Source organism: Oryx dammah, unplaced genomic scaffold (genome assembly GCF_014754425.2).
Source record: "Oryx dammah isolate SB20612 unplaced genomic scaffold, SCBI_Odam_1.1 HiC_scaffold_16, whole genome shotgun sequence".
NCBI classification, from domain to species: domain Eukaryota; kingdom Metazoa; phylum Chordata; class Mammalia; order Artiodactyla; family Bovidae; genus Oryx; species Oryx dammah.
The window spans coordinates 20,146,561-20,268,456 of record NW_024070200.1 but is presented as its reverse complement, the minus strand read 5'-3'; the positions used below and the strand labels follow the sequence as shown (position 1 = coordinate 20,268,456).

General features: G+C 38.7%; 1 protein-coding gene and 1 long non-coding RNA gene across 2 annotated transcripts; one reads left to right on the top strand and one right to left on the bottom strand.

The window, feature by feature from the left end:
- Positions 1-5,738: 5,738 nt before the first annotated feature.
- FBXO33 (F-box protein 33) lies at positions 5,739-25,813 on the bottom strand. Its single transcript, XM_040256723.1, has 4 exons — positions 25,209-25,813; positions 11,032-11,142; positions 9,630-10,315; positions 5,739-7,804 (listed from the first exon to the last, which is right to left on the bottom strand). Exons 1-4 carry the CDS (start codon positions 25,811-25,813, stop codon positions 7,533-7,535), a joined length of 1,674 nt encoding a protein of 557 aa, XP_040112657.1. The 3' UTR covers positions 5,739-7,532.
- Positions 25,814-38,386: 12,573 nt separating this feature from the next.
- Positions 38,387-72,495, top strand: LOC120875049. The gene is made up of 4 exons (XR_005723799.1): positions 38,387-38,459; positions 40,204-40,332; positions 40,510-40,606; positions 70,463-72,495. It is a non-coding gene; the product is annotated as an uncharacterized LOC120875049 (long non-coding RNA).
- Positions 72,496-121,896: the final 49,401 nt, after the last annotated feature.

The following is a 121,896-nucleotide window of genomic DNA, read 5'->3' as shown; positions in this document are numbered from 1 at the left end:
GAACACTTCATACCAGCATTTCCCCAGATGTTCTTTGAAATGCTGTCCTTGTGAGGCATTTACACTCCCTCTCCATTCTTAGCCCTGCCATAGAAAAAAGGCTACAAAGAAAGGCTCCATGTGAAAAGCTTGGATAAAATAATAAGTAGAATGAGAACCAAAAAGCATCATTATATTCAGTATTAAAAGGCAGCCTTCAGTAGGAAATAAAGACTTTTTTTTTTTAAGTTGGAAAGGGAAAGAAGAGAAATGTAAGAGGACTAATGTGGAATGTTCTAATCAAGTAAATAAAATTTTTTTGCCCTGGGGTAGGAAAGACTTGACTTGGCTTAAGAGAGGAGAGAGGAGAAGGCAAATCAAACATAACAGAGAGAATGGTAATAAACCAAGGGGGCAGATGAGAGCATAGTGGAAGGCAGGACACTTGATATGGGCTGAGTGGTCTAAAATACTTTGGGATTCTAGAATAAAGGAACATAATTAGTTTAAAAATACATTTTATTAAGGTAATATAAACAACTGGGATGAAATCAAATAATAGAATTTAAGGATCAATTTCAGTTTTCCCCATTTATTCCTTATGACCAGTTATACATCCTAGACATTTTCTCTTTTGACTTTTTTTTTTCTTTTTAATTCTGGTGATTTTAGAATTTTAGAAGATATACATATAATCTATGAACTTGCATTTATTAATTTGTATGTGTGTTGATTCCTTGAGATGAAAAATTGGGACTTAATGTACTTGTACTATTCTCATCTCCATTTTCCTTTCTTCTTCATGTTTGGTATTTATCCCAGTTTAAGTTTTCTATTGTTGCTTTTGCAATTTTTAATGTATTTAAATCTCTATTAGTATCTTTCTCTTTTTAAAAAATTATTTATTTTTGGCCATCCTGGGTCTTTGTCGTTGTGTGAACTTTTCTCTATATTTTAGGAATATATCCCTAAAGAATTATCCGTTCTCCCCTGTCCCCAGATACCTTGTCTTATAGGGTTGCTATGAGAACTATATAAAATACTTTATTGTGAAGTAGTTAAAATTATGCTTGGTACACAGTAAATACTCACTTTCTATCAGTCATATTTCTTAGCTAATAACTGTGTCTTCTTAGAAAATTTCACTTAAGTATTTCTTGATTAAAATCCATTCTTTTAAATAGAAATATTTATTTTAACCATCTTGTGTGAAAAGATTTCCAAGATATATTAAGTGTTCTATTAACTCACTGTAGAGATATTTTGAATTTATTTTTATATTGTTTCAGGGTCATTGCATTTATCATTACATTGTATTTAAAGCTTGTTATGGGGTTGTTTAGGCCTATTTCAAGTTCCTTCACAATGATTTAAAATTAGTTATCTTCTTTTTTGAGGATTGTAAACTTCTGCCTTCCACACTCATTTCTTCTCTCCACTTCTAATCTACGGGAGACCAAGAAACAAACAGACTTATCAGAATTATGCTGAACATAAGAACAAATGAGCTGGAAGGAAACAAGGGGCTCTGCTGAATTTGATGCCTTTTAGTACAGGGAATAATCTCCTACAAACCTTTTCTATTTACTTGTGGATTCTTGGCCATACTCCAAATAGCTGAGGTTGTTTTCTGTAACAATTATGTAAAGAATACTTCTTTACCTAGAGAGCAGATTTAACATTTGCCTTAATTTTTTTCAAGAAAAAAAAAAAAAAAGTTCCCAATAACAGTTGTCCTCATGCTATAGAGGTAAGTACTCTTGTGAAAAGAGTGTGGTTTTTTGTTTTTCTGGTTAAATGTGTTTATGTATAGTATATAGGTTTATTTTTCCTGCCTTTCAAAAATGTACATCAATAACATCTTTATACATACATACACACACACACATATATATCCTTTAGAAGTAGACTTTTTTTTAACCTCATTATTTTGAGATCCATCATGTTAATAAATGTAGGTCAAGTTAGTTCATTCTGGCCACTGTGTGGTAGGTATTCCACTGTGTGGCTTTGCCATAGTAACTCTATTAATGGTCTTGAGGTTGCTGCTGATTTTTCATTGTAAATAATGTGGAAATAAGCCTGTTAATATTTCTTGTCACAGAAGCTATAGTTTGCAAACTGGGATACACCCCCTGAGGGGCTTTCCTGGTGGTAAAGAATCTGCCTGCGAATGCAGGAGACACAGGTTTAATCCCTGGGTCAGGAAGACCCTTTGAAGGGAATGACAACCCACTCCAGTATTTTTGCCTAGGAAATCCCATGGACAGAGAGAGGGCCCTGGCGGTCTACAATCCATGGGGTGGCAAAAGAGTCAGACACGACTTAGTGACTAACCACCACCACCAGCCCCCCAGAGTATGGTAAAATATTTCCAAATGTTATGCGGGTATGCTTCTAGGAAAAGTCACAGAATTCACCTTCCATGTGTATACTGCTTAACTGCTGTCCTGCCTAGAAATAACTTGTCAACAGGGTGCAGGTTGTCCTTTCCTTCATTTTGCAGGGAACCCTTCTCCCATGTATAAAATGAGCACATGCCTTTAACCTTCTAGTCTTATGATGATGCATCCAACTAAGGTGTGCAGACCTATGGAGCTAAAGACACAGTTTGAGATAATGTTCTCAGTGATGAGTAAGTGAGTAATTAATGATTGTTTTTAACTGTTGACCTATATAAAATAACTTTTGATAATAGGACAGTGCTTTGTTTGGTCCTGAAAACTCAGAAGTCGAATGAGTGACATTGCTGTAACAAAACTCTCTTCTCATCTACTTATATATGTGAAACAAATTTTTTACCACTCGTGTTTATAAAAATGAAAATAGAAATAGAATGGAAGATGGACTTGACTCATTTTCAGGAACAAGTAATAATATTTGTATTCTTGATCAATTATGTTTAATAGCTATAAAATCTAGGACAAAAAATGTAATGGCTTTTAAGAAAAAAATCACATTTTAAACTTTTTTGTAAGAAAATATGTAAGTAATCAATTAAAAACTAACAGAAGTACTAGATTTGCATAAAAAGCTGTGGCATAGTTGAAAAGGATATATGTAGCAGTCTGGATCAGATCAGAAGACAAAGCACATCGTAGTTTGAGCAGTAAAAGTTTAATATAAAGAATTATTACTTTGATAATAATTGTAAAATGTGAGGAAACTGTATGTGCCCCTTAAAGCTGAGGGGGCCACTCACGGTAGGACAGACTCAGAAGGGCTTCAGTCCTCTTTGGTGAAGGTATGTTTCATCCCCCAGGACAGCAGAGATCACTGCTTCCACAAGGCCTGAGCTAGTCTGGAGATGCTCAGCAAGCAATAGGCTTAGCAGGGTGCAGGTGGGGAGGAGGCCAACAGCAACTACTGGCACTGCGTTTGCAGCGGGGGTGTGGACACCAGGGATGGAGAGGCCTGCAGACATGTGACATGCAGGGCAGGGAATGGGAGTCCAGTGCAGGCAGGAAGCACATGCTTCACAGCCTATGAGCTGTACAGCAATTCTGGCTTCTGTGTGAAGGACAGTCAGGCTGAGGCTGCAAGGTAGCAGAGGGACCATGGCCGGGGGAGGCTACACCGGAAGTCTTACATCCAGGCTGCCTACCCTGGGACCTACAGGATAAACTGCCTTCTACCATGTCCCCCATGGCCCTTACTGAACAACACTGTTCTGACTTTCAAGGTGTGTTACTCAAAGGAGTTCCATTATTGGAGAGCATACATGGAAGGGTGCATTCAGAGCTAAGGCAACAAATTAATAACTGATATGATACATAGGTTTAAGGGGGAAAATGATGTAAAATTTCCAAATGATGAAGAGCTTATTGCATTTTAAAAACATGAATGATACTAGGTGTGGGAGTGGTGTGTACTTGTACTTGTACCCAGGCACCCACTTCTCCCTGGCCAGTTGCAGTGTCCCACTGTTCACACATGGACAGTGGGGATCTATGACGCTGGGAAAGAAGTGTGCTCCAGGTGTTCGAAGAGCAGGTAGGAGGTCCAGGTATGAAATTCCAAGTGTAGCTGGTGAGTGTGAGGAGGGGGTGTTGGGGGCTGGAAGTGGGAGTAGGGCTTCCTGCAGGCCTTGAATTGCTTTCATTTAAGTCAGGTATTTCTGTGTGAACAGTGGCTCAACTAGCAGCAGAGTTATGTATGTACAAATGAGAGTTTCATCATTATTTTGAAATACTTGTAGTGAAAAAACCACTTGAATTGGAAAATTAATTTACATTATGTAAGAAAGCTCAACATTACACTTACCATTACATTTAGAGCTGTTAGATTTCTTAAGTATAATTTCAACTGTATACGTTTGATGTTGTGGATGGAAAAGTTTAAAAATTATCATCCATTTGTGGGGTGTTCCTCTTGGTGGGAACATGGAAATTTTTAATAGACTGTAAAACAGTTGAAAAGATTTTATTTGAAAGTTCTATACAAATAATTATTTCCATCAACCTTCTGGATTTTTCTAATTATGTAATGAAAACAATTTTTGGGGGGGGAGGGGGGCTTCAATTCCTTGTTATACCAGTGTGCTGCATAATATTTTCTATGTGTCAGCATATGAAAAAGCTTAGGAAGCTTTGATACAGACAATGTGGTGTGACTGTTGAGTATTATTTATACCTAGTGTATGTTACTCCATTAGTGCCATTTAACGTTACTAGCTTCATAACAACCCAGTTTGGCTCATGCTATTGGATAAGCCACAAGCAAGTTAGGTGCTGAATCTATGTGTTCAATCGTAACCACACTGTCCTTCCCAAGCCCCACTCTACCAGCTCCCTAACTTCTCTATTTCCAGGGTGGTGGAGGAAATAGGAAAGTAATTTTAGATATACAAATTTCTCCTAGTTTAGTAAAGTTGTGTTTTGAAAATAAACATTTGTCTATAAGCTATCAGACTAACATCAGCTGAAACTTTCAACGAAGAATCAGTTTTAGGCAAATCCCTCCTATCACAGATGAGGAAACTGAGGCTCGAGTCTGTGCTCTGCTCATGTAGCATTAGTCAGAGCTTAGTGGGAAAAACAGCTCTGCTCATGTAGCATTAGTCAGAGCTTAGTGGGGAAAACAGGTTAACACCCCCAGTTTAGTGCTTTACTACCTACAACTTCACTTTTACATATATGTATATATTCATTGATTTTCTTTTTTCATATATTTTAGGTATTGTTTTGGTATTTTAAATACACAGACATGTTGATTCATCCAAAGGAGTTAGATGTACCCATGAAATGAGGGAGCAATAGGTATAATAACAGTTCTTTGTGAACCCCAGATTATTCCATGATGAGGCAGTGCTTGGAAGAAGTGGTGTCTGGAATGATTAGAGAAGGAAGAAGGAATGACAGCTGTTTGTCTTAACAACCAAGAATGGAGATTACAAAGCCAAACTAAAGCAATATAGAAGTTTAAGGTCTATTTAGTACTGGCATACTGAAATGGTTTTTTTTCCCCTTTTCATCCAGTAGAAGAATTTTTAAAAGTAAGTTCCTATAGTCTATAAATAATGTATTCTAAATACATAATACACTTGGATTTGGTGGTAACCAGTCTGTTTGCTTTTATGTTTATATTTTGCCACAGTGAGTTTAAAAAAAAATCAAAACTCTCCAAATTGTTCAAATTTAAGCTTTGCTGCACCACACTACCAATAGGAGCTAACATGATTATAGACATTGTTAGGATTACTGTAGTTTATTTAACACTAAAGGTTTTCATGCTTCATGAACAAGAAAATGTTACAATGATCACTTTTTAATGCTTTATTCATTGATTAAAAGAATATACATTTAACATAAACCATACAACATCAGTCATCAGATCAAACATTCAGCTGGTTTCCTTACAGTTTCTGTCAGGAGTTATTTTATCTGATCACATTTATAAGATAAAATCTCACCACATCTGGCATTTACACACCCTGTGCCAGTGGGTTCACACTACTGATGTACATAAAAAATCCGCATGGTATGTGCTCACTGGAGACAAAACAGTGCACACCTGTCAAAAGGTCATTTTAATAGAAGATGGTAAAACCATTTGTAAAATACATATAAACTTTTTCCATAAATAGAATCATATCTGGACATCTGTTGCATAAATTGTGTTTCCAAAGCTTACAATAGAGCAGCCAGGTCTCAGCACTGCTGGGCACCCACGTTGGCTACTTACTTTATTATTGCAGACTGTCCTTTAACATTAAATGCACAACATTCGTACCACTTAAAACTGGGGTCAGGTGGAAGTCTCACAGAGACCACGTCTGTACCGCGGTTGCCCTGAAACAGTTAAGTTGGCTTTTAAAGCCTCTCAGATATAACAAGGTTTTAAAACATACTTCATGGAATGTTCTTCATTTATCATAGCAGCTCATACCTGTGATAGAACAAGCTTTCAGTTTTTCCTTTTTTTCCTTTACATTCACTATTCACAGTGAAACAGGTGCATGGTTTTTTTTTTCTTTTTTTTTGTTTTGTGTTTTTTTTTTTCAGAGATCTGAGGTTGCTGACTGAGCCACAGCACAGCTGTGTACCACAGGTCGAAATTCGACCTTAAATATTACAATCTAGCAGTATCTGGCTGGCCAGAGTGGGCCAGCCCCTGCCAGCATGTGGGCACTTCTTCAGTTAAGTCTATTCTTTGGCAGCTGACACGCGCGCTGACAGAGAAAAATCCAGTGACTTGTTGCTAGGGATTTCACGACTAATGTTTGTTTGCAAGCATGTGTGTTTACAACTCTGTGATTTGATGATATTCTTTTAGGAGGTTTTACCCTGGAATATTATTTCTTTCTTCCTCCACTATTTGAAATCTGGGCTAAAAAGCTAACTTGAATGTACTTGAATGTATAATGTAATTGATGAATTAAATTATGTCAGATAAGGTTAGGAAAAATCCAATAATTTGAGTATTCATGTTTACATAAATCCATTTGAAAAAGGATCAAGCAATGTTCTAACCTGCTACTATATAAAATTCAGTGGTAGTTGATGATAATTGACTATTATATATGTAATGAAAGTTAAAGTCTTGGCTCTTCTGTTAAAGATGACTCATTTGGGATCATAGTATCCTCCCTTCTTCCATTTCAAATACAAATCAGTGAAATGCTATCCGAATGAATGAATGCAGTGCATTGCATACAAATCCATCAGGCTATGGATATATATCTATATATGTATAAAAATATTTTGGCTCCTGAGCTCTGACACACAAAGAATAAAAACATCAAAAGGCAGAGTAACTCAGTGAAAAATAGTTAGCCAGCAACCTCAGACAACCTTCGGTTGTATATTCTTAAGGTCTGGTAACAAGTCCATTAACCGTGAAAGCCCTATACGTTGTCACTTTGAACTTCTAAACCAATACCCGACTATGTTCTTTGATCAAGAAGTAGAATATACACATATAATTCTATAAAGCTAATACTGATTAAACACAGCACAAAGGGGTTAATTCACACTACTGGAAAAAAAAAACAAACAAACATAATAGGGCCCTACTTGCAAATGTAACCACAGGAATTGTACGTTAAAAAAAAGCTAAATGTCTTCGCTGAAGCTCTGCATCTCTCTGTAAAAATGACGATTTGGTTCAGTGAAGACGCTGAGTGATTCGATGTCCATGACTGCGTGCCAAGGCTGGCCAAGGCCCAGGGATACCTGCTCAACAAGATTGTGCACTGGATCCACATCCTGGTCGGCCAGTTCACCTTGGTCAAAGTCGATGCTTTCTTCGGTGACTTCAAGTACTTTTAGGTCAGAGCCACGAAGACGAGCAATGGCTATGAGGTTGTGTGCCCACACTGTGTAACCTTCAAAGTAAGCAGAAGACAAGCGCTGTCATTTCCTTGTATTTTATCTATTTTATACATCTGTCTTTCCCACAAATTTGTATCTCACCACTTTGGGGTCCTTTTCCTTTAAAAATATGCTGAGATCTGTGGATTCTTTACCACTGCCAGGGAAGCCCCAGTAATTGTTTAGCTCAGAGGAAAAGAAAGACTGGAAGTCTGATATTGTCTCCAAGAACATCACTGCAGCTGGTGAACAGATAGGTGCTGTAACTGTATTCTGATATCAGCACATTTAGTAAAACTGAAGACATTTAAAGTGTAATTTTATAGCTTCTGATTAACAATACATAGTAAGCTGGTATTTTTCATTAGGAAAAGTCATCTCCTATGGTGCTTCTCAGGTAGAGCAGTGGTAAAGAATTTGCTGTGTCAACTCAGGAGACGCAGGTTCGACCCCTGGGTCAGGAAGAGCCCCTGGAGTAGGAAATGGCAACACACTTCAGTATTCCTGCCTGGAAAATTCTACGGACAGAGAAGCCTGGCAGCATACAGTCCACGGGGTCCCAAAGAGTTGAGATGTGACTGAGCACCCTGTGTGTGTGTACACGCATGTATGCGTACACACGTACACACACACACACACACACACACACACACACACACACACACACACACGGTACTTCACAGTCCAAAGTTATAAAGTGACACTTTAAAGATAAATTGTTATTACCACTAGCAAATATAACATTTTGGATTCGGCTCTTTCACTGCTGGGGCCTGGGTTCGATATCTGCTGGGTAACTAAGATCCCAGAAGCCTCTCAGCAGAGTCAAAAAAATAAAAGGAGATTTAAAAAGACTAAATTTTAAATATCTTGCTATTTCTTCATCCTATTAAAAAAATCCTAATTTATTAACTTCAATAGTGATCTATTCTTTGCTATTACTTCCAATGACTGGCCAAATTATAAAGCAAAACTTGAAAAGCAAGATACACTTCCACACTCAAATGCAGCTAAGAGATTAATTTTGGAAATAATGAAACATAATAAATTTAAGTTGTTCATGCAGACTTTCTATTTTGTATTATCTAAATATCTTACAAGTTTCAGAAAATAAGTAATATGTTCTTCTAACTTATAAAAGAAACTCTGTCCAAATGAAAAATTAGTTCACATTCAGATGAAAGGCCTGCCAGTAAGAAAAGAGCACTTCTCAACCAACAAAACCATCATTTAAAAAATGTTTACAAATTAACATGTTGATACCAAGAATCTAGAAGATGAGGCAGTGAGCATGGAAGAAATCATACTTTCTTCTTCCTTCTGTGTTATGTTCCTAAGAAGAAATATATCTACTGCAAGTGAATGTGTGTTTTCTTGGATAATTTCAAATGCCATTTTTGTGAAGTACTATTAATCACATGGTGAAAGAAAAACAGTAATACGGGAGCTGGAATAAAATAGGGTAGAAATGTCTTTCTACTTGTAAGTGGTGTATGTTATACGTGGTATATGTTATACATGTTATACACATGTTGCTGCTGCTGCTAAGTCGCTTCAGCTGTGTCCGAATCTGTGTGACCCCACAGATGGCAGCCCACCAGGCTCCTCCGTCCCTGGGATTGTCCAGGCAAGAATACTTGAGTGGGTTGCCATTTCCTTCTCCAATGCATGCTGCTGTTAAGTCGCTTCAGTCATGTTAGAAAGTATAAAAAAAATCTGCATATCAACTTGTTATAAGAGTTTTTGACAGTATAAATGTCAGTGCTATTTTTTTTTATTGGTATAAAATGTTTTAGCTGTAATAACAAATTCAAACTATAACAAACAAAAGTTACCTACCATGAATTGCCAGAAGAGAGAGCTTTGTGCACCTCCATGCTAATAAGACCAACGGATCTTCATTTCGGTTGTCACTAAGATCTGGAAAACCAGACGTGTCAATCACATCATTCATTAATATAAAATGAGTGAGGAACTTGTCATACTGCCTAGATATAAGATCAACAATAGCTCCTGAAACACAAGTAATGTAGCTGTCAAAATGAATCCTCTCTAGTGGTATACTGGGTTTCAGAATCTTTAACATATCTTCACTCTTGATATCAAAAGCCATAATATAGACCCGAAGGCTGGTGCTCTTTCTTGACAAGGCTTTCCAATGCTCATCATTTGGCATGTTGTCCAGAGACTTGTGCATCACGGAAACATTGTGAACCAGGAGAGAAAGTCGCTGCAAAGGCACATGGTTATTATCGGTTAAGACTCTAGCCATCTCAGCTGTAAAGTCACAGAAATCCAGGGCAAGTGAGCGCAGATTCACAAATCGCTCCAGTTCTGCTGCGGTGATAAGGGTGCTGTTACCAGGGATATTGTTGTCCAGTAAACTCAGGTGCTCCATGGTGTTGGCAATAGAGTTTGAGAGAGATGACAGTGATGATGGGGTTACTATTTCCAGCATAAACCCACAAGACAGCCATTTCAGTTGCCTGCTATTACTCAGTATTTCTTCAAACAGTTGCTGAATTCTGTAAGGAAAGCACATGCCACACAATCCTGTTAAGACTTAGCTCTAGGTGGCTCAGGTGGTAAAGAATCCACAGAATCCACCTGCAGTGCAGGGGACATGGGTTCAATTACGGGTTGGGAAGATCGCCTGGAGAAAGGAATGGTAACACACTCCAGTATTCTTGCCTGGGAAATCCCATGGACAAGAGGAACCTGGCAAGCTACATTCCATGCAGTTGCAAAGAGTTGGACATGACTGAACACCTGAGTACACTCATTTGACCCACAAGTAGTATTATCATTAAAATTCACATAAAAATATAATATATATTCAGCTCAGTTCAGTTGCTCAGTTGTGTCCGACTCTGCGACCCCATGAATCACAGCACGCAGGCCTCCCTGTCCGTCACCAACTATATTACCTATATAGAGATATGTTTTTCAAGTAAAGGAGCATTTTATATCAGTAGAGAAGAAAAGACTGATGATTTACAATTCATGTTATAGCAAAGTAAAGTAGAGAAGTTAAATTTTAAATAGCAATAATTACACAGCAAATTCTTTGTCTTAAAGATTGGAATGGTATGTATTGATTACTATTTCATTGTTAAGGCATTTCCAGGGTACATGTTCTTTTCAGAAAAAAATATCATTACTCTTTGGACAGTATCTTAAAATTTCTCAGAAAAATATTTTTATTATTATAGAGTCCCTTTCCATTAACTATATAACTTACTGTTTAATTTTTTTGCCATCAGGGTCCACCTTGCTGAGGTATGTATTTGACAAACTTCCTTGCTGTTGTAGAACGCTTATGTCTCCAAAAAGGCTAAACTTCTGGAGGTTCCTATAAGAAAAGCAATTTAAAATGATTATATAATTCTATAATTAACATAAAAATATAAATATTAAAAGTAAACATATGCAGAAGGGATATTCTACAGAAGTTTCTACCTTAATAACTCATTTAGAATCCAACTAAGTACTTTCAGGTTGCTTTTAACATACAATGAAAAACAATGTGATGTAGGAGAAAACAGCATAAGCTTTAAAGACTGAAGCATAACAAGTAGTTCAGAACTCATGGAAAAGTCTTCTTAAAGTTGCTGGAATTCAACTCTTTATCAGTAATAATAATACCTACCTTAAAGGTTTAGGGATGAATAAATAACAAAATGACATATGAAAGAACATTCAAGTTCTAAGTTTCATATATATATTTTTTTCATATACATTTAACTATAATATAAAATTTTCCCAAACCAGTTAAATTAGTGCATTAAATGTTCTACGGTGGGGCACTGCCCTGGAGATATCTTCTCAGTCAGAAATATTCTTTAACTAAAATATAGAGAACCTTCTCCGGTTTTGTGATCAAACATAGAGCTTACCATTAAGAGGTTAATTTAAAAAAATTATGTAAAAATCTGTAAATAACTTTAGCTACAAAACACACTTTTCTAAATAGTAAAATTCTAAAGATTAAAAATACCTAAATGCTAGCAATAATGGTTAAACAACAAAAATTCAACTGAGTAAATTTAAAGATCAAATTAGCTTTATTAAAAGAGTCGTTAATTGGGCAGCATCCTGTGTAGCAAATAGAAAGGAGTTCTGCAGAGATACAGTAAAGGAAAGGCTTTTAAAGTACAAAGGAAGCAGAAAAAGTAAATTATTAGTAAATAATGCACCATTCCAGGCAACAGTTACCCTCCTAAAGGGAACTGAAGGGACTATATGGCAGACTGCCTCACTAATGCTGACCTGGTAATTCCAGGCTAACTGATTAAAGGTTACAATCCTGAGGCAGATTAAAACCACAGCTGTGCTAGGTATTAAGTCTTAGTTTGGTGACGTGGGATTTAGCATAACTGACTCCATTTTGGGTCTGCTGTTTCCTTTTTAACATAACCACTAGAGAATTACATCTGTAACTAGAAGTTTGGGATAACTATAATAAGAAATGTATAACCCACAAAAGTGATAAAAAGATTTAAGTAAATGAAAAATAACATTTCTTAATATTATGACATATTTTCCCAAATTAGTAACCTTAGTTTCACTAAAAAGTCTGATGATTCTAAAACTTAGCTTGAAGAATGATCATGAATTGCCAAGAAATCTTGAGAAAGAAGAACAGAGCTGGAAGAATCAGGTTCCCTAACTTCAGACTATACTACAAAGTTATAATAATCAGAACAGCATGGTACTGGCACAAAAATGTAGATCAATGAAATAGGACAGACAGTCCAGAGATAAACACAGGCACCTATGGTGACAAAGGAGGCAAGAATATATAATGAATAAATGGACAGTCTCTTCAATAAGTGATGCTGGGAAAAAATGAAAATGGGCAGCTACATGTAAAAGAATGAAATTAGAACATTCTCTAATGCCATATAAAAAAATAAAACAGATTAAAGACCTAAACATAAGACCAAATAATGTAAAACTCAAGAGGAAAACACAGGCAGAACATTCTTGGACATAAACTGCAGCAATATTTTTTGGATTCAGTTCCTAGAGTAATGGAAATAAAAACAAAAATAAATGGGACTTAATTAAACTTAAAAGTTTTTGAACAGCAAAGGAAATCATAAAATGAAAAGATAATCCAGAGAACGGGAGAAAATATTTGCAAATGATGCAATCCACAAGGGTGCAAATAGCTCATACAACTCAACATTTTCCTAAGAAGACATACAGATGGCCAAGAGCACATGAAAAGATGCTCAACATTGCTAATTATTAGAAACATGCAAATCAAAACTACAATGATGTATCATCTCACACCAGTCAGAATAGCCATCATCAAAAAATCTACAAATAATAAATGCTGGAGAGGCTCTGCAGAAAAGGGAACCTCCTATACCTGTTGATGGGGATGTAAATTGGTGCAACCACTATGGAGAACAGTATGGAGGTTAATTAAAAAGCTAGAAAACAGAGCTACCATATGATCCAGCAATCCCACTCCTGGGCATAATCTGGAGAAAACCATACTTCCAAGATATACACAAACCCCAGTATTCTTTGCAGTACCATTTATAATAGCCAAAACATGGAAGGCACCTGAATGTCTTATCAACAGATGAATGGATAAAGAAGATAAAGTATACATATACAATGGAATACTACTCAGCCATAAAAAAGAATGAAATAATACCATCTGTAGCAACATGGATGGATGTAGATTATCATACTAAATGAAGACAGAAAGACAAATACCATATGCTACTACTATATGTATTAAAATCTATTATGTATTAGAATCTAATTAAAAATGATACAAATGAACTTATTTATAAAACAGAAACAGACTAAGATTTCAAAAACAAACTTATGGTTACCAAATGGGAAATGTCGAGAGTAAGGATAAATTATCAACTTGAGATTAATAAACACACATTGCTGCTGCTGCTGCTAAGTAACTTCAGTCGTGTCCAACTCTGTGCGACCCCACAGACAGTAGCCCACCAGGCTCCCCCATCCCTGGGATTCTCCAGGCAAGAACACTGGAGTGGGTTGCCATTTCCTTCTCCAATGCATGAAAGCAAAAAGTGAAAGTGAAGTCGCTCAGTCATGTCTGACTCTTAGTGACCCCAAGGACTGCAGCCTACCAGGCTCCTCTGTCCATGGGAGTTTCCAGGCAAGAGTACTGGAGTGGGTCACCAGTGCCTTCTCCAAACACACATTGTTATATATAAAATAATCGGTAAGGACCTATTGTATAGCACAGGGAACTCTACTAATATTCTGCAATAATACTGTATTATTAATAATATTCTTCAACTAATTGCATTTTTTATCCTATTTTACAAAGTCATCATCCAGATCCAGAGTGAAGTCAGACTGTTAAGTACTTTGAGGCTACAGATTGCTCTCCTACTCTCTACTCATTCAATTATCAGATATGTACTGTGTCAGTTACATGAAAAGTTATTGTGGTTAAGTTACAAAGGTACATGAGTTTAGATTCTTGGCGTGGAAATAAAGGTTTTATTTTAAAAAGGCTAATTAAAAAATCAGGAGAGACTGAAGAATTATTGACAGTTTTGTTAAGTGTATTAATGTTATTTTGGTTGTATGTATTGCATGCTCAGTAGCTTCAGTCATGTCCGACTTTGTGCAACACTGGACTGAGCCTGCCAGGCTCCTCTGTACACGGGGATTTTCCAGGCAAGAACACTGGAGTGGGTTGTTGTGCCCTCCTCCAGGGGATCTTCCCAACTCAGGGAATGAACCTGCATCTCACACCTACCTGCACTGGCAGGTGGGTTCTTTACCATTAGTGCCACCTGGGAAGTCCTAAGTGTATATATAGGTCCATAGTTTTCAGAATTTTATATTGAAGTGTGTAGTGTAAAGAATGAGATCTATATACTGGATTTCCTTTCAAATACTTCAGTAAAGATAAATGGTTGCTGAATACTCCTGTTTCTCTAGGAAAACTAGTTTAGGATTTCAAGACTATCAAGAACACAAATATTCCTCAGCTCTCTGCAGTACTGGCAACATGACTGGGGCTCACCCAGCCCCATGACCACGGTGGGAACTCTACTAAGACTTTGGTATGGAGAAGGTGTGTGGCTTGGGAAGGTGGATCTAAGCTATAGATCAAAGTTTTTTTGCCTCAGGTGAGTGCCTTTCTCCTTTGCCTTGAACCAAAGTTGATTTTTTGAGGTTTCTAAGAATGAGATTCTTTTTGGAAGTTATCAGCAACATCTGAATAACAAACCAGGTTTAAAGATGGCTCAAGTGTGGCCCCAGTTTCCTTCCTTTTCCTTGCCCATTTCAGAGATGTAACAGAAGAGTACACAAGACAAGTTCCTGGACAGAAAAACTGATTTACCTGACTTAGTGTTAACAGTGATAAGACCAGTGATTTGGAGCAAACGAAAGGAAGAAGCGTTATGCAGAGTACTATGAGATTGGTGCAAAAGTAACAGCAGTTTTGCATTGCTGAATTTTGCCATTTGATATTCCAATGCATTCTTAAATAAATGTGGTTATGTCATCCATTAGTTTACTCGCTTTATGTATTTTGCTTATGACTAATTATTTGCTGTGTATTTTATATTTATTTTAGACTAGGGAAATGATATAGACAAAAGTAAATTCGAGTAATTTTCTTATTTGGGTTTAAAATGGGTCATGAAGCAGTGGAGACAACTCACGATATCAACAATGCCCTTGGCCCAGGAATTGATAATCAACATACAGGGCAGTGGTGGTTCAAGAAGTTTTGCAAAGGAGACCAGAGCCCTGAAGATGAGGAGCATAGTGGCTGGCCATTGGGATGATGATGACCAACTGAGAGCAATCATCAAAGCTGATCCTCTTACAACTATATGAGAAGTTGCTGAAGAACTCAATGTCAACCATTCTACAGTTGTTTGGCATTTGAAGCAAACTGGAAAGGTGAAAAAGCTACATAAGCTGATTGAGCTGACTGAAAATTTTAAAAAATCATTGTTTTTGAAATGTCATCTTCTCTCTTTGTTTTACACAACAAGAAGAAACCACTTCTTGATCTGATTGTGACATGTGATGAAAAGTGGATTTTATAGGACAACTGGCCAATGACCAGCTCAGTGGATGGACGGAGAAGTTGCAAAACACTTCCCAAAGCCAAATTTGCACCAAAAAGGTCATGCTCACTGTTTGGTACTGTTTGATGGTCGGCTGCCAGTCTGATCCCAATTGTTTTCCATGACAATGCCTGACCACATGTTGTACAACAAATGCTTTAAAAGTTGAATGAACTGGGTTATGAAGATTTGCCTCATCTGCCAATTCACCTGACCTCTAGCCAAGTGACTACCACTTCTTCAAGTAGCTCAACAACTTTTTGCAGGGAAAATGCTTCTACAACCAGAAGGCAGAAAATGCTTTCCAAGAGTTCCCTGAATCCCAGAAGTATGGATTTTTATGCTATAGGAATAAACAAATTTATATCTCATTGTCAAAGACGTGTTGATTGTAATGGTTCCTATTTTGATTAATAAAGATGTGTTTGAGTCTAGTTATAATGATTTAAAATTCATGGTCCAAAACCGCAATTATGTTTGCACCAACATAATACTTGCTGCTTCTTTTCACTTAGTCTTACCATCTTGAACCTACAGCTTATATGTGGGTCAGACTTAAGCAAATTTCAAGGAGTAATGGGTTTTACAAGAAACAGGAAAGCGAAGGGGGAGAAAAAAATCCAAGTGATTGCAATGAGGAAGGCCAGGAAGTTTGTGGGGAAATTCTACAAATTGATTCTAATTTATGTAAGGCCTATATGAGCAGAGCACTGGTTAAAGACAAGCCATGCTTTCAATTTCTTAAATAAATGTGGTTATGTTATACATTAGTTCCACTTGACGAAATTAAACACACAACAAGAACAACAACTATCAAAATACTCATGACACTTTTCACAGAACTAGAACAAATTATCCTAAAATTTTTATGGACATTAATCTAAGACAATGGAGAGAAAAATATAGTGATACAATGGCGAAAAGACAGTCTCTTCAATAAGTGGTCTTGAGCAAATGGACAGCTACATGTAAACTGAAGTCAGAACACTCCCTCACACCATACATAAAAATAAATCCCAAATGATTTAAAGACTGAAGTATAAGACATAACACCATAAAACTTTTAGAAGGGAACATAAGCAAAACATTCTCAGACATAAACTGTAGCAATACTTTCTTAGCTATGTCTCCTAAGGCAAAAGAAATATGGTCATCATCAAAAAATCTACAAACAATAAACGCTGGAGAGGATTTGGAGAAATGGGAACGTTCTAGCACTGTTGGTGGGAATGTAAATTGATACAGCTACTACGGAGAACAGCATGGAGACTCCTTTAAAAACTAGGAATAAAACTACCATATGACCCCACAATCCCACTATTGGGTGTATACCCTAAGAAAGCCATAACTGAAAAAAACACATGTACCCCAACGTCCATAGAAGCACTATTTACAATAGCTAGGATATGGAAGCCACCTAGATGTCCAATGACAGATGAATGGATAAAGAAGACGCAGTACATATACACAATGGAGTATTACTCATGCATAAAAAAGAACAAATCTGAATCGGTTCTAGTGAAGTGGATGAACCTAGAGCCTGTTATACAGAGTGAGGGCTTCCCTGGTGGCTCAGCGGTAAAAGAGTCTGCCTGCAATGCAGGAGACGTGGGTCCATGGGTTCAATCACTGGCTTGGGAAGATCCCCTGGAGAAGGAAATGGCAACCCGCTTCAGCACTCTTCCCTGGGAAATCCCATGGATAGAGGAGCCTGGCAGGCTACAGTCTACAGGATGGCAAGAGTTGGGCACAACTTAGCAAGTAGACCACCACCATCATACAGAATAAGTCAGAAAGAGAAAAACAAGTATTGTATATTAATGCATGTATACGGAATCTAGAAAAATGAAACTGATGAACTTATTTGCAGGGAAGGAATGGAGACCCAGAAAATGGAATTGTGGACACAGTAGGGGAAGGACAGAGGGACGAATTAAGAAAGCAGCATCAACATATATATGCTGCTGCTACTGCTGCTAAGTAGCTTCAGTCGTGTCCGACTCTGTGCGACCCCACAGATGGCAGCTCACCAGGCTCCCCTGTCCCTGGGATTCTCCAGGCAAGAACACTGGAGTGGGTTGCCATTTCCTTCTCCAATGCGTGAAAGTGAAAAGTGAAAGTGAAGTCACTCAGGCGTGTCCAACTCTTAGCGACCCCATGGACTACAGTCTACCAGGCTCCTCCATCCATGGGATTTTTCCAGGCAAGAGTACTGGAGTGGGGTGCCAGCATGTATAAAACAGAGAGCTGGTGAGAAGTTGCTATGTAACACAGGGAGCCCAGCCTGGCCTCTGTGATGACCAAGAGGGGTGGGACAGGGGAAGGGGAGGGAGGTGATATATGTATAATAATGGCTCATGTGCATTGTTGGATGGCAGAAACCAACACAACTTTGTAAAGCAATTTTCCCCCTATTAAAAAGAAATAAAAAGGATAATCTATGAAATGGGAGAAAATATTCATAAATGATGTGACTGACAAAGGGGTTACTCTCCAAAATATACAAACAGTTCATATAACTCAACATCAGAAAAACCAATCAATCCAAACAATGGTCACTTATTTGTGAAATCTAAAAAATAATACAAATATATCTATATAGAAAACAGAAACAAACTCACATAGAGAATAAATTTATGGCTACAAAAGCAGAAAAGGAGAATGGAGCGGGATAAATTAGGGGAATGAAATTAATAGATATAAAACTATTATACATAAAATAGGCAACCAAGATTTACTGTATAACAGGCAACTATATTCAATATCTTATAAAAACCTACAGTGGAAAATAATCTGAAAAAAAAAATGTAAGTGAATCACTTTGCTGCATACCTGAAAACTAATAATAATATTCTAAATCAACTATATGTCAATAAAAATTTTTTAAAAAGAAATTAAACAACCACATACAATTTTTCACTGAAAAGAGTGATCTTATTTTCTTCTTAGGGTAAAAATTTCCCTATGAATCAAACAATCAACACAATTTTTGATAGCCTTATTATAAAAACCTATACATACAGATTCAGTGCGTTAGTTTGGGCAATTCTTTGAAAACAATATTAAGCACCTGTGAGCTTAAGAAATACTCCCCAAGGTCTAACTGCAGAGTCTGAAAACTCTTCATTTTTCTCTGAGATTTCTTTGGATTATTTAGTATAACCTTAAATTACAGTTAATACAGCTAAGTCTAATTAACTATGAAAAAGGAGACTACATACAAACTTGATTCTTTAAAAAGATGCAATTATTAACAAGGTTAAGTCTTTCTCAATGATGTACAGGAGGTCACAAAATGCAATTTTTTCCTTTTCTAACCTAATAAGCTCATCTATATCATTGCATGAATTTTTTCAGACCAATTCTAATCTTCTTAGTCCATGTTTGATACCAAATGTGCCTGCATTTACATAATACTATTTAGTAACATATTTTCTCCTCTCAAAAATGTTAATAAATGACCACAGCCAAATCAAACAAAGAAGACAAATACTTTAGAGAAATGCTGACTAACAGAACTTCCTGCCATGATGGAAATGCTCTGTTCTATGGTGTCCAAAATGGTAGTCGCTAGCCACATAAGGAGCACTTGAAATGTGTCTAGTACAGCAAACTAAATCTTTAATTTTATCCAAGTAATTTAAAATTTGATTAGCTATATGTGGCTATTGGTACAGCTTTAGAGATTCCACAACTAAGTCACAGGCCTATAGTAGTATTCCTTATCTACTTTCTTAGGATCCATTAACTAAAAGCAATTTTCCAGAATTTGCTTTATGAATTCACTTACTGAACTGTTGTTGTTGCTTAGTCGCTAAGTTGTGTCCGACTCTTTGTGACCCCATGGACTGTAGCCTGCCAGGCCCTCTATGTCCATGGCATTTTCCAAGCAAGAGTACTCGAGTGGGTTGCCATTTTCTTCTCCAGGAGATATTCCCGACCCAGGGACCAAACATGCATCTCCTGCATTGGCAGGAGGATTCTTTACCACTGAGCCACCAGGGAAGCCCCCACTTACTGAATTACCATCATCTTCAAATCCCAGGGGTTACGAAATTAAAAAAAAGTTTATTTAAATAAGACTGACATTTAAAACTGTTATTTAACATATTATTATAAGACAATTTTAACAGTACTAAGGAAGGAAGGAAGGAAGGAAGGAAGAAAACTGAGTGAGTTTTAAAGACAAATGGTAAAAAAAAAAATTTGATTCTTCCTTTCCTCTACATCTTAGTAGCATGTCTTCTTAGCTCTACTTCCAAACATATATATTCCATATCCATCCACTTTAAAAAACTCTTTTCTTCCATCATACTCTAGGCTATCATCACCTCTTATGAGGATTATTCATTCATTACACAGTAACCAGAATGATTGCCTTAAAATGCAAATTAGATCCCCTTATGCTTGTCCTTAACATTTTTTCAATAACTTCTATTCTTAGAATATAGTCCAAACTTTATTCCACAAGTTCTTATAAAAAAACACGATTCCCTCCTCCTTCTACGCTTAAGAGCTCACTGTGACATTGCTCTCACCCTTCACATGGTCCTGCCTTTCTTTCTTTCCTACTGTTGCAAGAAGCCAAAAATTTGGCTGGCCTAAAGCCTTGATGCTTACTCTTTTTTCTCCTTGGAATGCTGTTTGCTCAAATCTTCAGATGGGTGACTTGTCATTCATGTAGCAGCTTAAATTCCTTTATAGAAAAGGTTTTTCCCTCACCAATCTATCTCAAGTTGCCACCTAGTCACTATTACATAGCCCTCTTTTACTTTCTCAATCGAAATAATCTTTCATTTGTTTACTTTCTTCTGCCTATCTTTTCCCTTTGGAATGTCGAATCCATGGGAACAGGGAGTTTGTCTTCACTGCTTGGCACATAATATACTCTCAATATTTGGAGGGGAAAAAAAAACATATTTTAACAATTATCATCTTAAATCAGCTATAAATTTAACAACTTGGGTGAGCTCTTCCGAGGCTGCCTCAGAACTAAAATATTAAAATGGACATCACTTAATCCCTTCACTCAAAAGCTGCTCAGTCAGTTCTTGTAACACAGGAAAAGTATTTTACTTTGATGACCTTTTTGTTGAGTTTTATCTCCTATCCTCTATCTTCAGTTCTCAGTCACTGGAACAATGTACCTATGGACTAGCTGCTGCTGCTAAGTCACTTCAGTCGTGTCCGACTCTGTGTGACCCCACAGACGGCAGCCCACCAGGCTCCCCCGTCCCTGGGATTCTCCAGGCAAGAACACTGGAGTGGGTTGCCATTTCCTTCTCCAATGCATGAAAGTGAAAAGTGAAAGTGAATTCGCTCAGCCATGTCCGACCCTCAACGACCCCATGGACTGCAGCCGTCCAGGCTCCTGCGTCCATGGGATTTTCCAGGCAAGAGTACTGGAGTGGGGTGCCATTGCCTTCTCTCCCTGAGAGAGCCCTAATTCCTCTCAGCAGCCCTCCAAGGAGATTAGTTTCTTCATCAGGTTAGTCTCCTTTCTGTTCCATGACCTTAAAGCTATCCCCACGGAGTCACTTTAATCTGTCAGTTTTAAGGTGAGGAGTCTGTTAGGTAAGGTATCTCTTCTCTAAAAGCAACTATCTCTTGGGCAGCAAGGACTGGTCAGAGTCCCAGTATATTTTAATACACATATTCTCCAAATGGGCTTTTTAAAACAAATAAGAAAAGTTAACTCTCAAAAGTGAAATATTATTATTGGATGTATTCATTGCTCTGTGATGGGAAAAATATTTCAAGAAAAATAAGGCTCAGGGTTGTTGGAGATAATACCTTCAAGAATTTCCTACCTTCTTGGATAGTAATTGGAAATGTCCAAAGAATTTTTAATCTATTTTAAGATGTATTTTTAGATTGCCTTATCAGTTGCTGGGTCTTGGCATACTGATGTTGAAAAAATATTAAGATAAGATTCTCTGTGACTGCATGTGCCAAGTCAGCAGACCACATCTAAGAATTATTGATAAATGTTCTACTACTAGGAGGGTATATAAGCAGGCACAGTCAAAAAACTGGTCAATCTAGATAGAGTTTTTAATCGGAGGATAATTGCTTTACAAAACTGTGTTAGTTTCTGCCATAAATCAATGTGAATCAGCCATAAATATACATATGCCCCTTCCCTCTTGAACCTCGCCCCCAGCCCATGTAGTTAGATTTTAACAAGAAAATCACTCTTGTACAAAGTCACTCTGGCTTGCATCTTTTAGAAAAGTACTGCCCTCAATTAATATTTCATCCAAAAAAGGCTCATATTTATATAGCCTTAAAAGGCAAAATATTTATATAGTCCAGGAAAGTATAAATCAGATGTTGACAATGTACCTTTGCTTACTGATTAAGTATTTTTATTGACTGAGTCTATTAGCTATTATCATAAATCTTATTGTCCCTGAAGTCTCATTTTTCCTAAGGAGTATGAAATACAGCATTTTAATAGGTAGTACTCAACTTGACAACCAGGTTAAAGTCTAAAACTGCATATTTATATTTGTTGTTTTGAACTTCTAAGTACAATTTCCTATAGAAGAAATTCAGCCGATTTAACGTACAATACAGTTGAATGTGTACTTATTTTTTTTTTTAGTATTTTGAATACTAATTTTTTATTTACGTTCTTACTGTTGATCAAGAAGGCCAGGTATCCTAGCCTCCTCTGGAGAAGTGAACTATGAGAGGCATTTCTGTACCTCTTTGATACTCATCAGTTGTCCCAAACACCTAAGGAATTGGAAAGGTGGCTACAATCACTGAGAGTACATGTGCATACCCAGGTTAAGCAAAACAAAATGCCAATTATTATCTCAGAACAGTACCCTTGAAAAGTTCCCACAATTCAATGTTATGGTTTTAGTTCTTTAACTCAGAGACAAGAAAATAACTGAAACACAGCAAAATAAAAGTTTGAATTGTATGAAATTCAACATAAAGGAGGAAGCATAAAGTTTGTGACTTGGTGGGTTCATATCCTCTTCTTCTACCTAAAAAATGGTAGAAATCATAAGGCAAAAGCACTGTAAAATTTACCTTGGAAATGTAAAGAACAATGTCAAATATTGATTTTTCTCATTAATTATTGAATTTCGTGGTTTTAGAAAATCAAAGAACACTAAACACTAAAGCATTTGAGTCATTCTTCATTGAGCCTGAGTCTGATGTTTAAGTGATTATGAAGGAACTAAGAATAGGCTTTATCAGAGTTATCAAATAAACATCTTGGTTTAAAACATTTTCAAATTTCTCTAAAGAACATTAGTTTCACTTAAATTTTTAACATCCATATTAGTACTTCCCATATTAGTAGAGTATCTCTAAATATTTTCAACAATAAAGCTGAGACTTTCTTTCCAAATATATAAAGATTATTTAGAGGGCAGTCTTATAGACAAGTAGATTGAGATGCTAAAGAAGAGGTAGGTTCACTTTTATTTGTCAACTTTACCACAACACACACAGCTAAAAAATAAAAATTGATAGAGGTGAGGAAGGGAGCCGGAGAAAATTTAAACAACGAAGGGATGTGATATATCACTGTTTTGCCTATATAACCTTTACCTGTCCAACCAACCAATCAGTTAAAAGGAACTAGACAAAAACTTTGTAAACTGGGTTCTTACTTGGACAAAAGACATGCATTTTTAAATGACTGCTCAGAACTGCTATCTAATCTCAAGAAAAATCTAACTGATACTGGCGAATTACTTGACCCTGTTATGTTTCCGTTTCCTTTCTATAAAGAATCCACCCCACTTCTACCCTCCATTGAATCATCAGTAGTAATAAGTGCTCACTACTGACTCTAATCTCTGGGTCAGCTGGGCCTCCAGCCACACATCCAACTCAGACAGAAAGTCTCCAACATGATCAAGACCAACTTATGGCCTTAAACAGCCTCTTTTGCCACATAAAAGCAAAGTGAGGAAATAAAATGGCTTGGTGTGAAAAGCTAGGAAAATACACAGTATACTGGGATGATGCAGCCATGCTCCAGATACAACTTGCAGCTAATGCTTATTTTCCACCCTTGTGATTCAAACAGAGAATTAGGAATACAGATAAATCTATCTCACTTAGCATAACCAGGACCTTCACTCCATCCTGTTCAACATAATGTATTTACTGCAAAAGGATGTACACTGCTGTCAAGAGAAAAACAATGCTGTAGGAAAATGTGCAAATTATTTGACCCTGTTATGTTTCAGTTTCCTTTCTATAAAGCAGGGATAATAACAGCCGTCTTAACTCAGGTTCGGCTGAAAGGATCAAATAAGATCCCGAATGTGAAACTACTTGCAAACTGCTAAACTATTACTGCTACCTAAGTTGTTCCTTTTTTGAACTTATGAACTTTCCTCTACCTCACAGTTTAATTTTAAGCTTAGTTAGAACGTCCAGATAGAGAAAATCTACGTTAATAGGATCCTGGAGAGGGCGGTAGATAAATAATGGAAAAGACCGATTAGGACGACGGGCCAGAACACAGGAAGTTAGCCCCAGAATTACAGTAAAGTCTTGATGCAAAATCAGGACAGTTTGGGCTTACCCTTTGCAGACACTGGCCAGTTCCCCCAACACACGCAAACACCAAGCTGTACGGTGCTACTTTTAGGTGAATCACTGGGGACAAGTTGAGTCTGGAGGTGCAAAAGGGAGGGACCTTCTAATCCTGATGCTCAGGCAGTACCCCGATCCCTTAAAAAAAAAAAAAAAATTCCTCCTACTCTTTGTGCCTGGCCTAGTTAAAACCATTCCCGGTAAGAAAATGGCTGTCAAAGATTTCTTTTTTTGCCGGGAGAGTCTCGAACCTATGCGAAACCTGTGGCATACCTACTCCCTCCGCCACCACGAACTATTTTGATCGGATAGGTTCAGAATAAAACAACAACAACAACAAAGCACAGATTAGTTTTGTTTCTCCCCAGAGTCATTCACAGGCCTCACCCTCCAAGCTTCAGCTCTCTCATCTGTAAAATGAAGAGTGACCGCGCCTGTCAACTCCATCCCACTGCTGCCATAAGGATGAATGAGACAGTGCCTGGAAGGCGCCAGGAGTGCTGTCTGATAAACACCAAGTCCATCACTGTTTATAAAGTATTAGGATGAGTTCTGTTATGTCCTCCCGCCTCAGTGAAATCTCCGGATTAGAACTGACACCCCCAGTCACTGAAAAAAGCAACGCTGAAGCGGGCGGGGCGTTTCCACACTGAATCTATTTCGAGGTGAGAGGAAGGAGACGACCCTGAGCCCCGGGAAGTGGAGGCGGGGGGGAGGAAGAGGAATGGAGGGGCTGCGAAGAGCCTACCTGTTGTTCCGGATGCTGACTAGCACGCACAGGACCAGCTCTAAGTAGGTGCGCAGCACTTCCAGCCAACGGGTTGAGAGCTGCAGGGCTTCGACTTCTTCCCCGCCAGTCCCGGCGTCCGCGCTGCCTCCATCGCCCGGGCCGCCGCCGCCGCCGCTCAGGTAGTTCTCCGCGGCGAATTCAACACGCAGCTCTCGCACGAACCAGCCGCACTTGCGCATGAGGAATTCGAGCCGTGGCTGCTCCGCGGGCGAGACGCGGAGGCAGATGCGGAGCTGGGGCCAGAGAGCCGGGTAGAAGAGGCACTCGCGCCAGTGCGAGCAGGAGGCCGAGGCCCGGAGCCGGTCAGACGCGGACAGGAAGGAGAAGATGTGCACGATCAGCTCGCTAGGCAGCGACGCGGCGCCTGCCGCCTGCCCGCACAGAGCCATTCGGCCCCGCCGCCGGCTGCCGGTCCCCGGCCGCCCCCGCAGTCCCCGGAGCAGCCCCCGCAGCCGTCGCAGCTGCTGCAGCCGCAGCCGCCGCCACCGCGCCACCCGGGCGGCCCCGGCTCGGGTTCGGGCTGCCGGTGGTCGGGGCTGCGGCACTGACAAGAACAACAACATCAATGACAAGGAAGAAGGGGGCGGAACCGTCGTGGGTCTCGGCGGAACCAAGTGCGGCACAAGTTGCGGAGAGGGGGAAAGGCCTGTGCGGGGGCGGCCTCCAGATAGCCAGCCTCTGGCCTGTCAAACTTTACTCACGCGCGTCCGAGGCCTGCGCTCTCCGACACTTAAAAACCCTCCCTTGTACTGGTTATGAGCCCGGAAGCGGCAGGATTTATTTTAAGGAACCGGGAGCCCTCCCCGCGCCTGGAGGCGGAGGCAGAGCAGTGGTAGGAGCTGAGTTTGACGTCACCGGTGGTGGGAGGAGACTGGGCGTGACTGGGCGCGACTTCCGGAAGAAGGGAGCGCCCGCTTGCCGGTAGGGAAGGGAGACGAGGCACGTGATTCCTGACGCACCTAGGCCGGTGGGGCGGGGCGGGAAGCGCTGGTCGTCCGGGCAGATGGGCGCCCTCTCCGGTCTCTCGGAGACCACTCAGTCCAGTCAAGCCTGCAAGTCGGTTAACTTGGGGGGCTCTGGCGGTCGAAGTGGCGTTAACTCGCGTTGGTGCGAGAGGTCGCGACGCTTTTCATTATACGCTTCTCTGTTTCTGGGCTGAGGGCTCAGAGCCAGAGTGCTGGCTTGTGTCCTTCCTCGCCGTCCCGCTTGCCCCGAGTGTTGTGGAGAGTTTCTGAGAGTGTCTTTCCTAGCCGTCCCGCCTGCCCCGAATGTTGTGGAGTTTTTGAGAGAGAGCCCCTGAGAAGGAGAGCGGGCGCTTTCGCGGGCTCACACGGAGGGGCTGGGTAGGGAGAGGCCGGACCGAAGTCGTCAGTGGACGCCGCCACCCCTCGGTCGGACCTCGAAGTGGACCTGCGCGCTCACCTGATGTGTGGGGAGGGAATGAGGACAGCGCCACCCTTTGGATTTAGAGAGGGACGAGAAAACAAGGCAAATGAGTTAGATCCGGTTGATAATCGGCGTCTTCTCTGGGCTTCGAGGGAGGCTCCGCGTTCCCTGTTTTGAAGCCCTGGGTGTAAAGAAGCTGGTTGTTATGGTGAAGGCTTTCTGTAGCTTGGCTGCCCTCCCTTGAGAGAGGGATTTTCGAAAGAGTGTCCGTTCACTTCACCACATCTTGGAAAGTAGTAAACTGGTTGTACAGGGTAGTGAAGTCAGAAGGGAATAGGTAGTTTTATGTAACAATTGAAGATTGCATTAGTGAGGCTGCCGCTTCAGAGCCTTAACTGTGATCTTGAAACAGCCTAGTTTTCTTGTAATCAACTTCACGAAACTGTTCTACAAGATGTTTTTAGCTCTTTGAGGGCAAAATTCTCCATTCGTGATGCTTTGATGCCTTTTGGTGTCTTGTTGCCTGTGATACTGAGTTGTTACCTCTGAGTTATGTGTCTTACTTTCGGTAGCAGTAAAAACAACAAAAAACCAACAACAAAAAAATGCTTTCCTTCGTGGTAGATCACGTCTCTGAACCTCTTGTCTGCAAGAGATTTTTCTATGTAATTCTTCTTATAATGATTTTATGAATGAATTAATGAGCAGTAATGGAAACAGCAATGAATTAGGAAGTTGAGACTTGGATTTGAATTTTTTGTTTTTTAAATTCATTGTAATATTTTGAAGTGGACCATGGGTATCTGAATCTCCCACTTGTAAGTACTTCAATATGTATTTCTGAAAACAATAGTATATAACAAAAATAGTGTTATCACACTTAAGATAACTTCTGTTATCTTCAAGTTTATCTAGTTGTCTCCCAAATACTCTTTATAGCCATCTTGTGCAAACCAGGATCCAATTAAGGACCACACTTGTTTTTGTTGATATTTCAAAATCTCAATCTAGAGTAGTTACCCCTACTTTTTTTTTTTTTAAATTTCTCTGATTAGCTAAGAGGAGGCATATTGTCCTGGAGAATATCTTCCCTTCTGTGATTGTTTGACTACTTTCTCTTGGTGTTTAGCTTATTACTCTAGTACCTGAAGTTCTAATAAACCTGGACATTTAATGCTAATGGCTTGATTAGGTTGGTGATGTCTCCGTAAAACAAAGTAATCTGTGAGGTGTGATGTTTTCTGTAAATGTCCAACTTTCCCTTCAACCATTCACTTAATGGCCTAATAATAATTGATAATTCTTGCCTGAATCATAATTTTATTATGGGCTTCCAAATGATAATATGTAATTTTTTCATTCCATCTACATTTATTAATTTGCATTCTTCCTGTCTATTGGAGAAGCTTTCTGTCATAAACTGGCAGCATTTCATTACCCTGAAATACAGCTTTTATTGGAAAGTCAGAAAAAATGCTTAGTTCTTTTTCTTCTTTACCAATTTTGAAAGTTATATAGCCTCAAAGAATGACAAATGAGTTTTTCTAGCTTTTAAAAAATTTTTCTGAACATCACATTCTTAGGATTTTTATGTTTTAAACATTCTTTTAGGTTCCCAAATTTAGATACTTCTAGAACTCCTCACAAAGAAATCTATGCAACTATTATTGTAATTTTAAACAGTTCCTTGGCATTTTATTTTTTGTAGGAGGCTGAAGCTGGATTTTGGACTTTTTTACTTTAGTCAGGATCTAGCTGGGTAACATTTAAACAATTGTTTAACCCTTTGGGGCCTCAGTTTTCTTCATTTGTATAAGTTCTGGCAAGGTTCCCTGCAGCTCTAATGTTCTCTGACTTTAAAAAAGAAAATGTCCTATTTTATTGAGATATATTTTCATATATAATTTGTTAATTTCATATATAATTCAATTCATACACCTTAATAATTTATTTTATCAAGTGGTACAACCAACGCTATAAATCAGTTTTAGAACATTTTCATCTCTTTAATAAGATTCCACATGCCCATTTACAGCTAATCCCCACTTGTACCTCCAGGCAACCATGAATGTACTTTCTGTTTCTGTAATTTGACTTTTCTGAACATTTGATATGAATGGACTTATACAGTATATGATCTCTTATGTCTGTCTTCTTTGACTTAGCATAATGTTTTTGATCTTGTGTCATTAATTCCTTTTATTATTGCTGAATAGAATTTCATTTATTTATGGTTTACTCATTTACCAGTTGATTAACATTATTTGTTTATTTATGGCCACTCAGTTCCATGATAAGGGATTGAATCCCAGCACTGGTAGTGAAAGCACCAAATCCTAACCACAGGACCGCCAGGGAATTCTCTGATGAACATTTAGGTTTCTAGTTTTTGGCTATTTTGAATACCATTTCTTTAAATATTCATTTGCACATCTTTTGTGGACATACGGTCTTGTTTCCCTTTAGTAGATACCTAGAAGTGAAAATGATAGGTTGTACGATAGTTCTATGTATAACTTTTGGAGAAACTTACAAGCTGTTTTTATAGTGACTGTATCATTTTTCAGTCCTAACAGCAATGTGTGAGGGTTCCCAGTCTCTGACTCCGATGATCTGGAGATATTCTCCGATTGATTTGAGAATGATATTTTTCCTTATTCTTAGTGTTTTACTAGCAACAAACTACCCTCTCCTTGTTGTTGTTTAGTCGCTAATTTTTGTCCGACTGTTTTGCTTCCCCATAGCCTATAGCCCAGAAGACTCCTCTGTGTATGAGATTCCTCAGGCAAGAATACTCGAATGGGTTTTCCTCCAAGGTGTCTTCTTGACCCAGGGATTAAAACTGCATCTTCTGCATTGGCAGGTGGATACAGGCCTTAGATAGCACTAATAATTAATCTTTAATTATTAGGGATAGTTCCTAAAGGAAATAAAAATACAGATAGTCTCCAAAGTAGGTGATTCTGCTCATGATTTTTTAATTTCACAATGACGTGAAACCGTGATGTGCATTCAGTAGAAACCGAAGTTTGATTTTCTCCAGGCTTGTAATATATGGGTATGAGACTCTCTCATGATGCTAGATAGTGGCAGTGAGCCACATATCCCAGTTGCAAGACAATATCGAGGTAAACAACCAAATACTCTAAAAAAAATTATTTTTTTCACTTTTAGAACAATGTACAATAAACCACATGAGATATTAAACACTTTATTATGAAATAGGCTTGTGTCAGATGATTAGCCAACTAAATGTAAGTCTTCTTAGCATGTTTAAGGTAGCCTAGGCTAAGCTGTGATATTTGGTAAGTTAGGTATATTGTTTTTGACTTATGGTATTTTCGATTTATGATGGATTTGTTGGAACAGAACCCCATTATAAGTCAATAAGGACCTCTGTATCAATCTGATATAAAATAAAATGCTGCTTCTTAGTGTTGCTTTTGAATTTTTAGTTTCATTTAATATGAAAATCTTTTAATCTTCATATTAAATGAATGATGGTAGGAATACTATTATTAATGACATTGAGCTAAGACATGAATTAATAAGATATGATCATGCTCAGTTACGATTAAAAAACAGTATATTTCAGGGACTTCCCTGGTAGTCCAGTGCAAGGGATGCTGGTTGGGGAGCTAATATTTCACATGCCTTGTGGCCAAAAACCCAAAACATTAAATAACAAGAAACAATATTGTAACATGTTCAATAAAGACTGGTCCACATCTTTAAAAATGGTCCACATAAAAAATTCTTTAAAAAAGTACATTTCAATAATGGCATACAATTTTTTAATTAAGCCAGAATCTTTAATATTAATCCATTAAGCATATATTGAGTATGTATGTTCTTAACATGTTAAATGGCTTAGGTTGTTTCTCTTGACGTTTACTATACTACATAAACTATAAATTATTTTGGGGAAACTATTTTTGAGAAAGTAACAAAATTGACTTCTTTAAAGGACAGAATGAAATCACATTTTGTGAAGTTTTAATGTTGGAATGTGTAATGTTGGATGTATAATTCAAAGTGTGGGAGGAAGTACTGACGTTATGAAGAGTATAAGTACTCAGTAGTACTAAGCTTCTGGTTCCAAAAGTGGCATATTGTCACTATAGCAACTACCCATGCTTATTTGGATTTGAAACCCAGGCAACAAATAATGGATAAGAGTATAACATCAAGATGGATATGTACCCTGGTCGGGTGACCTGTGTGCCTGCTGATGGTCAAGTGTTTGTCCTGTTTCTCTTGTTATGTTTATTATGATTGATTTTTTTTGGAGAGATACCTTAATTTTTGTTAATGTATTTTTCTGGAGAAAAACATTCAATATTCATATGTTCTTCCTTTTCTAACATGCTAAAGTTAATGCTTTTTCCAATTTGGTTATTAGGTTATTAAATATATTTTTCATCTAGCTTTCTCTGCATTGCCAAACAGTAGTTATGAAAATATAACTTATACTGAATCATTTGAAATTTCAATACAGAAAAAAACTGACACAAATTTTATTTTAATTACGTTATGAAAAGATGTTCAAGGCTACCAGTAAACATGCAAGTTGCCTAAATTCAAACATTATTTGAAAGAATTTTTTTTTTTCTGAGCAGGGTATGGGTTTCAGACACTGCTGGCTGGTAGAGATGATGTAACTTCCTTCCAGTCATCTATTAGCTGCATCCATAAGTTTACTTAGGGGCACAGGAGCCTCCTGGGAGATTAGAACAGAGAATTTGATTCTTCCTCTCCACCCTTGTCTGAGGAAGATTGGGATAGTTCCTAGAGAGGTCGTATTACAGGAAAAAGAAACAAAGAACTGAAGGACACTTTAGGGTAGGAAAAGTCTGCACTGCTAAGCTGGATGCAGGACAAAAGTCCGAGTCTTTTTTTTTTTTTTCCCTGTTAATAGTTGTACCATGTTGTTGATGTCAGAACTGATCTTAACCAAGCCACTCACAAGTTGATTGTGCAAGTTTGTGAACTGGAAGATCTATATCAGTGGAGAGATTGATAGCTCATATCCTAAAGGCTCATATCCGCCTGCAATGCAGGAAAACCCCAGTTTTATTCATGGGTCGGGAAGATTCCCCTGGGGAAGGGATAGGCTATCCATTCTGGTGTTCTTGGGCTTCCCTAGTGGCTCAGATGGTAAAGAATACACCTGCAATGCTGGAGACCTGGGTTTGATCCCTGGGTGGGGAAGATTCCCTGGGAGGGCATGGTGACCGACTCCAGTATTCTTGCCTGGGGAATCCCCATGGACAGAGGAGCTTGGTGGGCTGCTGCTGCTGCTAAGTCACTTCAGTCGTGTCTGGCAGCCCACCAGGCTCCCCCGTCCCTGGGATTCTCCAGGCAAGGACACTGGAGTGGGTTGCCATTTCCTTCTCCAATGCAGGAAAGTGAAAAGTGAAAGTGAAGTCTCTCAGTTGTGTCCGACTCCCAGCGACCCCATGGACTGCAGCCCACCAGGTTCCTCCGTCCATGGGATTCTCCAAGCAAGAGTACTGGAGTGGGGTGCCACCACCCGCGTGGGCTACTCTGTAGCAAAGAGTCTGACATGACTGAGTGACTAAGTACAGCACATCCTAATGGAGTCAGGAGCAACAGGGGAAGAATTGGGTTCTCAGCAACATAATAGGTAGTGCGGAGGACTGTGGCTTACCAGAGGATGCTTTTCCCATTGGGAAACTGGGCTCTGTGTTTCTAGGTTTACTAATTTTTCAGGAGAAACTAAAATTCTAACTTTTTAAAAGATGAAATGTCTTGATTTTCAGCTTTCACATTAAAAATATTCTGTAGGGCAAACATAACCAGATTCAAGCAAAACCAGAAATCTGGCAGAATGCCGGACTGTAACTTCTTAACCAAAAAACTTTCATATGTGTGGGCTGGAGCCACTTTGTGTTCCAAGAGCAGGGCCTGCTAGCTAATTCCTGTTTCAGTTCCACTCCTTGAACTATTTTATATATATGTATTTTCATTCATTCCTTTCAGAGTTTAAGGAAAGAAAAAGAGGTTTAACTTGAATGTCTTCTTTTTATAGCATTACTATTTTCTTGCTTTTAATTCAAGAGATTGAATGTTTCTGTAGGTACTTTTTGTAATTAAAAACTGAATATTGCTATCTTTAATGCAAGTTGATAGAACCAATAGGTTCCTTGACTTCTAGTCAAGATCAGTAATTGACTGATTTTAATTATCTTGGTTCGAGTTGTACAGCTTATATTGTGTATGGGCAGTATCTCACAGTTACTGCAAGGGTGCTGTCTCTAAGTAGTCATTTTAATTGGGTTCCTTTAGTTTCTTAACTAGTTTATGTAATGAGGGGATTTTTTTTTCTTTCATTTTCTTTTTTTAGAGATACTTTAGGGAGTTTTGAGGCCATCCATATGCATACATTAGAACACACCTGAGCCTTACCGGAACTAGAGGGGGAACTAAAACCAGTAATTAATTGTTCCATGGAAATGGAAGTGAAAGTGAAAGTCGCTCAGTCGTGTCCGACTCTGTGCGACCCCATCATGCAATTCTCCCGGCCAGAATACTGCAGTAGATAGCCTTTCCCTTCTCTAGGGGATCTTCCCAATCCAGGGAGTCGAATTCAGGTTTCCCACATTGTGGTCAGATTGTTTACCAGCTGAGCCACAAGGGAAGCCCAGTTGTTCCATAGTCTCTCCTTTTCAGCAGGCGTCCTTTGCTCTTTCCTTTTGCATAGGGCCCAGCTGCTGGCCCTGACTAATTTACATGGTCTTCTAGTTCAAGAATCTACTTTCACTTGCAAGTTTGTTCTTTGTTTCCAGTTGAAATTTGTGTGAAGATCTCACTGGATTATTTTGGAAGATATGCCACAAAAAAGTTGATCGTATTCCTCTTGATTGGCTTGCTTTAAGGTGAAGTGTCCTGCCCTAGTCCAGTTAGCTGAATTTAGGAGGATGTAGTAATGTGCGGAGTGCTTTAGACAGATGGCTGTGGGGATTTGGGTGAAGAGAGGAAGGAACTTTGTTCAGGACAAGATGTGGGCCCAGCATCTGTCTGCTCATCTGCTCGATACCATGGCTCAGTAATAACCTTTGATCCAGAAATGCCTGGAACTCTGTATTGAACAAAATTGTTCTAAGCTGTCAACAGATCTTTTAAATAGTTGTTGAAACGTGTTTGGACAGTCTTTTTTGCCTTTCCTTACTGCTTGAATATCCATCAGATTTCCAGGTTATATTAGTTGAGTAGCTACGAGACTCTGCCATGAAGAAATACATTCTTAATGTTCAATTACGGCAAGGTTCTCAATGTAATATCTAACCTTTGGAAAAATCTGTTAAGCCTTTTAAGTGCTGAAAAGGCGAAATGAAGTAAATATTTTCATGTAGTAAACTTTAATTGGAGTGTTGCTTTGTTCTAGGATAAAGAAGTTTCACTTGATTTGCCAACTCTGATCAGTTTTGGAGGGTGAGGAGTACTGTACTGAGATGAATTTTGGAATTTGAGATTGTTCCCGTGTGTTACTGGGCAGAGTGCCATGTTTGATTTGTGATGTCTGCCATGGTTGGAAAGAATTGTTGACCTGAATGACCTGTGTTTTATTTGTAGTTTAGGTTAATTATTGTTTAATCTATTAGTGTTTGTTTTCTATCTTCCTTTTGTTGTACCTATATACTTTTTGGTGGGTAGTATTCATATCAGTTCTCTATATTGTGAGTAACAGCAGATCACTTGTCTTAAGTTTTATAAATAAATTTTTCCATATTAAGAATTTTTTATGGCAAAAGTGATGTTAAATAAATTTCTAAATATTAAATTTATTAGCTCCTAACTGCATTCTCTAGGAATGTGAACTACTTCTGCACTTACACTGAATATAAAGGGGAGACTCATACTTGGGTACCACAATGAAAGTATGTTTCCTTTCACTTACACAGTTTTTTCCATGGTATTCAGTTTATATATAGGAATATTCTCTCATCTCTAAAATCTAGCCTTTAAGGGAAAAGTTTCTAGTAGAAATTCATTACTTTTTTTCTTAGAGTAATACATGAACATGTCAACAAAAAAATGTAGTACAACAGTACTTTTGATGTAAAGCAACAGTTTCTATTCCTTGCCACTAGTTGTTAGGCCTACCCCCATAAACAAACATTTGAACTAACTTATTGTTTGTTCTTCAGGAAACTTTTAAATTGTTATGTTTTTACATACACTCCTTGGTTGATTAAACACCATCTATTTCCTCCACTTTATATATAAAAGATGAAGATTTAGTTCAGTTACTTTCTTTTCCCTCCCTCAATTCCTACCAGTATTTGGTAGTTAATTGTAATTTTAAGTTTTTTTCATGTGTGTGTATATGCACATCAGTTCAGTTCAGTTCAGTCACTCAGTCATGTCCGACTCTTTGCGCCCCATGAATCGCAGCACACCAGGCCTCCCTGTCCATCACCATCTCCCGGAGTTCACTCAGACTCATGTCCATCGAGTCCGTGATGACATCCAGCCATCTCATCCTTGGTCGTCCCCTTCTCCTCCTGCCCCCAATCCCTCCTAGCATCAAAGTCTTTTCCAATGAGTCAACTCTTTGCATGAGGTGGCCAAAGTACTGGAGTTTCAGCTTTAGCATCATTCCTTCCAAAGAAATCCCAGGGCTGATCTCCTTCAGAATGGACTGGTTGGATCTCCTTGCAGTCCAAAGGACTCTCAAGAGTCTTCTCCAACACCACAGTTCAAAAGCATCAGTTCTTCAGCGCTCAGCCTTCTTCACAGTCCAACTCTCACATCCATACATGACCACTGGAAAAACCATAGCCTTGACTAGACGGACCTTAGTCGGCAAAGTAATGTCTCTGCTTTTGAATATGCTATCTAGGTTGGTCATAACTTTTCTTCCAAGGAGTAAGCGTCTTTTCATTTCATGACTGCAGTCATCATCTGCAGTGATTTTGGAGCCCCCCAAAATAAAGTCTGACGCTGTTTCCACTGTTTCTCCATCTACTTCCCATGGAGTGATGGGACCGGATGCCATGATCTTCCTTTTCTGAATGTTGAGCTTTAAGCCAACTTTTTCACTCTCCTCTTTCACTTTCATCAAGAGGCTTTTGAGTTCCTCTTCACTTTCTGCCATAAGGGTGGTGTCATCTGCATATCTGAGGTTATTGATATTTCTCCCAGCAATCTTGATTCCAGCTTGTGTTTCTTCCAGTCCAGCGTTTCTCATGATGTACTCTGCATAGAAGTTAAATAAGCAGGGTGACAATATACAGTCCTGATGTACTCCTTTTCCTATTTGGAACCAGTCTGTTGTTCCATGTCCAGTTCTAACTGTTGCTTCCTGGCCTGCATACAGATTTCTCAGGAGGCAGGTTAGGTGGTCTGGTATTCCCATCTCTTTCAGAATTTTTCCACAGTTGATTGTGATCCACACAGTCAAAGGCTTTGGCGTAGTCAATAAAGCAGAAATAGATGTTTTTCTGGAACTCTCTTGCTTTTTCCATGATCCAGCAGATGTTGGCAATTTGATCTCTTGTTCCTCTGCCTTTTCTAAAACTAGCTTGAACATCAGGAAGTTCACGGTTCACGTATTGCTGAAGCCTGGCTTGGAGAATTTTGAGCTACATATATATTTTTGAGTTAACATTGACTTATAACATTATAATATGTTGTAATATTGGTTTATAATATGTGTACAACGTAATAATTAACAACTTTATGCACAGCAAAGTGCTCACTATCCAAAAGTCTAGTTTCCATCCATCACCATACACCCTCTTTATCCATTTTGTTTTCTCCCCACTCCCCTTTCCCTCTGGTAACCACCAATCTGTTCTCTGTATCCATGTGTGTGTGTGTGTTCAGTTTATTTTTAAAAATATTCCACATGTGAGTGAAATCATACAGTATTTGTCTTTTTCTTTTTGGCTTGTTCATTTGGCATAATACCTTCAGGTTCCCTCCATGTTGTACCAGATTGCAAAATTTAATCTTTGTTTAATGTCTTGGTTCTTCCATTAATCACCTTTTACTGTGCAGTAGTCACAATCTTTGTGTGCAAGAGAGTGAATTGTGACAGGTTAGGTAACTGTTCAGCAGATACTTACTTCTTGGCCAGAAGAACTTGGGAAGAAGTGACTGCACCAGTTCTGAGCCTAGGCCTTATGAGCTATTAAATGTGTCCACTTGCCACTCTGGGAGTTTCCAATCTTTGCATAATGAAACAGGTCCCAGGCATCTGCTGGCCACTGTAGAGCCCTAGATAGAAACACATGGGAGAGATGTCAACTTGATTTACAGCCTGAAACAGAATTGCCCCAATTGACTTAAATAATTTATTTCTCTAAGTGAGAAATATATGCTTATTTTTGTATGTTACTGATATTTTGTGTTTGCTTATTTTGCCTGAAAAGGATGATTAATTTAAAAGTGGATACCTCGGATGGGGTGCAGGTATAACAGAAACTTCAATTACATACCATTGGCTTTGAAACTGGTTGGTGGTTAGTTAGCAAGGAAACCACTACAGGAGGCTGGGAAAATGGTGAATTGTGTTATGTAGTAGCAAAACTTTTGATAAAACTGTTGTCTGTGATATCATCATGGAAGGCAGTTTAACTAATGAAGTTGCAGTTTTGGACAAGGAAATTTGTTGGCTGAAAGTTGAAAGCATGTGCTAGTTGCTATTGGCCACACAGGGTAAGTAAGGTACTACAAGAATAATTTAATCTACCACATCTGACCTCTTGGTGATAATCATTCATGTCCCTCCCATTCCAGTGACCTAGTTCTTTGTCTTAATATGCATGTGTGATGGAACATGCCAGCTGTCAGGCTTTCCTTGAGTGTGGGTGGATAGAAAGCTGACTGTTAGGCTGCTGATATTCCAAATGCCACAAAGAGGAAGGCCTGCCCCTGGGTCACTAAAACCGAAGCTTAATTTTTCTGTTGATGTTTTCCCGTTCCTCCTTTTCTTATTTCCTTTTTTAAAAAGGGGCTATTGTTAGTAAGGATGCTATTTGCCGAAACCAGTAAACCTGAAAATTCAAGCAATGGCTTAACAAAAAAGCATTTTAGTTTTTTGCTTCTTTAGTCGTCCAGTGAGGGTCTTCTCAGCAGGCAACTTTCCTTCCTGTGATTTGGTGTAGTGAATTTTTTTTGTGATTCTGCTATCCTTAAAATTCCTTGTGGTTCTCTGTATCCTTCTAAAGGAAGGGAAGGAGAGAATAGAGAAGACACTTCATTGCCTGGCAGGGAAATGACCCATTACTTCTGTTTCATTCCATTGGCTAAAACTAGTCATATGGTAGTACCTAGATACAAGAGGGGTCTGAGAAGGGGTGGGTGGTTTGGCTAAGCAGTTCTTTCTTAGAGACAACTCTATCTTATAGAAGGATGTGTGTTAATATAGGTTGATAGTTGAACATCTTTGCCACAAAGGAGAGTTATCCTCTTGTTATTTTTGGTCAGGGATAAATATTAGGCTTCCATGTATGCTTTGTGGGTAGAGGTGGAAGAGGGAAGGTAGATGTGGAGTATTTGACTGGGTACAGCTTTTCTATATTCTGGTCTTCTGGTTGTCTCTGTCCTTAGCTACTCCCTTCTTTAATGACCCTTTGAGACAGCTCCTTGGGTATCCCTGAGCCTAGAATCCCTCTGGGGTTCCAGGGAGCAGGTCGGCTTTCATCTCAGTTGCAGCTTCCTCCTGTTGTAGTCTGTTCTGTTTAATTTGTTAATACACTCCTGTTCTGTTTTTGCCTTTCAGAAATTCGTTGAAATCTCTTGCTGGCCAATGATCAACTCTTTCCGAGCTGAGTTTTCTTTACTCTTATACAGGTGAAGTATCTGTACAGTGTTTTTTGTTTTAACTTTTAGAAGTCAGGTGTAGTAAATATAGAATATTTTCAATTAGTACCTCTAACAGAATTTCAAGTATTTTTTAACACCTGCTACTTAATGACAATGCTTTACATCCATCATCTACTGAGCACTTTTCCAGGCTCTGGAGGACATGAAAAAAGGTATAATATATAACACCGTAAGTGTAAAGTCCCTCAGCCTGTCCACTCCCAGCTTACTTTTTCAAAGACACTGATTCTATCATGGTACTTCTTTAGAAATATTTGGGGCTTTTTCCTCACTTATCTTTTCCCCTGTAGCCCTACCTGGCACTTAGTTCCCTCTCTCACAGTACATGCCCCTCAAGTAAGAGCTATTCAGTTCATTGTGTCAGCAACATGCCATGTCATTTCTCACATCTGTGCCTTTGTACATACATGTAGTGTCTACTTTCCAGAGTTATTGTCCTTTTCATATCTGAGTCCTGCTTAAACAAATGCTGAATTCAAGTTTCAGTTTTTTTCAAATAAATGAATATTCATTCATTTAAACCCTGAGTTGTTTAGACACATGCTGTTCAAAGTGCATTCTGTAAATTCTTTTCCCATTTAGGTTATTGCAGAATATTGAGCAGAATAACCGAATCACCTTACTAAACACCTGCAACTAATGCAACATTGTTAATCAACTATGCTCCAATACAAAATAAAAATTTAAAAACAAAATGAAGAAACCCAAAGTGCAGTCTGCAGACTGATAGCAGTGTGTGAACTATTACCACTGTGCTGAAATATAAGTACAGAAATTAAGAATAAGCTTTAGAAACTTTTATAGGAACTTGACAGAGAAATTATATACCTGTCAAATTTATAATAAAATTTGATTTCTATTTTACATGTTTAAAAAAATTCTGGTAATTCATTTAAATTTCATTTTATAAAAGGCTCGGTCTACAAAGGATTAGAAAATTTTAAAAATGGCATTTTACCACAGATAGTTCAAGAAGCATTTATTGGGTCTTCCTTAGTGGCTCAGTGGTAAAGAATCCGCCTGCCAATGTAGGAGACTGTTTCAGTCCCTGGTCCTGGGAGATCACACATGTGGCAGAGCAGCTAAGCCCATGAGTCACAACTATTGAGCCATATGCCGCCACTGCTGAAGCCTGTGCCTAGAGCCTATGCTAGTGCACTGCAGCTGGAGAGTAGCCCCCATTTACCACAAGTAGAGAGAAAAAAAAAAGCAGCACTTATTTATTTTAGGCATCTTGTGGGATCTTAGTTTCCCCACCAGGGACTGAACCCAGGTCATGGCAGTGAAAGTGCTGTGGACCACCAGGGAATTTCCAAGAAGCACTAATTTAGACTGCAAAGATTATGAATATTTAGCAATGAAGAGATTAGAAGAGGATTTCACAAAGGAGATGAGATCTCTCTTTGAAAGGTGACTGGGATTGGATGGTTGTAAAGCACTGTGGCATTTCCAGCAGGAATAACGGGGTTTTGGATTACAAATGAAGGAGAGTTGTGCTATTAGTAATATGATCTGTGGTGACAAAGGAGAAAAGAGTCCTAGCAGAGCATATGAGACTAGTTTATAGTTTTAATCACACAGAATCCTAAGGTGGTAAGTTTGGAACTCACAGCTTCAGTAAGGGAATTTGTACTTATTCTTTTGGTGGAAATTGGTGCATCTGAAGAGAAGCCTTAGCATCTTACTTGACTCTGCTCTGATTATATTTCAGGACTATCATAAAGAGGCATTGAAAGTTACACAGCACTGGAGGAGTGTGATATCCCTTTCAGTTGGTAATCTTCCTGTCATGAAAGCTGCTTGCCAGCTCTACTTTTGAATGAACACAGTAAACACTAAGGTGAAAATATTAATGAAAAAAATCTACTCTCCATACTATGTATATTTCCCTATATGTTGTGAACCTGCTTATAGCCACCTACCACAGTAGTCTGTAGTTTTTTGTTTGCCAAACTATTAAAAGTCTTAGTTAAAATCATATATTTTTTCTACTGTTCTACCTTGACTTTCCCTTCAGCTCTTGCTTCTCAGGATTGAGATATGGAAAGATCCTTCTGTCCTTTACCACACAGTTCCTTTGTCAGGAATTCTAGGATGTCCTCCCAAGTTTGCAAGTATGTATTTGACTTAATTCCTTAATTTCAACACTGACTGTTTCATTTTATGTTTTCCTACTTTTGTGATTAGGGTTGACTCTTAAAAGTTTTTATTTATTTTTTACTTGAAATACAGTTGACATACAATATTATCTTAGTTTCAAGTGAAAACAGTGATTTGACATTTATATACATTATGGGCTTCCCCAGTGGCTCACATGGTAAAGAACCTGCCTGCAACGCAGGAGACACAGCTTTGATCCCTGGGCAGGGAAGATCCCCTGGAGAAGGAAATGGCAACCCATTCCAGCATTCTTGCCTGGAAAATTCCAAGGACAGAGTAGCCTGGCAGGCTACAGTCCTTGGGGTCGCAAAGAGTCAGACATGACTGAGCGACTAACACACACATACATTATGAGTTGATTACAACTGTAAGTTTTTTAACCAAATGTCACCATACATATTTATGACAGTATTATCAACTGTGTTGCTTGTGGTGAACATTACGTCTTGGTTACTCATTTGTCTTACAGCTGGAAATTTGTACTTCTGAATCCCCTTTACCTATTTTACCCAACCCCCACCCACCTCCCCGCTGGTGTTCACCAGTTTGTCATCTGTTTCTCTGGCTCTGTTTCTCTTTTGTTTTCTTTTGTCTTGTTTGTAGAGTCCATATATAAGTGAAATTGCATGTTATTTTTGATTTCTCTGACTTATTTCACTTAGCATAATACTCTCTAAGTCCATCCTTCTTGTGAAGGTTTGTCTTCCCAGTTCTAGTGCCCCAAGCTAGGGAGCCTGAAAAAGGGCTCAGACACCTTACTCTCTCTCCAGGGTTAATGTCTGCAGTTGTGATACCCCTCCTAGTTGTGGGTTGCTGCACTAGGATGTGGGTTCTGTGCCCCTCCTACCCATTTTCTTTTATATCTTTAATTGTAGAAAATGTATTCTGCTAGTCTTTAAGTCATTTTCAGAGATAGTTATTCTATATGTAGTTCTATGTGTGGGTCCGTTGGAGACGATGAGCTTGGGATGTTCCTACTCTGTCCACCATCTTGATCTTCTAGATCCAATCTGATAAAAATTATTTTCAATTTAAAAAACTTGTTTTTATCTTATTCTCTATTTTCCTTTGTCAGTTTTATCTTTGATCACAGCTTTTCTTCTTTGTTATTGAATTACAGTGATAGGAATTCAGAGACATGGGATTAAAAAGAATATTGAAATAATCATTGCTTCTGGAGAATTAGCATTTAGCTTATAGTACATATATGAGCTGAATTAGGTTTTTTTTTTTTTTTTTTTGGTAGTAAAAGATACATAACAAATTCAGACTTAAATTGAAGAAAGTGGGGAAAACCACTAGACCATTCAGGTATGACCTAAATCAAATCCTTTATGATTATACAATGGAAATGAGAAATAGATTTAAGGGACTAGATCTGATACACAGAGTGCCTGATGAACTATGGACGGAGGTTCATGACATTGTACAGGAGACAGGGATCAAGACCATCCCCAAGAAAAAGAAATGCAAAAAAGCAAAATGGCTGTCTGGGGAGGCCTTACAAATAGCTGTGAAGAGAAGAGAAGGAAAAAGCAAAGGTGAAAAGGAAAGATATACCCATTTCAATGCAGAGTTCCAAAGAACAGCAAGGAGAGATAAGAAAGCCTTCCACAGCCATCAGTGCAAAGAAATAGAGGCAAACAGTAGAATGGAAGAGACGAGAGATCTCTTCAAGAAAACTAGAGATACCAAGGGAACATTTCATGCAAAGATGAGCTCGATAAAGGACAGAAATGGTATGACCTAACAGAAACAGAGGATATTAAGAAAAGGTGGCAAGAATACACAGAAGAACTGTACAAAAAAGATCTTCATGACCCAGATAATCAGGATGGTGTGATCCCTCACCTAGAGCCAGACATCCTGGAATGTGAAGTCAAGTGGGCCTTAGGAAGCATCACTACAAACAAAGCTGGTGGAAGTGATGGAATTCCAGTTGAGCTATTTCAAATCCTGAAAGATGATGCTGTGAAAGTGCTGCACTCAACATGCCAGCACATTTGGAAAACTCAGCAGTGGCCACAGGACTGGAAAAGGTCAGTTTTCATTCCAATTCCAAAGAAAGGCAATGCAAAAGAATGTTCAAGCTACGGCACAATTGCACTCATCTCACACACTAGCAAAGTAATACTCAAAATTCTCCAACCCAGGCTTGAGCAATATATGAACCATGAACTTCCAGATGTTTAAGCTGGTTTTGGAAAGGCAAAGGAACCAGAGATCAAATTGCCAACATCTGCTGGATCATCGAAAAAACAAGAAAGTTCCAGGAAAACATCTGTTTCTGCTTTATTGACTATGCCAAAGCCTTTGACTGTGTGGATCACAATAAACTATGGAAAATTCTGAAAGAGATGGGAATACCAGACCACCTGACCTGCCTCCTGATAAACCTGTATGCAGGTCAGGAAGTAACAGTTAGAACTGGACATGGAACAACAGACTGGTTCCAAGTGGGAAAAAGAGTATGTCAAGACTGGTTCCAAATAGGAAAAAGAGTATGTCAAGGCTGTATATTTGTCACCCTGCTTATTTAACTTATATGCAGAGTACATCCTGAGAAACGCTGGACTGGAAGAAACACAAGCTGGAATCAAGATTGCCGGGAGAAATATCAATAACCTCAGATATGCAGATGACACTACCCTTATGGCAGAAAGTGAAGAGGAACTCAAAAGCCTCTTGATGAAAGTGAAAGAGGAGAGTGAAAAAGTTGGCTTAAAGCTCAACATTCAGAAAACGAAGATCATGGCATCCAGTCCCATTACTTCATGGGAAATAGATGGGGAAACAGTGGAAAGAGTGTCAGACTTGATTTTTTGGGGCTCCAAAATCACTGCAGATGGTAATTGCAGCCATAAAAATTAAAAGACGCTTACTCCTTGAAAGTTATGACCAACCCTGACAGCATATTAAAAAGCAGAGACATTACTCTGTCAACAAAGGTCCGTCTAGTCAAGGCTATGGTTTTTCCAGTAGTCATGTATGGATGTGAGAGTTGGACTATAGCTGAGCGCCAAAGAATTGATGCTTTTGAACTGTGGTGTTGGAGAAGACTCTTGAGAGTCTCTTGGACTGCAAGGAGATCCAACCAGTCCATCCTAAAGGAGATCAGTCCTGGGTGTTCATTGGAAGGACTGATGTTAAAGCTGAAACTCCAATACTTTGGCTACCTGATGCGAAGAGCTGACTCATTGGAAAAGACTGCGATGCTGGGAAAGATTGAAGGCAGGAGAAGGGGACGACAGAGGATGAGATGGTTGGATGGCATCACTGACTCAATGGACATGAGTTTGGGTAAACTCCGGGAATTGGTGATGGACAGGGAGGCCTGGCATGCTGCTGTTTATGGGGTTACAGAGTCGGACGTGACTGAGCCATTAAACTGAACTGAATTGATACATAAAAATTTATCATTAAGCATACAGTTCAGTGGCCTTAAGTATATCCACATTATTGTGTTATTGTTCATCCATCTCAGAACTTTTTCATTTTTCTAAACTAAAGCTCTATACCCATTAAAAAATTCCTTATTTCCCCTCCCTACCCTAAACTATTTTAATTTTACCTATTTTTGCATGTGTTACTTGTTTTGCCTGCTATTATTATAAATGAATATATATTGAATACTACATATATGTATGGAACTAGCCAGATCACGGTGAAGTTACATTTATAAAGAAGGCTAAGCAATTTGCCATTAGGTGGTTTCCTGGGTGACAGAGACTTGTATCATATTCTTTATCTTACATCTGCACTCCGCTCCATGAAATGTGAAAAAGTACATAAGCTATTTTTTGTTTCAGAGTTTACCAGCAAAATGCCTAATTTTACTAGTCTGACAATTCTAAGCCAAGATTGAACTGAAATATTGCTTTGATTTCATCTGATATCTTGAGTACTTGAATGAACATATTTGTAAAATTGCTAAATGCAAAATGAATGGTAGCTTGATTATTTTTTTAAAGGCTGGAGAGATATATATTGTTTTCTTTCTTTCTCTCTTTTTTTTCTTTGTTATATTCAGTTGCACCTCTTCCTTCTCCTGCCCTGTAGGTTATCTGTTTCTCATGGTTTTTACCTTTAGTCTTTTGCTTAGAAATATCACTTTTTTTCAGTTCACGGATATCTTTGTGAGAAAATAACTCCTAAGTCTATATAGTTGCCACTTGAACAATATGTGTTTGAACTGCATGGATCCACTTATATGTTGAGTGTTTAATAATTCTACACAATTTGTGACTGGTTGAATTTTCAGGTACAAAACTACAGATACTGAGGGCTGACTATAAAGTTGTACACGGGTTTTTGACTGGATGGAGGATTGGTATCTGTAACTCCGTGTTGTTTAAGGGTCAGCTACATTCTTAACCCTAAGTCATAGTTCTGGATCTAGAACTGTCCTGAAATTTTCTCTTATGTGATCTGGTATCACCTCAAACATATCTAATATTGGACTTAACATTTTTCCTGCCACTTTAATCCTCCTTTCTCTCTCTCTCTCTTTTTTTTTTTTCAAATAGCACTGCTATTTTTGTCATTACCTAAGTTTGACATTTAGCAGTGATTTGCTGTTTCTTTCTGAATTCAACTAGTCACCAAATCCTACCAACTGTTTCTATTATTATGATCATTGTAACATATGACCCTTTCCATTTTTATTGTACTTTAGCCAATATAGGGCCTAATCAGCTGATACCTAGGTTACTGCAGTTGTCCCCTACTGATAGAGTTTTTCTCTTGAGTCCCTTATACCACTTTTTTTTTCTGTAATTCTCACATAAAAGTTGTGAATGTCTATTTTGGATTATAGTTAATTATGTCCCACTGCTGTCTTTTTCATCTTTGTACTCCCCAGAAGCCTTGTAACAACTGAGCGACTGCACTGAACTGAAATGTTTTTAAGAATATGGTGTTCTAACTATAATTATGTATTTTGAACAGCATTTCCATGTTCTCTCTTCATTTAACAAATATTTATTGAGTGCTTATTATGTGCCAAGGATGTGTAGCTACTAAGGGTATAATAATCATATAGCAATTAATAATCAAACAAAAACTTATGACTCTGGTGGCTTATATTCCAGTGAGGTCATGCAGTGACAAAGGAGCAAAATGCATAATGTCTTAGATGGTGATAACTGAAAAGGAGAAAAAAATAAATGAAGTGGGGAAATAGGGCGTATTGAGGGTGAAAGGTTGACATTTTGGATAAGGTCCTAGAAGGCCCTTCTGTAAAGGTGGCATATCAGTAAAGACTTGAAGAAAATGAGTAGGAAAGGCAGCAAATATCTGAGGAAAAGAGGTTTCCAAGCAAAGGGAGCAGCAAGTGCAAAGGACCTCGGATGTAAGCATGTCTGGCATGATTGAATATTAGGGAGGAGTAGAGTGAGCTGGAAGATGGGTAATATTAATAGAAATCAAAGGTATTAGGAAGATAGGTATAGAGTGGAAAAATACAGATTGAGTGGGGCCTTGTAGGACACAATTAGGAGTGTGGTTTTTTTTTTTTCTCTGAATGAAATGTTTAGCCTTGGGAAGATTTTGAAGTTACAAGTGACATGATCCTTCTTGTTAATAGAATCATTCTGGCAACTGTAATTGAAAAGAGAGAGGAAGCAGGGAGATCAGATAGGAGCTTTGATACAGATCTCAGTGAGATATCATAGAGGCTCAGACATCGGTGATAGCAGTGGGAGTAGTGAGAGGTACTCTGGTTTGGGGTGTAGTTGAAGTAGAACCAATAGAATTTTCTGGTGGGTTGGATGTAAAGCATGAGGGGAAATGGACAGTCAAGGATTATTTGAAATCCTTTTGGCCTGAACTGAGAATGAGGTGCATCTGAGAGGAGCAGGTTTGGTAGTGGGTTTGTTAGGAGTTAAGCTTTGTACATGCTAAGTTTGTGATCCCAGCTTGACATCCAAGCAGAGCAAAACTGTCCAGGTGGGTATGAAAGTCAAAGTCACTCAGTCATGTCCAAATCTTTGCGACTCCATGGACTATACAGTCCATGGAATTCTCCAGACCAGAATACTGGAGTGGGTAGCCTTTCTCTTCTCCAAGGGATCTTCCCAATCCAGGTATTGAACCCAGGTCTCCCACATTGCAGGCAGATTCTTTACCAGACCCAGGTCTCCCACAGTACAAGTGGATTCTTTACCAGCTGAGCCACAAGGGAAGCCCAGGAATACTTGAGTGGGTAACCTATGCCTTCTCCAGCGGATCTTCCGGACCCAGGAATTGAACCTGGGTCTCCTGAATTGCAGGCAGATTCTTTACCAACTGAGCTCTCAGGGAAGCCCTATTAGACTGAAATTTAGGAAGCAGGTCTGAGAGTCATCAGAATTGAGATAGTGTTTAAAACTATGAGACTGAGTCATCTGGAAATGAATGTAGTAACAAAAAATTAAACTCTTTGAAATACCCTGTATCTCTGCTTAGTACATATCTTGAAAGGCTCCAGGTTCTCGTGGCCTTTCACAGTTAGTCTTGTATAAATCTCTTCTATCAGTGTCACTGGATACTTGCTTAAGATCTTTATCCTGTCACCACAGAATGATCTATTTCTTTTCCAAACACCAATTATTCTTTCATTTTGTGAAAGTCTGCATCTTTATTCCACTCCCCCTTTATCTTGTCTGTGTTGTGAAGTTCATTATATTTTTATGTGTGTCCTTTTTTCCCCTAATAAGCTAATGAAATCTGTAGCAGGAGTCATGATTTTTAATATTTTCTACAATGATCAGAAGCCCAGATCTCCTCCTCAGGAGATATCTTTGGGGAAAGCCTTTACAAACATTAGAAACCTGGGGAAGCAAGGCTGTTTAGAAGCATCTGGACATTAATTTTGGTTCCTCCCATTACATAAAAATTTGTGATTGTGATCGTGAGATATAGGCTGTTGATACTATGTATAAAATAGATAACTAATGAGAACCTACTGAGAGAGTCAGTTTCTAGGCAGGTTGGTAAGAAGTCTGGGGTCCCTGAGGAGGGGAGAGGGGCCTGGGGTTCTCAAGGAGGAGATAGGGGTCAGGAATTCTCAAGAAGGAAGAAAGAACAACTCTTTTTTTTCTCTACATTCCTTAGCCTTAGTCACATAAAATGTTTTTTTAAGCCCGGAATTGATGATTCACAGAACAAACAACTCAGTTTAAACTCAGTACTAAGGATAATATAACAATATATCCTGCTTGAGGACAGTTTCTCCTTCCTGAAAACCTTCTGACTAATCTTGTTATTGTAAAATGTTTATTATGGGAGTGGGTCAGATAGGATCTTTCTTTTGTTAAATTCTAATCCTGTTATCCTAAAATATAAATTGTGGGAGGGGGTCTGGTAAAATTTTTACAACCTTGAGACATTCTTTTGATTTATCGTAATAACTAATTTAAAAAGTATATGATTCTCTTGCTAAAGACTTAGCGAGTGGGGCACTCTCCACCCCCTGCCAATTGTCTAATGTCAGAAGGTTTCTCTGTCCCTTTTCCCTGTAATAGAACTTCTGCCACACAAGAGCCCTGCGTGGTCAAACCTGGTCTCTGGTGCTGAAGCTGAATCTTCTTCGGAGATCATGAATCTGACATCGTTCACTGTAAGCTATCACTACTACATAGCACAGGGAGCTCTACTCAGTGTTCTGTGTTGACTTAAATGGGCAGGAAATCCAAAAAAGAGGAGATACATGTATGTATAAAGCTGACTCACTTTGCTGTATAGCAGAAACTAACACAACATTGTAAAGCAATTATATTCCAATAAAAATTTTTTTAAACAGTGGCCTCATTAGCACTGAGTTTGGCTCAGGAACCAGCAGGAACCCAGATGTTTGTAATATCTTCCCATTAAAGGGCATAACTTGTTAGAGATTGTATTGCACAAAGTGGTGATGTAAGCCCTAAGCGTCAAAGAGAGTAGAACCAAGAGAACTGAGCTGGCCAAATATCGCAAGACCCTACCTTGTCCTCTCACTGGGAGTGCCTGCCTCTAGAGGCCAATGGAAGCTCTGCCGAGATGTGCTGCATTTGTCCCTGCTTTTAGTGGCACCCTCACTGCTGAGATTTGAATCTTTGGCCAAGTAAGTCAGGAGGCAAATATAAACTGATTTTGTGTGTGTGCCCTCTAATTCATAGCTGATAGCGAATGTTTACTTAGGGTTTACTGCTCTGAACCACTCATAGTTCCAATGCTCTATTTGTACTAACTCTCTTAATCTTCATAACATCATATGAATTAGCAGCATGGCACCCCACTCCAGTACTCTTGCCTGGAAAGTCCCATGGACAGAGGAGCCTGGCGGGCTGCAGTCCATGGGGTCGCTGAGAGTCGGGCACGACTGAGCGACTTCACTTTCCCTTTTCACTTTCATTCACTGGAGAAGGAAATGGCAACCCACTCCAATATTCTTGCCTGGAGAATCCCAGGGATGGAGGAGCCTGGTGGGCTGCCATCTATGGGGTTGCACAGAGTCGGACACGACTGAAGTGACTTTGCAGCAGCAGCCATTTTTAGGTAAGAATATTGAAGAAAAGAAGACCAAGTAACTAAATAGCACTATTAATACTAAATGGAGGAATGGAGTTTGATCCCAGGAAGTTTTGATCCAGAACTTTGAAATACTAAAAGCCAATTTTAATTATTTCTTTTTGTCTTCTATTAGATGCCTCTATAATTTATAATATGCCACTATTTTTCTTGATCCATCAGCTAAGGCAGTAAGTGTTGATGACCTGTCATTAAAGATTGGGCTTTAGGGAATTCCCTACTGCAGGGGAACTCTGTTTGATCCCTGGTCAGGGAACCAGATCCCACAAGCTGTGTGATGTGGCTTAAAAAAAAAAAAAAAAAAAGATGAGGCTTTAGTTTATTTACTACCTAAAGTAGGGAATATGTGCTACCCTACTTTCCTTCAAATTTTATATGCTTAATTGATGTTATTTCCTCTGTTTTTGCAGCTCCAGTATACGTAAGCCTCTATTTTGTGTTCCATTAATTGTCAGCAGTATCTCATATTTTCCTTTTTATAAAGCGAGACTTTTATCAGTCATATCCTTTACTGTCTTTTTTTTGTCTTTTAACTTCTGTTAAATATCTGTTTACTTTAAAATGATCAAAGTTGATAATATTTATATTGTATTTAAAGAAGGCTAGACCCCAGTTCAATTCCTGGGCCAGGAAGATTTGCTGGAGAAGGGATAGGCTCCCCACTCCAGTATTCTTGGGCTTCACTTGTGGCTCAGCTGGTAAAGAATCGCCTGCAATGCGGGAGACCTTGGTCTGGTAACGAATCCACCTGTCATGCAGGAGACCCTGGTTCAGTCCCTGGGTTGGGAAGATCTGGGAAGGGAAAGGCTACCCACTCCAGTATTCTGGCCTGAAGAATTCCTTGGACTGTATAGTCCATGGGGTCGCAAAGATTTGGACACAACTGAGAGACTGTCACTAAAGAAGGCAGTATAACATTATGGTTAAGAATGTAGATGTTGGAGCCAGGCCTCCTGGGTTCAAATCCAACCTCTACCACATCCTGACTTTGTGATGTTGGCAAGTTATTTCATCTCTTTGTGCCTCACTTTCCTCAACTGTGAAATGGGGATAATAATGTTATTTCACAGGATTAGTGTCACGACTAACTGACTTATTATATGTAAAGTATTTAAAACGAGGCCTGGTACCTACTAAGTACTATATGACTGATTGCTATCAGTCTTATCATTATTCTGAAATCATAATGAACTCTTACATGCTTTCAATTTATTCTAAAAGTTACAAATAGTACATCATGATTTTATTTCTTTGTTTCTTGGTCCAAAATCATAACCTTAGCAATAACGTTTTTAACATCAAAGTCAAATGGGTTATATTTTCTTGTACACTATATATTTTTAAAATTATGTATATTTTAATTTTATTTATAATTCGATAATGACTTTCTTTTAGAGCCCTTCCCAACCCCACCAGAGTTTTGAATTTTTTTTTCCTTCTTATTGACAAAAAGAATATTTCATCATATTCTCAAAATTATCTGACTTTTCTGTTACACTTGATTATAAAAACTCACTTCCTTCTTGGAGGTGGTCCTTTCACAGTCTGTGAAAGATAAAATTGATAAATTGGACTTTATCAAAATTAAGAACTTTTGCTCTATAGGAGATACTGTTATTGATAAATTGGACTTTATCAAAATTAAGAACTTTTGCTCTATAGGAGATACTGTTAAGACAATGAAAAGTCTGATTATACCTAGGAGAAAATGTTTGCAAATCACATATCTAAAAAAAATGTATGTCTTGAATATATAACAAATTTTTAAAGCTCACCAGTGAAAAGTCAATTATTTTAAAAATGGACAGAAGATCTGAGTAGACACTTTAAACAAGATTTATGGATGCCAAAAACCATATGAAGATAGTCAACATTATTTTTCACTAGGGAAGTGAAGAGTGAAACAGTGAGGAGCTACTACACATTGATTAGAATGGTTAAAATCCAAAAAATTGGGAGTACCAAATGCTGGTGCTCTCATGTGTGCTGGTAGAATGCACAAGGGTGTAGCCACTTTGGAAGACAGTTTAGCAATTTCTTATAAAATTAAACACAGACTTGTCATATGACCTAGCATTGCACTCGTAGGTATTTAGCAAGTTGATTTGAAAATGTATTTACATGCAAAAACCTATGTATGCTTTATTCACAACTGCTGTCTTTTTTTCATAATCATCAAAAAAGTGGAAGTAACCAAGTTCTTCAATAATAGGTGAACAGATAATTAAAGGATGGTACAGCTATACAATGGGTATGAAAAGCAGGAATAACTACAGATTAATGCTGCAACTTTTGTATATTCAACAAGTATGTAATATGAATATGAATACTCATTCAATGAGTATGTAAAACTCCAATACTTTGGCTACCTGATGTGAAGAACTGACTCATTGGAAAAGACCCTGATGCTGGGAAAGATTGAAGGCAGGAGGAGAAGGGGACGACAGAGGAGGAGATGGTTGGATGGCATTACCGACTCAGTGGACATGAGTTTGAGCAAGCTGTAACAGTTGGTGATGGACAGTGAAGCCTGGTCTGCTGCAGTGCATGAGGTCGCAAGAAGTTGGACATCACTGAGCGACTGAACTGAACTGAATGCTACAATATGAATGCATCTTAAATGCATTTTGCTGAATTAAAGAAGCCAGAGACTGAAAAGGCTACATACGAAACGATACCAATCATATGGCCTTCTAGAGAGGGCAAAACTATAGAGATGGAAAGCAGAACAGTGGTTGTCAGAGGTTTGAGGAAGGGGGACTGTTTGACTTGGGAAACCACAGGGGAGTTTTTAGGGTGATGAACTAAACTGTTGTGGTGGACATACGATGCTATACATTCTTTAAAATCCATAGAACTCTATAGCATAAAAAGTTAATGTATACAAATTAAAAAAATAAACCAGGAGTTTGAGGGATCCCAAGATGGAATGCAGAGGAATAAAAGAATGTAACAAATGTTTTAGAAATGTATATGAATAGTCTCACTGAAGGAATGGGTAAAAAAATGCTTGACATGAATAACTTTGGAAAAGAATGCTTTGACTCAGAAACTGTAACATTAAAGACAAAAGTATACATAAACACTGTACTGTGATTGATAAAGTTGTTTCTCACAAGGGTGCAGATGAACAATTCTGAAACTACTATACAAGTGTACTGGGAATGAACGAGTGTGTAAAAGTATGGTGGCTGATAGCCAGGTTTCTCACTATTGGAAAGGGAGATTGGAGATAAGCATGGGGAAATGCTACAATGAACATAGTAGCTGACCAGTACTCCTTAGAACTGTTAAGATCATCAAAAGTAAGGTCTTTAGAAACTGTCACCAGAAAAAGGTGGGAAAACGTGATCACTAAATATGATATCCTGAATGGGATCTGGAACAGAAAGGACATTAGGGAGAAATTAGTGAAATCCATGTTAAATGTGTAGTGTGAAGAAGTGAAAGTGTTAGTTGTTAGTTCCTTAGTCGTGTCTAACTGTTTGTAACCCGATGGACTGTAGCCTGCCAGGCTTCTCTGTCCATGGCATTCTCCAGGCAAGAATACTGGAGTGGGTTGCCATGCCGTCTTCCAGGGGATCTTCCCAACCCAGCGATTGAACCTGAGTGTCCTAAAATGTGTAGTGTAGTTAATACTAAAGTATCAGTGTTCATTCCCTAGTTGTGACAACCATGCTATATATAAAGAAAGATGTTAATAATATGAGAAACTGTTATATGGGAAATCACTGTACTATCTTGATAGCTTGATAACTGCTAAAAATCAAGCTTTAAATTAAAAGGTTGTTTAAAAGTTTGTTTAATTTAAAAAACCTCAGTAAACAACATTTAACTTACTATGATTATATAATGCAGAACTAAAGAGTTTATACTATGATTACATTTTTTTAGTCTCTGTGTCCAAAATCATGACCCTAAAGAGAATATTTCTAGGATCACGATCAAATAGATTACTTTTTTCTACTACTACATACATTTCTCAAAATTATATAATAGTTCAGTTTTCTTTATAGCTGAATCTTGACTTTCATATATAGCTTTTTTTCCTCTCTAGAATTTAGAGTTACTATTTTTTTCTTCTAAATGACATAAGAATAAAATACCTTCATTCTCAAAATGATCTGGTTTCTCTGTCATACTTTTTGTCTTAGTGTGAGATTTGTTATTCTCCAGGTCTGCCACGTAGTGGTCATTCTGGATCTTTCCTTTCTGTGTCAGTGGACTAGATATTCTATTTCTTAGATCCTATGTTTTGTCTGGCTCAGATGGTAAAGCATCTGTCTACAAATGTGGGAGACCTGGGTTCGATCCCTGGGTGGGGAAGATCGCCTGGAGAAGGAAATGGAAATCCATTCCAGTACTATTGGCTGGAAAATCCCATGGACAGAGGAGCCTGGTAGGCTACAGTCCATGGGGTCCCAAAGAGTTGGACATGACTGAGTGACTTCGCTTTCACTTTTCTTTGGCTTTCATTTTGCTGAACTGCATCCTTGATGTGTTCAGAACACTGCTTAATAACAAATTTTAGGGTTGATGTGTGTGTGAGAGTGTTTTTGCCTGAGCTTTATAGTTGATGGAGCTATGGGTATAGAATTTTAAGTTCAAAGTTACAAACATTTTTCCTTCAGAACTTTGAAGGCAAAGCACATTGCCTTCAAGCATTTTGTGTTGTTACCAAGAAGCCTGATAGCTGATTATTTCTTACGTTCTGGAAGCTTTTAAAATATTTTTCATATATGCCTGCCTCTTGAGAAATCTGTATGCAGGCCAGGAAGCAACAGTTAGAACTGGACATGGAACAACAGACTGGTTCCAAATAGGAAAAGGAGTATGTCAAGGCTGTATATTGTCACCCTGCCTATTTAACTTATATGCAGAGTACATCATGAGAAACGCTGGACTGGAAGAAACACAAGCTGGAATCAAGATTGCTGGGAGAAATATCAATAACCTCAGATATGCAGATGACACCACCCTTATGGCGGAAAGTGAAGAGGAACTCAGAAGCCTCTTGATGAAAGTAAAAGAGGAGAGTGAAAAAGTTGGCTTAAAGCTCAACATTCAGAAAACGAGGATCATGGCATCCGGTCCCATCACTCCATGGGAAATAGAGAAACAGTGGAAACAGTGTCAGACTTTATTTTTTTGTGCTCCAAAATCACTGCAGATGGTGATTGCAGCCATGAAATGAAAAGACGCTTACTCTTTGGAAGAAAAGTTATGAGCAACCTAGATGGCATATTCAAAAGCAGAGACATTACTTTGCTGACTAAGGAGTTAGTCAAGGCTATGGTTTTTCCTGTGGTCATGTATGGATGTGAGAGTTGGACTGTGTCAGACTTTATTTTTTTGTGCTCCAAAATCACTGCAGATGGTGATTGCAGCCATGAAATGAAAAGACGCTTACTCCTTGGAAGAAAAGTTATGAGCAACCTAGATGGCATATTCAAAAGCAGAGACATTACTTTGCTGACTAAGGAGTTTAGTCAAGGCTATGGTTTTTCCTGTGGTCATGTATGGATGTGAGAGTTGGACTGTGAAGAAGGCTGAGCACCAAAGAACTGATGCTTTTGAACTGTGGTGTTGGAGAAGACTTTGAGAGTCCCTTGGACTGCAAGGAGATCCAACCAGTCCATTCTGAAGGAGATCAACCCTAGGATTTCTTTGGAAGGAATGATGCTAAAGCTGAAACTCCAGTACTTTGGCCACCTCATGCAAAGAGTTGACTCATTGGAAAAGACTTTGATGCTGGGAGGGATTAGGGGCAGGAGGAGAAGGGGATGACAGAGGATGAGATGGCTGGATGGCATCACTGACTTGATGGACGCGAGTCTGAGTGAACTCTGGGAGATGGTGATGGACAGGGAGGCCTGGGATGCTGCGATTCATGGGGTCGCAAAGAGTCGGACACGACTGAGCGACTGAACTGAACTGAACTGAACTGATATGCCTTATACTAAAGAATAAGTTTCAAGAATGTATCTAAATAAGGATCTTATTGAGCTTTTAAAATATTTTTCATATATGCCTTATACTAAAAAATAAGTTTCAATAATGTATCTAAATAAGGATCTTATTTTTATTCATTTGATTGGTGTTGGTATATTGCTTTTCAATATAGAGACTTGCATTTTACTTAAGTTTTCTGAAATTTTCTTCTATTATTTATTTAATTATTTCCTCCTCTATATTTTCTTGATTTTCTCTGTCTGGAACTTCTGTTTATCTGACATTGAATCTTTTAAAGTTATATTCCATTTTTTATATCATTTGTTCCATATTTTCCTCTTTCTTTTTGCTGTATGTTCTGGGAAATACATTTGCCTTTATCTTCTATTTGCCATTCTTTCAGAATGTTCTCACCATTCTTTATAAGGATGATGAATTCTTGACTGAGGTCATGGGGGCAGTGAGCCTTGTGTGTCTCTCATCCTGTCATCAGGCTAACCTAGACTTGTTCACATGATAGATGCAAGGATCTAAGTGAGGTAAGCAGAACTGGAAACACTTTTGAAGTATAGACTTTGAACTGGCTGAGAAATGAACATTGTCACTTTGTTGGACCCTTTTGACCAAAATAAGTCATGAAACCAGCCCAGATTCAAGAAATATTTGTTAAATATTTTGTTTATATTTTTTCTTTCACTGTGAAGGAGCCTTTTAGCTTGATGTAATCCCATGTATTCTTGCGTTTGTTGCTTATGCTTTTGGTATCATATCCATAAAATCATGGTCACATCCAGTATCAAGGAGCTTTTACCCTATGTTTTCTTCTAGGACTTGTATAGTTTCAGGTCTTAAGTTTAGCATCCTTTTTGTCATTAGACCGCTTGCCTCTGAAATGAATGTTGCAGTTGTGTAAGGTGTCTTATGGAAGTTTTGCAGAAAATTTGGAGAATCTTTAATCTGTATAATGGAGAGTGGCATTTATAGCCGGTCACCAGTGTCATATTTTGCAGTGTTCTCTTCTTTCCCCCTAACTCCTATCTAGATCACTACCCAGACACAGTTGCCTTTATTTACTTGTTCATTTTTTGCATGTGTCTCCTTTTGGCAATAGCCAAATAAATACATTTGCTCACTCTTGAGAATATTATACAAGAGTCTAATCTACTTGTCCAAATGGAACCTGTTGTAGATATAAGACCTTCCAGTGTTTTCTGAACAAAGGAAAATTACCTTGACTTATTTTCTTTTCAATAGAATGTGGAAAAAAATTTTTTCTTTGGTGAAGTCTTTTGGGTGCATTAAGCTTTCTCTGGGAGCAATTTTGGGATAAAGAAGCTACTGCATAATCAAAAGAACATAAATATTTCTGCTGCCAACTGTCAATAAGATTTTGCCTAAAGATTTTTCTTTGAAAAGGGCTATTAAATAGAGCTACTAAAATAAATAATTAAAAGATAATGTAAATTTCAAAGTAGACTACAGTAGCAAATTGATATATAGGACTTTGGGCTGAGTTCTCAAAGCTGAGAACAGAGCATATTAGTGCCTGTAGGTTTTAGAGCAGGATACTACCTGATCTGTGTAGAGCTTGTTTTGGTCACAGTTCTTGCTGGGGAAGCAGTTCTAGGCAGTCCTTGCAGATCGTGGCTCAATGCAGTGCCACGGGACTTGTCCAGCTCATCAACAGCTGACTGGTGATGGTTGGACTCAGTACTCCATTCCTCCAGCTGTAGCCAGCCAGGGCCTATGAGATGCTACTATGAAGGCACTGCTGGCGTAAGGGAAATGGTCATTTGCTGGTCAATGAAACTTTTTCTTTGTTTTTTTTTTTTTTTTTTTAATTTAAGCAGAAGTTACAGTGATATAGGCAGTTGGTTATAGGAGCAAGAATCAGGAAACGCAAGTAAATAACTGAGTCATATCAGTGTTGAAATAATAAAAAATAGATCCACCAACTCCTGCTACAGCTGCCTGAATCTAAATCTTAAAAAATGTTTTTTTCCATCTGATCAGGTTCTATGTAAGTTTCATATAAGCTTGTTTTCAAGCATAAGTGAGATTTAGGCTACTAGAAGTAATGTTCATGTTTTGTCAGTTTATAGGAGACATTATTTCCTACCTCATTCTTCATACATATCTACTTATCTGAGTGGCGCCAGTTGTTGCACTAGTGATTCTATTTGAAATTTCCACTATAATTCTTGTCCACTGAGCTATAAGAACTGACAGCATCTTCAGTTGTCATCATGACCCCTTTAGGCATAGAAAGCGCAGTTAAGATTTTGTATCTGTTAGGAAAGGAAGGCTTGGTAAGATAGTGTTTATTTTACAGCGTAATAATCTTTTATCTGAATGTTCTCAATTCTGTTCCAGAAAGTGTCACTGGCAAATAAAAACTTCACTTCTTTGAAAAACAAAAAGACTTCTTCTAAAGAGAAAACATTAAATAGGGAGTCAGGATTCCATAGAGAGTTCATGCTGTTGGTTTCCAGTGGACTTGAAATAAGAGATTTACCTGTGGTTATATAGAAATCTAGTAGGTGAAATTGGAGAGAGAGAGAAGAGAAGGGAGAGAAAGGGAAACAGACGGGGAGAGGGAGGGTGAGCAGAAGAGAGGAGAGATGATCTGAGAGAATACAGTCTTCTTTCCAGGTTTATGCTTTTCCTACCATGAACCTGAGAGAATAATCTGGCCTGTATTAACAACCGCAGGCCCTCACTGAGTTTCTGAAGATTTTCTGGAGAGAAATTATGTTGAAATTCTCATGATCACTACCACCTCTGACTGTCAAGTAGATACTGGGGAAAACCTTTTCTCTCCCCAAGGTAAAGGTGGGATGTGTAAATTAGAAATACAGAATGTGCGGGAACCCCAGCCTGACCTTTTCTTGCTTTTCTTCCTGGTAGCTTTTGTCTCAGATACCACTGAAGTGACACCTTCTGACAACCTCTCTGTGATAGTACCTCTTGGACTTCCTTCTTCTTATTGGCTCTCATCATAGGGGCCTGCCTTTAGCAGTTGTAGTTCTTTAGAGTCCCCAATAATTCCAAGCTGCAGCTGTTCCCCGTGGTAGTGTTACACCTGATTTAACCCTAGGCCTCTTGCTTACTCCTATAGAAACATTGTCTGTTCTCAGCCTTGCTTTTAGCCTTAATTCTCACTAATTACTTCCTTCCTGCTCTCCTACCTTAATGGACTTATTCTTACCAATATAGTGCCTTCCCAAATATAACCCACTGTTTGATGCCTGCTCCTCTTCATATCAGCGCCCAACTTTGGCTCAGGGGTTACTTATTTCTGTAATTTCTCAGGTGGAATTAACCTCTGCCTACTTTGTGCTCCTCATCTGTTCTTTACAACATCTATCATAGCATCTGTAGTTCTTTGTTGTTTATGTCTCCCGTGAATAGAGCAGAAATGAATTATCCCTACCAAGCACTGCGCAAATTACAGATTCTTGAGCAAATATTGTTGTTCTTTTAAGCCACTAAATTTAGGGATAATTTGTTTTGCAGTCATAGAAACTGAGTTAGATTTTGGTATTTGGAGATGTGGTGCCATGTGACAGAAACCTCAAGATGTAGTGGTGACTGAAGCTAAACTAGACAGGACTAGACGATGGGCAGAAGGTGGGAGGACATTGAAGAGATTGTTAGTGGAAGCCTAATGGTCAAGGAGGATTTCAGTGAAGGTTTAAAGGAAAGTGAGAAAGTGTCATTGAGAGCAGGAGAAAAGATCCTTGTTACACAACAGCAGAAAGTTTAGCAACATTGTCACTTATGGTAATGTGGAAAAGAGAAAATGGTTATAATGAATTGCACAAATTCAAAGGTGTTGTCTGGCTGTTTCTGCTGCTTATAGTAAATTTGACAGGAGGAAGTGCTAGTGTGATGGCTTTTATCCCTCAAAATTCATATGCCGATGCCCAGTGTGAAGGTGTTAGGAAATGGGGAGGTGCTTGGAAGCACTTAAGTCTGAATGGTGGCGCCCTCAAGAATAGGATTAGTGCTTTTATAAAAGAGACCATGCAGAGCTCCCTAGCCCTTTCCACCATGAGATAACACAGTGAGAAGGTGGCAATCTGCCCCCTGGAATGTTCTGGCCTTCACCAGAACCTACCATGCTGGCACACTGATCTTGGACTTCCAGGATCCACAACTGTGAGTAATTAATTTTTGTGGTTTATAAGTCACCAAGCCTCTGGCCATTTCATTAATAGTAGTCCAATTAGACTAAGAGAGAGAAGCTAAGAAAAGAATTGTTAAATATAAAAGAACCAGAACTTACTGAGTTTGAAAATAAAACTTTTTTCCTACTTTCTCCAGGTGGCAGACAATTTTCAAATTAAGAAAAATCTTATGAAAAGAGATTAAATCTAGAGTATTGTGATTTACTCTAGATTCACATGGTTTAACCATGAAACCAAGGGAGTGATTGTGACACTCTTTGATAAGGCCTCAGGAAATTTAATGTCATGCTTCACCAAGGCAAGTAGTCCATCTTGAGGATATACCATGCCTCACACATCTTTACTAAATGAAAATGTCCTCTAAGAATTTTAAGAGAATTGTCTCTCAGGATACCTAGAGGAAGCTCAAGGACATATACTGCAATTTATGAGTGTGATTTTTGTCTGATGGAATGGATTATAAATTGATTCACAAGAAATCTACACAGTTAAAAGATTTTATTTTTTAGAATGGTTTTAGGTTCACAACAAAATTCAGCAGAGAGCACAGAGAATTCCCACATACCCCTTGTCCCTCTCGTATACACCTGAGTAGTACCTTTGGTAAGACTGATGAACCTGAACATTGATGCATCACTATCACCCCTGGTTTATAGTTTATAGAAGGTTTCACTCTTGGTGTATATTTTTTGTTGTTGTTCAGTTGCAAATTGTGTCTGACTCTCTGCAATCCCATGAACTGACATATATCCAGTATTCTAGCCCTTAAAAATCCTCTGTGCTTTGTCTTTTCACCTACCCTATCCCAATCCCTTGTTCAGTCACCAAGTCATGTCCAACTCTTTTTGACCCTGTGAATTGCAGCATGCTAGGCTTCTCTATCCATCACTATTGCCCTCAATTTGCTCAAACTCATGTCCATTGAGACAATGATGCCATCCAACCATCTCATCCTCTGTCGCCCCCTTCTCTTCTTGCCCTCAATTTTCCCCAGCATCAGGGTCTTTTCCAATAAGTCAGCTCTTTGCATCAGGTGGCCAAATTATTGAAGCTTCAGTTTCAGCATCAGTCCTTCCAATGAGTATTTAGGGTTGATTTCCTTTAGGATTGACTAGTTTTATTTCCCTGCTGTCCAAGGAACTCTCAAAGGTCTTCTCCAACACCATAGTTCGAAAGTGTCAATTCTTTGGCACTCAGCCTTCTTTATGGTCCAACTCTCACATCCATCCATATATGACTACTGGAAAATAGCTTTGACCGTAGCTTTGACTATACGGATCTTTGTTGGCAAAGTAATGTCTCTGCTTTTTAATACACTGCCCAAGTTTGTCATAGCTGTTCTTCCAAGGAGTAGGCATCTTTTAATTTCATGGCTGCAGTCATTATCTGCATTGATTTTGGAGCCTAAGAAATTAAAATCTGTCACTGTTTCCACATTTTCCCCATCTTATTTGCCTTGAAGTGCTATCATCTGCATATGTGAGGTTCTTGATATTTCTCTGAGCAATTTTGATTCCAGCTTGTGATTCATCCTTCCTGACATTTCACATGATGTACTATAAGTTAAATAAGCAGGGTGACAATATACAGCCTTGATGTACTTCCTTTCCCAATTTTGAACCTGAAGCTGAATGATTCTGTGCAGACCTATAAGACCTCTTAGAATTAACATCAAAAAAAGATTTCTTTTCATGACAGGAGACTGGAATGCAAAAGTAGGAAGTCAAGAGATACCTTACATCAAGGTAAGTTTGACTTTGGTTTGACCTTGGAGTACAAAATGAAGCAAGGCATAGGCTAACAGAGGTTTGCCAAGAGAACACACTGGTCATAGCTAATACCCTCTTCCAGCAACACAAGAGACTTTACACATGGACATCACCAGATGGTCAGTACTGAAATCAAATTGATTAAATTCAGTTCAGTTGCTCAGTCATGTCCGACTCTGCGACCCCATGGACTGCAGCACACCAGGCCTCCCTGTCCATCACCAACTCCCAGAGTTTACTCAGACTCATGTCCATTGAGTCAGTGATGCCATCCAACCATCTCACCCTCTGTCATCCCCTTCTCCTCCCGCCTTCAATCTTTCCCAACATCAGGGTCTTTTCACATGAGTCAGTTCTTCCCATCAGGTGGCCAAAGTATTGGAGTTTCAGCTTCAACATCAGTCCTTCCAATGAATATTCAGGACTGATTTCCTTTAGGATGGACTAGTTGGATCTCTTTGCAGTCCAAAGGACTCACAAGAGTTCTCCAACACCACAGTTCAAAAGCATCAGTTCTTCAGCGCTCAGCTTTCTTTATAGTCCAACTTGTCACACCCTTGCATGACTACTGGCAAAACCGTAGTTTGGACTAGACGGACATTTGTTGGCAAAGTAATGTCTCTGCCTTTTAATATGCTGTCTAAGTTGGTCATAACTTTTCTTCCAAGGAGCACGTGTGTTTTACTTTCATGACTGCAGTCACCATCTGCAGTGATTTTGGAGCCCCCCAAAATAAAGTCAGCCACTGTTTCCACCGTTTCCCCATCTATTTCCCATGAAGTGATGGGACCGGATGCCATGATCTTCGTTTTCTGAATGTTGAGCTTTAAGCCAGCTTTTTCACTCTCCTTTTTCACTTTCATCAAGAGGCTCTTTAGTTCTTTGCCTTCTGAGATAAAGGTGGTGTCATCTGCATATCTGAGGTTATTGATATTTCTCCCGGCAATCTTGATTCCAACTTGTGCTTCATCCAACCCGGCATTTCTCATGATGTACTCTGCATATAAGTTAAATAAGCAGGGTAACAATATACAGCCTTGACGTACTCTTTTTCCTATTTGGAACCAGTCCATTGTTCCATGTCCAATTCTAAACTGTTGCTTCCTGACCTGCATACAGATTTCTCAGGAGGCAGGTCAGGTGGTCTGGTATTCCCATCTCTTTCAGAATTTTCCAGTTTGTTGTGATCCACACAGTCAAAGGCTTTGGCATAGTCAATAAAGCAGAAATAGATGTTTTTTTGGAACTCTCTTGCTTTTTCCACGATCCAGCAGATGTTGGCAATTTGATCTCTGCTTCTTCCGCCTTTTCTAAAACCAGCTTGAACATCAGGAAGTTCATGATTCATGTATTGCTGAAGCCTGGCTTGGAGAATTTTGAACATTACTAACGTGTGAGATGAGTCAGTTGTGTTGTCGTTGAAACATTCTTTGGCATTGCCTTTCTTCTTTGGGATTGGAATGAAAACTGACCTTTTCCAGTCCTGTGGCCACTGCTGAGTTTTCCAAATTTGCTGGCACATTGCATGCAGCACTTTCACAGCATCATCTTTTCAGATTTGAAATAGCTCAACTGGAATTCCATCACCTCCACTAGCTTTGTTCGTAGTGATGCTTCCTAAGGCCCACTTGACTTCACATTCCAGGATGTCTGGCTCTAGGTGAGTGATCACACCATTGTGATTATCTGGGTCATGAAGATCTTTTTTGTATAGTTCTTCTGTGTATTCTTGCCACCTCTTCTTAATATCTTCTGCTTCTATTAGGTCCAGACCATTTCTGTCCTTTATTGAGCTCATCTTTGCATGAAATGTTCCTTTAGTATCTCTAATTTTCTTGAAGAGATCTCTAGTCTTTCCCCTATTTCTTTGCACTTAGGTCAATAATTACTAGGGTAATTTTTAAATACAGTCTTAGTAGCTGAAATAATTAGAATGGTTTATCCTTTTGGATTTATTTTTTTAATTAAGTTCTGGTAATAAAGTTATGCTGGCTTCATGAAATGAATTGAGACACATTTCATCTTTGTTTGGTATGAAATAATTTAAATAATATTGTAATTATTTGTTCCTAAAAGGTAGACTAAGATTTAAAGGTTTTTTGGATGTATTCTTATTATCTAAAATAATAGTCACCTTTCCAATCCCTTCTTTGGTGATTCATCAAGTTGGTTTTCTACTTGGTTTTCTCTGGTTTATTTGTATTTTCTAGGAAATCACACATTTCTTTTATTTCTAGTCTTGCTAATATTTGTTTTGTCTTCACATTTTTAAGCAGGATCTTAAATGGTGTGTTTGTTTGTATGTGTATATATGTATCTTATTTGTTAGTCTTTAAAACAGCATCTTTTGGAATTATTTAGTAACTCTTCTACTGTTTTTCTGTATCATAGATTATATCTGTTATCTTTATCTATTCACTCCTCAAATCTTCTTTTAGTTAACTTTGTGTTTTTTAAAAAATACTTAGGATAAACATGTTTCTGTATTTGTGCTCATTTGTCTTCATAATGAAAGGATTTAGGGACATCAGTTTTTATCTAATTATGGCTTTTTCTGTGTTTTGTATATTTTTTGTAGTTACTTTTTCATTAATTTCTAAAGTGTGTGTGGGCTTCCCAGGTGGCACTAGTGAATAAAGAACCTGCTTGCCAATGCAGAAGATGCAAGAGAAGCAAGTTCTGTCCCTAAGTCAGGAAGATTCCCTGGAGGAAGAAATGGTAATCTACTCCAGTATTCTTGCCTGGAGAATACCATGGACATAGGAGCCTAGTGGGCTACACTCCCTGGGATCGCAGAGAGTTGGACAGACTGAAGTGACTTAGCATGCATGCAGTCACGAGTGTTTGTGATTTTTCTCCTTGATCAGGAGTTAATTTTCAAATCGTTAAGGTATTTCAAACTTTTAAAAATTATTTCTTATATTATTAAATTATGATCAGTGACTGTAACTTGTAATATATTTACTTTTAAGTATTTCTTATGGTTTGCTTTGTGGACTTTATTGGACCTTTAGTATTCTCTTCAAGGAATGCTTTCTTATTTTGCCATATAGGTAGGCTGAGAAGTTTCCAAATCTTTCAGTTCTAGTTCCTTTTTGCCTAAGAATTCCATCTTCAAATCATTTCTCTCTTTTCACATTTTGCCATAAGTAGTCAGGAGGAGCTAGGCTACTCCTTCAGTATTTTGCATAGAGATATCCTCAGCTAAATGTTCAATTTAATTACTTGCAAGTTCTACCTTCCACAGAACACTAGAAAATGAAGTCAGTTCAGTCAGGTTCCTTGCTACTTTATAATAAGTGAAAGTGAAGTCGCTCAGTTGTGTCCGACTCTTTGAGACCGCATGGACTGTAGCCTATCAGGCTCCTCCGTCCATGGGATTTTCCAGGCAAGAGTGCTGGAGTGGATTGCCATTTCCTTCTCCAGGGGATCATCCTGACCCAGGAATCAAACCCGGGTCTCCTGCATTGTAGACAGACGCTTTACCATCTGAGCCACCAGGGAACACTTTTTCTCCAGTTTCCAATGACATGTTCCTCATTTCCATCTGAGAGCTCATCCTAATGGCCTTTGTGGTCCATACTTCTACCAACATTCTCCTTAGGGTTACTTAAATATTCTCTAAGAAGACTGAGGTTTTCTCTCCTCTCCTCTTTTCTTTCTGAACCCTTAGCATAAATACCCTTAATGCTCATATTTCTAGTGTGTACCTCTAAACTCTTCCAGCTGCTACCAGTAAACCAGTTGCAAAGTCACTTCCACTTTTTAGGTTATTTGTTATGGCAGCATCCTACTCTCAGTACCAAAATCTGTAGTAGTCAGGGTTCTCCCGAGAAGCAGAACTTCTAGGACATGAGGAATCCCATGATCTGCTCTCTGTAAACTGGAGACCTGAGAATGGCAGTGGTGTAATTCAGTCTGAGCCTAAAGGCCTGAGAGCCAGAGGAGCCAGTGGGGTAAGTTTCACGTAAGGGCAGAAGATGAGATGAGATGTCTTAGCTTGGTGAAGCTGGGAAAAAGAAGCAAATACGTCCTTCCTCCACCTTTTGTTCCATTTAGGCCCTCAACAAATTGGATGGTGCCCATCCACAACTGAGCAAGGCATTCCAGTGAGTTTACCAATTCAAATGCTAATCTTACCCAGAAACTCACTCATAGACCCCAGAAATAATATTTAATGTGAGTACCTATTGGCCAATCAAGTTTACACATAAAATTAACCATCATACATATAAACATAGGAAAAAAAATCACTGAAGTTAAACTTTAGAAGATGAATTTAAGGAGAGTTACTCTGGAGATCAATCCAAATTAGTGGACTGGAAAAATCAAGAGGAAGAATATCTAAGAACTAAGAACAAATTCATACAGAGAAATAAATTATAACAAAATCATTCAGAGGTTGATTTTCCACATATTATTTCTGTGGGCATTATTGGAGCCTGTGCATAATCAAAATACTGGTGTAAATCAAGGAAGAAGAAAACAAAATTGAGGGAACAGGATCCAACATAAAAGAGAGACAAAGGAATTTACTGAATGTGGGTAAAGAGACACATCAAATGATAGCTCTGTAGCAGGCCTGAAAATGAATTGATCTAGATTGTAACAGGTCAGAAAGCTCAAGGAGAGACTTCTTCAAGAAGGTGAAATTAATAAAATACCCAGTAGGTTTGACTCTATTGGGAAGAGATTTACACAAGCTCTGGAGAATATGGGAGGAAAAATTAAGTTAAAACATAGAAAAATTAATGTTAAAACATAGAAAAGTTAATGTTAAAACATAGAGAAATATTAAAACAAAAAATCTTAATTAGAGAAAATAATCATAGCAAACATGATTCAGCTATCAGAGTATTTACATGGTCAACATAAACAATATTAATCTAAACAATAGATATGGGTCCTGCAGTATTATCCTGTGGTATTGATACCACAGACCTTTAGAAGGGCTGGCTACGGGAGCTGTGTGAGGGAGAGAGACTAGGAGAAAATGGATATTGATTTATCATAACTTTATAAGATTTTGGAAGAATTGTGGGAACCCAAGTGTGTGTGTGTGGGAGGGGATGGGGTAAGAATGGTGGTTATATGTGAAAGAGCTAAATTCTCATCATCTGTATTAATAATAGGTATTATCGGTAGATAGTAAAGCCAGTAACTGGTAGTGAGAACATAAGACTGTAAACATGTTATGTAGAGACTGGGGATAAATACCAGAAACCAACAGGAAGAATTGAAAGCAGTTGCCTTCCAGGGTGAAAAATTTGAAATGTGTGGAATTGTGAAGTGAACTGAAAGTTGCTCAATCATGTCTGACTCTTTGCACCCCATGCACTGTAGCCTATGAGGCTCCTCTGTCCATGGAATTCTCATGGGTTGCCATTCCCTTCTCCAGGGGATCTTCTCAACCCAGGGATCGAACCCAGGTCTCCTGCATGGCAGGCCGATTCTTTACTGTCTGAGCCACCAGGAAAGCCCCTGAAATATGTGGGGCCTAATGTTTTTCATAAGAAGTCTTATAAAATTTTAAATGCACAGGTGTGACTTGGCCAAAAATACCTTCCCCACCAACCATAGATTAAAAACAAAATGGAATAACAAAAGAAGACATAATAGATTCAGGAGATACAAGGAGGAGTTCTACAAAGTTAAAAAAGAAAGAAAATTGTAAGAACTCATATTAGAAAGAAGATCTGCATTTTGAAGAATAGCCCATTCCTGTCCCTCAGTCCAAATTTCCAGTTAGCATTGATGAGGAAAACTAATAGATGTATTCCTATACATTTTTTAAGTTTCAGGGATAACAAAATCTTGCTGGGTTCCAGAAAGAGAAAAAAAGTTATTTATGAAGGAAAAAAAAAAAAATGAGAGTGAGACTGAATTTCCTGCATCGAATTTTGGAGACTAGAAGATGGTAGGATAATGTCACTGAACTAGTGATAGAATTACATTGGTGAATCCTCTACTGGGCTAAGTTATCAGTCACCTGTCAGGGAGAGAGATGTGCAGATGTTTGAGGAGTCTTGAGAAAATACACTAACCAACAAAAGGACTTGAACAGTGATTATGGGAAATGGAAAGATAAGAGGAAATGGTGCTAAGTAATGAAGTTGTCAATATACACATGGTCCAGTTTTAGTGGTTAGAGGCCAGCTTAGAAAATGTTTACTATAAGCTCTAAAGAAGTATTCTTTTTTCTCAACCTTTCAGCTTGAAAATTTTCAAAATAAAAATCTGAAAGACTTTTGCTTAGATTAACCAGTTTCTTTTGCAGTAGAGTGCTTCCGATTCTTTGGAAACAGCTGATTCTAGGGCAGGAAAAATACGTGAGCTTGCATTTTAACATGACAAAGAAATGTGCCATGATAAAAGGGCAGAGAATACATACAAAAGATGTATTGGTGAGTGCCTTTTGAAAAACCACCTGTCGGAGTGAACAAAGCGGGACTGGAAGAGGAGGAAGTTCAGCTGCACTGTGAGCTCTAGACCTGATACGGTCCAGCTGTGACTGTCGTATTTGTCCATTTGTTGTCAAAATTGGACAGAGGAGTATGAAGAGATAGATCCCTTTCATATATGCCCATCATATGACAAACATACGTTTGTCATCTGGCAATAAAAAATACCCTGCACTTTTGTGACAGAAGCCCTGCCTCTTTCTGATGATCAAGATCAATTACTCCTGCCAGATTTGTTTCTTGGCTCAAGGTACTTGGAGTGACCAGGCGACAGTTGTAACTTAAAGTTTAATGGGCTCTGTCCCTTGGTTGAGGACAGGGGACTTCCAGATTCATAGAACCTAGCTTTGCAGGGAAAGGAAATATAAATTTCTAAATGGGCACTGGACCTGAGGAAGCCATTTCTGCTTTTTCCCCTTGTTTCTTGCCTACGTGTATGTTACTTCTTACAGATGCTATAGCATAATGTTTACTGATTTAGGGCATAACTACAACCCAGAGGAGGGTGTCCTGTCTTCACATGGTATCATCACCTCAACCATGCCTTCAGAATGCTTTTCGAGCATTCCAGATCACTGTCTCAGATTGGCAGCTTCTGAATGTTGTGGTATGTAATAGGACAAGTGGACCGAGCAATCTGTATTGATATCTCCCTGGCTTTAGTACATCTGTTTGGTTGGTAGCAAAGCTCTGTAGGATATAAAGTGAACTAGAAACATTGTTAAATCTCAGGTACTGATGTTAAGTCTCTGTCTTCTTTCCTTATTCCATTCTATTTTTAATTTAGGTTTGGGAGTTTATTTTTGGCAAAGTCATAAATGTGCATCATTTAAAATTTTGTAAGTCACAAGCTCACATTTATACTTGTGGTCAGGGAAGGCAAATCCATATCTGTAATAAGTGTTGATTCTGGTCAAAGTGAATCACTGCCCCTTTCAGAGTGGAAAAGGGTCCAGTGTAATCAGTTTACACTGTCTGATGGTCTCCTGGGGGAAATGTTCTCTATTGGGGGTTCAGCTTTGGTCTTTTTCAGATTAGATAATCTGTTTTAGCACTTAGCTAGATCAGCCTTGGTGAGAGGGAGCCCAGACTGTTGGGCCCATGCATAGTTGCTGTTTCTGCCACCCTGGCAGCTTAGCCCATTATGCCAGCACTAAGGTGGTCAGTGACATGATGGATGATGTCAGCTGGTTAGTATTCTGTATATTCTTGGCTGTTTAGTGCCTCTTCCATGGAGGAGTACTTTCTGATGGGTGTTAATATGTTAATAATACATTAATCCAAAGATTCTCACATTTTATGTCCATTCTCACAGGACTATCTTCATGCCCTGTTCCCAGAAAAACCAGTCAAGAGACTTTAATCTTTTAGATGAAATTAAAGAGGCCCTGAGCTAGCAGAGTGGCAGAAACTATAAATAAACATTATATCTGAACAGTATTTCAGGTTAGGCTTGTGATACTTTAGAGACTGCAACATTTTCAGTTTGATTAATTATGAGGATCAGAAATTCATCTTAACTGAGGCAAAGGATTTAGGAAAAAGTTGGTCTGTAGGTGAGACAGATACATTTTATTTATTTATTTATTTTTATTGGAGGATACTTTCTTTACAATGTTTTTAGTTTCTGCTGTACAACAGCATTAATCAGCTGTAAGTATATATCTATCCCCTCTCTCATGAGCCTCCCTCCCTCGCATTCCTCTGTCCTAGCCCTCTAGGTCACTATGGAGCACCAAGCTGTGTTATATAGCAGCTTCACACTAGCTGTTTTATTCATGGTAGTGTGTTTATGTCAATGCCACGCTCTTCATTCATTCCACCTTCTCCTTCCCCTGCTGTGTCCACAAGTCTGTTCTCTACATCTGTGTGTCTGTTCCTGGTCTGGAACTCAAGAAAGAGGTCAGAATTAGAGACACATAGCCATGTCATAAGGCTACCCATTTCACAACTCAGAACTGCAGGGAAAAGTTTATTTGCTATCACTGCTCTAATTCACCCTCTACAAATCTCAATTTGCTGGTTATTGGGGGATTGGTAGTATGAGGGGACAAACAAATAACAGTAACAAAAAATACAAGGAAATTGCCAGATTTTAAACTTGGGCTCGTGTAAGCATTTAAACATTTCCTTTCAGTTTTCAGTAGTGTTTAATGTCTTAGTTAACTGCTCTCTTAAGCGTTTCTCTCTGTTATCTGAGTATGTGATGGAGGGGTGGCTTCTGTGATCTTATGGCTTGAAGAAGGCAGGATTCTCAGATTTCTATATTGTCTCAAGGTTCCTCTGGTCACCATGGTGATGTCCTCTGTCAGTTGCTGCTCTTCTGTTTGCACTTCTCTCCTTTAGTTTGGTCAGAGCCCAATGATGCTTCTTGGCTCTCAAGACCTCTGGTGTTAGAGACCCCTCTGAAATCTGGCAGTGAGTTGGGGTCAGTTCAGCTTGGATGGCTCACTTTGAGCCATGACCCTCAGCCTCACACAGAAACCTCAACTGGCTATCTCCCTAGCTAGATATTCTGGGGTTAACCCATGCCAGGCTTGGGGAAGCTAAGCTCAGAGTGCCTCTTTAACAAGACTCAATTGCCAAGTTTTTGTTACCATATTTTGATACTTTCCTATTTATTTGCAGTTTGTTTAGTATTTGTCACTACCTACCCTTCCCTTACAGTATACATGTACATAAGAATATCAACTCATGATAATGGGGACCTTGTCAGTCTTGTTCATCACTGAATCACAAACTCCAAGGATAAGTACCTGTCACATGATTGGCCCTCAATAGATTTTTGTTAATGGACAGAAATAATAGATGAAATCCCTAAGTAAGAGTATATCAAGTGAGAACAAGATGAGGACTGAACTGTTTAGTACATCTTCAACCTTCTCTTTTAGAGGTAGGAAGCAGAAGAGATTCCAGGGCAGAAAACTGAGAACTGATCAAGAGAAGTATGAAGAGGATGGAGTGCAGAAGATGGGGAGAAGCATGTTCAGTCGAGTGTGATAATTTCCAAAACGTCAGGAGTTGAGTCGGAGTAACTGAAGCTGACAAGTCTGTTGATGACTGGTAATCTGGGGGAGGAAAGCAGTATCAAGATACAAGTCTGAGAAAACTCAGGTCTCAAGAAATTGTGCCATCAAAGGGAGAAGATAACTGTGACAGCAAGTAAAGTCTTTTATGAAGATTGATGGTGAAGTGAAGGTAAGAAGGAGTTGGGATTTGTCACTGGGCTCTTTGGAAACAGGACTCAATGGAGGGCGCTTTTCCCCCCAAGACAGAAGAAGCTTCGTGTTTTGATACATAGGGAGGAACTGGTGAGGAAAAGAGGAGGAAGACTGAATAAAGAGATAATTCACGAGTTAAGGTCTCAGAACTTAACTGGAAAAGGAAGAGATCAACCTTGGAATGGAAGGCAAGAAGGAAAGAGGAATGAGTGGGAAACAGAAGGTGTGAGGCAAATGGGAACAACACACAGGAATTTCCATCAGCTTTTGCTTAATGAAATAGAGGTATCCAGATTATCTGCTAAGAGTACATGTATATAGACCCCTGTAAGAACTGGTCTCCTACCTCCCACACTTCATTTGCATGTTCTTTGACTATTTCCTGACTGAGGGTAAACAGCCAGGCTCCCTGGAAGTGCCTTTCCAAAGAGTTCTGAAGAAGAGAACTATTTAGTTCTTGTTCAAACTCAGGGGACTTGGGTGCCCTGGAGTTCCACAGAATTCATATGCAGATCTCAATAGATCTCAAACTCAGCTCTGTTTGTGATCCTGGGTTATGTAACTAACATGGATAATTCAAATATCACAACTTTCCGTTTCTTTTGTACCTCAACAACGCTGACTCATTATCAAATAAATAAAATTTATTTACTCCGAATGTTTCATCTTCGTTGGTGCTCTTAACTGATGGGAGAGTCCATCAGTATGTTGTTTTGGATTAACTTATGAAAATGAAGAGTTTATGGATTATATGCTGATGGGAAAATTACCTGCTGAGGTAGCTTCATATTTGTTCTTTATTCTACTGATTTCATATATATGAATTATGCAAAATGTGAGTTTTTTGAATGAGCACACACACACATATTTATATATATATAAGGAAGTACATAATGTGCATGTCTGAAGCCAAAATATTTAAAGTTATTTCGAATTAATAAAAGTTTATATGTAATAATACTTTGCTTGTGCTTTTTTGACTATCATTCATTTATTCATCTACCAAATACTTCCTGGCTATAATGTGTAGGTTCTGTTCCAGGTGCTAGGAGTATAAATGCGCAAAAGATACAGTCCCTGAGTTTCAAGGAATTTATGGTCTGGTTATAGAAGACAGATGTTGTAATAAAACAAGTACTGTGGTATATTGTATGTGCCAAGAAAGAAATATGTACAGGGTGAACTAGGGCCTGAGGGAGGGAGTAGTCAATTTCTGTTTCAGAAGGGTGAGAATTTGCTGTCAAAAAGTTTTGAGGTAGAAGGCAGATTGCCCTGCACCCAGGGTAAGGCAATTGGAGATTTATTCTCTATGAACTGAAACTCCAAGAAGAGAAAAGCAGGATAATGAAGGGAAGAGGCTGGACCCTGCCCAAACTCCCCAACCACACACAGAAAAGTCTCCTTGGATGTTAAAGGAGGAGTTACATCAAAGGATGTTCTGTACCCATACGCCTTTTTGGTAAAATCCATCTTGGCTAAAAGATGTGTGTGCATATATGGAAGGATCCTAAGATATATCGAATATGGACTGAACTAGCCAGTCAAAACGACTGGCCAAAGGAAACCCGTAAAAAATACCCCATAAAATTAATTCAAACTGCCATGACAGTGCAACTCAGGGACTGTTCCTCTGAGTCTGCTCGTGTCTGTCCACACGTACTGTACTCTTTTTCCTCTTAATAAATACTTCACATGCTTCACTACTTTCTGTATCTTTGTGGAAATTCTTTTCTGCAAAGCCAAAAGGCTGGGGCCCATGTTGTGGACCACTGGTCAAGTGGGTAGGATCTGATGCTTTCACTGCCGTGCTGCTGCTGCTGCTGCTGCTGCTAAGTCGCTTCAATCGTGTCTGACTCTGTGCGACCCCAGAGATGGCAGCCTACCAGGCTCTTCTGTCCCTGGGATTCTCCAGGCAAGAACACTGGAGTGGGTTGCCATTTCCTTCTCCAATGCATAAGAGTGAAAAGTAAAAGTGAAGTTGCTCAGTCGTGTCCGACTTCGAGATCCCGTGGACTGCAGCCCACCAGGCTCCTCCATCCATGGGATTTTCCAAGCAAGAATACTGGAGTGGGGTGCCATTGCCTTCTCCATGAGCCCGCCTCAGTCTCTCCTTGGGAACCCACCCCCTACCTCAGTCCCCACCCCCAAGCCACTGCAGGCCAAGGCCATCTTAGGTAAGTGTTACTGATGAAATGGTGCCTGAATCTTGAAATGTAAGAAACTGTTTTTGTTAAGTTTGCCATTAGATAATACAAAGTCTTTGAGGACAAAGAACTTCCTTTTATACAAGTTTGTATTCTAGCACAAAGGAAGAATTTGCCAATAAATTAAAGTCTCTTTAGGTTTCTAAACAATTTCAAATTTAAAACTATTGACTATTATAAAGGTATTTCTGTTTTGAAATACCAGCAGGTGGCAATATTACCCCATGAAAAAAGACTGATTGCCAAAAGCTGAAAATGTCTTTCCTGAATTTCCATATCTGGTAATGAGGGTGTTCTGGATTAAAAATGGATGAGAAAAACAGTTTGAATTTTTCTGTTTTTCTCAACAGGCCAATTGAAAATGCCAGTGTTGGAACCCCACCCACCTCCTCCTTCCCATTCATCCTGAGCCCAAGAGATTGCCATAAAATTGACCTGGATGTCTTTCATTCAAGGCTTGTGGGAGGCTGAAGCCCGCCTCAAGATTTCTCCACTACACTGACCCAAGAAGAAAAACAACTCCCTGTCTGATGCCCAGTAAAAGCCAATTCACAGAAAATATTCATGAATCTAAGAGATGTTAGTGATGATTTGGGGAAAGGATAAAGGATAGAGTTTACACAGCAGCAGTGCAAACAAGAACAAGTGAATTGGCCTCCCAGGTCTCAAAATGTCCTTCAGCCATGCACCATCTTGAAGTTTCACGGAATTTTTTGTTTCAGCCCTTTATCTGGTTGGCTCCTCTTTTACCCTTCTTGGCCTTGGAACTTCTGTTTCTTTTCCTTTTCTCCTCTCCCTCTCTCCATCTCCTTCCTATTTCCCTTTTTCCTCTCCCTGCCTCTGTCTCTCCTCCTCCCCTTTTCTTTATCCTGGTTTTGCACCCCCCAAAACCCACCAAGATTACCTACAGTAAAGGGCCCTTCCCTCTGGACCCCTCCCTCTGTGTGACCCCCACTTCCTTAAAGGCGTTAGTAGCAGTTTATTACCTTCAAACAGCAGACCAATTTTTCAGTTTTCAGTGTAATAAAAATACTTGAAAAAAGATGCCCTGCAGATTAAAAAAAAAAAAAAAATCCCCAAACCTGTGATTTTGGATTTCAGCTGGTGTTTGCAGGTTTTTGTTTAGTAGGGTAATGTTAAGTGAGCTTGTTAGGGTCCTCTGCACCTCTCTGCATCTTCCATGTGCCTACAAAATAAACTGCCCTTGTAGCTCAGCTGGTAAAGAATCCACCTGCAATGTGGGAGACCTGGGTTCTTTCCCTGGGTTGGGAAGATCCCCTGGAGAAGGGAAGGGCTACCCACTTCAGTATTCTGGCCTGGAGAACTGTATAGTCCATGGGGATCACAAAGAGTTGGACACAACTGGAATGCAAAAGTAGGAAGTCAAGAAACACCTGGAGTAACAGGCAAATTTGGCCTTGGAATGCGGAATGAAGCAGGGCAAAGACTAATAGAGTTTTGCCAAGAAAATGCACTGGTCATAGCAAACACTGTCTTCCAACAACACAAGAGAAGACTCTACACATGGATACCACCAGGTGGTCAACACTGAAATCAGACTGATTATATTCTTTGCAGCCAAAGATGGAGAACCTCTATACAGTCAACAAAAACAAGACCAGGAGCTGACTGTGGCTCAGATCATGAACTCCTTATTACCAAATTCAGACTCAAATTGAAGAAAGTAGGGAAAACCACTAGACCATTCAGGTATGACCTCAATCAAATCCCTTATGATTATACAGTACAAGTGAGAAATAGATTTAAGGGCCTAGATCTGATAGAGTGCCTGATGAACTATGGAATGAGGTTTGTGACATTGTACAGGAGACAGGGATCAAGACCATCCCCATGGAAAAGAAATGCAAAAAACCAAAATGGCTGTCTGGGGAGGCCTTACAAATAGCTGTGAAAAGAAGAGAGGCAAAAAGCAAAGGAGAAGAGGAAAGATATAAGCATCTGAATGCAGAGTTCCAAAGAATAGCAAAAAGAGATAAGAAAGCCTTCTTCAGCGATCAATGCAAAGAAATAGAGGAAAACAACAGAATGGGAAAGACTAGAGATCTCTTCAAGAAAATTAGAGATACCAAGGGAACATTTCATGCAAAGATGGGCTCAATAAAGGACAGAGATGGTCTGGACCTAACAGAAGCAGAAGATATTAAGAAAAGGTGGCAAGAATACATGGAAGAACTGTACAAAAAAGATCTTCACGACCCAGATAATCATGATGATGTGATCACTAATCTAGAGCCAGACATCTTGGAATGTGAAGTCAAGTGGGCCTTAGAAAGCATCACTACGAACAAAGCTAGTGGAGGTGATGGAATTCCAGTTGAGCTGTTTCAAATCCTGAAAGATGATGCTGTGAAAGTGCTGCACTCAATATGCCAGCACATTTGGAAAACTCAGCAGTGGCCACAGGACTGGAAAAGGTCAGTTTTCATTCCAATTCCAAAGAAAGGCAATGCCAAAGAATGCTCAAACTACCGCACAATTGCACTCATCTCACATGCTAGTAAAGTAATGCTCAAAATTCTCCAAGCCAGACTTCAGCAATACGTGAACCATAAACTCCCTGATGTTCAAGCTGGTTTTAGAAAAGGCGGAGGAACCAGAGGTCAAATTGCCAACATCCGCTGGATCATGGAAAAAGCAAGAGAGTTCCAGAAAAACATCTATTTCTGCTTTATTGACTATGCCAAAGCCTTTGACTGTGTGGACCGCGATAAACTGTGGAAAATTCTGAAAGAGATGGGAATACCAGACCACCTGACCTGCCTCTTGAGAAATCTGTATGCAGGTCAGGAAGCAACAGTTAGAACTGGACATGGAACAACAGACTGGTTCCAAATAGGAAAAGGAGTACGTCAAGGCTGTATATTGTCACCCTGCTTATTTAACTTCTATGCAGAGTACATCATGAGAAATGCTGGACTGGAAGAAACACAAGCTGGAATCAAGATCGGTGGGAGAAATATCAATCACCTCAGATATGCAGATGACACCACCCTTATGGCAGAAAGTGAAGAGGAGCTAAAAAGCCTCTTGATGAAAGTGAAAGAGGAGAGTGAAAAAGTTGGCTTAAAGCTCAACATTCAGAAAATGAAGATTATGGCATCCGGTCCCATCACTTCATGGGAAATAGATGGGGAAACAGTGGAAACAGTGTCAGACTTTATTTTTTTGTGCTCCAAAATCACTGCAGATGGTGATTGCAGCCATGAAATTAAAAGACGCTTACTCCTTGGAAGAAAAGTTATGACCAACCTAGATAGTATATTCAAAAGCAGAGACATTACTTTGCCGACTAAGGTCCATCTAGTCAAAGCTATGGTTTTTCCAGTGGTCATGTATGGATGTGAGAGTTGGACTGTGAAGAAGGCTGAACGCAGAAGAATTGATGCGTTTGAACTCTGGTGTTGGAGAAGACTCTTGAGAGTCCCTTGGACTGCAAGGAGATCAACCCTGGGATTTCTTTGGAAGGAATGATGCTAAAGCTGAAGCTCCAGTACTTTGGCCACCTCATGCGAAGAGTTGATTCATTGGAAAAGACTCAGATGCTGGGAGGGATTGGGGGCAGGAGGAGAAGGGGACAACCGAGGATGAGATGGCTGGATGGCATCACGGACTCGATGGACGTGAGTCTGAGTGAACTTCGGGAGATGGTGATGGACAGGGAGGCCTGGCGTGCTGCGATTCATGGGGTCGCAAAGAGTCGGACACGACTGAGCGACTGAACTGAACTGAAATGAAGCAACTTTCGTCCATGATCTATCATATTTGCATTATTTGCCATTTTTTTTTTTATAGCGTTCCTCACCTCTGGTCCCAGATTAGGATCAATTAGGAGACTCTGATTGGTCTGCTATATTGGACCATTTTTCCTCTAAATGTTTTATTAAGGAAATGTGCAATACAGGAATATTTGAATCTGTCACCTAGAATCTATGATTGTTAACATTTTGTTATATTTGCTTTCTGTGCATCTACGTTTCTGATGCATTTCAGATTAAGTTGCAGACATAGGTACTTTTCACTCCTAGACATTTTAGCATTCATGTAATTAATTTTTTTTCAGGTTTTTTTTTCTAGGTAAAATTTATATAACTGTGATATTCAGATTTTAAGTGTACTATTAGATAAGTTTTGAGCAATGCAAAAGACTGGGTTATCTAAACCCCTATTGAAATATAGAAAATTTCCATAAAGGATTTATTTGTTAGATTTTCCATATGCAAGGAGTGTAAAATGGTTAAGTTCTGGACATTTCCAGGTCCGAGTACACTATTGGTAAGAAATTGCTTATTATAGTCTAATGGATTTTAAGTGAGTTTTATAGAAATCCAGTTCAAATTAAGCTCTGCATCTGTGCTTTTTGCTGTTGTTTCAGTTTGACTTTAGAAAGCAAACAGAAAAGCTCAGAAGCAAAATGGGCACTGCTTGTCAGTTAAGAGCAGGAACTAGGTCTGTTTTTTGATACATATCTCAACTACCCAGGATGCTTTATACCTTTGACACTCAAATATTTCCTGTCATCACACTATCTGTTACAAAAATTTATTGTCTATTCTATAGCTATTGTTTGTGCACCTAGGAAATAATCATGAGACTAGAAGTCAAAACCATGGAGAGTGTCACATATCCTTCTTAGGTGGTCATCAGTCAGTTCTTGAAATAGGGTTTAAAGAATAGGATATGTAGAGCTTCTCCACAGCCCAGAGGTAAAGAAAGATGGATAACTAAATTCAGACAGAACAGCCATGAGGCTCCAGGAGTAATAGACCTGGATTCTGAGTCTCTTATGCTTCCTACTGGAGTTCAAATCAATGGTTGACCTTCCCAGGGCCTCTAGGTTCATGCAGATGAGTAGTTACTGCTTCTGAAGGTGTTTATATGGAAAAGTCCTGATGCATGTTTATAGAAAGAAATATATGGGACAACAGTGCATGTTACTTTCTTAAGTTTTAGTAAAGAAATTCGGATATCTTTTTAAATGCTACATCCAAATTTCAACAAGTCAAATGCCCACTGAGGACCGTAAAAAACCATTGCTTGCCATTCTTTTTTTAAAGTTGAAGAATAGTTAATTTATAATGTTGTGTTAGGTTCTGTTTACAGCCAAGTGATTCAGTTTAATATATATGTAAATATGTATCTTATTTTTCAGATAATTTTACATTATGGGTATTAAATATTGATATAAGATATTGAATATCACTTATATGAAGAATCTAAAAAAATGATACAAATGAACTTATTTACAAAACAGAAACAGACTGACAGACATAGAAAACAAATTTATGGTTACCAATGGGAAAAGCAGGGTGAGGGATAAATTAGGAATTTGGGATTAACAGATACACATTATTATATATAAAGTAGATAACATGGACCTACTATAGCACAGGGTAATTGTCATTCTTTGTTTTTTAGGTGGTTCCTGCTTTACTGACTTTGGAAAAGGCAATGGCACCCCACTCCAGTACGCTTGCCTGGAAAATCCCATGGACGGAAGAGCCTGGAAGGCTGCAGTCTGTGGGTTCGCTGAGGGTTGGACACAACTGAGCAGCTTCACTTTCAGTTTTCACTTTCATGCATTGGAGAAGGAAAAGGCAACCCACTCCAGTGTTCTTGCCTGGAGAATCCCAGGGACGGGGGAGCCTGGTGGGCTGCCGTCTATGGGGTCGCACAGAGTCGGACACAACTGAAGTGACTTAGCAGCAGCAGCAGCTTTACTGACTTAAAGTCAAATATGCAGAATGAAATCTGTGTCTGAATTGCTGTCTTGGTCAAAAATCTTTTTCTTCACAGATGGAAATTTTCTCCAGAATAAATAAGTAGTGTTTTGGTCAGTCTTCTGTTTTGGAGATTAAAACTCACTATAGTCAGTTTGAGCACAAAGAGATTCTTCAGAATATTAAATGGCTCACAGATTCTAGGTTGAGCTTCCAGGAATGGTTCCCAACTTACACTGACTGTCAGGATATTATTTTAACCCAAGCAGGATGCTGTAGTATCAGAAAGAAATGACTGCAAGTTATTAGCTCCTGAAGCTCTGCTATGAGCAGAAAATAGTCTGCCAATTTAGGAAGCTGCTATTATAGCTGCTGTGCTAGCCGGTGCCACTGCTGTCCCAAACCACACCAACGAAGTGAGTGCCAAAGTCCAGTTTAACATCTGATGGTAGGAACTTAAATACTAGAACCCTAGGTACAAGGGATTGTGAAATAGTTTTTAGCTAGTTAGCCTCAGCATGTTAAAAGAAGTTAAGACACGTAGTGAGTGAGCCATTTTAGTGTCTTCTAGGAATAGAGAAAGTTTGGAGAGTTTATCAAGATGTTGACATACGAGGCTCCTGAATATTTTTCCTCTCATGGAACCATCATGTATATAGGCACATTCTAAGAAATTCTCTCTGAAAAAAAATTGAGAACTTAGCTAAACAATTTCTATATATCAGACATATGAAAAAACACAAAATGGGTAGGAAAGGCTGAGACACATGCTCACTATAAACTCTGCACCCAGCAGTGAAATACTATTGAGAGAGGATGCCTATTCCCAGCTTCCCCCTGAGAAGCAGAGTTTGGACAGCACATCTAGCACCTCAGCTTTTGACTTCCACATGAGGGATGGGTTTCCAAGATACCAAGCCCACAGCTACTTCAGTTCAGTTCAGTCGCGCAGTCGTGTCTGCCTCTTTGCGACCCCATAAACTGCAGCACCCCAGGCCTCCCTGTCCATTACCAACTCCTGGAGTTCACCAAAACCCATGTGCATTGAGTTGGTGATGCCAGCCCACAGCTAACATCATACTTAATAGTGAAAAGCTGAAAACTACCTTTAACATTAGGAACAAGGCAAAGATGCCACTTTTGTCACTTTTATTGAACATAGTACTGTAAGTTGTAGCCAGAACAATTAGACAAAAAAATAAAATAATCCAAATAAGGAACAGAAGTCTCTTTTTGTAGATGATATGATATTAGGTATAGAAAACCATAGGACTTCTCTATAAAACTGTCAGGACTAATAAAAATTCAGTAAGTTTGCAGGATATAAAATCAAGATACAAAATTAGTTGCTTTTCTATACATTAACAATGAACTATTAGAAATTAGTAATCATTTATAATTGCATCAAAATGATAAAATATTAATACTCAGAAGCAAATATAACCAAGGAGGTGAGAGATCTGTACACTGAAAAGTCTAAGACATTGATGATCAAAATGAAGACAAAATGGAAAAATATTCCATATTCATAGATTAAAAATTAATATTGCTGAAATGTCCATTCAGTATAATCTCTCTAAAAGTTCCAATGAAATTTTTCACAGAAATAGAACAAACAATTCTAAAATTTGTTTGATCCATAAAAGACCCCCAAATTTGAAACCAATCAAGTAAAAACAGCAAAGCTGGAGGTATCACACTGCCTAACTTCAAACCAAATTACAAATCTGTAGTAATCAAAACAATATGATGCTGGTGTAAAAACACACTCAGAGGTCAATGTAACAGAACAGAGAGTCTTGAAACAAACCATATAAGGTCAGTTATTTTTTACAAAAGAGGCAAGAATATGCAATGGAGAAATGAAAGTCTCTTCAATAAATGTTGGGAGTACTGGATGTCTGCAAGCAAAAAAATGAACTGTATTATACCATACATTAAAATTAACTCAAAATAGATTAAGGAATAGGCCTTAATTGAAGGTGTTGGTGAAGTTGTGTTCCTTTATGAAGGCTCCAGGGAAGAATTCATTTCCTTGCGTTTTCCATTTTCTAGAGGCTTTTTATATTCCTTGCCTTGTGATCTCTTTCCTCTATACCCAAAACCAGCAAGGGAGACCTGAGTGAATAATCCTTATTTAAAATTGTTTCTTCAATTACAAGCATATTTTGAACAAATATTTTTCATTTGTTTTTCTCATATCACATTTGTTTAATTCATTTAGTAATAGTTTTTCACAGGCTCTGTATTCAAGTTTTTCTGTTATTCATCTATAGAGGCCTGCTGTTTGCCTAGAGAATTATGGGTACACTCTCCTTGTCTTGACTTCCTATTCTACTTTAATCTGGTACTTTCTCATCTGTACTCTTAGAATTTATGCTGGATTTGAGTTGGAGGCCTGGAAACATTTGGCTTATAATCTTTGTTAAGGCCTTTAGCTACCCAAAAGTGAAGGGAAAGCTGAGTTTGCTGTTAACTGGCATCTACAGTTTGGGTGTGATAAATCACATCCCCTGAGCACACATCGTTTCTGGGGATGCTTTCTCTGAATCTTGGTGTTCCAGAGAAGCAGGCAGCCTCAGGAAGAGGAGGGACAAGTGTGTGACTCTGTGGCTCACAGGCATTTTATTTGATGGCATCACTGTGATTCTTTCTGTTCAGCAGTTATTTGCCATATACTTCATTCTTAAGATATTGCTTCCTACCCCTCAAGGATATCCTTGTTAAGTAACTTAATGATGAAGAGAAGAGACAGAAGTTGCAACTGACAACTTTTTTTTGGAGATGCATAGGTGGGTATAAAAGGTGAATTTGATTATTTAAAGAAGATCTAAGGCACATGAACCAGTAGAGAGGCTAAAATGTAAGGGCAAGGATCTTTGTTTTGTCCACTTATGTATCCAGTTTCCCTCGAACAGGTTCTGACACCTAGTAGATGCTCATGAATATTTGTTGAATGAAGGACTGAAGATAGAGAGAGACGGATGAAATGAGATCATGAGGTAAGAAGTGGTTGAGTCAAGGCAATCTCCTTCCTTTGAGACTGGCGACAAGAAATAAGCACACTTCGATAAAACTGGAGCTCAAGGAGAGGGAAATTATGCTTTATAATGTCTATATTCTTCATAAAGTTGAAGTTCAGGCCACAGGTTAAGAGTGAAGGTGAGAATAGAATAGAGTTGAGTAGAGTAGCAGAAGAGAATATAAAATGCAGCTTAAACAGAGGGTTAAAGCTTTGGAACTTTCATAAAAGTGGCAAAGGAATTTAACTTGGGGTGCATATGGGGCTACTGAATAATGCTGGAGTCTTAGGAACCTGAACCAATCAATTTAATTATGCTGTTTTGTATAATTATGTGATTTCTTTTTTGGAAGTCTGAAAAAAAAGAAAAGAGGATAAAATATGCCCACAGTTGGGTAGTCAAGTGTTGTGCACTGTCAAAGGAAATTGAAGGCATGGCTAGAAAATGATAGAAATAAATGTTTACAAGATTGTAGCAGCTTCTTCTTTGTAAGGTTGCTGTGAGAATGAAATGAGGTGATACTCATGAAGCACTTAGAGTAGGGCCTGGCAGAGTAAGCTCTCAATAAATGTTAATTATAACTCCTGATTAAGTTAGAAAGACAAAATTAAAGGGGCTGATAGTTTGGGAAAGTGGTTAGAGAGAAGCTTTAAGGTAAGCCTTAAGATGAGTGAAAGGACTAGAGAATTTAGGTGGATTTAGTTTCAGAGTTCAATAGTCCAGAAATTAGTGATTATAATTAAGGTTGATGTTTTGGTTATTTCCTGAGACAGGATTGCTGAAGTGCCGTAGAAGCCAAGTGTGTTGTAGGGGTCTGGATCAGACAACTGTGCAATTACTATTTAAAGTTTCCTTCACGTGTATGATTAAATCAGGCCGAACATGGCAGGATTCAGGGTGTGAAGGAGTATCTTGAGCCAGATGCTTCAGATCTTGATGAACATGGTGGAGTGGTTTGGAGGCTGGTAACTAAAGTGATAAGCATGGGAAGAGAAGAGTGGTTCTATATAGTGGTGGGAGCTTCAAAGGCGACGGTACAGTTGAAGAGCATCAAAAGAGAAAAGTTCTGAAGTTGGTAGCACAGTCTGGAGAGCAACTTGACTTTGAGAGTGCCCCCAGTGTTCCCCTCTCCAATACAAGGCTACAAAGGTGAGAGATGGCATGTTTGCTTTCTCCCAGGGTCTCACAACAATGTGAATCAGCAATAAGTATACATGTAACCCTCTCCCTTTTGAGCCTCCCTCACCCCATCCCAACCCTCTAGGTCGTCACAGAGCACCAGGCTGAGCCCCCCGTGTTATATGGCAACTTCCCGCTAGCTAGCTGTTTTACACTTGGTAGTGCATATGTTTCAGTGCTACTCTCTCAATTCCTCCCCTCTTCTCCTTTCCCTGCTGAGTCCACCACGTGCCCATTTTCTACATCGGCATCTCTATTCCTTCCCTGCAAATAGGTTCATCACTACCATTTTTTCTAGATCCTATATATAAGTGCATTAATATATGATATTTGTTTTTCTCTTTCTGACTTACTTCACTCTGCATAACAGGCTCTTGGTTCATCCATCTCAGTTTCACTGATGACTCATAAAGTTTCTATTGATAAAATTATGTCACTAAGTGGTATTTTATATATAAGTGAAAATTTAGTAAGTAAAAGCCAGCAGGATTGTACCAGTTAACTTCTTAAGCCCTTTTGTACCCTGCTTTGTGATGCCTGGATTCTGTAAACTCCACTGTTACTCTGTTAAGCTGGCTCCCTGTTAGGCCCTTCCACTAGGAAGTGTTAGAGGAGACTGAGAGGTGGAAGGAGAAAGGAGGGACTTGCTCTAGCCTGTCAGCTTCCAGTTTTCTTTCTGCCTTCTTCCTGTTCCTGTGAGCATTAGCTCAGCAACTCTTCTTAGGCAGCCACAGTTCCCTCCCTCCTACAGCATTAAGTGGGACTGGTTTGCCAGTTTTCCAATACTTGCAGAAAGAAATTACTCATGCACAACTCCCTCCACCCCAACCCTCAACATAAGCATCAGGCATGCAGCATCACCTCAGATGTTTGAGTCCATATGGGCTCCTTCCTCTACCTTTCTAATTTATAAGTTTTAACAACCTCTTTCCTTGTTCCTCAACCCTACAGGTGGAGATAGCTACTTTCTGCAGTTGCTATTTCTGATATCTTAAGAACGTTTTTTATTTCTCCAGTTTCCAATTTTTAAAATTCTCTTCATTCTAATAACTGTGTGATTGCTGCCTCCTCACTGTAACCCTACTGATATAATTGTTTTCTTTAATTTTTAATTCATGGACAATTTAGGATTATATCTTAATTGTATGCAATATGCATTTATTATATGGTGTTATTATTTAATGACATATTTTTCCAAGAATTAATTATAAAATATTATAGATAGAAATAAAAATTAAATAAGTTTAGTTTTATGAAAAACTTTCTGCATTGCTCTTATTTTTCTCAATTTCACTATAAATAATGAAACCTTAATCAGAGCCTCATTTGCCTGTGGACAGCCATTTGGGTACTCCCTATTTAGTACAAATGACTGGATTTTAAATTAAAATATTTCATTTTGGTCAAGACTCACACGTTTAGGTAATATAATTAACATTTCTGAGCTCTGAATCAAACCAGATTGAGTTCTAAATTTACTTTGGAAAGATAGGATGTAAATGCCAATCATAAAAATTTGGTTTGAGGTGGTTAATTGGAAAGTCTTTGAGAGCAGATAAAAATCTTCAGTTTGGTCTCAGTAAAGTACTTTCTTCCTTTATCATTTATAAGCCCATAAAGTTAAAAATGAATGAGTTATTACATGCAAAAATCTTGTGGGGTGGATATTCTGAATTGTTACTCTTTCCTGGGACTGAACCTGTGCTGAGGATTCTGCTTTTAGCTGTAAAATCAAAGTGGATCAGTTTATCATTGTCAAGGAAGTCATTTGTTAGTTTATCTATCTACCTACCTACCTACCTATCCATCTATCATCCATTTGCCTATCCGTCCATCCATTTATCCATCCATCCATCCATCCATCCATCCTATCACCTATCTATCAGAAAAGTATAGGACTGAATAAAATAATGAATAAAAAAGCACTTCTACACCAGTCTTTTTATCCTACTTGCTTAACTAATTTAGAGCATAACCTAGTTTCCCTTGTGGCTCAGACAGTAAAGAATCTGCCTACAGTGCAGGAGACACAGGTTTGATTCCTGGGTTGGGAAGATTCCCTGGAGAAGGAAATGGCTACCCACTCCAGTATTCTTGCCAGGAAAATTCCAAGGATAGAGAAACCTCAGTTCAGTTCAGTTCAGTCGCTCAGTCATGTCTGACTCTTTGCGACCCCATGAATCACAGCAGGCCAGGCCTCCCTGTCCATCACCTTCTCCTGGAGTTCACTCAGACTCACGTCCATCGAGTCCGTGATGCCATCCAGCCATCTCATCCTGGGTCGTCCCCTTCTCCTCCTGCCCCCAATCCCTCCTAGCATCTGAGTCTTTTCTAATGAGTCAACTCTTCGCATGAGGTAGCCAAAGTACTGGAGCTTCATCTTTAGCATCATTTCTTCCAAAGAAATCCCAGGGTTGATCTCCTTCAGAATGGATTGGTTGGATCTCCTTGCAGTCCAAGGGACTCTCAAGAGTCTTCTCCAACACCACAGTTCAAACGCATCAATTCTTTGGCACTCAGCCTTCTTCACAGTCCAATTCTCACATCCATACATGACCACTGGAAAAACCATAGCCTTGACTAGAGGGACCTTAGTCGGCAAAGTAATGTCTCTACTTTTGAATATGCTATCTAGGTTGGTCATAACTTTTCTTCCAAGGAGTAAGTGTCTTTTACTTTCATGGCTGCAGTCACCATCTGCAGTGATTTTGGAGCCCCCCCCAAAATAAAGTCTGACACTGTCTTTACTGTTTCCCCATCTATTTCCCATGAAGTGATGGGACCAGATGCCATGATCCTCGTTTTCTGAATGTTAAGCTTTAAGCCAACTTTTTCACTCTCCTCTTTCAGTTTCATCAAGAGGCTATTTAGCTCCTCTTCACTTTCTGCCATAAGGGTGGTGTCATCTGCATATCTGAGGTTATTGATATTTCTCCCACCGATCTTGATTCCAGCTTGTGTTTCTTCCAGTCCAGAGTTTCTCATGATGTACTCTGCATATAAGTTAAATAAGCAGGGTGACAATATACAGCCTTGACGTACTCCTTTTCCTATTTGGAACCAGTCTGTTGTTCCATGTCCAGTTCTAACTGTTGCTTCCTGACCTGCATACAGATTTCTCAAGAGGCAGGTCAGGTGGTCTGGTATTCCCATCTCTTTCAGAATGTTCCACAGTTTATTGTGGTCCACACAGTCAAAGGCTTTGGCATGGTCAATAAAGCAGAAATAGATGTTTTTCTGGAACTCTCTTGCTTTTTCCATGATCCAGCGGATGTTGGCAATTTGATCTCTGGTTCCTCCGCCTTTTCTAAAACCAGCTTGAACATCAGGGAGTTCACGGTTCACGTATTGCTGAAGTCTGGCTTGGAGAATTTTGAGCATTACTTTACTAGCATGTGAGATGAGTGCAATTGTGCGGTAGTTTGAGCATTCTTTGGCATTGCCTTTCTTTGGAATTGGAATGAAAACTGACCTTTTCCAGTCCTGTGGCCACTGCTGAGTTTTCCAAATGTGCTGGCATATTGAGTGCAGCACTTTCACAGCATCATCTTTCAGGATTTGAAACAGCTTCACTGGAATTCCATCACCTCCACTAGCTTTGTTCGTAGTGATGCTTTCTAAGGCCCACTTGACTTCACATTCCAAGATGTCTGGCTCTAGATTAGTGATCACATCATCATGATTATCTGGGTCGTGAAGATCTTTTTTGTACAGTACTTATGTGTATTCTTGCCACCTCTTCTTAATATCTTCTGCTTCTGTTAGGTCCAGACCATCTCTGTCCTTTATCGAGCCCATCTTTGCATGAAATGTTCCCTTGGTATCTCTGATTTTCTTGAGGCTATCCCTAGTCTTTCCCATTCTGTTGTTTTCCTCTATTTCTTTGCATTGATTGCTGAAGAAGGCTTTCTTATCTCTTCTTGCTGTTCTTTGGAACTCTGCATTCAGATGCTTATATCTTTCCTTTTCTCCTTTGCTTTTTGCCTCTCTTCTTTTCACAGCTATTTGTAAGGCCTCCCCAGACAGCCATTTTGGTTTTTTGCATTTCTTTTCCATGGGGATGGTCTTGATCCCTGTCTCCTGTACAATGTCATGAACCTCATTCCATAGTTCATCAGGCACTCTATCTATCAGATCTAGGCCCTTAAATCTATTTTTGACTTCCACTGTATAATCATAAGGGATTTGATTTAGGTCATACCTGAATGGTCTAGCGGTTTTCCCTACTTTCTTCAATTTGAGTCTGAATTTGGTAATAAGGAGTTCATGATCTGAGCCACGGTCAGCTCCCGGTTTTGTTTTTGCTGACTGTATTGAGAAACTTGGCAGGCTGTAATCCATGGGGTGGCAAACAGTCAGACACAACTGAGAGAGTTTCATTCATTCATTCATGCACACATGTTCTTTTCCTCTTTTACCTCACCACACATCTTAGTGACCCAGAGCTTCTTATATTATATAATATTCTATATCAATAATTTTTCAGGCTTCCCTCATAGCTCAGTTGGTGAAGAATCTGCCTGCAATGCAAGAGACCCAGGTTTGATTCCTGAGTCAGGAAGATCCCCTGGAGAAGGAAATGGCAACTCACTCCAGTATTCTTTCCTGGAGAATCCCATGGACAGAGGACCCTAGCAGGCTACAGTCCATGGGGTTGCAAGAATCGGACATGACTTAGAGATGAATCCACCACACTCTCATAATTTTGTGTTTGCCTTTGAACTTCCAAAATAACTAACCTTAACTCTTAAAGCATATATTATGTGGTCTTGAGAGTCCATCTAGTATAGGTGTGGTCTCACAGTAACCTAATTTACTGGACAGGGGTTATTGGTTTTAATACCAATATTTAAATTTATATGGATGTGGTAATGATGAGAGAACCACTAATGACTTTATTTTGTTCTTTCTATTGGATATCTGTTTTTTGACTAGATATGAATACATCAAAAATGAATTCAATGATCATAAAATTGTTTTGGTGAACACAGATTTAGGTCTCGGGGGATGATATGATCCTAAAGCATGTTTAGGCTAAACTGTTCAAATGGTCTGATTCATCCTTCTAATTTTGGGGATATGTTATTTTACTAAATATTATATTGACTTTATTTAGGGATGAGTAATGTTTAAAGTTTTAAAATTACCATTTCTTTGCTGGACCTTGTCATTTCGAATTATGTTTTGGGAGCTGGGTCAGATCAATGGCAGTGCTCTTAAATAGAGTCTGTGAACTTCTGTGTTTGAGATATCCAGTTGCTCTTGCCCTTTCTGTGGTGTGTATATATGCTTGGGCTTCCCAAGGGTTGTAGTTGGTAAAGAATCCGCATGCCAGTGCGGGAGATGCAGGAGATTCGGGTTTGATCCCTGGGTTGGGACGATCCCCTAGAGGCGGAAATGCGACCCACTCCAGTATTCTTGCCATATGTTTTCAAATTCTTGCATTCTGTGAGTTTCCCTAGTATCCTATTAATAAGTTTATATTTTGTCATAGGCTAGCCAGAATTGATTTCAGCATCTCCCAAAAGTAAACCAGAAGAAAAAGGGGTGAACATTGAATGAAGAAAGGATGTTTTAATATTACCAAAAATTGGAAAGTAAAAATACACTGATTAAAACAAGGTTGATAATAAAATGTTAAGTTGTTTAGACTTTAGGGAGTTTATTCTTTATATATTGCCTTTAACAAACTCTTGTAAATAGTAAATGCTATTCTGCTTTGATTTAAACATTTCATTCCTGCAATGACCTAGAAAATGTCTTGTAAGCCAGTTCATGATTATTAGAACTGTTGAAAAACAGGGGAAACATTTTATTTGGCAAATATATTACAGATAAACAATTTTACATTCTCCCAATGAAGAGAGGAATAACTGTAGTAACTTTCTGTGTTTCACAGTAATATCAATCCAGATTTAGGGAAATTGCTTTTATTTATAATAAACAGTTTGCTATGTTTGACCCACATAACACCTAACTTTCCAAGTTGTCAAACCTGAGCACTATTGCTTCAATTAGAGAATGTGGAAAAATAACTCGCATTGGTAAATTTTGGTTGTATATGTCACAAAGATAGTTCCTTACCTTTATTCATACATTCATTTATTCTACAACTATCTAATGCATGCCTTTTATATATTAGGCTTTTACTAATGCCTAGGAATCACCAGTTAAGAAATGGGAAGAGACCTAATGTTCTTTAGATGCTTACTTTCTAGTTTTCAAATGGGTTTGCTTTTTGTATTTGTTAATTCAGAAATCTTTCTATTAGCTTCCTTTTTTGGCAATACGTGTTTTATTTTTTAAAATTTATTTTATTGGAATATAGTTGATTTACAATGTTGATTTCTGATGTATAGCCAAGTGGGTCATATATATTTATATATATATATCTCCAAGTGATTCATTTATATATATATATTCTTTTTCATCAGAGAAGGCAATGGCACCCCACTCCCGTACTCTTGCCTGGAAAATCTCATGGATGGAGGAGCCTGGTAGGCTGCAGTCCATGGGGTTGCTAAGAATTGGACACAACTGAGCGACTTCACTTTCACTTTCTACTTTAATGCCTTGGAGAAGGAAATGGCAACCCACTCCAGTGTTCTTGCCTAGAGAATCCCGGGGATGGGGGAGCCTGGTGGGCTGCCGTCTATGGGGTCACACAGAGTCGGACACGACTGAAGTGACTTAGTATTCTTTTTCATATTCTTTTCCATTATAGTTTATCATAGGATAGTGAATATAGTTCCCTGGGTTATACAGTAGAACCATGTTCTTTATTCAGTCTACATATAATGGTTTGCATCTACTAATCCCCAAATCCAATCCATCTCTCCCCCAATCCCCTCCCCATTGGCAACTACAAGTCTATTCTTTATGTCTATGATTCTGCTTTATAGATAAGTTCATTTATGTCCTATTTTAGATTCCATAGACAAGTGCTATCATATTGCATTTGTCTTTCTCATTTACTTCACTTAGTATGATAATCTCTAGGTCCATCCAAGTTGCTGCAAATGGCATTTCATTCTTTTTTTAATGGCTGAGTAGTATTCCATTGTATATATGTGCCACATCTTTGTCCATTCATCTGTTGATGGACATTTAGTTTGTTTCCATGTATTGGCAAAGAGTCAGACAGGACTGGGGGACTAAGCGATGTGTTGTGGCTATTGTGAATAGTGCTGCTGTGAATATAGGGGTGCATATATCTTTTTGAATTATAGTTTTATCTGGATATATTCCCAGGAGTGGGACTGCTGGATCATATAGAAACTATTTTTAGATTTTTGAGGAATTTCCATACCATTTTCCATAGTGATTTCTTCAGTTTATATTTCCACCAACAGTGTAGGAGGGTTCCCTTTTCTCTACACTCTCTCCAGCATTTGTTATTTGTATATTTTCTAACGATGGCCCTTCTGACCAGTGTGAGGTGGTACCTCATTGTCACTGTGATTTACATTTCTCTAATAATTAGCAATGTTGAGCATCTTTTCATGTGCCTGTTGGCCATCTGTATGTTTTCTTGGGAGAAGTGTCTGTTTTGTTTTTCTTGCCCATTGTTTGATTGGGTTCTTTGTTTTTTTGGGTGGAGTTGTATGAGCTGTTTGTGTATTTTGGAAATTAGGCCCTTGTTGGTTGCATCATTTGCAAATATTTTCTTCTAGTCCACAGGTTGCCTGTTCATTTTGTTTATGGTTTCCTTGGGCTTCCCCCTTTGTTGTAAAAAGCTTATAAGTTTAATTGGGTCCCATGTGTTCATTTTTGCTTTTATTTCTATTGCCTTGGGAGACTGACCTAAGAAAACTGGTGTAATTTGTGTCAGAGAATATTTTGCCTACATTCTCTTCTAGGAGTTTTATGGAGTCCTGTTTTAATCTATGTTTAAGCCATTTTATGTTTACCTTTGTGTATGATGTGAGGGTGTGTTCTAACCTCGTTGATTTGTATGTGGCTGTGCAACTTTCCCACTTGCTGAAGAGATCATATATATTTTTTTTCATTGTGTATTCTGTTGGCTTTTAATCAATTTGAAGCCCACTCAGATTGTAATAATTAGGATCATTTAGGATACAGTTAGTGTGTCAGGGGAGAGAATAATTGTGGACAAACAAAATGTCTACTATATAGACACCAAAAAATTATTTTAAAATCTTTGTAATTTTGTCTTGAAATTCATTGAGTTGTAGAAAAATATTCATATTTTGGTTTTGCTTTAAAAAGGAAATTAATGTGGCAAATTCCCTGATAGCTTAGTTGGTAAAGAATCTGCCTGCAATGCAGGGGAACCCAGTTCGATTCCTGGATCAGGAGGATCTCCTGGAGAAGGGCTAGGCTACCCACTCCAGTATTCCTGGACTTCCCTTGTGGCTCAGCTGGTAAAGAATCCGCCTGCCATGTGGGAGACCTGGGTTTGATCCCTGAGTTGGGAAGATCCCCTGGAGAAGGGAAAGGCTACCCTCTCCAGTATTCTGGCCTGGAGTACAGTCCATGGGGTCACAAAGAGTCAGACACGACTGAGCAACTTTCACTTTTCACATGCATGTTTATGTATGCCAAATAAATATAAACATTTGCTACTCACACATGCACTGTATTATACAGATGTTCTTCATTAGCTCTTTTGTCAGCTCCAGCTCAAAGATTTATTTATCTATCCTTAGGAGTTTTAGCACACAGAAGATGTTTTAGACAATACAAGAGAAACAGAAGCACATTTTATCATTTTTATAAGTTAACTGCAGTATTGATATGTAATTAACTCTAATGAATTAAACAGTCGTAAAGAAATCATTAAGTTAATTTGTAGACTAAGAGCATTGTCACAGTTAACTCACTGCTGATGACCATGTGTATTTCAAAGCATTACTGCTGTCTATGAGTATATCCAGCCTCTGCTGTTATTGGCTAAGGCTGAGAACTTGAACTTTGTGTAAAGTTAGAAGTTAATGTTCTTATCTTAGTCACTGGACTTGGGCTGTTTCTTAAAACTCTGAGAACTGGCTTGGTTACTATTAGTTCTCCCTTCTGAAAACAGCATTTTCATGTGACCTAGCAGACAAATTCAACTTTTCCTACTGATAAACTAAAGATTTAGAGCAGCAGTTCTCAAAGCAATTCTCTTCTTCAGGGAGTCTGCAAGTTTAAAACTGTTTCCTTAATAATAAATTTTTAATTTTATTTTTATTTAAAACACTCAGACTTTTCTTTCTTCCTTTCATGTCCAGAGGTTACAGAACAAGATAGCATAGTTGCTCTGATATTAACATGGGGTGTTTATTATGATTTTTCAAGGATACTGGAGTGGGTTGCCATTTCCTTCTCCAGGAGATCTTCCCGACCCAAGGATTGAACCTGGATCTCCTGCATTGTAGACAGATGCTTTACCATCTGAGCCACCAGGGAAGTAATAAATAAGTAAATACCTATTTAAATATTTTCTCTGTTTTAATTTCTTATAAGGTAATAAACCATTGATTGAACTCACATAAAAACTTTTTGGGGCTCTCTATAATCTTTAAAGGTAAACGGATCCTGAGACCAAAAAGTTGAGTACTATTATTGGTTTAGCATAAAGTAAGCAGCTGTTTGAGGATATTACTGTTCATATTCTAAATGTTCTCCTTGGGTATTTAGACATTATATTCTGGCTTCTATATAGTTGCCAGAAGGCTCTACTGCATTAGCATGGTAATAAAATGCTGTTCAAGATTTCTTTCAGTGTTTCTACTAAAACATGATCCTTGTGACACATATTTACTGCTGACATAACTTGCCATTCATTACGGGATAATTGATTTGCCACCTTGAGGCTTTAGATAATTGTGGATTCTCCATTGCAGATTCAAATGCATCTTATAACAAATAACTATGGGTCATTATAGACAATTGATAATAAATACGCTTTCAACTCTTAAAATTACTACAGATCTTTTCTGAAGACATTTATCTTGGTTTATGTGGATTATGATACTTTGTATCTATATATTATCTATCTTTTGAAGTTAATAGTTACATTTCCCTTACTTAGGGAATCTGCAAGTAAGATTCTTCAAAACATGCTGGTGAAAGTAATTTTAGTTAGGTTTAGGTAACAAAAATAGAAACATATAAAACTTTAATGTGTATAGCCTCAAGGTTTAAAAATTTTTTAAATTTCCAATGTTTCCAATATTTATGCCAATATGAAGTTTTTCAATAATGTTATTATTTATCTTAAAAAGCAATTTAGAATAATTGTACAAATGTGGAAATTCATGTATGAGTTTATTTTTATTATAAAATATTAACAACATATTAATAATATTTATTGAACTAGGTTGTATGCTTGAAAAATATGAAGTATTATATGAATCCTCTTTTTATTTTTATTCAATTTTATTTATTTATTATTTTTTATACTTTTTATTTATTTTTATTATGAATCCTTCTTTATCTGACTGCATCAGGATTTCTTTGTTTCTTTATTTAGCTGCTGGTCATGGGATCTTCATTGCATCATGCTGGATCTTTTGCTGTGACACACGGACTCTCTAGTTGTGGCACATGGGCTCAGAAGTTGCTGCACTTGGGCTCTATAGTTGTGGTGCATGGGCTCCAGAGAGTGCGGGTGCATGGACTTAATGTTTTGTTGCATGTGGGATCTTAGTTCCCTGATCAGGGATCAAACCCATGTCCCCTGCATTACCAGGCAGATTCTTAATCACCGGACTACCAGAGAAGTCCCATGAATCCTCTTTTGAGATAAGCAGTATAGATGAGAGAAAAGGGATACTTTGGGGAAGATTATTGCAAGTTTTCAAGAGTTCAGTTATTCATTTGCATTATCATGGGAAAAAATATAGTGAAACATATTTAAGAATTACTTCCAAGTATAATACCATTTTGGTATGTTGGAGGATGTGACAAAAGCCATTTAGTACTCTAAAAATTAACCTGATTATATGAGGTAAAACATTAGTTAACTACCATGATAAGGTATTCTTTTGGCTGATAGATGATAGAAAATGATTGCCATTGAAAAGATAGTTTTTTATAGTTTTCAGGAGGAAGTATGCCATGCCATGCAGGGCCAGATGGGGAAGCAGAGGGGTAGGTCAGGATGCAGGATTAAGGGGAAAGCATGGACCAGAGCCTTTATTGTGGTTTTGGTGGGAAGGATTGAGAAAGGCAGAGTAAATAGTAGAACAAGTTTAGGATTGGATAGTTCGAGTAACTTCTGCAGCCTCTGAAATATAAAGGTGGTTCCTAGTCGTCTGGTATCCTGCCCTGGGGTGATTTAGGCCCTGGGAGATAGTGTATCAGACTTCAGGAGACTCATAGAAGGAGATGTCAAAATATCATAAAATACAGATAGTAAAAAACATGATTAATATACTGACATGCCTTGTGTTTATCTTTAAATGCCTGTGTCCCTTCACAGAATACAAGTTCCATGAGGCAGCTCTTTGTCTACTTTATTCTCTGTAGCAGTCCCAGCACTTAAAATGATGCCTGCAAATGACAATTATTTGTAGAGTGAAGGAGAAGTCCAGTGAACCATAACCCTACTTTTCTTTTTATACCACCACTCTTTTTGTCATCTAAGGTTAAGGCCTCTCGGTCCTTGTTTCCTGCAGCTCCGTCCCCACTATATCAGCTGCCGAGTCTGTTAGGTCTACTGCTGTAAGATCTCTGGTATCTCCTCTTTGCTTCAGATTACCAATGGATACTTCAGGCCCTCATTAACTCTTGTCCAGATTATGAATGTAAGTGCCTACTCTGTATTTTATACCTTTTACTTACCCTGTTTTAAAGTTTATACAATATAGTTAAATTCCTTATTTATTTTTGACCCTCACAGCAATCTTATGAGGTCATTTCAGTTAATTCCATTTATAGAAATAAAGTCTGAGATCCAAGAAAACAAGTAATTTGCTCGAGATTAGCATAAGTGGCTGAGCCAGAACCTGATTCACTTTCACCAGTCTTCTTTCCCTAGCCCCCTTTCCTATTATACCTTGCTCAATTAATTTACCAGTCTTATCACTCCTTTGCTTTACACTTCTTGTGGGTTTTCATGGCCTATAGACAAGTCCAGCCTTCTTAGCCTGACTTTTACTATTTTGTTTCCAATCGATTATAAACCCCAACCAAAGTCATCTTTGTACAATAAATTGGACCCACGATACTTTATCAATTGAACTGTTCATCTTGGCACATTAGATCATTCAAGGCCTGCCTTCTCCATGAGCTATTTTCATTACTTTCACCCTCTTCCCACCCTAGCTGTATGGAAATTTCTCCTTTTTCTGAACTCTAACTTTTTACCTATAACTCTCTTGTTTTATATATATAACTTAGATAAGCAATCTTATAATATAGCTATCTATGTTCATTTTATCTTTCTGTAGGTCTGTACCTTATTGCTGTAGGTCTTATACAGCAGAAATCAGCACTGAAAAGATTTTGTTTTCTATGGCTTACTCCTCCACCTTCCAACATCAGCAACTAGCACATTGCTTTGTATAGTTGTACCTGACAAGTATGCACTGAAGAAACTATTAATCTTTTGGGTGAATTGGAACATATTCACTGAGAATACAATATGCTAAAATTAGCTCAAGCATTCACTGAGGATAAGTGGATTAATGAATTACCATAAAGCACTTAGGTTTTATTTGAGAACCCTCTGAAATCTCAATATATCCCTATATATTTGCATTTTAAGCAATCTTTAATGAATTAAATTCTTTTTATACCCTTATTTGAGTTTTTGAGTTAGTAGGCTTACATTCTATGTTTAACACCACTTGAAGTGGAGAATAACTAGTGAATATTAAAGCCCAGCCCTTAACAGACAAAAGATAACTTGAGAGTAAAAAAATCACAACAGACTTGTATGTTTTAAGGTCTCCATGATGAACCACATAAATTATGTTCTAGTATTTATCTTTTCACTTTCTGTGAATAACACTGTGTTCTATAAAATGCCACAATCCATATCAATTTGGAAAATAGCTTTCTATACAAGTTTAAAAAGAGATATTATTTTGAGAGATATTATACAATTTTCAGTTTTAGACAAGTTCTGTAATTAAATGGAGATAGGGTTGACATTTATTACCTGTCTCCTGTCAGTTCAGTTGCTCAGTTGTGTTCCACTCTTTGCAACCCCATGGACTGTAGCACGCCAGGCTTCCCTGTCCATCACCAACTTCCAGAGTTTACTCAAACTCATGTCCATCGAGTCGGTGATGCCCTCCAACTATCTCATCCTCTATCATCCCCTTATCCTCCAACCTTCAGTCTTTCTCATCATTAGGGTCTTTTCTGATGAGTCACTTCTTCACGTTAGGTGGCCAGAGTATTGGAGTTTCAGCTTCAGCATCAGTCCTTCCAATGATTATTCAGGACTGATTTCCTTAGGTCTTTTCCAACACCACAGTTCAAAAGCATCAATTCTTCAGCACTCAGCTTTCTTTTTTTTCATTTATTTTTTAATATAAATTTATTTATTTTAATTGGAGGTTAATTACTTTACAATATTGTATTGGTTTTGCCATACATCTGCAACTCTCACATCCATACGTGGCTACTGGAAAAACCATAGCCTTGACTAGACAGACCTTTGTTGGCAAAGTAATGTCTCTTGTAGCTGCTGTAACAAATAGTCACAAACTTCATGGCTTAAAACATCAGAAATGTTATTCTGTTACATTTCTGGAGGCTAGAATTACAGACTCTTTATCACTGCACTGAAATCAAGGTGTTGGCAGGGTGACACGCCCTCTGGACACTTTAGGGGAAAATGCATTTCTTGTCTCTCTAGCTTCAGGTGGTTATCAACATTCCTTGGTTTTGGCCATTTCATTCCATTCTTTAAGCATCTTGATATCTGCTCTTTCTATTGCTTTTTCTTCTGTGTGTTGTTAAGTCTTTTTATAAGGATACCTATAATTACATTTAAAGCCCACCTAGATAATTGATGATGATCTTTCCGTTTCTGCAGGGGGCACTCCGCAGAAAGAGAGAGGCAGTGGAACTTCCCTCAGCAAAGCCGAGGGGTCCCAAGGAGAGGTGAGCCTGCTGTCCGCCAACCCAGCCCCTCGGCGAGCGAGAGACAATCACACTCTACAGGGGTTCCGTCTAAGCAGTTCCGCTTTATTGTCGTAAGCGCTTGGTTTATAAAGGCAAGCAGGGGGCGGTTTGCGAGGGACTTTGCGTAGTTGCACCAATCACATTAAAGGTCAAATCGTCATGTGCCATCATTATAACAGGAGTCTATGGTGATCACGCACTGTCCACGTGCACGGAAATCAAGAGAGCCAATCAAAAGTTTTGACAGACAACTTAGGCCGCGCCCTCATCTCTTCCGCTGGGCGCCATCTTAGCTCTAAACCGCAAAGCTAGCCCTTCTTTTTTAAGGTTTCCCATTTAGGGCCCCACACATCTCAAGGTTTTTAACTTTATCACATCTGTGAAGACCTTTTTTTCTTGTAAAGTAACATTTACAAGTTCCTGGGTTTACAACCTGATATACTTGGGGGACCATTATCAAGCATCTGCCTCCAATGCAGGAGACCTGGGTTCGATCCCTGGGTCGGGAAGATCCCCTGGAGAAGGAAATGGCAACCCACTCCAGTATTCTTGCCTGGAGAATCCCTTGGATGGAGGAGCCTGGTAGGCTACAGTCCATGGGGTCGCAAAGCATCAGACACAACTGAGTGACTTCACCTTCATAGTAACTGAACACAACTTTCTAAAGGAAGATACAGAGAAGACTGATTTTTTTTTTGACAATGAAAATCACCACTTTCATTTGGAAACTTCCTAGTAAAGCTCAAACTTTTGTCCTTTGAAAAATTAACAAGTTAAGGGGAGATTCAAGTGTAATAGGCTTCTATAATGCTTTCAAGTCATTTAACATGCTGGGATAATGATCTCAGTTCAGAAACTGGTGCTAGGAAATAGTAACATGGTAACATGCTATTCCCTTTCTTATTGGTTGTAGAAATTACAGTCCAACCAGCAGATCATTAATGCAGAACATAGGAGCAGTGCAAGTTAATTTTTAAGTAAACTTTTATTGAAGTATAATATACAGAGAGGAAACTGAAAATCATAAATGTACATACAACTTGATGAATTTTCACAAAATGAGCAAGCCCATGTCAACAGCACCCAGATAGGGATACAGTATCACCAGCACCCCAAAAAGAGTGCCTTGTTCCCCATCTTGGCCATTGCACCCAGCTCTGACTTCTATTGCTCTTATGTAAGTAGAATCCAGGTAGTATGTACTCTTTTGTGTCCAGCTTCTTTTGTTCATCATTTTGTGAATATACAAATGTTTTTGCAAGTAGCAGTAGTTCTTTCATTTTTGTTAGTGAGTAACTTATATTTTATAAATATACCACAATTTATCTATTTAATAGTGGATGACATTTGTGTTGTTTCCATTTTGGGGCTATTACAAATAGTGCTTTTGTGAACATTCTTATTTTGTTTTATAAAATATTTATTGAGCATATAGTTTGTGTTAGGTATTGTGTTTGGTACTAATGATATAGATACAAATAATAGAGATTCTCTCCTGAAAATGTCCTGAGTGGGGAAAATAATAAGTGAGATGAAAATGAAAAAATGCAGTTATCATATGTTGTAAGGTAAAGAAATGAACTCTTTGTGAGGGGGATGAGGAAGCGTCTGCTAAAGGAGGAAACATTTGAACTGGATCTTCAAAAATGAGTAGGAATTTGATGAAAGTATTCTATATAGAAAGAAAAATATGTGAAAAGACAGAATGTTGAAGAGCAGATGTATTCATAAAATGACTAGAGGTTTGCTATAGGAATGAGCAGGTGAGAGGGAGAAGGAACAGGGAGGAGACAAGAGTGGATGGATATGAAGCTAGAACATTTTAGGAAGAGAGGACTGCATGTGTAAAGTTCAGTAATTATAAAGAGATGGCATATTTATCAAACTGTGAGAAATTCAGCATGGCTATAAGATGGACTGTGTTTGCATGGGAGAAGTAAGAACAGAGGAGTGATGAGGAGCAAATGGAGATAAGGATGAGATTTGGGTTGGGCTTATCCCTAAGGAAACTGGGGAGAGGGAGAGTTTAAATAGGGAGTGGCATAATCACATTTAATTTTTAGGAAAATGATCCTTAGGAACCTGGAAGATAGACTAGTACCTGGAAAGTTGGTATTTGGAAATCAGTTAAAAGAAATAAGGCTTGGCTATGGTGTGGCAGTGGTGATGGTAGATAGTCAGATGTGGAACTAGTCTGATTATATGCAAGAAGACTTGCTGACCAGGAATGATAGACAGATATGACAGACAACTCCAAAATTTATAGTTTGAGAGACTGAGTGAATAGTTATGCTATCAACTGATATAGGAAATAAAGAAGGAGAAGGTATGGTGGCAGCAAATAATAAAACTTGGACTTATTAGGTTTGAGATGCTGGTTAGTTAAGTAGTTGGAGGTATGTAGGAAGAATTAAAACTGTGTATAGAATTCAAAAGAGAGGTCAGGGATATAAATATATATATGATACTCATCAGTCTTTAGAATATCATTGAAGCCACAGGAATGGGTGAAATCATCCAGGGAGAGTATAAAGAAAGAAGAGAGTAAGTCCACAGAATCAACACAAAGTAACTTGATCACTTAAGAGAAGAACGGAAAAAGTGAGTCTGTGAATGTGAGATTTTCCATCCCCTGTCTGTGATTTCTAATTTTTTTTTACTGTAACATTATTCTTGTGTAATATAAAACAATAACATTGAAATAGTACATAAAAGCGTATGTTGAAAAGTCTGTCTCCCTGCTCAGTCCATTCCTCAAAACCAATATATGTTTCATTGTGTATTTTAGCTGTTAAGAGTCTGTCTCTAAGTTTGAATAGTATGCTTGTTCCTCTGATGTTTGATCTATCTGCTTTAGATCATGATGTGTGCTAATGAGAAGTCTAAGGTGACCACCAAGACTCCTCACTGGGGGCTTCCCTGGCAGTCAAGTGGCTGGGATTCTGCGTTTTGACTTCAGGGGGTGTGGGTTTGATCTCTGGGTCAGGGAACTAAGACCCTGCATGCTGCATGGCCAAAGAAACAAAACAAAAAGGAAAGAAAATTTAAAAACTATTTCTTGAACTGAATAAAAATGAAAATATAAAATATCAACTTAGAAAATTAAAAAAATGTCCTCCTCATGGTGTGCATGTTCTGTATAACCTCCCTTTGAGGGCTGTTGGAGACCTGTGAGTATTATCAGCTATAACTAACAAGTGGGCTTCCCTGGTGGCCCAGACAGTAAAGATCCATCTGCAGTGCAGGAGACCTGGGTTCGATACCTGGTTTGGGAAGATCCTGTGGAGAAGGGGATGGCTACTCACTCCAATATTCTTGCCTGGAGAATCCCCAGGCACAGAGGAGCCTGGCAGGCTACAGTCCATGGGGTCGCAAAGAGTCGGACACGACTGAATGACTAAGCACTGCACATAACTCTAACAATTAGCTTATTAATCAGTTAACTTTTAGTTAATACATTGGATATTATCTTGGGTGGACCTGACCTGTTCAGATGAGCCCTTAATAGAGGGACTGGGTCTTTTCAAAACTGGGTCTTTCTTCCAGGCTTGAGGAAGGAAGCTGCTGTATTTTGAGAAAAGAGAATCATATGGCTAGGACCTGAGGGTGACCTCTAGGAGTGGAAAGAGAGTCCTTGCTGACAGCAGCAGGAAATCAAGGCTGTCAGTCATACAATTGCAAGGTGATGACTTCTGCCAGCAATTAAAGAGTTCTGAAGAGAAAGACAAACTTCATATGTGACTACAACTGTGACTTACACCTATATTCCTATATTTCAACTTGGTGAGATCCTGAACAGAGCATCCAGCTAACCCAGACTCTGATCGACAGAAAACTGAGAGGTAATAAATGTGTTTTGTTTTAAGCTGATAAACTTATGATAACTTATCATGCAGAATTAGGAAACTAATCCAACTTTTAACCACAAATAGAAAGATAGAGATATAATTTATTTACTTTATCTCTTCCTCTCATTATTTAAATGTTAGATTAATTTTTAATTTTTCAACTACTTAATTTTGTTTAATTCCTTTTGCTCCCATTTTTGTTCTGTTTAAACTTTAGCTAGTGTCTTGATTTCTATTAATGTGAAAGAAAGGAACCTGTATTTAGTCTGGGGCAGTTCAAAATGATGAAAATATGTAATAAAAACACACTGTACCTGTTCAGGGTGAATTATTATTAGATAAAAGTCCCTAAGCAATGTGAGATACTTGAAATAGGGTGGATGTACTTGCAAGTTGACAAAACTCAGTTGGACCTTTCAGGAAGGCTCTGCCCTGCTTATGAAACCATCCCCTGAGATGCCCAGGAAAGACAAGTAAAAGCTGCAAGGAAAAGGCTAAGGGAAATTGAGTATAGGAGCTCTATCTTGGCAGCTAAGGGATAATTTAAGTTTATCTGTTAGAGACTTAGCGAAGTGTAATTTAATACTGGGAAGATAAGCAACAATGCGATCTAATTGGGAACCCCCAGCATCACTGGATTTTTTGATACTCTTCAATCTGCTTGAATTCTTTGCTGTTAAAGAAGTCACATTTTATAGAGTTCTTTGTAAGTGTGGTAATAATGTCCTACAACACTACGTGCTATGTATGTCAAGTCATGACCATGAAAAGTCTCTTCTATAACCAAAATTGTGTCCTCAGGGCTTGGTTTAGATTGATTCTCAAAGTTAAAAAACCCATAAATAGTGTTTACGATGACATCAAAGTGCCACTGTTTTTGAATTATGTGTAGAAGAAACCTTCTTTAGTTCACTTAAACAAAAGATTTTTTTTGTGTGTGTGTGTGTAAGGATCTCAAGATGTCTCTGGAATTGATGGAAAGTATAGAGAAGGAGGTTCAGAAACATGGTGCTATCACTACCGTAAATGTATGGTAGATTTAAATCCTAGGATAGGGAATCTGATAGTTTCCACTTCTAGAATCTGAACTCTCAGAGGTAGTCTTCAGGGACCTCTTTGACTTTCATCAAGAATTGAGGGCAGGGAACCTGGATTGCAATTGCACCAATAATGTACCCTATGATAGAGCCAAAGGGAGTAATTGTTCAGAAGCATACCTTGGATGCCAGGCAGGGAGAAAAAAGGTACCGAGGATTATAGGTTGTCTAGCACTTACAGCCTGAGGGAAATCTATGTCCTTTTCAGGGGCTACAACAGGCTAAACTGAAAAGGTTATGGGGGGGAAGCAGGGATGTCATTAAACACTAAACTAGGCTGAAAAAAACCAATGTTCCCATTCACTAAACTAGAACAAAAAGTACCTCTAAATCTGGAAATTGATACCTTTCTGCTTTAAATTATCACCAAATAATGAAGGGAAATGAGAGAAGATTCCCAAGTGTTTTTGCTTGCCTGCAAAGCTTTCCTCCAACTTGTTTGATTAATTTCAGATTCCGTGTCTACAATATTATTAAAATATGATTTCTTTCAACTTGTGCCTACTGTAATAAATGTTTCTATGTTATTTTCTATCCCCAATTAAATAGACTATGGGAAACATTCTGTTTTATTCCTGATTGCTCTCTGACCAGAAACCAGGCAGAGGGCAGATCGCTCTAATTATTTGCTATTATATTGTTTTCCCTAACTTTCTTGTGCTTCTCTGCTTTAGGGTTTGCAGAAAGTGCTACTTAAATTGCAAAGTCCTTTTCTTCAACTTACAGCATGTTCAGAAAACTTATTTTCTGAATTTCTTAGAGCATGCTTTCTTCAGACCAGTTCTTCCTTGGGACAATTAAAGCTGAGAATTGGTAATTATCGTGATACTTCAGTAGGAAAATCCTCTTGTCTCAAAGTGCATTACTTGGCTGTAATTTGAATAGCTGTATTTGTTCTTCTCTTCACTTTAGCCTTTGAGGTCTTTTATAGCGAGTTCTTTTTTTAAAAGTTTTTTTTTTTTTTTAATGTGGACCATTTTTTAAAAGTCTTTATTGAATTTGTTACAATATTGCTTCTATTATTTACGCTCTGTTTTTTTTTTTTTTTTCTTCTTGGCCACAAGCATATGGAATCTTAACTCTCTGACCAGGGACCAAACCCATACCCCTGCATTACAAGAGGAATCTTAACCGTTGGATTGCCAGGGAATTCCCTACGTAAGGTTCTTTTGAAGGAAGGTAGATGCTGAAGAAGGCAGCTTCTTTTCAGAGATTGTGAACATCTAGTCATGATATAGTTGTGCTATATGATCTGAAAAATGATTACTAAAAGGATAATGTGATCGACTTTTCTACCATCACTTTAAAATGTAATTATGTAGTCGACTGCCATTGGAGAAAAGAAAATATTGTCAAATTAGATTTTTCTTCCCATTACAAAATGAAAACATCTTCCAATTGCTCAAGAAAAATAAAGCCAGCCTGTACAATTCCTTTAGGCACATGTAAGCCTAAAGTTGGAAGCCTAAGGAGTTTCATCTTACTGTGCTCATTTAAAAATAAGCAAAAGCTTAGTAAAGTTATATCTGACTACATATTAACATTCTAGGTCTTTCTGCTTTATAAATCAATTTGAGGTGCCTGCATTGAAATTGTTTCAGTGAGTTAAAAGAGAAAGTTCTCTTAGGGGTAACAGAAGAGAATCCATTCCTTCTTTAGTGTATCTCTTTCGGTCAAGCAAGACAGCCGGGCGAGATAAAAACGAGTCCCTTGGGCAGTCTTTATATAAGCCAGAAAAGTGGATGCTAAGTCCACTTTGTAGTTCCATGCTGAAGGAAGAGCCCTGGCATGGAGTTTGCTCCTGGATACTCTACTATGCAGGACAGGGTGAGGGACAAGAACAGGTGTGCCAGACACTATGCTTTTTCTACCCCTTTCACTGGGATCTCTTCTTGGCTTTACAATGGCCTGGGTGCTATAGCTCCTCAGCTGGTCTCTAGAGTTTTCACAAAGGTATTCTGATTTATATATTGCTATTTATTCAGTGTCTCTGTGAAGGAAAGAACGTCTGTAGCTACATAGTTCACCATCTTTCTAGAAATATTTTAAAGGAAAAGCATTTTAGGGTATAGTATCTGTTGTCAGTAAATAATAATCTCTTATTCTAGTCTAGGCTTCCCTTGTGGCTCAGCTGGTAAAGAATCCGCCTGCAGTGCGGGAGACCTGCGTTCGATCCCTGAATTGGGAAGACCCCTTGGAGAAGAGAAAGGCTACCCACGTTAGTATTCTGGCCTGGAGAATTCCATGGACTTTACAGTCCATGGGGTTGCAAAGAGTTGGACATGACTGAGCAACTTTCACTTTCATTCTAGTTTATTATGAAATGAAACATTCTGAAATTATTTTCACATTCGCTTTATCCTGAACTACTCTTTTGCTATATCAATTTATCTAGGGAAAGACAGGCTCATTTGTGAGTTTTTAAAGTTCAAGTTAACTATTGGTTTGCATAATCCCAACCTCATATTTTTTGTATGCTTAAATTAAAAAAAATTAAATAGATTATTTTTGTTAAGGATAATAGGCTACTGATTAGGTTTGCTCCGTGTGTGTGTATGTGTGTGTGTGTGTGTGTGTGTGTGGTGTATTAGTGGTGTGTGTGTGTGTATCAAGGAAACCAAGGGAAGAGCTTGGGTATTTCCTCCAGACTTATAAGAATTAGGATGCCTGCCTTTCAGAATAGTGGGAAATAGAATGTCTGCATTAGCTGGAATTCATTATGGATGCATTAAAATCAGGAAAGAGTTCAATTTATGTGGAATGACCCTTTGGCATTAGTAAACTACAAAGAGTTATTGATTGCTACTGATTCCCACTGTCGAAGGTAGTTGTGTGATTATGCTAATAAATTTGTATCTACTGCTTACCTTAAGGTAATTTACCATTTGAATTGTGTCACTTTCAAAAAGATACATTGGAGTCCTAACCTCTAGTACCTCTGACTGTGACCTTATTTGGAAATAGGGTGTTTACAGAGGTAATCAAATTAAAACAAAGTCATTAGGGTGGCTCCTAACCCAATGTGACTGGTATCTTCATATAAAGTAGAAATTTGGACACAGAGATAGACATATACACAGGGAGAATGCCATAGGAAAATTAAAGCAGAGATTGGGATGATATCTCTTCAAGCAAAGAAACAACAAAGATGGTCAGCCAACCACCAGAAACAAGGAGAGAGGCATGAAACAGATTCTTTAAACTTTTCAGAAGGAACCAACTATGCCAACACCTAATCTTAGACTTCTGGCTTCCAGAATCATGAGACAATAAATTGCCATTGTTTGAAATCATTTTTGTGGTGCTAAAGCAACCCCGAGAAACAATACAACAACGTCTTATATTATGTTGCAGAGTTTTTTTCTAAACTCTTTACAAATGATTATCAAAGATATTCAATATCTATTACTGTAAACACATCCTGGGGTATATAGGTTTGTGTTATTGCCTGTCAACGTGTGGTTGAACCACACACTCCATTTTGAAGGCTCCATGTAAGGCCTGTCCCCTGCTCTTCCTGTGTGACTCAGCTTTAGCCTCCTCACAAGAAATGTACCCAAGGCAGATAAATTCCCTAACAGCTTTTACCCTTGTCTTCATCTGATACAAAAACTGGAAGAATGCCTTTGCTGACACAGATGGTTGATGGTCTTCAGACCCCTGGGTTTCACTGGTTCTCATCTCTCATAGGTGTGGAGGTGCTTCTCACTATGTAGTCAGATTCTGGTTTTAGCCTTGGTGCCTTAAAGTCTTCTTCTACCCCTTTGGGCATCACACAGTACAGCTTCAAATGCCTCTCCATCATCATCTGCCCAATCCTGCCTGTAGGTAAGTTACCTGCAATAAACTTCCTAATTGCACTTTATAGAGTTTCCTGCTTTGTTTTTTCATTTCAAAGCTCCTGAATTTGGAGGATATTAATCAGATATCAGAAAAGCAAGAGAGTTCCAGAAAAACATCTGTTTCTGCTTTATTGACTATGCCAAAGCCTTTGACTGTGTGGATCACAATAAACTGTGGAAAATTTTGAAAGAGATGGGAATACCAGACCACCTAACCTGCCTCCTGAGAAATCTGTATACAGGTCAGGAAGCAACAGTTAGAACTGGACATGGAACAACAGACTGGTTCCAAATAGGAAAAGGAGCACGTCAAGGCTGTATATTGTCACCCTGCTTATTTAACTTCTATGCAGAGTACATCATGAGAAACGCTGGGCTGGAAGAAGCCCAAGCTGGAATCAAGATTGCTGGGAGAAATATCAATAACCTCAGATATGCAGATGACACCACCCTTATAGCAGAAAGTGAAGAACTAAAAAGCCTCTTGATAAAAGTGAAAGAGGAGAGTGAAAAAGTTGGCTTAAAGCTCAACATTCAGAAAACTAAGATCATGGCATCCGGTCCCATCACTTCATGGCAAAAAGATGGGGAAACAGTGGAAACAGTGTCAGACTTTATTTTTCTGGGCTCCAAAATCACTGAGGATGGTGATTGCCGCCATGAAATTAAAAGACACTTGCTTCTTAGAAGGAAAGTTATGGCCAACCTAGAAAGCATATTAAAAAGCAGAGACATTTGCCAACAAAGGTCCATCTAGTCAAAGCTATGGTTTTTCCAGTAGTCATGTATGGATGTGACAGTTGGACTATAAAGAAAGCTGAGTGCCGAAGAATTGATGCTTTTGAACTGTGGTGTTGGAGAAGACTCTTGAGAGTCCCTTGGACTGCAAGGAGATCCAACCAGTCCATCCTAAAGGAGATCAGTCCTGGGTGTTCATTGGAGGGACTATTGTTGAAGCTGAAACTCCAATACTTTGGCCACTTGATGCGGAGAGCTGACTCATTGCAAGAGACCCTGATGCTGGGAAAGATTGAGGGCAGGAGGAGAAGGGCATGACAAAGGATGAGATGGTTGGATGGCATCACTGACACAATGGACATGGGTTTGGGTGGACTCTGGGAGTTGGTGATGGACAGGGATGCCCAGTGTGCTGCGGTTCATGGGGTCACAAAGAGTCGGACACGACTGAGGGACTGAACTGAACTGAATCAGATATCTGCACCTTCCAACACAATGCTGGAGAATCATCTTTTCAACCTAAAATTTCTCTATTCTTACCTCATTCAGACGTTCATTGTGTTGACATGCACTGTAAGGTTATTTCATGATTTGGGTGACAGTATTTGGCAGAATGAATTGATGATTGTATGAAATCTTTTAGAGTCACCATCATCTTTGCTTTTCCCTAAAGACATGTTTGGGTAGGATTCACCTCATAATTGTGTCAAGGACAATTTTGGAAGGTAATTGATTATGGTCAAATAAGAAACACTAGCAATTTCAACGTGTCTAGTTCTGTTGAAAGTTGTTTTTTCTCTCTTTAAAGGGTTTTACTGGTCAAATCAGACTTTTTCCTTCAGGTATTATTTTGTCATGTGAATCATTATCACTTTAACTCACTCTGTGTTAAATCAAATTTGCTGAGCAAGATAATACAGTTATTTGTGTGCACAACAGTAAGGGAAAGAAGAATGAATGACTTGTAACAGATGCTGTGCCTATAAATGTCAAAGTTTTCAATGAGCCCCTGACTTTAAAAGGTCATACCATCTTACAGTTACACTTTAAAAACTCAGTAATAAATACACGATATGTGCTATACTTCCTACTCTAAATGCATTGGTTTCCCAGTTTTCTATGTGAAAAATTGGCTTTACCATCTGCTGCTGTTTGATAGCATTCCTTTGAACCCAGGCTTTTCTTTTTTTCTGATGTGTTTGTTAACTTTCAGGCATTGTTACCCTGAGTCCTCACACTGGGGAGTTGTTTTATGGTATCAGGCCAATATTGATATGAGTGATTGGTTTGGAACAAATTTCAATGTCAGAAATAAATTTGGAGAAGAATTATGTGAACTCTAAGATCATTGGTGAAATTCAAGTCAGCATGATTTAATAAACAAATTATGCCATATTCCTTCTCTGCATGTCAACTAGATCAAACCTTGGTTGTTTTGTTTTAAAATTTCTATACCCCTATTTATATTTGTGTACTTGATTTTTCCTGAACTGAGAAAATATTATAATTTCCTACTGTGATTGTAGATGTATTTTCACATTTCTATCACATTTTATATATTTTAAGCCTATGGTTAAAAATTCATATTTCATATTTACCATATAGTTTACCATATGAAACACCTAACTACATGTGCATGTGTGCTAAGTCATTTCACCCATGTCTGACTCTTTGTGACCCTGTGGACTGTAGCCCTCCAGGCTCCTCTGTCCATGGGATTCTGCAGGCAAGAATACTGGAGTGGGTTGCAATTTCCTCCTCCAGGGGATCTTCCCAAGTTCCAGGGATCAAATCTGCATCTCTTATTTCTCCTGCATTGGCAGGCGGGTTCTTTACCTCTAGAGCCACCTATATTTTGACCTTTAGTTATACTTTAACTTACTATACTTAACTTTAAATTTTTAATTTACATTAAATTTATGCAGAATACATCATGAGAAACGCTGGACTGGAAGAAACACAAGCTGGAATCAAGATTGCTGGCAGAAATATCAATCACCTCAGATATGCAGATGACACCACCCTTATGGCAGAAAGTGAAGAGGAGCTAAAAAGCCTCTTGATGACAGTGAAAGAGGAGAGTGAAAAAGTTGGCTTAAAGCTCAAAATTCAGAAAACGAAGATCATGGCATCTGGTCCCATCACTTCATGGGAAATAGATGGGGAAACAGTGGAAACAGTGTCAGACTTTATTTTGGGGGGCTCCAAAATCACTGCAGATGGTGACGGCAGCCATGAAATTAAAAGACGCTTACTCCTTGGAAGAAAAGTTATGAGCAACCTAGATAGTATATTCAAAAGCAGAGACATTACTTTGCTGACTAATGTCCGTCTAGTCAAGGCTATGGTTTTTCCTGTGGTCATGTATGGATGTGAGAGTTGGACTGTGAAGAAGGCTGAGCGCTAAAGAATTGATGCTTTTGAACTGTGGTGTTGGAGAAGACTCTTGAGAGTCCCTTGGACTGCAAGGAGATCCAACCAGTTCATTCTGAAGTAGATCAACCCTGGGATTTCTTTGGAAGGAATGATGCTGAAGCTGAAGCTCCAGTACTTTGGCCACCTCATGCGAAGAGTTGACTCATTGGAAAAGACTCTGATGCTGGGAGGGATTGGGGGTAGGAGGAGAAGGGGACGACCGAGGATGAGATGGCTGGATGGCATAACTGACTCGATGGATGTGAGTCTGAGTGAACTCCGGGAGATGGTGATGGACAGGGAGGCCTGGCATGCTGTGATTCATGGGGTCACAAAGAGTTGGACACGACTGAGCGACTGAACTGAACTGAACTGAATATTAAATATTAAATTTACTTTTTCATTTGCTTTATCATTCTCTTTCTCTTTGTATGTATATAATTTTGTTTAGATCTTTGAGAGTAAGTCAGAGTTAGTTTCCTGTTTCCCTTAGACACTTTAGTGTGTAAATCATAAGAGCACAAAGGTATTCTCTTTTATAACCATATTACAATGAATTCAAATCAGGAAAATTTAGCAATGATATATTAATACTAGTACTAGCTAGTTAAAATGTTTTACTATATCCTTTTGCTCTATTTGTGGTACAGTCTGAGTATCTTTACTTTTTATCTGTGTTCACTCTTTTTTTTTTTTCCAGCCCACATTTTGAGTTTTTATTTTGATGACTGCATTTTTCATAGGCAAGATCTGTTTCTTTTTTATAGCCTGACAGGCAGTAGTGGTAAAGAACCCACCTGCCAATACAGAAGACATAAGATATGCAGGTTTGATACTTGGTTTGGGAAGATCCCCTGGAGGACAGCACGGGAACCCACTCCAGTACTCTTGCCTAGAGAATCCCATGGACAGAGGAGCCTGGTGGGCTACAGTCCGTAGAATTGCAAAGAGTCAGACATGACTGAAGCCACTAGCACATGCTTGTTTCATCATAGTTTGTCCTTTCTTATAATCATTAAGGTTATTTAAATTTCTTTTAAATTTACTGTTTCCTCTAATATTTATTCTTACTTAGTTCATGTGTTCTCATTTCTTCTGTTGTTTAATTCTTCTGTTTTATTGTGTTATTTTCCTTAAATGTTTTAGTCATTTTTAATTGTGTGTTCACCCTTGTATTTGAGAATCCCTGTGATAAGACAGTGAATGTTATAATGTTATTTCTGTTTACCACAGCTTGGTTCAGTTATTGTGGGGAAGGGTGAGCCCATTGCCAGTATTCTGATTCTGAATATTTTCTATTTCTCCTAGATGTTGCCAGGTACCAGATATCAGCAAGGTATGTATTCAGACTAACTGCTGTTGCCAGAGATGGCTGACTTTCATGCATTGATTGGTTCAGTATTAGAAGGGGGAAGTTGTGTCAATTATTTATGGTTGTAACAACATCAACAACAAAAAAAAAAACAAAACTAAGTGACTTAATAAAACAGCACAATTATTAAATTGACAGTTTTGTGGGTCTGATGGTGATTCATCTGGTCTAGGCTGCCCTCCTTTTTCTGCTGATCTTGTTCACGCTTCTGCGACCAGCAGGTGGTTCTGTGACTTTTCTGTTATGCTGTCAATTGGTAGGTTGGTTTTGAAACTGGTCTCAGATATTTGGTTTCATTCTGGCAGTAGGCTGAACACCTTAGTTCTGCTCCATGAGGCCTCTTATCCTTTAGATCAGCTGGGGCTTGTTCAAATGATTGTCTCAGGGTTCTAAGCACAAGAAAACAGTATTTTTCAGTCATATTTGCTTGTATGATATTTGCTAATGTCTGCTGACTGAAGCAATCAAATGGTCAACTCAAAGTGGGGGGAAGTAGATTCTACTCCTAGAAGGGAGGAGCTGCAACATCACAATGCCAGAGAAACAAATAATCCAATCAAAAAGTAGGAAAAAGACCTAAGTAGACATTTCTCCAAAGGAGACATACAGATGGCTAACAAACACAGGAAAAGATGCTCAACATTGCTCATTATTAGAGAAATGCAAATCAAAACTACAATGAGATATCACCTCACATTGATCAGAATGGCTATCTCAGAAAGTCTACAAACAATGAATGCTGGAGAGGGTGTGGAGAAAAGGGAACCCTCTTGCACTGTTGGTGGGAATGTAAATTGATACAGCCATGGCAGAAGATGGTATGGAGATTCCTTAAAAAACTAGGAATAAAACCACCATATGACCCAGCAATCTCACTCCTAGGCATATATCCTGAGGAAACCAAAATTGAAAAAGACACATATATCCTATTGTTTATTGCAGCACTATTTACAATAGCTAGAACATGGAAGCAATCTTGATGTCTATTGACAGATGAATGGATAAAGAAGCTGTGGTACATATAGACAATGGAATATTATTCAGCCATAAAAAAGGAACACATTTGAGTCAGTTCTGATGAGGTGGATGAACCTAGAAGCTATTATACAGAGTGAAGTGAGTCAGAAAGAAAAAGATAAATATCATATTCTAATGTACATATACAGAACCTAGAAAAATGGTACTGAAGAATTTATTTACAGGGCAGCAGTGGAGAAACAGACATAGGGAATAGTCTTATGGACATGGGGAGAGAGGAGGAGAGGTTGAGATGTATGGAATGAGTAACAAGGAAACTTACATTACCGTATATAAAATAGATAGCCAGTGGGACTTTCCTGTATGTCTCAGGAAACTCAAACAGGGGCTCTGTATCAACCTAGAGGGGTGGGATGGGGAGGGAGATGGGAGGGAGGTTCGAAAGGGAGGGGATATATATATATATATATATATATATATACATACACATACCTATGGCTGATTCATGTTGAGGTTTGACAGAAGACAACAAAATTCTGTAAAGCAATTATCCCTCAATAAAAAAATAAAAAGAAAAAAAAAGTCTCTTCCTTGAACATAGAGTTTTCAACATAAAATTGTTCTTTCAGAGTCAGAAAAGATTGAATTTGTCTGGAAAACTGCTATCCTGTTGAAAGCTAATGACAACAAGTTCAGCTTGTTTATTCACTCCACTGCATTCATAAATGGCACTGTCACACAAATATGTTGGTTATTGAAACTATTTCTCACAGCATGTGCTTTTTCTGAAGAGTGCATGCTAGTCATTTTATTAGTCTCTCTTGGTTTCCTAAACCCAGGAAAATGAGTGAATGGATGAGATTAGAATAACAGCAGTGAATCTTGACTTCTTTCTCTCCCATTAGCATTTAAATATCCTCATCTGCTCATCTTTTAAAAGCCTCCCTATATCTACCTCACCCTTGCAGCAATCCCGCATCCACAGTTAAACTTCTCTGAAGAACTATACTCTCTCTGTTGATTTTTCTCGCTTCCCATTCTCTCCAATTATACTTCTCCATCAGAACTCTATTGAAATAGTAAAGATCACTCATCATCTCTTTGCCACTAAACCAAATAGGAAAGTTTCAATTTTTATTCATTCACAAAAACTTAGTGGATCTCCTGTTACATCCTGGAGCTTCCCTGGTGACTCTGATGGTAAAGAATCTGCCTGCAATGCAGGAGACACCGGTTTGATTCCTGGGTCAGGAAGGTCCCCTGGAGAAGGGAAGGGGTACCTGCTCCAGTATTCTTGCCTGGAGAATTCCATGGACAGAGGACACTGCAGTGCCTGGGTTCACAAAGAATCGGACACAACTGAATGACTAACACTTTCACGTTCACAATTGTATCCTGAGCACTGTTCTTGATATTGGGATACAGTGTTGAGCAAGACAGATGATAAAATTCCTGGTGTCATGGAGATCACATGAACAAGAATAATCAATTACTGGCAAGTGTTATGATGAAAATAAAAGAGAGGGGAGAGAGAAAGAGAGGAAATGAATGAATGTTTCGACACTTGGATGGCAAGGAGCCAGCCTAGCTTCACCTGAATCTAGAAGAAGTGAGAGAGCCACTGTGGTCAGGGTTGTGGTGTCACTGAGGAGGGCCATGCTAATGCTTGCCTGGGTGAGCCCGGCAGTGGTGTTAGGAGATGAGGAGACGGGCTGGTGGGGTGGTTGGGTTCTCCTTGAATAAGAACTCTACGCCCAGGAGATGGTGGACTGGAGCAAATCTGGAAAGGTTTGATAGCCCAATTGAATGACCATGAGACTAGTGACCTACTATGGGTCTCAGACAGCAAAATGACTTTCTTTCCAGCTAACACCCTCCACCTCCTCCAATGTGTATGGATGGTAATAGTCTAAGTACTATTTTAAGTACTTGAATGGCCTTATCAACAGTGTATAGGCTGTGCTTGATCTATGGTTTTCACTGTCACACCAACAATGCCCTTTACTAGAGGTTTTAAAAGCCTTTGCCATAAATTTTCTAAGGGATTGTGGCTGTTTATCAGGCATTTAGTTTGTCACGGTGTTAGATTGACCAGGCAATTGCTCATGTTGGAATCTGTAGGTTATGATTTGATAAATTAGATGATTGCTGCTACATAGGGAGTAGTTTGTGTTTGCCTTTTCTATGATAATCCACTGGAAAACTGTGAATAATAATATTGCATATAAAAGAGACAAGGATGGATAAAGGTGTAAGGGAATAAATTTTCTCTTTAAGTAGCAAACAGCCATGAATCTCTTATTAAGTTTTCCAGGCAGGGAGCCTGTCACTCTAAACATGAGCTGTTATTGTAAGGAAAATTTAAACTGGTTATGGACTTACTGTTCCAAAGCAATAAGAGTTGAAATGTTTTACATCTTGACCACATTTTTTTTTTTTTTTTGGTGGGTAGGGCAGGATCAAGGGTAAAATAAAGCATTACTGAAAAATTTAACCATAACAGCTCTTAGTCATAAGCAGTGGAAACCAGTTTTGGCTGATTTAGGAAGAATATTTATTCAGAGAACACTAAGCTGGAGAACCAGTCTTGGGACCATGCAGATGAGAACAGCAGTCCAAATCCTGCTGTGGAACTAGCTCAGTGGGGACCTTGCTGTCACTGCTGCTAAGAACCGCAGCTCACACTGTTGGCACACCTAGCGACGGACTCTGGAAGCTGCCATTGACTCTGCTATCTGTGCTACCCAAAGAACCTGATTTTTGTGACAGCCCCTCCACTTTCATAGGTAATTTATTCCTCCTGTGACTCTCTTGACAAGGAGAGTGAGATTGTGTTCACCAGCAAGGGCTTGCCCTGGGATTTGGTGAGTTTGGGGAATTTATGACATCCAAATCCAACCATTCCCCTCCCCACCCTTCCTCCCTATCTCAGTTTTGTTTTATTCTGATCAATGCTTTTACTTTCACATAAGTGATCTCAGTGGGGTATGAATTCAGCTGACATTATAATTTAGAAACCCACAGGATCAAAGTTTGAGTTTGATTTTCAGTTATCTCAGCCCTGCGGCTGAAAGCGATAAGAGATTCTTTTAGCAGTCAGAGAAACTTGGGATTTCACTTCATGCCTCTAGACAAGAATTTGTGATTTCAGCTTGTCATTCTTTTCCTTTAAGCACTGTAGCAGTGTTAGAAGCAAACTCTATGCCCACAGTTCTTGAATTCCTCAAACCTGTCATATACTTTTGTGGCAGTGGGTTATGTGGTCCTTGTTCAGTGAGGACTTCTTTAAGGTGATAATTTGATAATTTGTGCCATGAGCTTCCAGATTCCCATCTCTTAGTATGGGCTGGCTTTTCATTGTTTTTATTTTCAACCAGGCCAGATATAGCCAATTCCTTTTTTGAGGGACTATTGGCTACAACTGTAACTGGTATCAATTGATGTTACTGTTCTTAGTTAAGGCAATTGTGTATAATGTAAGCAGAAAGTGAACTAGTTCTTAGGACATTTAACTGCACAGAGTCTCCAGGGCTACAGAGCTAGGAACATTGCTCTAAATCATGTCCTCTAAGGATACCATTGCTGCTGCTGCTGAGACTGGGTGCTGTGTTTTGCAACACAGACAACAGTAATAGCGGACTTTGGATTGGGGCCACTAGGCTCCAAATCACTGCAGATGGTGATTGCAGCCATGAAATTAAAAGACGCTTACTCCTTGGAAGAAAAGTTATGACCAACCTAGATAGTATATTCAAAAGCAGAGACATTACTTTGCCGACTAAGGTCTGTCTAGTCAAGGCTATGGTTTTTCCTGTGGTCATGTATGGATGTGAGAGTTGGACTGTGAAGAAGGCTGAGCGCCGAAGAATTGATGCTTTTGAACTGTGGTGTTGGAGAAGACTCTTGAGAGTCCCTTGGACTGCAAGGAGATCCAGCCAGTCCATTCTGAAGGAGATTAACCCTGGGATTTCTTTGGAAGGAATGATGCTAAAGCTGAAGCTCCAGTACTTTGGCCACCTCATGAGAAGAGTTGATTCACTGGAAAAGACTCTGATGCTGGGAGGGATTAGGGGCAGGAGGAGAAGGGGATGACCCAGGATGAGGTGGCTGGATGGCATCACGGACTCCATGGACGTGAGTCTGAGTGAACTCCGGGAGATGGTGATGGACAGGGAGGCCTGGCGTGCTACGATTCATGGGGTCGCAAAGAGTCGGACACGACTGAGCGACTGAACTGAACTGAACTGAACTGAGCACTGCTACAACTGCCATATTATCATGCTCTAGCTCTTGTCATTGCAAAAGTAAATTGCTCATGTTCTCTTCTTTGTGTCATTGTTCACAGTTAAAACTAGAGTGGATGCATCTAAGACTGATAGAACTGAGGTCAAAGGCCAATGTGCCAGCTGTGAAGGCCACTAAGAAAGTGAGCATCTGGCATTTTTTTCCCGTAGTGCATAGCAAGCTCTGCCACCTACAATACTCATCAGGTGGGAAATCCTTATAACTCATAAGGTGGTAGCAAATATTATAGGTTGGCTCACCCAACAACCATTCTACCCGTCCTCTAGACAGTCTTTGGAAAATGGTGGATTACATTCCCAGGCTCCATTGCCACACAGACAGAACTGAGATATCAAGCATGGTTGTGAAGGTGATGATTTTTTTTCAGAGTAGCTATGACGCTTATTCCTTGGAAGGAAAGTTATGACCAACCTAGATAGCATATTAAAAAGCAGAGATATTACTTTGTCAACAAAGGTCCATCTAGTCAAGGCTATAGTTTTTCCACTGGTCATGTATGGATGTGAGAGTTGGACTGTGAAGAAAGCTGAGCGCCGAAGAATTGATGCTTTTGAACTGTGGTGTTGGAGAAGACTCTTGAGAGTCCCTTGGACTGCAAGGAGATCCAAACAGTCCATCCTAAAGGAGACGAGTCCTGGGTGTTCATTGGAAGGACTGATGCTGAGGCTGAAACTCCAATACTTTGGCCACCTGATGCGAAGAGTTGACTCACTGGAAAAGACCCTGATGCTGGGAGGGATTGGGGGTGGGAGGAGAAGGGGACAACAGAGGATGAGATGGCTGGATGGCATCACTGACTCGATGCACATGAATTTGGGTGAACTCCGGGAGATGGTGATGGACAGGGAGGCCTGGTGTGCTGCGATTCATGGGGTTGCAAATAGTCGGACCCAACTGACCGACTGAACTGAACTGAACTGAACTGATGAAGACTTTGGGCGTTCAGAACCAAGCGAACCAACTTGTGAGTAAGGATATCAGTGGAGTTTCTTAGGACAGACCCACAGTGTAGTTATTCTTTTCTTCTCACTGTGTTCTTGGCTCATTGACTGTGAGCCTCTAAGCCTTGCTCCTCTAAGCCCTTTCAGGGATTCTATGAGTTGGCTAATATTCTACAAATCCCTTATGCTAAAACTAGCTCATTCAATTCTGTTGTTTGCAAGTAAAAGCCCTGATTAATAGAGTTTCAGATGTAGGTTAATAAAATTGTACTATATATTTGAAAGCTGCAATGATAAATACAAAATTTTAAATACTCCATATGCCTGGAATATACATGTAAAGATTGCAGGTGTTATTCTTCATTTAGTATTTGGAAGGAAAATTTGATTAATATATCTAGAGGATGGGCATTGATGGTGGTTGTGAGAGTAACATATTCTACTAGGCTAAATCAACTTGTGAATTTCAAGTCTCAAATGCTACCAATAGAGATGTGAGTACAAATTAGAGCATTGTAGATGCTGTGACATTGTGTTGGTCAATATTAATAACTAGCACTTGTTGTGTTCTCACCAGGTAATACTACATGGATTATCCTATGTAAACTTCAGAGTAAACTTTGGAAGTACTATTGGCATCTCTGTTTTACAGATGAGGATACTGCGGTTTAGATTGGTTACACTGCTTTCCCAAAGTCACTTGGCTAGGTAGGCAGAAGAAGGATTTGGGCCTATAGCTGTCTAACTATAGATTCCTCATTTTCCTGCTATAGTCCAAAGGGTTGCAAAGAGCTGGACATAACTGAGCAACTAAGCACACAGCACACTACCTCTTATCATTGAATGTAGATTTAGTTGATCTCAAAATTGCATAGAATTTGATGAGGAAGTTAAGATGCAGGATGTACATTTACCAAAGAAAGCCAGAGAAACAATATCAGCACCCCATAGAGGAACCACAGGCTAAGAGTGAGTCTTCTGAGTAGATCCCTTCCGTACAGGAGTTAGGAAAATATTTCTTTGACAGGTGAGTTATGTTCATTACGCTTGAAAGCCTTGATACTCCAAGTATGTTCCTTGGACCAGCATCATTGGCATCACCTGGGAGCTTGTTAGAAATGGCTTTGTTTATGAAAGACTGAAATAGGAAAAGCAAATGAAGGAAACTGAGGAACCTTCTGCATGAAGTCTTACATGTGAATGTATAGGAGAGGTTTTTGCGTCCTAATGGAAGTATTTGTTTTCCTATGTGGGAGTAAAATGTAGAAGAGATATTCAGTAAAGTTTTCGAATATATTTTCCTTCTGTTATCTCCTTTTATTATAATTACATTATAAAGAATCAGAATCATATATGTAAACTTATATAAGTGAAAGACACTAATGTATACTAAGGACCTAGCTGTGAGTCCATCTCCTCACACTATTTCCTTAGTATTTACTGTGCTCTTTATTGTTCCAAGTTTTGATATTCCAAGTAGTATTATAGAGTTTGTAAGACATGTTGTCCCCAAAAGGTAATTCAATCATAGCAGTTGCTGACTTGGATCAACGTCTTACTTTCTTTGCTCTTGTCACGACTCCAGGTATGGGCTTTCATTGCAGAGATCGTTTAAATTCTCATTTCAGAAAGCACCTACCTGTCACAGACACAGCTGTGGGGGAAAAAAAAATCCATAAGGTTTCTATGCTGGAACCAAAAAGCTTTCTGCAGTTCAGGTGGCTCTCGTATCTCTAACCAGATGTCTGTCTAGACTCATTAAGTCTAGTACATGTGCTTTTGGGAAAGGTCTAATACTGTCTCATGCTCAGTGCTCAGTTGCTAAGTCATGTCTGATTCTTTGCAACCCTATGGACCGTAGCCAACCAGGCTTCTCTGTCCATGGGTTTTTCCAGGCAAGAATACTGGAGTGGGTTGCCATGCCCTCCTCCAAGGGATCTTCCTGACCCAGGGATTGAACCCATGTGTCCTGCATCTTCACCATTGCAGGTAGCTTCCTTACCCACTGAGCCACCTGGGAAGACTATCTCACCCATAAACAAATGCTGAATGAATGGAAAGTTTCTAGCTGTGTGCCCAGAAAGAATGTTTAATAAAGACAACTGGTATCACTGGGTAGTTTTTTATTCCATCTGTTCTTAAGGCTATAATTGGCTGATAAATACTTCTGAGGCACTAAGTATGCAAAAAAGGCATTTAAGATGATAAAGCTTTACCATTTATTATGTCATTGTCCTCATTTTCATGTTCTCATTTATTTTTATGTTAAATTTTGGGGAACAATTTATAAAGATTTATTTTTTAAATTTAAAAGACTTTAAAATTTATTTTTTAAAATTAAGGGACAATTGACATATAACATATTAGTTTCAGATTTATAAATACATTTTGAATGTTTGTATGCATTATGAAATGGTCACCACAATGTCTAGTTATCATGTCACCATATAAAGTTATAAGATTTTTTTCTTGTGATGAGAACTTATAGGTAATACTTTATCTATTTTCAAATATGCAATGCAATTTTATTAACTACAGTCATCATTCTGTGCATTATATCCCTATAACTTCTTTGTTTTATAACAAGAAGTTTGTACTTCTTGACCCCCTTCACTAATTCTCTCTGCCCCTAATGCCTCCCCTCTGGCAACCACCAATCTGTTCTCTGTATTTATGTTTTGCTTTGTTTATTTTTTAAAAAATTGCGCACATGAATTGAACCATGCAGTATTTTTCTTTTGCTGTTTGACTCATTTTCATTAGTGTGATACCCTCAAGGTCCATCACATTGTCTCAAATGGAAAATTTCATTTCTTTTTAATGCTGAATATATTCAATGGGCTTCCCTAATGGCTCAGTTGGTGAAGAATCTGCCTGCAATGCAAGAGACTCATATTCAATCCCTGGGTCCGGATGATCCCTTGGAGAAGGAAATGGCAACCCACTCTAGTATTCTTGCCTGGAGAATTCTATGGACAGAGGAGCCTGGCGGGCTACAGTCCACAGGGTGGCAAATTGGACATGACTGAGCAACTAACATTCCATGTATATGTATACATACACAAACACATGTACACATACCGCATCTTTATCTTTTCATCCATTGATGAACACTTGATTGAGTGAGTGAAGTCGCTCAGTTGTGTCTAACTCTTTGCAATCCCATGGACGGTGGCTACCAGGCTCCTCTGTCCATGAGATTTTCCAGGGAAGAGTACCTGAGTGGATTTCCATTTCCTTCTCCAGGGCATCTTCCCGACCCAGGGATCAAACCCAGGTCTCCTGCATTGCAGGCAGATGCTTTACCCTCTGAGCCACCAGGGAACAACTCAAATAGTTAGGTTGTTTCTGTATATTGTCTATTGCACATACTGTAATGAACATAAGGGTGCATATATCTTTTCTCGTTTCTGTTTTCATTTTCTTTGGATATATACTCAGAAGTGGAATTACTTTGTCATACATTAGTTCTATTTTTAATTTTTTGAGGAATCTCCATACTATTTTCCATAATGATTGCACTAATTAACATCCCCACCAATGGTACATGAGGGTTCCCTATTCTTCACATTCTTGCCAGCACTTATTGTTTGTTGTCTTTTTTTGATAATAGCCCTGTGTGAAGTAATATCTCATTGTGGTTTGATTTGCATTTGCCTGATGATTAGTGATATTGAGCATCTTTTCATCTGTCTGTTGGCCACCTGAATGTCTTCTTTGGGAAAATGCCGATTCAGATCCTCTGTTCATTTATGAAATCAGATTTTTTTGTTGTTGTTGAATTGTGTGAGCTCTTTTTGTAATTTTTTTTTACCTCCTTATTAGGTAGGATGCTTCACAAATATTTTCTCCAACTCAGTAGGTTGCCTTTTGATTTTGTTGATGATTTCCTTTGCTGTGCAGAAGCTTTTATGTTTGATGTAGTCCCACCTTCTTATTTTTGCTTTTATTACCTCTGCTTTTAAATTCAGATGCAAAAAACCATTGCCAAGACTGATGTCAAGAAGTTTACTGTCTACATGTTTTTCTAGGAGACTTACAGTTTTGGTCTTATGTTGAAACCTTTAATTCATTTTGCTTGCAGCGTATGTTAATAGTCTATTTTTTTTTTTTTGCATGTGGCTGTACAATGTTCTCAACACATTTATCAAAGAGACTATCCTTTTGCTGTTATATATTCTTAAGTCTTTTGTCATAAATTAATTTACCATAGTGCATGGGTTTACTTCTGGACTCTCTGTTCTGTTCTGTTGATTTATGTGTCTGTTTTTGTGCCATTACCATACTGTTTTGATTGGCATAATTTTGTAATTTAGCTTGAAATCAGGAAGTGTGAGGCCTCCAGCCTTGTCATTCTTTCTCAAGATTGTTTTGGCTGTTTGATATCTTTTCAATAAACCAGCTTTTAATTTCATTGCACTTTTCTATTGTCTGTTTAGTCTTATTTTATTTATTAAGATTCACTTGAATCTTAATTTGTTTTCTTTTACTTCCTGTTAGCTTCATTTGTTCTTCTTTCTCTAGTTAATTTAGGTGTAAAGTTAGATTACTTTGAACTCTTTATCAGCAAATTACAAAATGCCCATAAAACAAGTTTTACATGGACATTGAGTATGGTGACAAAGAATAAGCCAACAAAAAGGAAAGAGTCTTGAAGATTCCTTAAACCAGTGATGCAGGACCAGAAAATCACAGACAAGAATAACTTTTTTCTTTTGCATATGTTTATGCGTTATTTGTCTATTGAAAACTCTGTGGAGCAGAGTACTCGACTCATGTATCTTTGTATTAATATATCCAGTGTATTCTCCAGTGATAATTTTGTTCATCTGCTTGATGATGCTGTTTTTAAATTACCAAATAATTATTTCATTAAAAAACATTTCTTCTTTGGCTTGGTATATTCATCATGACCTTAGATTCCTTAGGACTTCCTGGTGGCTCACATGGTTAAGTGTCTTCGTACAGTTCAGGAGACCCAGGTTCAATCCCTGGGTCAGGAAGATCTCCTGGAGAAGGAAATGGCAAACCCACTCAAGTATTCTTGCTTGGAAAATCCCATGGATGGAGGAACCTGATAGGCTACAGTCCATGGGGTCTCAAAGAGTCAGACATAACTGAGTGACTTCACTTTCACTTAGATTCCTGAGCTATACTGCCTTTATTGAATATCTGAGATTTGTTTTATATAAAGATTCTTTATAAATTTTCTTCAAATGTCAGGATTAAGAGAATAGAAATATTTGCTTCTGAATGTTTATCTTATCTAATGTTTATCCTAATTGATGAGCATTTTAGAATGTGTCTGTTCAAACAAGAATAAACAGAACAAACGATCT

Excerpts from the sequence above, each read along its gene's own strand:
- FBXO33 (XM_040256723.1), bottom strand. The coding sequence starts at position 25,813 with ATGTTGTTGTTCTTGTCAGTGCCGCAGCCCCGACCACCGGCAGCCCGA. Across the intron at positions 10,316-11,031 it reads GATGGCAAAAAAATTAAACA|AATTCAGCAACTGTTTGAAG; the intron begins GTAAGTTATATA and ends CTTTCCTTACAG. Across the intron at positions 7,805-9,629 it reads CTCTCTTCTGGCAATTCATG|GTTACACAGTGTGGGCACAC; the intron begins GTAGGTAACTTT and ends CTTACTTTGAAG.